We start from the raw sequence: 101,159 nt of genomic DNA on the forward strand, positions 1-101,159 counted from the left end.
ACGCTTGACACACATTAATATGAACTATGTGGTGGACTCCATCAAGAAAGACGCAGTTCGTGGAATTGACCTGGAGGCCGTGTCACATAAAATTATGTGTGAAGACTGTGAGATTGGGAAGCAATCTCGAAAGCCATTTCCAGCCGCAACAAGAAATGCAACGATAAAACCAGGAGAAATGGTCCATATGGACTTAGCCGGAAAAATGCCTGTTGCATCCCTGGGAGGAGCTCAATATTTCTTACTCTTGAAAGACGATGCTACTGGCTTCCGCACTGTATATTTTCTCAAGAGCAAAGACGAAGCCAAGGATCGTATCAAATGCTACATTGAATTTATGGAAAATCAAACAGGAAGAAAGGTCAAGATATGCCGTTGAGACAATGGTGGAGAATTCTGTAATTCTACTTTGGCATCATACTTCAGAGACCGGGGAATAATTCATGAAACAACCGTCAGCTACAATCCAGAAATGAATGGGAGGTCCGAACGTGAAATAAGAACTTTAAAAGACTGTGCTCGAACTATTCTGCTGGCAGCTAAATTACCCGAATCTTTATGGGCTGAAGCCGTTGCCACCACCGTCTACGTCCACAACCGAATACTGGACAAGCAAAGTCCAAATATAACCGCATTTGAAGCAATATTTGGCAAGAAACCTTCACTCCGTCATTTGAGAGTCTTTGGTAGCGTAGCATTTGCACATATACCAGCCCAGAAAAGGACGGTCTGGGGAGCAAAGGGAGAGCGACTTATCCTGTGTGGGTACGCATCAGAGAGCAAGAAATATCGTCTTTACGACCCTGAGACCGGACAAGTGGTTGAGGCAAGAAATGTATCTTTCCACGAAGAAGCTTTTGAACCGACAGTAATGATACATGGCGAAGAAGAAAGAAATGAACCTGATGAATCCAAATCTGAAAAGATGATGCAAAAGATGATGCACAAGATGATGCACAAGATGATGCAGAATGGACGGACGAGGAGAAATACGATCCCGAGGACCCACAGCCTGATCAAGTTGACCCACAGCCAGTACAACCTGACAACGAGAAAATGGGTGACGAATTAGAAGTCCAAGTTAAAACTGAAAAAGGAGACTACACGGCTCGCATTCCATCGCAAGGGACGACACGTGTTGTCTTGCCTGAAACAAGTAAAAAATCAGGAACCACTCGCAATTTAAGAGACAGAGCTAAAATTAAGAAACCAGATAGATATCAAGCTCATGCCATTTATGCAGACAAAGAACCTTCAACTTATAAAGAAGCCGTTGAGTCTAAAGAGAAGGAAGAATGGATAAAGGCAATGCAAGATGAGATTGAAAGTCATAAGAAAAATGGGACTTGGAAATACGTGAAGAGGCCAGCCAATGCAAGATTGCTTGACAGTAAATGGGTATACAAGCTTAAAAGTAAAATGGATGGAACAATTGATCGATTTAAAGCCCGGCTTGTCATACGAGGGCATAGACAGAAAGAAGGCGTCGACTATTTTGAGACATTCTCCGCCGTATCTCGGTACGAGTCCATAAGACTTCTACTAAGTATAGCTGCAGCAAAGAAAATGCATATCGCACAGCTGGATGTCCAGACAGCCTATCTCTACGGGATTCTAAAGGAGACCATATACATGTCACAACCTGAGGGTTTCCACAATGGAGATGATTCCATCGTGTGCCTCCTGATCAAGGCTTTATATGGATCGAAACAGGCTGGAAGAACCTGGAATGAAACATTCACCGAATTTCTCGAGAAATTCGACTTGCACCCATGTTACTGCGATCCCTGTATATTTGTTGGAGATGTTGATGCAATAATCACTTATCTCAGCTTATGGGTGGATGATTCACTGGTCATTGGAAAAGATAAAAATGCCGTGCAGAAGATCATCAATGCAATCAAACCTACTTTGAAATAACGATAATGGAGCCCACAGCCTATGTTGGGATGCAAATAATCAGAGATGGAAATGATGGTTTACTTTTGTCACAACCTTTTTACATCCGTAACCTGCTTGAAAAGTACAATATGCTGGAGAGCAACCCGACGAATGTGCCGATGCAACCTCATGCAAGAGAACTCGTCCCAGCCGCAACAATAAACGAGACCCTTCCGTATCGACAGCTCGTTGGATCATTAATTTACCTAGCCAAGTGCACACGCCCTGACATCTCATATGCAGTGTCCCGCCTGTCTCAGTTTATGCACGCATACGACGAAACTCACTGGAAAGCTGCAAAGCAAGTCCTCCGCTATTTAAAAGGCACCGAGGAACTCGGAATCAAATACAAACCGTGTGAGGATATGATTCTCAGGGGATATACAGATGCAGATTATGCTTCCGACAAGATGGATAGAAAATCTACAACAGGTTTTGTCTTCATGCTAAATGACAGCGTTATTTCATGGTCAAGCCAAAAGCAACCCATTGTCTCAATGTCATCAATGGAAAGTGAATATATATCTCTCGCTTCTGGAGCGCGTGAAGCCGTTTGGTTACGACGATTTCTAGAAGAATTAGGATTCCCACAAGAGTCCCCAACAATAATTCATGTTGACAACAAGAGTGCAATAAAATTGGTCAAAAATCCAGAGATGCACTCAAGATCCAAGCACATCGATGTCCGGTACCACTACACAAGAGAGCTAGTTAGTACAGGACAGTTGGCAATTGAATATGTACATACCAGTGAACAAATTGCAGATGGATTAACTAAGCCACTACTGAAGACCCAGCATTTCAAGATGAGACACGATCTCAGTATGGAAAGAAATGAGACAAAGGAGAGCAAGGACAACCCAACTAAAGTAAAGAGAGGTCCCCTCCAAGCCAACTTCTCACTGATGAGCCTTCTCACCATCCTTCTTATGTTTATTACGCAAGCTTGTGGGGTGACACATCAGAATGCGATCCCTTTACTATGGAAAAAGAGTCCAATCCCAGTTACAACGGGATATAACCAAGTCCACTTGCTCGTCAAATTCATGAACCCGTGCGAAATTTTAACACAGGATCTACTCCATAAGGATTTAAGTGCCTATGCAACCGAGAAATGTAACAAAATATACGACGAAATGTTCCTGGATGAGCTAGAAAAAATGTGCCCTAAAAGAAAATTCTCCGATCATATTAATTCGCGACATACCAGAGAGATTGGACGAAGAGTGAAGAGAGTCCTCCCATTACTTGCAGTTGGAGTAATAATTGGTGTGACTGTCCTTGTAGCCGGCTTATTAGTTGGTGGAGCAATCAATTCGTTTGTTCAAACTGGAAGAATCTCTGCTTTGCAAGGAACAGTAGCGGAACAAAGAGAGATGCTGGATGAATTGGAACGTCGCGTGGAAATATCGGAAAGAGAGATTGAGAAGCTTAAGGTTAGCCTAAATGCTACACTAGAACAGCTTCAGCTACATCAGCTTGATCACGACGAACTCAAGGGAAAATCCATTGACACCAATTTCGCAATTGCCTACCTTACCAGTCGCCTCATGATAGGTAGAGAAATAATTAGAGAAGCAACAAGACAGTGGCGGCGAGGAAAAGTTTACGCACCACTAATGGATTTCTTTAATTTCACGTTACCCTGTGGTGATGCTTGCCCAGTCAGCTTCGCACAATCTCAAAAGTGCGAAATATCAGATGACAGAAACAAGCTGTATGTGGACTTCACAGCAACTGAAATTAACAAAGATTTGCAACTCATCGAGGCAGACTCCTTCGATCTCAAAGTTGAAAGGAAGAATGAAACCTGCGTTCTAAAGTACAAGGGACCCCATAATGCCATCCTTTCTACGAAAGATGACTGCGTATACCCCATCAATGTTAAGGAGCCTACAACCCCCGACCTAATTGTTTCGCCCACTCGAGGATGCACGCCAACAGCGAAAACAAAGAACTCCAATCACTTTGACATAGACCACTGTTATGACAAGAACCTTGCTGAACCATGGGATTTTGTACAAATCAAACTACACCATGGACAATATCATATCTACTGCCCTGGGTCCAATATTACCATTGAGAGGAAGCTGCAACAATGCCCTGCTAGCGTGTTCATCCTTCCAATGAATGCTAATTTTAAAATAAATGATATTGAATTTTCAGGAACTGAATCCAGCCTTGTTCACCAAGAGGTAGTCGACCCACTATTCACGATGAAAGCCAACTGGCACTTGCAGCCTAGTTTCAACTGGACCAGTCTGATGATCAATGGTTCCACTGACGAAGGAGGGTCAATCCACTACCACACAAGCAATGAACCAGCCTGGTCAACAATGGAATGGATCTTAACCCTTTGCATACTAATAATAGTTGCTCAAGCCACTCTTTGTGTTTTCCTTTTTCTGAAAAGCCGGCCAAATGTAATTTCGGTTAGGGCAAATCCAATGGAAACTGCCGATATTGAACTTTAAAAATTGAGGGAGGATGTTAAAATATGCATGTTAACAAAGTTTTCCATATTTATCAATTTTTAAGTTTGTCGACTTTTATGAGGGCTGAGCATTTTCCAACCTTTTTCCCAGGACAAGGGATTAAAAGGGTCCTTTTGTTTTTATGCCTCATTAGAAGGGACACTTCGTTTGAGCATAACTCTGCGTAGTTTGTATGGTCACTTCTGACCACATATTATTACATATGTATGAATGTCTCCTATGTACTGTCAAAACCTTAAAACCAAGTTGTTTAATAAAAATCACCATCAGTCTAAAAATATCTTCCAGCGAGATCATTTTTACTTTCAAAATGCACGTATGTATATAATATAATTTTACTTAATCTAATTCCAATACGATCGGTTCGTCGTTAAAGTGTTGCATATCAATATCCAAGCTTTTGTATACATCTTCTCGCTCCACCAAGGTTTTGTCCATCACGTTCAATCGATCAACCAAATCACTCGTGCCATGATATTTACCAAGTATTGAAAAGACATGACTTTTAAAATCATTCAGAGCTTCAATGTTCCCTTTGCTTGCATCAACTGTCACCGGTTTAAGCAATGGCGCGATTTTAGAAATTATGAGTCTTTGAGCTCTCTCAAAGTATTGTTTCGAAAACATTGGCCAAACAGGAAGTTATTTGGAGACATTCTTGTACAAGTTTGGAAGCTGTTGAATTTTGTGGAGACAAAAAAGCAATCTCTAAGCCAAACTCGTAAATTTTTAGATATTCTTCTCTTCGTGATAGAGTGTCCAAGATATTGCTCATTAAAATTGGCAGGTTGGGAGAAAATTCATTAAAGTATAATCCTTCGTGAATTAGAAGGAATACGAAAATCAGTTGTAAACCGTGCGGTTTATTGACACACGCATCGCTCAAACGTTTTAACTCTTCCAGGGCTGAACGACGTTTTTCCTCCCCAGAAAGGAATTTTAGCCACAGGTGTAACATGGAAAGTGTGCTTAATACACTCTCACCCTCCTGAGTGAGGGCACTGTAACTCCTGCACAGGGCAGGAATCCCATAATATGTCCTGGTTTTGACGCATATCTCGGCTTTATTTGTTTCATGGGTCATACTTTTTTCAAGAGATGCTGTTATTTCGGCAATTTGTTGTGATAAGAGCACAATATCAGCATATAAACCATAGTTCCAGCTGTCTGAAACGAATTCGTCTACAATTTCGCGGAATGCTCTCTCATTCTTCTCTAGGCTAACAGAAGAGTCGGAGATATCCAGCATTAGACAAAAAAGACTGGCGAGGACGGATGGAATGGCATAAGTTTGACTCGATCCTGTTTTCGCTATAAAAATAGTCAAATCAATAGCAAGGCGAGAAAACCAGTCCTCGCGTGGAACAAGTTCATGTGTGTAGCCAAATACTTGCGAAAATAAATCCAACTCCCCGATTACTTGCGAAGCTATGACAACGCCGTAAATTATGTACCAAAATGAAGCCATTCCAGGGTTATTGCGCTCTTCTCGCTGTGATACGATTTTACTTGCAATTTCTGCAAGTTTTTGGCCAACAGATGGGGAATTCTTGCAAATCGTTTCTATACAAGTGAGCAGGGTTTTCCTTTCTCTTTTTAACTGGGACAGTTCTAGACAATTTTGAAGAACAAATACTACACTCCAAGATAACTGACTCGGCGGCGTGTTCAAATAGTGTGAACCTTGTGCGAAAATAGTACTTGAAATGATATCTGCCAATTTTGATTTTGCATACCATTTGAAGCTTGTGGAATCCAAGGATCTTATCAAGTTCTCGGTTTGGGTTATCAACGAGTTGTAATTGCCGGAGACGCAAAGCTCTTGAATTGTTGAAATCGTGACATTGAGGTTTTCCGTCGTTGCAGGCACCGCCAGTTGCAAAGTGGACCAATTCTCTTTAGACGAAATTTGAGGTCCACCGATCGAAATTTCCGACTGTGTTGATGGCAATTGCAAATTTACTGAATCTTGAATTGAAGCCCAACGCTGAATAAATTCATCAATCCAAATTTGTAGAAGATCCGAGGGGACGAAATCTTTACTAAATTGGCACAACGGGAATACGCTGTCTCTCACTATATAGAAGCATTCCTCAAAATTATTCTCATTCCATAGACGAGATTCAATCTTTCTCGCAACCGTGATAAATTCACGGGCCGCAGAAAACTGCTTCCTGTAGCTTAAGTTCATACAACAGGAGAGGAGACCGGTGCAAATTTTTGGACAGAAAGTGATAGGAAGAAAAGAACAAATTTTATCCAGCGACGCACTCGAAACACTTGTCCACGTTTCCTGGGGAGAATTAATTAATTCGTTACCAATGGTCAGCGCCATATTAGCCGGAGGATCAGAGAATGTGCAATTAATCCCTGCAAGAAACTTGCCATCGACGACTTGGCTGTTTGCAATTTCTACTAGGTTTTTAAACTCGTCTGAATCCTGCCTGTTTTTGATGTGTAACTCGTTTATCAAGAGTTTAAAAAGGTATTGAAATTTGTCCAGGTTGAGGTCCGGTGTAACAGTGAAGTGTAGAATCAGTTCACAACAGAAATCTTTTAACTGCTCGGTATTACTCAGGTAGTCGCACAGTCTCCCCGTCAAGCATAAAAGCGTGTACCATTTTTGACGGTCCAATGTTGGATAATTGAAATGAAAAATGTTAATCACTTGATAAAGAATTTGTTTTAAAACTTGCACAATCTTCTCGTCCTCGCCGGCTGGGAGTTTGTTTTGGAATATAAACTTTAGCAATAAACCAGTCACTTCGTAGTATAGATCGTGATCTTTTACAAAGTCTACCACATTTTGGTAAAAAGTAATAATATTTTCATTGTCGATCGGTTGGTTTGCATCTTCAGAAGGTTGGAAATTTGCCTGATTATCTTTGTAAGTATTTCGTCGTGGCGCAAAAGCCAGCTCTTTAATCCAGGCGTACTTTGTTGTTACGATGAAACCGTGGGTTATACGGCTTGGACTAATCCTACTGCAACTTTTAAGCATTCTCTGCCAATATTGGTACCATAACCCGGCTTGCAGTCCTCCCAAATGTCGTAAATTAGGCCCATGTACTTCTCGACAATTTCTGGATTTTGGTGTAGATATGAAAAAACGGTTCCCAGAACGGCTTCTCGACGCATGAAATTTTCGTATGATTTAAGACTCCAATCTCTTACTGACCCCGAGCTAAATTTGTTAAAAAAGCGTACTAGCCAGGTATATTTCTCTTCATCGGTTCTATTCAACCTGACGATTTCCTGTACTAATCGATGCATAGTTATTAATTCAACGTCCTTCCCGGAAGCATTGCATTGTAGTTTTAATCCGCAAAGTGAAAGGGACATTATCAATTTGATAGCTCGAGCTACAGGTCGATCGTCGTCTTCAAGTTCGATGGGTGGTTCTCGGTCGCAAAAGATAGCTAATGTTGGATTGAGATTTTTCCGTAGACACCACGAATCCCTAGGTTGCCTCTGTGACAACCACTGGAGCTGTGTATTCGTGGCAAGGGGGATTGGCGTTGGTTTATCAGAATTCGCCTCTAGCAAAACCTCCACGAAATTAATAAACAGGGTTGCCTCCTCTCCATCGGGCTTAAAGCAATAACTTCAAAACAAAAACACCTCCTCCGCCAGGGTACCCAGTTCGGGATGACTTTTGATAAACTTGAAATTAATGCTCCATGTGGTAACGGTTGTAAAAGAATAGTTGTGGGATATGACCAATTTATGATTAAGCAGTTGCAATTTTTTTTTCTCTTCAGAAAACAATTTAAGATAATCCCGTAGTTTGAATTTGAATCCTCCTAATTTACCTTTTTGTAAACGTCTGTATTTTATATACCCGACTGCCTGTTGAAGTGCAAGTGGGAAGTTTTGAAGGGATTCACACAATTCTTCAGCACCAGCCAAGTCCTCGTCGGATGCGTCCATGACGGATGAAGATTTAATCAAGGTTAAAGATTCGGAGGGCTGTAGCACGTCGAGTTCTATGATGTCGATAGGCTCAAGAAATTCAAATAAGCTTCTGTTTCTTGTAGTTACGAAAGTTGTGAGAGGCTGATCCATCGTTGATTCTGGTAATTTTGAAAAGCTTTGAAGGAATTCGATAAGCAGTTCGTTGGAAACATCGACATTTTCAAGATGAAGAGCAACTGGTAGAGAAGGCATTTTGTTGACAATTTTAAAAAAATCGATAGCGGAAAATCCTTCATTTGTCAATGAATCACAGTTAAGTCGCTTAGCGAGATTTCCAAAGGATTTTAGGAAACTTTCCGGTGTATCTGCGGTAACCCAGATGCAGTTCGCAGACCGTGAAGTGTAAACTTCTTGAAAGAATTTTTTCAGCAATTCAGACTTGCCAATCCCTCCTAATCCCACGATAAGGACTACTCGTGGAAGACCAGTTTCTATTGATGAGTCATCACAATTAATTGATGCTTTCATGGCATCAAGTTCTCGGCCTCTTCCCGAGAAGTTTTTAGCAGCTTGGGGAACATCGAACCAAAATGGCTCAACTAAATTCCTCCCCTATAAACGATTAAGTTCAAATTTATCAATCATCAATCGCATTTCCATTATAATTAAGTATGCATACATATGTATGTAAATATTACTTTATATTTTCGTCTAATTTCTGGTTCGAATTCAAATAACTTTTGAAACTGGCCTAATGCCTCCTCAGCTGTGGGGCGATTGTCAGCGTTTTTATCGACCATCTTCATTAAAATATCTTGCACAATTGGATCCCTCCTTAGTTGGTAGTCTGGATTTAAGGGTGGATCAAAACCGGAGTCTACTACCTGCAGGAATGTTAGACCCAGTGAATAAACGTCCGATTTATACGACGTGAATCCATCAGGGCTTCGATATTCTCTTTGACCTGCGACAGAAGCTTCTATTCCGTCGCCAAAGTTAACAGCGAGACCAAAATCTGCAATTTTCCAAGTGTTCTGGTCATTTGATACTGTTTGTAAAATATTTGAGGGTTTGATATCCCGGTGGACGATCTTTTTCCTGTGTAAAAATTCCAGACCGGTAGATACTTGAAGTAGAATTTGGGCAACTTGGTCAGCATCGGTATTTTCACTGGAAAATATTAATCAGTCTTATGTACTAATTTTTAAGTTTACCATAAAATCTACTTCATAAAATCTTACCCCTTTCGACAATCTGCTATAAACTTTTTCAATGTAGAATTGCACAATTCTGTCTGAATTGATAAGTAATGTTTCTCCAGATTTGTGGATGACACACTTTCTGTTCCAAAGTCGGTAGGAAGCATCCCATTTATTACTTTCGGACCTGACAGCCAGCACGAATTATAGCGTAAAATATTAGGATGATCCAGCTCTTGTAAAATTTTAACTTCCCTATTTCGTGCCAATAATTATAATAAATGATATAATTGGTGCTTTATAAAATGAAATTTTAGTGCTTTTTTTTAAAAAATACATTCGTACCCGAAAAGTTTGTTGCAATCCCATTGCAAATGGGGAAGTGCTTGCTCGACAGGAATTTGTTTAAGGGCGTATTCCTTTTCGTCAATTGTATGTTTTACATGCCAAACTTTTCCAAAGCCTCCTTCCCCCAATGGAATGGGAGACACAAGGGTGAAAAATGGAATCCCAAAAACCACGTCTATCTTTGAAGCCATTTGACAATTTTTTTTAAAATTTACTTAGATATGTATTAACTTTATCTAACTAAATATACTTATGTATTTCAGTTCAAACGGATTGTGGCTACTTGAACTAAACACATACGTAGGTTTATGTATGTAGAAGCACGAAAGCATATGAACATTGGCATTGAAGTATGTATTGTGTATTATGTATTGTGATTTGTAATAATTCACTTATCAATCACATAGAGATAATCACTAATCACACTATTGAAGCATTATTAAAAAGATATTCGTCATGCATTTATCTATCACGCCTGAACATGACATTAACTATCAGTTTTACATTATGCTCACTCTGCTTGTGAAACCTTTACATTTATGTACATTAAAAATATTCAAATTCTGCTAAAATCCGCATATTATTTCACGTGATTGCTATTTTTGGCTTCGCTTAAAATACGTTTGACAAAATTTAAATTTAAAGGGTTGGACCAAATTGTGCGTGAATACGTTTTAATAATCAGTATGCTAATCAGGATTTGCATAATTTTAATGGTTTTTTATAATTGCCTGAAAGAAAGTAATTTTTATAGATTATTTAGTCATGTACTTATTATAGTGATAGTTTTTAATCACGTATGGTATCTTCATTTCATCCCCTACCTTTCATTCCACATTTCATACCACATGCACACGCATGTGGTATGTACATATGCACATTTATCTGCGTAGTATGTAACTGCATGCAAGTCCTATTAAAAACATCAAAATTAATACCCAATATCTCTCACTTAATTAATACCCTTCCCCTTGAACCAAATCAAGATTCGTCCCGTATACCGAATAATCGCTAGCACCGTGTGCACCGTCGTGATTTTCTGTATCGTCATAAACGACGCTACTTTAACCCCTTCCGATCTCAAGGATCGCAACGCCTTGTTGCAATACGGTGAAGTATTTTGAGTCTTCCACGCCTTGACCACTTTAACATATAGAATTACAACTTTTGAGATTATGTTGCACGAAAATATTAAGAACAAGGTTGCCATTGAGGATATCACTGCGCCGAGAAACTTGCCAACTAGGATTGACAGAAATCTTCCAGGTGCAACGAAAGTTGAAATAACGCCATAATTGCAAAGGACCGATATTCCCATGAGCATTATTAGCGTTGTGGGGACAATTTGGGGGCCAACGATATGGTTGCAACGTTGCCGCAAAAATTGAAGTATGCGCAGTGTCGTCACCACATTTTTGGGGATTCGGGCAGTCCAGGTTGTAACCGGGTAGAAGTGCAAATTCGGTCTGGAAGATATTTATAGTTTTAACTGACTGCTCAAAAAAATATTCCGAAAATTGTTCGTTGAAAAAATAGAGACAAAAAAATCTGAGAGGTTATCTGGCAGAGTTTGTTAAAAAATTAAGTTAAGAAAATTTATGTGTTTTTGTTTATTTTTAACGAACAGTAGACATAAATTTTAATTACAATACTGGCATCACCTTAATTCCCTTAGGATCACTGTTACCGGGTAGACCTGTGGAATTAGGAAGAACGCTATGTTTACCATCATAAGTACTCCGGAAGCGTAGATCCAACAATGAATCCCGGTTAGGAAAATCATTAGTGAAATTGGGCCAAAACCCCTGGTTTTGAAATAGTCGAGGAATATGGAAGTCAAAAAAACGTTTAGCTGTGGCTCCGCCAATGAAAAAATGGGACAACCGAAAGCAAAAATGGTTAGATACAAATATAAAAATATTTTCAGAAAAGTCTCCACTTTTCCGGCGGGAATCCCACTTTTCTTGACGGCAAGGTTGCAATATTCATCTTAAATTATGCAGAAACTATATAAAGTATATAAATTTTATACGATCAAATTGATGTTTTTAAAATTTTACCTCCAAATTTCCTATAGTATAAGTACGTAACGTTGACATGCTCGATAGAATGGTCTCGCGAAACCAAAAATTCCGGCCAACTGACAAGAATGAGAAACAAAGTGCAGATTATGGCGATGACGTGGATAATAGCTCGAATAGATTGTAGTGGATCTTTGTCATTTAAAGTGTTGGGCAGTCGGAAAATTAGAAAGGTTACGTATGCAAGGAAAAGTGTTAAGTTGAGGTAAAATGGGGTCAAGGATTTCTTCCTGATTAAAAATCTCTGGGGCCCACCGTACTCCCAGGGAACGCAAGACATGAATGAAGACATTTTCAAAAGTTGGATTGTCAAGTTTTCATGGGATTTTGAAATCATGGTTGAAAACTAAGGATAAAATGTTCGTTAATTTTGACACACGATAATATCATTTGGAAATGTGTAATTAGGAATTTTGTAACTGTTTTGGGGAGTGGACTCTAAATGTGGATTTAGCTAGGGAAAAATGGGGTTACAGGCTAAAATTTCAATATGCTGATTCCTGTAAAGCTCAAACTGTTATGATTTGCACACAAATCGTAGACTAAATTCGTTCAGTATGCAAATTTGGATTAAAGAGGCTGAAATGGCTTTTGCAGAAAAACAGGATCTTTTGGCGCATCGGTACTATTATTAGCTAGGCTTGAAATAAAAATCGATTCTTCGTTTATACAATAAATATATGAATATTTTAGAGCATTGCTCCGATTAAACGGTGCAAACCTTGGACTTTTTTGCAGTAATTATACAAATTTGGGATAATTTTTAAATCGTATAATTATATATATTTAACTAAATTATGACAGATTTCCAGTCAGTTAAATTACGATAAGAACCTCGTTTGCGCAATTATGAAGCATTTGCAAAAACGAGTATGCTTATGTAAATACAGATGTGCGGAAATATTTATTTTTTTCTCTGTGCAGAATTATTGGTTAGGCAATCACTTGCAATTAGCGAATGTAATTGTGGCCCAGCTTACCAACATTTGTCTGTGAATTGATAATGAGAATCGAATTCCCATTATCAATTCGCAGACAAATTTCCGGAATTGTCTGCAGAACATTGCCTAGAATTTAGATAATGCCGTTGAATTTTTCCCAAAATCCTCGCGCGACAAAAGTAAAGATTTTTTGAATTTTATCTACTAGCTCAAACTCTGTTCCTAAAATGAAATGCAACGGTAACAAAAAATTTATATCATCGTACAAAATTGATTTATGCAAAAATACTAAAATTGATTAAAAATGGACCATTTAAATGGAAAATATACCTCATTGTCTAAAAACGTTAGTGGCAATCAATAAAAAACAAAGGAATTTATAAAATCGATCAAACAATAGAAGTTCGTCAGCTTTGGATAATAATTTATTTAGTGTTTCCTTCAAATCATACAATAATTCCATGATCTCGACACAACTGCGTGGAATTATTAGCCAGCCTAATATTTTTCCTGGCCTCGTCTTCCCCCTCGATAAAAGTGACCACCATCCCGGACAAGTTGTGCCAATCGATGTGACAATGGAACGTCCACACACCTGAATTATCCGCCACGAAACGTAGGACTAGATACGATCTCTCCTTAACCATCGCGGTATCTCGTAAAATTCCATTTAATCTCAAAGGATGTATTTTTGGATCAAAATTCCCATCTCCCTCCTTTCCAGACGCCATAATCCAAAAATGATGACCATGCAAATGCATCGGATGAGGACCATCGATCGGATTATTGATAACCAGCTGAACCACCGACATGTATTCGAGCCTTAACGGAATCGTTTCCAGTGGGAGTGGAATATTTTGCAACATTTTCATAAGTATCGGTTTCCCGCTCGGCAGCTGGAACGGCGTCCCGTTAAAACTAGCTCGCACAATGCCCTCTGAATCGCGGCCGAATTGAATATTTAGTACGAATTGTTGATCCACCGTAGATGGCGCGGTCATTCCGCCTAACGGAGTGATATCACTGTCCGTCAAGAATTTCTGGGGTGTGTTGATCCTTGGCGGGATAGTGTCGGAATAATAGAACGGTTCTTTCGAAACGGGCACGGAATTTGAACCTCCGACAGGAACACTGTTATGATATTGGAGCATTCCCACCCCCTCGGTAATTATTTGGTCGGGAAAGGGATTAATATTCGTTCCTGGAACGACGAATAAGTATTCGGTCCGAAGTACGGCTCTGATCGGGAATCTCCCACAGTTTCCGGGTGCCCCCTCGTTTTTCTTTAGAAGAAAGGCATATCTTTGCCCAGGCGCGATGAACACGGCGTCCACAACCTTGCCCGGTTTAGCCACCTCGATCCCGTCAACTTCGACGACAACGAGGGTATGATGATCCACGGAAACGTTGAACATCGCCCTCCCGCCGACATTGATTAACCGCATTTTGGTAAGTTTTCCCTCTTCGAGGTGAAAAACGGGCATTTGTTGGGCTCGGTAGGAACAGGTACGATTCTTAAGGACGGCATATTTGCAATTGTACCGCCCCATACCGTTGACCAGGACGGAATCGGGGTAGGGCGGGGCTCCCTGAGAACGGGTGGAGAGATGCCACGCCTCATTTTCAGGGCCGGACTGATGATACCATTCGGTCAGTTTTACGGTAAATTCGCCATCGTACGGGTGCACGGTTTCGACCCGTTTTCGGACAATAAAGCCACCCCAGAGGCCCTCCGTGTACTGACTGGCGTGGTGCGAGTGGTACCAAAAGGTGCCGCTTTGGTGGAGGTGGAAACGATAAGTGTAAGATCGATGGGACTTGATGGGGCATTGTGTGACTTGTGAGGGGCCGTCGTCATGGGGGGTGCCGTACTGGTGGATCCCGTGCCAGTGGAGGGTCACGTTTTGCCCGTCTTGGATACTGTTGATGACGTTGACTTCGAGGATGTCGCCTTGATAGGCGAGAATAGTTGGGGCTGGGAATTTACCGTTGATTGTGAGGATGTGGGAGGTTTGAACGCCGTCAGGAGCTCCGTTTATGTAGGAGATGTTAAAGTTGTAGCGGACTATGGTTGGGGGTGGGGGTGATTTGTCTGGAAGATTTATAAAAATTGTAAATTAGTTAAATGAAATTGTTGCGAAATTTTTGTTCGAAAACAGTTTTTGGAAATTTTTAGTTTTATTACGAAATAAGCAGGCTTATTTTCTGAGTAAATTGGTGAACAAAAATTCAATAGTTCTCACGTCAAATAATTTTTGAGAAAATCTAGTAAATTGATATTATCAACTTAAGTTCTCAAGTTCTATGAAATTTTCAAGATTTGCGAACTTTGGTATAACTTTTTTTGCTTTAAAATCATGAAAATTTTGTTCGAAAATTTATCAAATCAATGAATACGTATTTATTTCTTAAGCTTATTTCGAAAACTTTTGCTGAATGAGGTCAGACATGAAATAAGACGTTGAATCATTGATTCCTTACTTACCAATTAACCTGAATGCGGATTGTTCACAAAGTGGTGAAATTGTCATTGAACATTTCGTGCTCAGCCAGTTACCTCGGCCCCAAACGGAAGTAAACATACAATTTTCTTGTGTATTACTCAAACTTGGTGCAGAATTCCAGCGATTGAAATATTTTATCCTGGTTCCGTCCGGCCATACCCAACGCCCTTCTTGCTCCAAATCAGACCCACCCAACCAAAAATTGGATCCGGCTGGAAATATTTACCAATTTAATTCTCGTTTGTCTGGTAAAAATTCTATTGAAATTTTACAATTTACCGGAATTATTAGCCCCTTTCGTAATCCTATTAATGATCTTTTGGTCGGCGGAATCCATTATGGACACCAAGCTCATCGACTTGGTGTTCTTGCATAAATTGGAGTTTTCTTCTTGATTCATCTGCAAATATAAAAATTTACACTTTTGCAAGTCTGATATACATAGGTATTAATTTCTCGGTATTAAACTTGCTACCGCTTGATATTAAAATTATACCGGTCCAAAAAAAATAGCTACCGATACGGTAAAACTTTAATACTGAGCTATTACTAGATGGAATCACTTATCAATACCACTTTGGTAGAGTCATACCATGAATACCGCTCGGAATTAATTTAATACTGGATTTCTAAGAGTGTGCTTAGAATCCATGTATAAATTTGTTAACTTGTTCTGAATACATACATACCATTGCGGGTTTGGCGTCACCTAAATTCCAGTAGATTTCCTTGACCAGTTCGGCCGCCGGTTCGAGGAGCTGCCCATTGCACACGGTCAAGATAGTTGAGACAAGAAGAATGGAGTATAACGTGATATGCATTATGATGCCTGTGGTTATGCAAGATAATGCAATTCCTGTCACCCAACTTAGCTTGTAGTCAACTGATCACGGTGGGTTGGCGAAGGTCAGTCAATATAAAATATATGTAGATACTTGCACAGATGTTACGTCGTTTGAATCATAATTTTTGCCAGAGTCACGAGGTGTGCAACTCTATTGAAGTCATTTTTCCAATGAAAAAATGTGGATTAATTTAAATTCGTAATATTAAGTATTATTGAGAAATGATGTATGGAAACGTCATTTCATTCTTAAGCTTGCATGATTCATTTAGCATGCACCTGTCTGGAATATTACTGCGGATCGTACATAAATATGTAAATAGGTAGCAGACGTGCAATATTGCACGTAATTCGATTGCATGTAATAATTTCAAATCAACATAAAGTTCATTATGTCTGCTCGTCTAATTAATTCTTGACTCGGAGGAAAAGCAGGGATTAAATTTATATTTACGTAATTATTTGTCCCATGATTTCGTAAATGTGCATTCATTTAACAATTTTTGATTCCAAAATTTTTTCAATTGTATTTTCCCCAAATTGTTTAGGAACAGCGAAATCATTAATTCATGGAATATAAGAACCCTGTTAAAGACGAATAGATGTAACTCATCTAATCCAATAACGCGTAAATATTTTTTTCACGAATTGTTTTTTTATTGTATCGTATTCATAAAGATTTTTATTATGTTTAACAAATTATTTACGACTGTAGAAAATTCAGCATAAAATTTTAGGTTATTCATTCAGACGAAATATTCGACTTCTTCTCGTTTACATAAATGCAGCACAATTCCATTAACCCTTTCACCACCGGCAGGTGACGATTTAATTCTATGCATTAGCTCCGCGTCATTTCCGGATGTTTTCGGATTAACGAGGGACATCCCATTTGTGGTACAAAGAGTAGCAGCAGCTTGGGCGTTTAATGGCTGAAATTTCATAATAATGTAGACCACGCATTTTTTAAATAAATGAACTTGCACTACAAATTTCACTCACCTGATTTTCAATTCCAGATTTAGCCCAGTAGTAAGAAATCATTGTCCGCCCGACGAGTTGGAGACAGACGGAATTATAAATTAGAAATAAATTTGCGCAAAAAACTAATGCCGTAATTTGCATTAATTTCATTTTGCCAAAAAAGATTACCAAATTACGAAATTTATCAAACGAGTATGACTCCAACCTCAAATTAATGTGAATTGAGATAGAATCATTTTGATGAGAACGTTGAGATTTTGAGGAATTGTGATGCAAATTTTGCTAGAAATGTGGGCATGGTGCATTATTGATTTGCTAAGCGAATAATTATGTATGACGTTAACTTTTACATTATCGATGCATTTTAAATAAATACATGTGACTCTGTTAAATTTATTTACTGATGCAATAAATTTCTCAGAATTTAATTATATGTGTATGCTGTAATTTTAATAACCCATAAAAATTAGAATTGAATATACAGATATATGCATCTGTATATGCATTTTAAGTCAATAATTACACACAAAATAATTTTGAAACGGTTTTTGGCACATCTCACTTGAAATGTTTTTTCATTCCGTTTTTTTCTAATTGGTAATGACCAGTGTCCAAGTCCACTTTGAAGTTGTGAGGTCAGGTCGTGGAAACAAGATCCGAATTCCAGGCGAGGCTGCGTCAAACGGTAAGTTTCCTTCGTGACCTAACATACTAATCGTTATGGTCGGATTATACGTTACGGCGCCGAGTTGGACAGACTCCCCAGGCCAGGAAGTCACAAAAGCGTAGATCTTGCTCCCATCCGAACTGGCAGTATACCTGCATACATATGTACATAAATATTGAAATTTAAACCAGTCATGTGCAAACCACACATACATACATTTTCTGTGCAAATATTGAAACTCTGGCAAATTTTACAAATTAAACGCGTTTATGTTGAACATTTCTTGCAACGTTTTACGAAATTGGGGAGATCTGTCAAAATTCATTGCTCCCAAGCGATAGGATCTTCATTAGAAAATTTACAACACATGGGCATTTCTTAAGATTGCATTACAAACAATTTTTTAAATGACTTGCAATGGGGGTACTCATTATGCGATCGCATATTCGAACCGCAACATAATTTCTAATAAATTTCTAACTAAATACTAGACTTGGAGATTGTCAAGTTCGCGAAAGAATTTTCTGGCCAATTCTTTTGCGAACTTGTCAACTTAAGTTTTTTTGCTAACGTTGCGAACTCATACATATATGAATACCCTGAATGTGAAATATGATGAAATTGTGCGTATGTCAAATTACCAGACTCCTTGTGTCACTGTGTCATTTTGACTCGTCCAGGGAACCGAACCGTACACAGCGACTCCATTAACGCCCAACCAATCGCCCATCTGGAGGAGGCGTTCTTGTTGGATTGGAGCGATCATTCCTTCCCGTGTGGGCCCCACGTTGACTAAAAGGTTCCCCCCACAGGACACGGTTTCCACCAAAGTTCTCATAAGCTCTTCTGGTGTTAAGTAATCTTCGATCTTAGCATTTTTTCTGTACCCCCAAGACTGCTTGTCCAGGGTCATACAGTTTTCCCACTTATGAGGGAGAAGATATCCTGGAAGGAAATGGGAACACAAATATTAATTAATGTGCAGAAATATCCTGGTTTAAAGATGTGAGGTATTAGGTTAATGCATTTGCGTAGAAAATCAACTCGTATCAATTTCAAGTGTGAGATAACGGAACATGATATTGTATACTCTTAACAAAATCAGGTCCAGTATGTGGTCAAAAATAACACTAAGCTAAAGAACTAGATAAATATATCACTATTTATCAAACACAACCAGAATGATAGCAAATATTACTATGTATATAGTAGTATGGTACGTATGAACGTATATACATACATATGTATGTATGTATGTAAGCATCATGCGATGATATACATATGTGTATGCATTATCGTCAAATTGTATATTGTCTATTGTCTATTGTAATTGTCACCAAACTTGGTGACAATTAATTGTCAAATAGTGGCAAATTTAACACCAAACATATCTACAGATATTCTGTAAGTCAGAATTTAACCGAATATTTTAGAGTTTACAGTTTTATGCAAATACGTGCACATCAAATTTACGTAATATCGCAACCAACTACGACAGATTAAAATTCTCCCACCACTTTTTAAAAACAACGTAAATAAATAAACATTTAGAAATTTTTACCAGGATTAAGACGATCGCCACCAGTCCAAAAACCACCATGCTCTCCTCTCGTCTCACTCCCCCATCGGTCATTGATGGCAACGGTATCCTTGACAGGAGATTCGTTGTACAGCCAAGCTAGAAATTCGGTGGATTTCCAATATGTCGAAAGTGCTTCCCACTCTCCGTCAGGCCACACGATTTCTGGGACGTACCGTTCCACCTTTGCAATAACAGGGAGGTACATAAATTTGTAATTTAGAGTAAAATTAGTCGAATTTTAAGTACAGCTCACATACAACTTCCTTAAAAGCAGGGATCACTTTTGTCGTGACAAATTCATCCGTCGTGAAGCCATTCGCCTTATCTTGCATCCATAATGGATTGTACCACTCATACATCGAGTAGTAAAGGCCAAAGCGGAGCGATGTCCTGTTCCTGATAGCCGCAGCGAATTCCCCTGAGATAAGATAAGAATACTTATCGACAAATAAAAATTATTTATGTACCTAAGTACAGAATTCTTTAAGAAGTCATATATATCATGATATCATGAATAAGTGATCAAGATCTTCCTACAGTTCTCGGTCACACTAAAAAATCCGTAAAATCAGTACACTTGCAAACTTTCACAAAATTTTAGAAAAATTTGTAAGGAAAATTAGCTTACAATTTTTTTTAATTTTGCTCAGATCAAGGGCGTTCTTCGTTTTGTAAAAGCTTGTAAAATTATTTAACGAAATTTGCGTACATATTTCACAAGTTACCAAGGACTGCGTGAATTGCCTCAATATTTTCGCCACGAATGAGCAAAGCTGTGAATTTTTGTTAGAATCGACTAATTAGTCGCGATAATTGATGTCACTTACCAACGAGATCTCTGTGGGGCCCGACATCCATAGAGTTCCAGCTGAATGAATATTTCGACGGCCACAGGGTGTAACCTTCATGATGCTTAGAGGTCAGGACTACGTAACTGAAAATATTGTAAAAATTTTGGAAAATTTTGCAACGTAAATTAATTACATATGTACATATGTACATACTTTGCACCCGCTCGCTGGAAAAGATCCGCCCAGTCGGACGCGTTAAAAAATTCGGCTGTAAAATCGGGACCAAATTCCTGATAAGTAAAACCAGGCTTGTAATGTGCAGTCATGAACTCCTCGCAGGCTGGACATCCGCCTATTCATAAATACAAAATTTGTATAAATTTCATTGATGGTATTCACGACTAGTTCGAATCCATTGCAACGTGAACAAACCAAACATTTCGTACGTTTCAATTGGCTTGAAAATTCATTTACGAACTTGAAGTAGTATCTGTTTGCCAATTTATTTTCAAAATTATGTTGCAATGCGAACTCATAGTGAATTATTATGTTTTGATTTTATGCCAAAATTTTGAAAGTTGTCCACCCACCAGATTTCCATTCCGTCCAGAACCATTCGTTTTTAAAGGCAGGCACGCTGTAGACCCCCCAATGGATAAAAATGCCAATTTTCGCCTCATCATACCAGGCCGGGATTGGGCGAGAATCTATGCTGGGCCAGTCGGGGGTGTAATTCTGGGTGTGGCAGTGGCTCAAAAATAGAGCACTTGTGACAATGAATAGGAATAACTTTGCCATTATGATGGCTCTTTTGCACAGCAAACAGCAACTATTGAGTTGAAGTGGACAATATTTAGTGAACTGGACTCAAGTTTACTTATATTTATGCACGTAATCGATTGATTGATATAATTTTTGTGTATTTATTTGGGAAAAACAACAAGATATCAGAGATTATTTTTGTGTAGTGAACAGTGGCCTGGATTATTGTGGATATTGTAGCAATTGGTATTCGCTATTATAATTGAGGTGTGTTTGTTAAGTTGTCAACTGGATATTTACCATTGATTAAATTAGCTTGTATAAATGTGTGTATTAATCTTTTTCCAGGTTAGTTGTGTTTTTCGACTACGTTGCAATTCACTTTTGCATAATTTACGGCGCTTGCATCTCAGAACGAGTTTGAGATTAAGTATGGAAAAATGCAATATCGGTGCACTTCTACTATGCAAATATGTAATAGAAATGTTCAAGGTTATGAGTTTGCACGTGTATGTATTTAATATTCAAATGTCAGTTTGTTACGACTTATTTATAAATCACGGGCTTGGTTGTGGGAAGATGCAATGCACAAAAGACCCTGCACTGGGTAAGAAAATACCAATGTAAAACATATTCATAAATACAAATATCATATTAGAAAACAACAGCGAGGAACCAAAATACTGGTAAATATGTACATATTCCTGAAAAATGACGACTTACAAAAATATGAAGTTATGAGCATATATTGATACATACGTACATACATGCACACCTACTTACCTAATGCGGTAGCAAACGATTTGCAGTGTGGCATCATTCTGTGAGTTATTTACTGTCCTTATGGTGCATACATACATATGTACATATGTATGTGCTGTACATATTTATAATTTCAGATAGGGACAATTTTGTATGGCGCTGGTCGTTTAGCCTTTTTCTAAATATAATAATGTACACATGCATCTCTGCGAATACAATTTATACAACAATGAATAAAGTAATACATGCTGTGCATATATGTAGGTCAGAATGTCACAAAACATACATTGGTATTTATGTAATTATGCAAATATTTGCAAGTTTATCGTAAATACTTTACTTTACACATACTTTATACATACTTTTGTCATATTGAACTTTTTAATTAAAATCATGTATGATGAGATGAATGCACGTAAATACATATGTACTTCTAATGCCTAAACAACTAGCCACACATATGGACAATGTACTTGTATGCATACCATAAATATGCATTCATATAAGACGGTGTCCATACCAAACCTTGAAGCCTTGGCAGCTGGATTTTTTATTTTTGAATTTCCATCAAAAATAAGTTACAGACCATGAAATTAGTGTAACAGGAGAAAAATTTTTACAAAAAGTTGCTACAACCCTCTGTAATGACCATACCCCGGACAAATATTTTTTTATCCTACCCTACTCATGTTGAGCTCAACACGAGTAGGGTAGGATAAAAAAATATTTGTCCGGGGTATGGTAATGACCGTTTTTGTGATTTAGAGTAGGGTTCGTAGTACGGCGATTTTATCGCCATTGTTTGACGTAGAAAGCTGAAATTTCGTATTCTACACCGTCTTGAATGTCCCCAGGCGGGACTTTTTCGTTTTAAGGTCTAATGTCGAAAATGACCTCAAAACCGGTCACTTTTCGACATGCACATTTTCCCATGGTTTTATACATATGGTGTCAAGTCTCACATAACCCCATAAATGGGGTATCGTGAGAAAGGTCTTGGCAAGTGGACTCAGAATATACTCTATATAGTTTGTGGGGTCTGCGACCACAATCTGATTTTCTAAAAATCAAAGAATGTTACGAGTTTTGGCATACAACATTTAACACAGCAGTAGATTGAGAGCCAACATAGCAAAAGACCGACGAAAACTCAACATTACTCATTGGCCTTTAACTAATCAGGGGGTGGTCCCAGACCCCACAAAGTATAATATTCTGAATCCACTTGCCGAGACCTTAATCACGATACCCCATTTATGGGGTTATGTGAGACTTGACACCATATGTATAAAACCATGGGAAAATGTGCATGTCGAAAAGTGACCGGTTTTGAGGTCATTTTCGACATTAGACCTTAAAACGAAAAAGTCCCGCCTGGGGACACTCAAGATGGTGTACAGTCTGAAGTTTCAACTTCCTAGCTCAAAAACTGTCGAAAAAATCGCCGTACTACGAACCCTACCCAACCTCACAATAATGGCCATAGCGGATGGTTGGGGGCAACTTTTTTTCAAAAATTGTCTTTTGTTACACTAATTTCATGGTCTGTGACCTATTTTTGATGGAAATTCAAAAATAAAAAATCCAGCTGCCAAGGCTTCAAGGTCTGGTATGGACACCGTCATAAATATTATGTATAATATACCATGCAGCACCACCTACATACAACATATATATGTATTCTTTGTATATGTGTGCAAATACATAAATTTATTTATGTAAATATGTACATAAATGACTTTGGTTGGTGATAGCATAGTAACTAACTGTTTAATAAGATATTTACCAAGATGGAAATACCCTGTTCGTGCACTTTCTCCACATCGATGCTGTCAACCTTGCCAAGTGCACATAAAATATGCATTACATATTTACTTACACGTCTACTTGCAGTCTGGCAGACTAATGCGTTCGTGATTTTTAGCCAATTCATTACACAAACAACATGCCACATTGGACAAGAACTTTCTTCAAGCACAGGTCAGTGTCACTTTGAGAGAAATACGTTTGTATGCGCAGAGAAAGTGGAGAAAGTGGATAATGGACAGTCTGTCCCGCACACTGGGATCCCTGCTCCATTTGCCAAATAAAGAAGAGTGAAAGTGGAGAAAGTGTCTCCAAACTGTTTTTCATCCGCTTCAAATATTTATTTACATAAACTGCTCCACTCACACTTTCTTTCCCAGGGCTGAGACATGGCTACTCTGGAATCATAAGCTTTACAAGATGGTCACAAACTATACGACTCAAGGGCAAGAAGAGACTGACCTGAATTTCTTTAAAATAATCGGTACAGTGATATACGTAACTTGTATTGCAATCAATGTCGTAATTCTGATTGTGATTTGTGGTGCGTGCAACAAGCGGAAAATCAGGTAAGTAGATAATTGGAATATTTTTGCACTGTTAAAAATCTGGACAAATATATACTCCGTACTGGTTTTGATCTGGTAATAACTTCCGACCGGATTGGTAGTATTTGTTTCTGAGTGGTAAAGTTTTAATTATCATAACATTACTACATAGATATACGGTATTGCGCATTATTACCAGTGCGGGTAGAGTAAAGTTATACATGCACTCCGGTCAGTAATGATTTGATATCAGTTTTCGAAGAGGGTAGGAAATCTGTAAAATTTAAGTATTAACGATTTTTCTTGGTTTACAGGGACATGACAATTTTGATTGGAAATTTATGCAGTGTCGTCACATACAGTGCGGTACTCTCTATTTTGTCAATTTTCGAATTCGATAAGAGATTGACCGTGGAATATCTCTGTAACGCAATATACATCCAGAGAGGTACATGGAGAAAGTCTCTGTTTACGCAAAAAATTAGTAAATAAGTTATTGTGGCAATTCATCGCATCTCATTTAGCAAATTTGCGAATCTCAAAAAATTTATGTCGTTAGGGGACTCGCAAAATATGACTTCGTAAATCTGACACATCTACGTATATACCTCAAAAACGCCTATTTCGTTGCAATTTGTTTGCGAAATAGTCTTGCGAAATAAAAATATGCCCAATTTTTTGATAAATTTACAAAAACAAGTCCCATAGTTTTCCAGCAAAAGTTTTGCGGAATCTGGCAAACTTCACAAAACGTGGCAAGTTTTGTTGCTGTACTCACTTTTCGAGATATGTGAAGGTTGATGTGAATATGCTCATTGTAAAATCCGTAAATTCTGTAAACTACAAACTCAAACATTCGTTCGTACAAACTTTTGCAAAATTTTACAAATATTTCTTAGGAAAATTAGCTTCCAAATTTTTGTAAACTTGCTCAAATTAAGGGTTTCTGTTTGCTTTGTAAAAGTTTGTAAAATAATTTTACAGAACTTTCAGATTTTACAAGCTACCAAGTACTACATATGTGAATTACCTTATTGATTTACTTGTTCAAACCTTAAATTGTAGCGATGGCCTTGAACCTGCTCCCCTTAACGATTCTCTCCATAAGTTACGAACGGATGAGAAAATTGAAGCCAAGCTTTCCCAAAATAAAGATCGCAAAGATGCTGCTCGCAATATGGAGTGTGGCCGTGCTTGCAGCCCTGCCTGCACTTTGGACCATGGAGTACGACTCGGAGAAAGCTCAGTGCGTCAAAGTTGGTGAAAGTTTCTTAATTCTTTTGAAGATTGGAAATTTAACGACTTTCTCCACTTTTTTTGCATATTTATGTAGGTGTCTTCTTTACATAGAGTGGTTTACCAAGTATTGAGATGTGTCGTGTTCCATTTCGTGGTGGCAAGTCTACTCGTGCTTGGTATGATTGATAAATAAATCATTAATCATTAATATTCTACACTGATGTCAGGAATTATCCATCATTGGACAAGCTTATCGTTCAAATGTATATTTCTTAAAAAGTACAGTAGATATTCAAATACTTTTTTTTGTCACTAGTAGACCAACCAATTGGTAGTACAATGTCACGTAATCAGGTCTCAAAAAAATTTCAATATGGGGTAAAAATAAATTATCTCGCGGGCATTCAAAATCAACGTGTCATAAAATATCCATCTTTTTTGCTCCTCAGCTGAAAAAAAGAATAATTTGTTTTGGTAAGTTCTTTCTTTAATTTATTTTTGTTCTTAGATCATTTTCTTACGATTAACGAAGAAAACTTGTACAAAATAGGCTATGGGGAAGAAGGTCAAGGAGACGCCATTTGCAATTCGCGAACTGGTAATCAAGCACCATCAGGGCGATGCCAATGGGAAGAAAACCCAACAAGAAATTGCAAATTTGCTTAAAATACCTCGTTCAACAGTTCAGTATATAATTCGGAAGCACAAATTATGTGGACTAATTGTAAACAAGCAAGGAAGAGGTCGAAAGCCAATATTCTCTAAGAGAGAAAAAAGTGCCATTATCAAGAAAGTGAAGGTCAACCCAAAATTGACAATTTCTAAGATCAGAGATCAAGTTGCAAATGAAACTGGAAAACTAACCTGTCGTAACACAATCATTAAAGTAATCAAGTCTGAAGGATTTAAGAGTTGCAGAGCCAGGAAGAAGCCACTCATTTCAAAGGTCAACCAGAAGAAACGGATTGCGTTTGCAAAGGAGCATGTGAATAAGCCCCAAAGTTTTTGGAATTCGATCTTGTGGTCTGATGAAAGCAAATACAACTTATTTGGGTCGGATGGACGTGCCAGAGTTTGGAGAAAATCAGACGAGGCTCTAAAATTGAAGAACCTCAACCCCACCGTAAAACACGGCGGTGGAAGCGTTATGGTTTGGGGCTGCTTTAGCTACGCAGGGACTGGAGGTCACGAATTCTTAAACGGGACTATGGACCAACACGTGTACCAGGGTATATTGTCCCGTAATATAAAGCAATCTGTAGCAAGACTTGGTCTTGGGCGCCGCTACACGTTCCAACAAGATCGTGATCCCAAACACACTGCGAAGACTACATGGGAATTCTTCAAGAAAAACAAGATAAAAGTGTTGGAATGGCCCCCCAAAGTCCGGATCTGAATCCAATTGAGCATTTGTGGGACCATATCGAAAGACGGATCAGAAACTATTATATTTCAAACAAACAGGACCTAAAAAATGCAATTTCGGATGCATTCGAAACTGTGACCCCGGAAGTGACAAAGACTCTCGTCGAATCGATGGGTCGCCGCTGTCAAGCAGTAATATCTGCTCAGGGTGGGCCAACACGTTACTAAAAATTACTTTTACCGATCATTTATTACAAGATTGTTAAAAATACGAAGTTAAATAAAAATGATGGATAATTTCTGACATCCGAATTTTGAAAGCTCGCGGTAGAAGACATTATTTCCCCATATTGAAATTTTTTTGAGACCTGATTACGTGACATTGTACTACCAATTGGTTGGTCTACTAGTGACAAAAAAAAGTATTTGAATATCTACTGTACTTTTTAAGAAATATACATTTGAACGATAAGCTTGTCCAATGATGGATAATTCCTGACATCAGTGTATGTCATTAATAAATAAATAGATAGACACACTGTCAACTGTTAGAAATCTGGTATTGATTTTTTGGTGTTAAATTTGCTAATGCACATGCCATCGTTTCTTAAGAATCTTCTTGAATCCTGCACTAAAAAATCAAGTAAATAATTAAACAGAAACAACATTTAGTGTGACACTTGAGTACATACTGCTGCAGAATTCGCGGATTTAGGGAGGTTTTAAGTTGGCAAAACACGAATTTTCACCGTGCAACTATGTAAACGTAGATATATAAAAATTTTCATGCCGACCTATTGTTTATCATACCGCATTACTTATCTATACCACTTTGACAGAATGTGCATCATGCATTTTTTACATGATAAAACAATTTTTTCTTCTTTCAGAGCTATACAAAGTGCGATCAAAATTTAAATACTTTTATAGCGTTAGGGTAAGTATAACAAATTATAATCACAAAAATTTAAATTACAAACCTAAAAAAAGAAATAAATTTTATATTTTTTTGTTTAAACCAGACCATCCACTCAGACAAAATCCGAAGGAAAGTACAACGTGTCCGATTTCTCTACTGCAACTCGATCATGTTCATCTGTTACTGGGTTCCGTTAGGAATCTGCACCATTTTTTATGAAGTGACCCGAAAACCGAGCACTCGACTACATGCTGAATATCCAAACGCGGTGTATGTTGTGTCCATCCTGTTTTTCATGTACGTCATGTGCCTTCCGCTCATATTACTGTGGACGAGTGATTTGTTAACGAGACGGGAAAAATCAGTCAACACCATGAGGACGAAAATGGCTGTGATAAATTCGGATTTTAGCCGGTGTAGTACGCAAGGATTGGCATGTGCTATTCCGAGCATTATTGTAACCACGGAGGGTGAATTGATGCAAGGTGACACTCAACAAGTGGAGGTTGAGGTTTACGTATAAATTATACTGTTAGTGACTGCATAGTGTTAAACTGGGGATATTTTTAGTAATTTTAATTTTGGAATCGATAGAATATTTGCAGTTTGTGTAAAACTTGACAATCTAAGAGAACATGCGTACATAAAATTTTACTATTCTAAGTTGTGTTTTATGCGGAGAAAGTTTTTAAAATTTAAGCATAATGCATTTTGTAGAAATTTTAGAAATTTTGTTAGAATTTATAAATTTTGCAAATTTTACATGATGGTGCATTATGTACTTAATTGTGTATTCATACATTTGCAGTGCAAATTTTTCACTACATGTATCACCGCACAGTTTTTAATGGGATTGAATTTTCATGAAATGCACTTTACGTAAAATTAGTATTCGAAGTTCATTCATGATATTCTGGGTGCTATATAAGTTTCATATTGTAAGAGGGCTTACTGTACAAACATAAGGCGAGACATAGTTACCTATATGTAAATATGATGGAAGAGTAAGACCATATTAAAAGTGACACTTTCACCCATCTGGAAAAGACAACTGCTCAAGTACTTGATCAAATTATGTATGCATGAAATCACTTTCTTAGATTAGAAACAAACCTTCATATTTACATAGATATTGTATCTGTAGAAGTACAAAAGAAGAAATTGAAATGTGTGGTAAAATTTACTCATTGAATCACTCTTACTTTCTTAATAATTAAGAAAAGAAACATTTATATTTTTATAATTAATTATAGTTAGGCTTAGGTAAATACCTTTAGTGAATAACTTTTGATATTTTGCATTTTTGATGTACTTACATACATTGATAAGTTGTGCCGGTCGAATGTGAAGCGTAATATTTGGGCAAGTTTCTCTACTATGATTTGGATGTATGTAAGTGTCATTATAAGTATTATAAGATTTATGCTCGTACGCTGCGTTAAATGAGAAGGCTATTCAATGGTCTTTGTCTGGATTGTGGTACATAATGATGCTATTAAATACGATGCTTTCATGCAAATCAGATTTTTCATGCAATTTATTACATACCTAAACTCATGTTTTGCGTGTTTCCTACATAAATACAATTTTGGTAAATGCAGATGTTTGTTTCGCCTATTTAAAAAATATAATCATTAGTCCAATTTATGCCTCTACCATATAACTGACATTCATCTTGAGCATTGGAGCTACCCGTGCAATTAGGGGTTACTACTCGAGCACAATTGCATTGTGCTCCAGTACCGGAGAAACATTGCATACAGGATCAGAAAAATTATCAAAATAAGAGGAAGTTTTTTAGAGATTTTTAATACGACACTTTTCGTGGTTTAATACCCGTAAGAGGTATGTACAAATAGGTACAAAAGGGGGTCACTTTTCATGCACTCATGTAAATACGTAATACTAGAACATATCCGAGGGTATCAAAATCTCTTACTGTAGACGACACAACCTCTCCTAACTACTGCATATATTTAATTCGTACATATAAATATCCAAATGTACTTTTGCATGTATCTGCATATTTCACTTCGCTCAAGGTAACTAACTGGTCACATGCATTTGTATCGGCATTACATTTTCCAGTCAATTCCGTACATGTCAACTGCAGATACGCTCATAGTTTCATTTTTCTGTCCCTGATTCCAAGGCAATTAATGTTGACGAGAGGTTAAATGTTACACGTGTCGTACGATAAGAACTAAATTGTTGTGTACTGTACATGGGGCTATGTACATACGTACATACATACGTACATATTTTTCACATGCTCAGAATCCACCTTAATATGTTGAGTCGTTAATAATATCTGTTTTAATAACATACTAAAAATATGAATAAATGAACTCTGTAAAGTTTGTTCCATCATGCAATCAAAACTGCGCAGACCAAGTTACATACATGCATACATAAACGATATTCATAAAAAAATTACATCTTCATGTAATTACTCGACGCTTTAGCCTTCCTGCAGTTGAAGCTATGAATGTACGGAGTAAGTAACAGCAAAAATTATTTTAACTCCAACCAGCTAAATTTACCATACGAAACTAGATAACTTAAACAATTATAAATAATTATCGCTATATATTTACTGGTTTGCGATATAATAGATTTGTACTAGCAAACATATTTTGATTCAAATACCTACATACATAATCTGTAAGTGTATATATAATAAAAGTATCATGGATGACGTGTCTGATTTAGTAATGCAACAAATTTCAGAGGTAAGGCACGCTTTATGTGTATAAATCTTGTAGCAATTAAGACGACGGTCATCAATTTAGTACGCTTAGTAAAGTGCAAATTTTTATTTACTCATTTTCAGTTGAGGACCCGGTTGGGTGATAAAATTCAAGATCTCGATGACAAATACATCTTACGATTTCTTATAGGTAATTTAGAGCACATTTCACACTTGCAAGTTGTATGAAAATGAAACATCTCCTGAAATTACTGATAAATAATTCATGACAAACAAATATTTATGAGATACATATTTGTGGTTGTTGTTGCTTATTAATAAGAAAAATATTTCTTGCCAGCTAGAGACCATGACATTGCAAAAGCAGAAGAAATGCTTAGAAATGTGAGATTTTGAAATATTATATTTGCATTTGCATACATATATATGTATGTAAATAATGTGTTGTTCCGTACGTATGTTTTTATTTTTATGTTATTCACAGCATGTCGAATGGAAGGAGAGGATTGAATATGACCAGGCACACACTTGGATAATTGATGACGTTGTACAAGATTCGTTTCAATTCTGCGTTGACGGAAAAGATAAGGAAGGACGCCTTGGTAATTAAACATACATACACATGAATAAATCCCACCAACAGATATAATAAAATCGTCGCGTGATATGCATAATTTGCTACAAAACGCGAAAATTTTACCTAAGACGTCATTGCTACGGTCGCCAGGTCCACGTTTATAGAAATAAAGCGAAAGTCTAAATTCCCTTTTCTATTTGCAAAACCGTCAACTAAAACTTCGACGTTTCTGATCCGTTGATCCCATCACATGTCGGTGATTTTTAGACCAAATTCAGTTCACGAAATACCTATTACGTTTAAAACTAAATGTCGATATTTGAAAATAGAACTAAAAAAACAATGATTCTTTAGGGATTTATCATGCTGACAGACAAGTTGATTCGCAATAACTGCATACGCTTCACTTCGTCCCCTCACCGGAAGGAAGTGAAGCGTAGTGCTGGTAGATTCGATTTGATCCGATCCGGGTGGGATCCATGTCAGCGGACGTATAATCCTTTAGGATCGGATCATACCAGATTATCAACAAGTTCACAATCACATGTATCAAAAAGGTATAGGTAAAGGTCAACAGGTGAAATAAATTATATAAATTTATTTCAGTCGTATATTGCCCAGTTGGAGCTTGGCATGGGAGACGAATGCTTGAAGCAGGTCTGGGAAAAGAACTGGACCGTCATTTGTACCACATGGCCGCGTGCATGGCCTCTGCTCTCGCAAAATCCAATGGCGATAAATTAGTCGGAATTTTGGACCTGGCGGAATTGTCCTATTATAAGATTGCCCACTACGACAGTAAGTTTAACAGTATTTATGTATATGAATATAAAAACTGCTTAATGACATTAATTATTATGGAAAAGCTGTGCAGCTAACTCTTCGCATGTTAAGAGAACGTGAACAAAACTTTCCGGAAACGTTGGAGGCTGTAATCATAATTAATTGTATGTAAATCCACTATTTAAAGGGTGGCCCAAATGTATCTCCCGACCTTTTCTTTCAAAAGAATAAGACCCTATTTTTCAAAACCATGTAACTTGGCGAACCCAATTATATTTCCTCACATACCTTAGTATTTGGCCTTTCAACAATTCACCCTAACAATTTCCTCATCGCTTTTGTTGAAACTCTATGATGATCTTTCCAAAGTCATTTTTTGTCTGAAATTACGTTTTTCTTGAACTTTCGTTGTTATCTCTGCTGTCGAGCATGGTTCTGGATCCATGTACATATCCTAGTTATGTATTACCCATTGGTTATCCAAAACACCCATATCAGGATTTTTAGTAGACCACACCCCCTTGCCCCAAACCGTTTTACCCTGCCCTTCATTTAGCTCCATGGTCATTTTTGAAGCGTGACTTGCAGCACCATCCTGCAGGAAAAGTACTGACAAACATTTGGAAAAAATTCCTTGTTTCTCATGCTATCAAAGTATTTAGGTTGCATTTTCGCTATAAAATTCTTTACCTTGATATGTGCCATACTTGTATACTATGAAAGGTTTTTACGCCACGCACAAAAAAACACCCATAACCATAACTTTCGATACCAATTGTAACACAAGTATGGGCGGTACATCCGATCTTTTTGCGGTTTTGTATCTCATATTTTGTAGGTTGAATTTTACATACAGCGTTATTCGGGATTCAATGATCCAGGAGAAATGACGCCATGGTTCTTGACCTTGTATTTTTTAACCAAAATCGCCACTTTTTTGAAGTATTTCTCCAAATTTAAGACTGTAATTAATGTTCTATGGAGATAGTAAAGGTTTCCTGATTAGTTTATAAGTTGTCTGACTAGAATTCGTTGATTTTGCAACCTTCTACATTGTAGTATCGTAAATTTACTTGTTAATAATTTTCAAGCAATTTGAGTCACTTCGTTCTTTTGAATAAGTAAGTACCGAACTTCGGTTTTTGGGTAAATCTTGAGCTTAATTGTTGTTTTTCGGGTAGGTGACATCTTTCCACATTGGTCAGGCCGCTTTTTGTATTTCACAAAATTTTGGCTGCTGCGTAGCCTTACCATTTTCCCGCCATATAACAATTTCTCCCAATTTTGGTTTATTTTATATTGCTGCGTAACCGAAATTTTTGTCTGAATTCTATGAGAGTCACGATCGACCTTCCATCTTGGACTACTTATGGTGAAATTTTCAAAATAAAACATTCACTGGTTCAGGAATTACAGCCGATTTTATCTTAAACTTTTGCGAAAAAATGGCTCGGGAGATACATTTGGGCCACCCTTTAGTTTTAAAGGTGACCTTTGTTTCTTCGTGATTTATAATTTTTAATATTTTTGCAGCCCCGTGGGTTTTGGATGTCATATTCCCTCTTATAAAACCAATTTTGGGTCGAAGTACACTCCAAAAATTGGAAATATATAACAGCTCACCGCATAAGTGGATGCCCGTGTTGCTAGATCGGATTCAAGGAGGAAAATTTCCATCCATGTTCCTTAAGAAGTATGGAGATGAAGTGAAAAAATATCGCTGATGTTGTAATTTTGCATGCATGTATGAATAAATGCACACACAATATTTGCACATGCAATTTTTTTTACGGTACAGTAACGATAATTACACAATTATCTATTAGGGGATGAAAAGTCGAATTAAATGCTTCGATTTAATTAATTATTTATTCTAACTGGTGAATTTAGCCGTAAATAATTAATCTATTTGATGAAGTAGCTCTCTGAGAATTCATGTCAATATAATTTAAGCCATCGTTCCGAAAATTTACAAGCCACCAGTACATGTATTTATGTACATGGGTATTGTTGATTCTGTAGGCTTCTTGATGAAAATACAAGTGCATGAATAGACCGTGGCAAGCTTTTGTTCGAAACGAAACATGGACCGAATCAGCAGTAGATATTTTACGAGGCCTTTTAAGCATGCATGCATGTACATCATAAGCAGACGTCGGATATTTATTTATTTATGACTTTTTCAATTAGCGCCCGATGTTTTTCAAACTTGGCAGGGACCTTAATGGTCATGAGTAGGTCACGCTGTCGAAGAAATTTTTTCAATACTTTTCAATATTTCGTGGTTTTAGAAAATATAAATATTTACCTAAATTTTTCGACCTTTTTTTAAAAAAATATTTTTTTTATCGGAAAATCATGGTTATTTTAAACTTTTGGGAAATTTTACATAAAAAATTTCATTTTTGGAGTTTATAAATTTTTTAGTAACTTTTAATTCAGACTTCAAGACTTCAAGACAGGGTATTCCGACCCAGGGTTTTATTGGGTTGGGGTTTTTGGGTTTTAATGGGTTTTAATGGGTTGTTAATGAATAAAACCCATTGAGTTTTACCATGTTAAATGGGTTTTATTTGGGTTTTAATGGGTTTTATTCGGGTTTTAATGGGTTTTAACTGTGTTTCAGCTTAAAACTATATTCTAAAAGCTGAAAACAGCTGTCATACGTTAGACGAAGTTGATGGTAGCTGAGCAGTTTATTTGATTAATACTGTAAGTTTTGAAAACCAGGAATAAATCAGCGAGTGCCATTACAGGTTTCAAGTGACAAAAAATATAAAAATAATAATTTCGGAACGAGGTATGTTTAACTGAGCATACATAATTTAATTACATTTAATTTACATTTTGCTGTCATAATTAATACTTTTTCCCGAATACTTCCTCTCATCTCAGCGAATAAATTAAACAAAATACTATATTATTTTTTTAATTTATAAAGTTTTTTAAAATGTTTCAAGGCGATCTTAATTATCACCTCTGGAAAAATCGAGTACTTATGGACAGCGAAGTACTTTATTATGAGCAAAAGAAGTGTGTCTGTAAAAAGCACTTATTATATTCTCGATCATAATACATACGTACTTTCATTGTTCATACTCGATTAGTACTCGATTTTTTCCAGAATTGATAATACACGTTAAGATCGCATTGAAATATTAAAGTTTAAAAACTTTTAAACAACTTGGATTTCATTATGATGAGAGGAAGTATTCGAGATATATTCTCATAAAGTATTAAACTATGATCAGTTAAACAGGACTATTTCGAAACGGATACAAATTCTAACATGGACAAGTAGGATTTGCATATTAATTGAAATTGGATTGCAATAGTAGTGAAAATTGTTGTTCAATGTGTTACTTATGTAAAACCTAATAAAACCCAATAAAACCCATAAAACCCATTAAAACCCAAAAAACCCATTAAAACCCATTAAAACCCCTGGGTCGTTACTTTTTGATTAAAACCCTGGGTTTTTCCGAACCCTGCTTCAAGACTTCCGACTTTTAATTCATGCTCGTCGAAAACTACTTGGAAGAAAAGCTTCACTACTTGTCAAGAACAAAATTCGATGCCCTTTGGAGTTTTCGTACACTCGTAGTCGTAGAATACTGCAACATTCCAAAGGGTATTAAAATCGGTTGTTGCCAAGAAGTGAACCTTCCTCCTGATAACCAGAGGGTTACCTACAACGATTTTTAAATTGGTTAGAAAAAGCTGAAATTTGGTATCAATGTCCAAGGTGTGTCAAATTTTCAAGACGCTAAACAAAAATTTGATGCAAATACATACACATGTACATACATCTGTATGGGTACATATACCATTCCATAATGGAATTTCCATTGACTATTTCGCAGATTTAGCGTGTTAAAGCTTTAATATCACCCATTTATAATGCAAAAATGTTTGAAATGCAATTTGAGCTATAAAAATTTGGATATTGAGCCCAAAATCTGAATTTATAAAAAAATATAAGAAAATATTTTCGGGTTTTGAATGAAAATATAAAATAAATTTTTTAGAGGTTGATAGTAAATAAATAACCGACGTCTGATCATAAGTAGCGCATAATATTTACTCCCAAAGTTCGGTCTGCATCATGCTTTGAATTTTGTATTTGTATTATGATTTTCAGACACAAATATAATATGTGCCATGGGTCGAAAAACAGTCCTCTCAAATTTTCGCTGCAAAACATTTATTTTGCAACTATTTAGGAATTGAAACAAGACAATATTCAGCCAGAAAATACTGAGGGTGCATCATATTATTTCATAACAAAAGTAGCATTCGACGAATTTGTATAATTACCTTGTTTAAAATGTTCCATGGCGTTTTCCTGCATTTGTGTAAATAAATGCAAATGTTTTAGGAGACCTCATAGATGTACTTATAGTAAATAAAAACTTATATCAAATTTCGAAAGATTCGTTGCTCAATTTGCGAGATAAGCAAAGTTCACGTGAGAATTTTCATATGCTCTCTGAAAATGTTGTTCGCATGTCATCATCGAAAGAGTATTTATTAGTCCTGGACATACATACCTGAATAGCGCAGAATTTTCATTCCAAAACTATATAATACCTCAGTCCATGAAGAGTTGTATGAAACACCCTCTGCATATTATACCAATCAATTACAAACAATATTTACTTATCCAAACTAACTCTACACAAAACAATTTCAAATCATTATATGTAACTATCCAGACAGTAAACTAACTCTACTTGACAACAACCCGTCATTCTCCACGCTCTCTAAATTAAATATGTATGTATCACACGAACTTGAAGAATCAATTTATATGGCAAATACCTACATAAACTCGTGGAATTCAAACTTGAATAAAGTCATATTTACACCAGTCTTGTATCCCCACTTGGCGAAATGGTATCCGAAATTATACTCCCCCATTTAACGCGTCACTTTTCCATCGCCCACGTAAACCACTGTCTATTCTATGAGTGGAATCCCAAAAAGAATCGCGTCACCAAATCTGGCCAGTTTGACAGGAAATGGTCTCGGATAATGCTTCTCATAAGCTGGGGATACGTCCTCCTGCAAATTATAGGCTTATCCATCTCTTCAACGACCCCAGCAGAAAAAATATTCCCGGCAACCTTAACCTATTTGTATATCGCATGCAGTGTTACGGGTCTTGTGTGGAGTGCGGATCCTGCCAATGTTCAATTGATGAATATCATTTATGCGTCAAGGGAGGGGTCACCAGAAGGTGAGAAAAAATGAAGCTAAGTATGCACGCAGTCGTTTGTAACTTGTAAAATCCGTCAAATTTCTAAAATAAGTTTACAAGCTTTTATAAACATTAAATATGCAAACCAATTCTCATTAGAAATATAAGTTTACAGATTTTACGGATTTTACAACGTTGCGTATATTGCACTAATGTAATACTTTTTTACGAACTAATTGGCAAGAAGTTCTTTAACTTTGTGTATTGTTAGACTGTTGCGGGAATGGTAAAATTGTGGCTACAATTATCAACCTGACTTACGCACTAGTAAATTTCACCGCTTATGTGGCATTTCCACCGGCCATAGTGGTCATGTTGGTCATCCTCCCATGTCAAGCACCACTATTGGGATCCCTCCTCCTTTCCGGGGACGAATGTTCAAGACCTTTATTCCAATCCGAGTTCGGAGTAATGTGCATCTTCCGAATTGTACTAATTCTAGTGGAATTTATTCAAATATGCCGCCACATGGTGATCGTTGCACACTACCCTATCTATGTGCTGATCGCGGGAATTCTCTATTTTTGGGAGGAAACTACATAAATTGTCTGTACATAAATATGTACATAAGCATCTACATATTTACGAAGTTTGCTTTTTCATGCGTAATGCGCAATTGTAATCAAATTATTTGCAATGTAAGCTTAAATATTCATAATCCCCGTAATAAACAAAGTGTATAATAGGTTGTGTTTACATGGGAATTTCTTTTAACAAACCATTTGATGTGCTTAACGCATACTTAAAATTTTAATATATATGCACATATAACCCTAAAAAATTCAGACTTCTTGTTCTTTGACAAAAGGAAGTTAAAGATTCTTTTATCACTGATAATTTCATTAATACGCAGAAAACCTAAACTTCAGAGATGTCCTTTAATGTTAGTCTTAAGCAATAAATATCACAAACAATTTAGCCATCCGGATTCGGAAATTTATGCTCTGCATATAAACTTTCTATGTATGCATACATTCCAGCGAATCTACCGAGGTGAAGACTTGTGGTTTTCCATATTTTTCAAGATTTTGAGAATGGACATCGCGTCGATTGGTTGCCACTCCAACTTCGCTTTTGAGGTCATCAGGTTTGATTTTGTTTGTGCTACAGCACGTGCAGGCCATAAATATGCAATAAATCAATTACATGCAATTCTCACTTTGGTAATTTTACAAACATAACAGCAAGTTACATGCTGAATGTAATGCGTCATTCAACTTATGCAACATGATTCATCAATTGTATTTCAATTGTTTCATTGTTTTAAAAATTTCTCCCAAAACGATTTAAGAAATTTACAAAAAATTGAGAAGGTCACCTTGTAGAGTTAATGCAATGGACCTCACAACCTCATCAGTCGTCACTTAAGCCAAGGAGTAAACATGTCTCATCTCGCGTGTCTTCTTACCATCGTAATAAATACAAACTTTCTATTTTGTTTTCATAATTATGACATAAGTATTTATTTACAAATTTCTATAAAATTCTTTCATAATGTCAACTTGTAGTTTGTTGCCCTCTCAATCGTCGCCATCCAGGCCGACCACGAAGCCCAGTTGAGAGCAGGCTATGACAAAATGAAGTGCCATAAAGGATTCGTAGGCAAATTCAGCCCCTTGATGGAAACGACGGTCAAAAATTGCAATGCGAAGTCCATTTCGAGCTATTTCGTAAATAAAATTGATAATTAAATTACCTAGTTTTAATGCAAAAGTTTAACGAGGAAATTCATGTTACAGTCCTTCGTAACTTTGTAAATCCCGTAAACTTGCAAACTTTTACAAAATTTTATAAATATTTCTGAAGAAAATTAACTTTTGTAAACTTACTCAGGGTCAAAGGCGTCTTTTTGTTTTGTAAAAATTTGTAAAATTATTTTTGCAAAACTTGCGGATTTTACAAATTACCAATGATCTAAATATATGTATTGCAAATTGTACAAAATTATAAACTAGGAATAAGAGTCAGGTTACAGACAGTACCCAAATCTTATTTAGAAAATTACGAATTTGCAGTGATAAAAGGTCTCTCTATATATTTCGTACAAGTTGGCAAAGCAATTCATTTTGCAGGAAATTTGCACAGTTTACTCGGTTACAAAAGTTCGCGTGAATTTCTGAAAGCCATGTTTTACTACCAATTTTTTTTCATCTAGTGTTACGCCGCATGCTGGGAGACAGGAATTCTCTGCTACACAAACGGGGCCTTCAATGATACTGCGCGTCATATCGATTTAATGGATTTGTTCGACCCCAAGGAGCCCGAGTCAAAGAAAACCGTCGATGGCTGGGTGAAGGAAGCCACAATTTGCGAAAATGCTGGTAAAATGGGACATATTTTTTTTAACTATATGCTAATTTTCCTAAAATTTTAATATTTTTTTCTTCAGCAATTAAAAGCGGGCTAAAAGTTACAGACGATTACTCCGGTGAATGTAAGGATTACGAAGAACTGGGGAAATGCGTGTGGAAACCAAGGGTAAGATTTGAATTGTTATTATTTACTTCATTGTGGACACTTTAATTATGAATTTATCTTAATGACAGAAATGCCCTTGAGTAATCAAAACAGCTTCTAAAATATTTTGACCTTCTAACCACGGAAATCTATTAACTTGAGGATAAATACAAGCATATTTTGTGGATTTACTTAATACTGACAAATATTAATATTAAGACAAAAATTTGAACTTCATAATAGAAAATCCATAACAATTAATTTCATGTTTGTATTACTATTAGCCAATTTGTTGTAATTTGAGTTTATGAAATTAGTAGATTAAATAAAGCAAATTTATTGGATATGATTATCCTAGCGTCGAGGTTCCTTTGAAAAATAAGAGGGAACACTTCATTAAAACAAGTTGATATCAATTTAGTTAAGGGACAACAAGTTTAATTTTAATTTATTTTACTTTAAAGATTACCAATTCACCATTTGTATTATTTCATTACCACAACATTATTAAATAAATGGTAATGCCCGTTATTACCGTGCCGGTAGAGTCATATATATAAATAAATATGTAGGTACAGATATCTGTATGTACTCTGGTCAGTAATTATCGAATATCATTTTTCTAAGAGTGTATTACTTAATTAATTTCCATGCATTTTTTAAGATTGTGTTATCTTTGAGTATAAAGCACAAAAACTTACAAATTAAATATCAGTAAGAAAAAAATGAATTAATTAGTGCATTTTTAGTCCCATAATTTAGTAAAGAATACAAAAGTTGAAAATTCTCGAGTAGTTTATCACATTACTTATAAATCCGGGGAAAGAATTTCGACACATTTGGAAAAAAATTCAAAATTTCTTCCCTCATATCATCTTGCAGCTTCTCCTCCATTTCATCGTAGCAAATGTGCGTCAGTGAGGGAAATCTGCCCTTGTGTTGGTTGGGGTCACTTAAAAGTATTTCCTTTATCAAAGCAACGCTTATCTCGAGGCGCCACAACTTCTTGAAAACTCCTGCAGAAGGTTTGATAACCACGTCAACATCATCTATCTCCATGTTTTTCCATACATCTAAAAATTAAATTAACAAGTAAATTTACGATCCAACCATTAATACATAAATGCAGATACAATTGTTTATTAATCGAAAAATAAAAGTACCAAACTTCTCCAAGTTTTCCATTACGGGGATCTTCAGCTTGCCTTCCTCGTCGTCGTCGTTGTCATCCCAATAGTCGTTTCCCAAAAATAACTGAAGCTTGGTCAAGGCCGAGGATTTCTTAAAATTCTCCAAGATTTCTTCCACTTCTTCTACATTCACCCTGGTTACGCTCAATGAGATTATGTGTAATCCCACAAAATTCCGGTGCAAACGATTAAAAACTTGGGTGCCATACTCAAAAGAGGACGAAGGTCTGAAGGACAGCTCGTTCATCTTTTCCATCCGTCCGGGAATCTTTGCTAACTCCTCCAAAAATAATTTGGCGGTTAAGGACTGTACCCCTTGGGTTACCCCATTTCCGTCGAATGTTTCCAAATTCTGAGAAGCGGAAATAAGCCGGTTTAAAAATATCCTGATTCTTTCTTGTCCATCATTGTCCATCTCATCCATAGAGAACGAAAGCTTCAAGTTTGGCAGCTGGAATGTGTCGTCGAACGGCAGGGCCGCGACAAAATTTGTGTCGCAATGGTAAACGTTTTTAAAGTAGATTTCCAATTCGTCCAAATTCACGGCCAGCGATAAAAGTTTCCTCATTTTTGCGAAGAAAGGCCTGTAATATTTTAAATCAATTTATGAGTACTTTAATTTATAACTTCGGGTTTAAATATTTAAATATTTTACTTTGTAGTTTCCACGTGAATATCTAGAAATCGAACTTTGTCCCCACCAATTCTCCTAATTATTTCGAAGCCAATGTTGGGACAGCGTTTTGGGGTTGAAGGAATTGATGAAAGATAATCTTTGGGAGTGCCGATCGACATTCCGACGATGGACCTATTCGGGATTCTTCCTCCCTTCTTGAATGATTCAAAGTACGATTGGTAATTCTCGCTCCACAAATCGATTTTTGACTTCTTGTCGAGCAGTTTAACCGCTTCCGAGTAAAATGTAAAGCTTGTGCTGGCAACCCGCTTCAAATCCTTGACCGTCAGATTATCCAGAATTAGTTTGACAAGCTTGAAAAAAAACATACAAAATTTAATAGTTTAAGGTTTTTTTATTTCGTGCAAATTGAATTAATAGTTTTACCAAAGAGTTGGATACAACGATTTGTTCCGCGGTGGCATTAACGATTTGGACCTCGTCGCTAACTTCCTCGGTCACACCCTCTCCTCTTTCTGTCGTCATATTTCGAGTTCAAATTTATTTGGTTAAGGAAATGAGAATGAGTTGTTGAAAATTTTAATGTTTGACTTGAATGTTGTTTACTTTGGATTTTAAATTTCCCGCAAAGGAAGTCTCAAATTATGCAAAACAATTTTTTTTAAACGACACGGATGATTTTTCTTTTAATTTTAAAACTTTTAAAGTTTTAAAGTAAAACGGAAAATACAAACGTTAAAAAAACTATGTTTTTAAAATGAAATTAGTAAAAAATTACCATTTATTTGCACTTATATCCTACGCTGCCCCTTCAACAGAGGCGGATTTCTGCACCACGCAGTTCGTCATTCTCTTCATCAGCATACCCCGGCCAAATATTTTTTTATCCTACCCTACTCGTGTTGAGCTCAACATGAGTAGGGTAGGATAAAAAAATATTTGTCCGGGGTATGTTCATCAGCCGCTTTGCACTTCTCTGTCCATTCTCGGAAATTAATTTTTGAAAAGTGTCACCTGTGTAGAAATTTAAAAATAGGTAAGGAATTTCACTTTTTCATGTATTCTTGACCTTAAAGTTTACCTTGCTTCGAAAAAATCTCTCCTTCCATGAATATTTCACATTTTGTATTACTTGAATTATTCAAGTAATTAATTTAGTTGTGTGAATTTTCACCGTAAAATACTGCGCCACCACAATTTAACTACTTTACATGATGTATATTCAATTGAAGTTACATTCCCGGTAATAATTTGTGGATTGTTTTGTTTTGTATTTTTCCAGGTTGACTAGAAAACCTTTAATTCAAGTTTATAAAACTACCATGCTGAGCTTTATGAGTGGACGAACCGCTGTTATTGGAGCCGCTATCGGTGGACTCATTGCTGTGGGATGCTTATACTTTGACCACCGTCGACGGTCGGACCCCAACTTCAAAAACAAACTTCGAGAGCGTGAGTCCATAAAAATTTATTTATTTATGATTCTACTATTAAGTAAATGTGTCGTCATTATATTAATAATTTGTTAAAAAATGTTCATAATCAGGAAGGAGGAAACTTCGATTGGCGATGGTGCCGTTGGATGAAATCCCCGAGTTTCATAGTCAGGACGAAGTGCGAACGTATTTCTCCCAGGAGGTTCAAATGGGGCACGCTTTTCTTGATGGGGGGCAGATTCAGGAAGCCATCCTACATTTTGGACGAGCACTCTCCGTCTATCACGAGCCTCAACAACTCCTCTCAATTTGGAACCAAACTTTACCACCCGGAATTGCTCAGCTAATCCTGGCAAGTCGTCCGACGCTTGGACAGGTAATTTTTCAACAACGATTTATTTGACAATACTTAATTTCAAGTTGAGTAATTATAATGATGCTTCTTCTTTTTAATGGGTGTTTTCATCGTCCGAGGTGATGAACTCGAATAAAACAAGACGACACAGCCATAAAAACGGATGCAGTCGAAAAAAACTCTTCTTTTTCTAATAATTTATGGTTTCATTTTCAAGTAAAAACTGTTTTCTGAAGTTCGCCATTCATGTGACGTCCAACTTTTTGCCTTTATGTAGATAATATTTAATTTCCTTAGGCAGTGTTAATTCTTCCTGTTTATTCATTTTTTTGGAAAGAAGGAAAAAGTTGTTAAATGTAGTTCCATTTTTTAAATAAAGTACTGATTGGCTTTTTGATCAAAGATTACGGTGTTTGTTTAATCTAGGGATTAGATCGGGAAAAGATTGTTAATCGATTCATCATTTAGTTATTTTTTAGACATACATATTTAACTAATTGAAATTAATACGATTTACGTTTTGAATATTGCTAGAGTTAAATAGACTGCATACTGGCCTTGACCATAGTTTAATAGTTTGCTATAAATTGGTCTAATCGTAAGGTCCATCGTGGATCAATGTTTTTGTATACCAATTTTACAGTATATACATATACTTTGTATGTAAATACAGTGGAATTTTTCGTGCTATTAAAAACAGCATTCTGAAAAATCCTGAAACACGTGTTTAATTGTTTGTCTAAGGCTGCATAATTATCGTTGTTTCATTAAAATCGGAGCGAGACCGCTGGCGTCATCGCATTGTTAGTATGAAATTATTTTTCCAGTGATTTTTTTATATCACCTCTGCGGCCCGTTATTAACGGGTTTCATCCTTTTGGGAGCTTCATAAAGGGTTTTCGTTGTGTCCTGCAGACGGGGACTTTTCACTAAGGGTTCATTGGCATTCGTATTTCATTTCTTTTCATGTATGTATTAGTAGAAGTTCCATGCGTGTTTTGCAAGAAGGTTCAGTCATTCTCATCAACAGGTCATTGTTCTGAAAGTTATCAATTCTAGGAATCCCGTCTTGGAACGACCTTGTGTATTAAGGGGCCCTGTATGGAAATGTCTTGTCTGTCCGTCTGTCTGTAACTCTAGAACGAATTCGAATTTCGACATGCTGTTTTCGCCAACGTGTTTCAAATTTTTGAGGGTACGGATGATTTCGAAGATGAGAGTTGTAGGTCGTAAGGTCATGGCGACACGGTGATGACGCCAACGGTCAAACGTGTCGAATTTTTTGTTTCCACCGTTTTAGACGTAGTTTTGGGCGGAGATTTCAGAAATTGCCATCATTTCGACGTGCATTGACCCCATGACCGTGTGGGCGTTGTCGAATATCGAAAAAATCACGTGCCCGTCATGGGGGGGTGTCAATTGAAAGGTTTGGTCGTCCACGTTCGAGGGACGCGAGTGGGGTGTCAAAACGGGACAAAATGTGAGGCATGTGGTGATGCGAGACAATGACGGGAAAGTGCTGATAGACAGTTCCGTGTGTTTTCACCCCTTTGCGCTTTGCTACATTTTGTTTGTATTGTAACGGTTTCTTTATAGGCATTAAATATATGTAAAGTCAGAAGAACAGCAAGGCGTATGCTATGTATGTATGTAGATTATTGGAACCTTTTTCTCGTCAGGATTAGGATCACAGCCAACAGCCCTGCAGCTTAGTTAACACGAAGGCTTTGATATTCTAAGGGGTCCATTGCGTCCTGGGAAAAAGTACCGCAATGCGGCTATTATTAACTTGATGGAATGCAAAGAAAGGTTGTTCAGTGCATGCTCAGTTCAGTCAAGACAGTAGAACACGACGCATTTTCATTAGTAAGGGTAGCTTTTTTTTGCATGTCAATTTTTTGCATTTCAATTCTTTAAAAATATTATACCTTAGAAAGGACAAAACTTAATTAAAATTTCGCACACGAAATATGGCAGGGAAAAACAAGACATCAATTGTAATGGTGAGTTCGTAAGAACTAATAAAACTTTCGTGTAATATGAAATATTTACATAATTATGTCTAAAATTTTTAGACCCCTAACTTGAGAATCGAGAACTATGAACTATACTTTGACATGAACGCCCTTATCGAAGCCAGCGACGCGGGCTGGCTTACCGTGCTGCCATGCACTTTTGGAAATGATGGATATGGAAATGACAAAACCAATATGTAAATAAGATACATTTTGACCTTTCCCTTAGGATTAGTGTCCCATAGCAAAGGGTGTTTTTTCTGATAAATTATGAGGTTCTACTGGAAAATGATTCCAATATCTAAATTATTGTAAAGGGTGGCCACTGCCCCGAAGAATTAGGTTACTTAAATTAATACGTGTGGTCGTACTTATTTAAATTAAGCTTAATTTTCTAGCTAAATATGTTCCTATGTGAGTATATACATAATTGGGGTCCTACGTCACCTTCCTAACTGTGGTAAACATTGTAAATTTTTCACGTGTATTTAACCCCAAGATTACAAGGCTCCGTAAATATATCTGACTAGGTAAGGTTGGTGTGTATGTTTATACCGTAAAAATATGTCATAGGAATTAACAGTCAGAATATTTCAAGAACCACAGTCACCGATCATATTGGGTAAAAATGAATGAAGAATTTTTTTAAACCTTTACGGAAGCATGATTTGCGAAAATCATTCAAGTAAACCCTTGGTAAATTGAGAAATATTTTTTTTACGAATCCATAATTAATCAGGAAATTCGTGTTTCGTAAAATTTCTCAGAATTAAAAGAAGTATTTTTCGTAGTTTGTGGAAATTTATTTTTGTAGATATTTTAGAAAAATTTGATATTTTTCTTGGCAAATTTTGGAATTTTCCTGATACAAACCGAATAATGTTAAAAAGTGGATTTTTGGTAAAAACAAAGTGGTTAATATCTATTTTTCAAAGGTTAAGGAAAATGCACCCTCAGTAATGGGAGCTAAGCCATCAAATGGCTTACACAAGTCCTGACTTACATACCCACTAAAATATCCTTGTTCAGGTCTGTGCGCGTGGTCATGATGTCACAACGCCTCTTTATGAACTTCACCCTCCCCGTCAAATCAGCCAGTGGGAAAGCGCTTTTCATGAAGTCGTACCACTGCAATCTTCTATCGCCTAAGGGTGATCGCGTATATGCCGATATGGAAAATTTTGAAACGCTTCAGCCTATTGCCTTTGAGGGCAAATTAATGTACCGGGCCACAAAAGTGATGTACCTACCGGTTCAGTGGAATGATGGCGTAGACGTAGCCGCGGTCAAAATAATTTGGAGCATTCTTGTCGACTCGACAAGAATCGACAATGTCGATACGGGTTCGTACTTACATAAACATGTAAATATGTAGCTACAAAAAACATGGCCTTTCCTGGAATTCAATCCAGATATAAAACCGTTTAAAGTTTGTTGTGCTGCAGTGATAAATACAAACGGGATCAAAAGGGGACAATCTATACTCAACGGTATCACCGGATTCCACGGGTCAAGTTCTTTATCTGATGTGACTATTTCGTGTCAGAATCATGAAATTAAGTCACACAGGTTAATCCTATCATGTAAAATTTATTTATTATTTAATTACAAACATTTTTAAGTTTGTAAATATTTATAATGCACGATATTTGCTTTGTTCTTTTTTTGCTAAAATAGTATTGAGTCCCGTTTTCAAGAAAATGTTTGAAACCGTCTGCAAAGAAAAGAATGATGGGCGCGTTGTCATTAAGGACATGGATTTTCCAATTTTAGAAATTTTGCTAAAATGGATCTACACGGGAGAATTTGACACGTCTGGTGACAATTTGACACGTCTGGTGACAATTTGATACAAGTCTTCAAATCGGCGCATCTCTACTGCATCACATCGCTGAAAGATTTGTGTATTTCTCTTCTTTTTGAAAATGTTGGGTGTGACAATGCCCTGGAAATGTATGCTTTGGGAGATACTTATGACGAAGAGGAGTTACGGGAGAAAGCTTATAAAATTATAAAGGCGTGAGTCACGAAATAAGCATAAACTATTTTAGAAATGAGGATTTTATAGGTATGATTGTTTATGTGCAGAAATCGGGCTAAAGTATTCAAGGAGAAAGAAGTATTTATGGAATTTGTGGGGCGATATTCGGATATTGTGCATAGATTATTTTTGGAGTAAATATAAATATGTATGTAGTACCATTTTTTGGAAATTGCTAATCCATAAGTTATGTCAAATAAGTATTAATTCAAGAATGCTTAAGTTTTTCTTTAGTGAAACAAATACGAAGAATTGAAAAGTTTTCCATTTCCCTAAGCCTAATCAAATCATTTTCAAATGGAAGGATATATGCGCTAAAGCGTTTAAACACGTACATACCTATATATATTTCGTATTTTTATAATTTCTATCATAGAGTCTTATGACAAAACTGTCATTTATCAAAAACGAGTCAATTTAAAAAGGGGGAGATATATTTATGTTCATAAATAAATTAAAATTGTTGTTTACAAAAAATGTAACAGGTATAATTATTTAGGAGACCAATTCAATAGATAATTCAATAATAACTGCGATAAATATAAGCACAAGAGAAAACAGAAAGCTTTTACACAATCGTCGTCAGATTTCAAAAATATAAATGTACATATGTATTTATGAAAATTTTGCACAGTGTATGTATAAATGGGCTTGATTTCAGAAACGAAAAAATTTATATGGTAATGCTGGTGAATAATAACTTGACGAACGTTGTTTCCAAAATCTCATTGTAGCGAAAGGATTAGTCTTATTTTTAAAATATGTACGCAATGTTGCAATAAGTCGAACTATTGTGTACATATGGGAGGCCTCGAGCCTCATTACTGATGTGATCTTATTGTAGACAATTTCAACTCTGTCTCTTGAAATTTTTCTACAAGACAAAATAAATGAAAGCGTGCAACGAAGAGATGTCATGTCACCTAAATACCTATTTATGCAGTTAATCGCTTTCCTGAATATCTTCCACGAGACCGAGTTCTGGATAATTATAATACCCGGATTTTTACATCCCTCTCTCACTGCATTCTTCCCTCAATGGGAACAATGACAGCTTTGTTCAGGTTCCAAGTTCAGATTTAATTTTACGGTGTCAGGAATAGTGTTCCATTGAGAGATTTATGTTATAAGGTTGTACTAAATATTCACGCAGCTCACCACGTGTCATATTTATTTTCTACTTCAATGTAGTAAAAGAATCCTTACGCGAACGGTTCGTATTCTTATTTGTATAAATAGGGTTACCACAATTTGTTGATTTTCGAGCAAAATTAAATATGTAGATTTTCTTCCGGAAACGATCTCCAAAACTTTTGAGGATGGAAAGTGCGTATTTTCGGAACGAAATGGTAATTTGATTGGTTATTTTTGTCGACAAATTTAAGGCGTATATTTTCGAAATTTATGAAACATGTGCAAACGATTATGTGCTAGATATGCCTATATATGGAGCGTAGTCACCAGAGCGTCTTATTTATCATCACAACCATTTCTTAGGAAACTTGCGAAACTCTAAAAAAAACATTGTGTCGTGAGGATATTTGCAAAATAAATATGATCTTACAATTTCAAAAACATACACAAACAATCTGGTATCCTATTTTAATTTGGTTTTGCACGGATTTTTTTACAATTTCTAAAGCTTTTATCTACATAATAGACAGATGAGTTTGCGAATTAATTTTCTGAAATAAAAACATGCCCAGTTTTCGGGTAAGCTTGCGAAAAAAAATCCTGGGGCCACTCCCAGAGCCCCCGCTTAAATATCAGCTTAAGCTAATCTTTTTTTGAACGAGGTTTAAGCTCGTTTTTTGGAGCCTCCCAGAGCCCTGATCAGATTATTTTCGGATCGGCTCATCTCCGGTTTAGGTTTAAACCAGTCTCAATTTTTCGTGAGACTAAATCCTGCCCGACTGCAGCTCCAAAATCATTTTCACCTCGATAAATACGATCATTGCACAGTAAAAATTCATTTACCGTTAAAAATATACTGTTAAAATTCTACTTCATCCACCGTAAGTAATTGTAATTTCGTTTTCTTTGTTTTGTTGATAATAATAACCGTTTCTTTTTCGAACAGACTCCAAGCTGGATTGTGACTTTGGCATTACTAAAATGAGTCCTTCTTTCATTGCTGAATAAGTTAGTCAGTTAAATTAATTGTTTTAAATGGTCTTGACTCATAATTAATGGTCGCGACTCATTTCTTTAGGATGTGCTCAATCTGACTTCTCGTGTTTGGGAATAGGACGCGACGACATTGCGAACAATAGGAAAACGATATTCTATGCCAAACAATAAGTTTACTATCGGCTTCCAGTGTCAATAATAATAAATTGTAAATTTATTGAATATATTAAACGGTAGATAAAGTGTTACAACCATGCATATGTGAGTTAGAGCCTTTCCTTATTTATATTCGAAACAACATGAACTGAAACATGGCATTGACTTAAATAAATCTAGTCGTTACTCATCAAGATAGTTAAATTATCGGCTACTTTTCGTTTTTTAAGGTCCAACTCTTGTTCAACTTGATTACGTTCCGCCATTAATTCCTTGCATAACATCAACTTGCTTTGTCATTAAATCAATCTGCGATCGTGATAGCTGCTGTGATTTCGTCCGTGTGATTTCGGGGCACTCATGTAGATTAAGAATTATAGCAAGTCTCGATAGTACTCGTGCCTCTTAAGACTTGGGATTTGATGAGTGACGCAAATAATGTGCAAACAAGGCTGCTTCTTATTAATTTGCGCTTTTGAGGGACGATAGCTGCAGCCGCAAATTCTAGTAAACAAATCACAATATTGAAACTTAAAAATTGAAATTGGTTGTAACTCAACAATAGTTGGTTGTCACTCAACTTACCTGTTTTTGCAAAATTATTTAATGTGAAATTAGCGCATTCCTCGATAATCCGATTCACAGTTGATCGCGACACACCACAAACCCCCCTCCCCCTACCACATTTCTCTGAAACCACCCTGACCTTAATTGGCAAAGAAATACACTTTTGTATCGACTGGGACGGTGGTACTTATTTGTCCTTCAAGCTTATCATGAAGTTCGATAAGCTCTCTTGCACCCCAAGCTGATATACCATAATGTTACCTTATTTCACTGTCACTTAGTTTATCAAATCTTTGTTTACTTTTCTTCTAATTGCACCCGGTATAAATAAGGGCACCGCCATATAAAGGAGTCACGACTGCAATAATTTGCAAGTCAAGGCCCGGTGGAGATTCAGGGATGAACTACTTGTTCGTCACTCGGAGACAATTAACTAGCAATTTGGACATACGCATCCAACATTAGAAAAAATTAATTCTTAGTAAAACTAAAAGAAATTATTTACTTGCGAGCTAACAGGTGAGAGAAGGCGAAGATTTGGACTTACGACTACTAATAGCAGTCGCAGCAATTTTGGCTTAGTTTTAGTCCTAAGTTTTTCTCTGGACACCATTTCAATCCGTGTCCAGAGCCCCGGCTCAATTTCGGATTAGCTTAGATTTTAAGCGGATTTTTACAATGGAAAAAGTTTAAACTTTTGTCTGGGACGGAAAAAAATCAGATTATGTTTAAGTCTCTTTTTTTTGGCTTAAGCGGGGCTCTGAGAGTGGCCCCTGAGGTTTTCCAGCAAAAGTGTTGCGAAATCTCGCAAATTTCACAAACTTCGCAGGTTGTGGTGCTACGCTCAATTTGCGAACTAAGTATGTAAAGGTTGACGTGAGTGAGAACGCGCATGGTAAAAGTATTTATTACTTTGTACCAAGTGAGTAATCTCGGTTTGGCTGGTAGGATTAGGATTACGTGGAGGGGGAGTGAGAGTGACATGCAAATTAACCATAATCCTTCTTCCAGTCAGATTTCCAACTGTTTCTTAATTACGAGATTGTTCTCGACTTGTCTTGATTGGAAAAGAGGGGAGAGTGAAAGCTAGGAAGGGGAATTTACTGCACAAGTTTGTAAAATAATTCCCCTCGGGATGACGGAACGGTGGCGAGGTGTTGATTAATACTTGAGACGAAAGTAACAAATAACTTTCACAAACTAATTACTAGTCATGCAAGCATATTAAATTTCGGTTGCAATAAAAATAAGCGAGAAATTTTGGTTTAAAACCGTATAATGGTAGGAAATTCGATATACAAAAATTAAGAGGTAAAGATTTAAGTAGTTATGCTAAGAAAAAGTATGATTTTTATGCATTTAATAATCTCGGATGGTTATATGTCCAGAATTTGTGCTTTGATCAACTAAATAAGTCCAACTTTCTTGGGATTTTAAACTCTTGCGAATGTTCTCAAGATCAGCGTTAAACAAGCGAGTGGGAAGAAGTATTTAATGATGAGGTTATCGGGAACGGGGAGAAAGTTGGTTTTCGGAATAATTGCATCATTTGTAAACTGTCCGGGAAGCAGAGTACACTTAAGGTGATGAAATTCTTGGAGGGATGATATTACACGAAAATTATACCCCATGGGAAACCTTTGAGTTGTTATTTATTTTAAATACGGAACAACTTTTACAAAAATATTCGAATTGTTAATTCAGGAATTTTACCGAAACAAAATTTGAGCGAATCTTCCACGGTTTGACCAAATGGGCGTACTCACGTCAACGACTTATTTATCTTGCAGAGTCATTTTGCGAATTGTTTCTGAATTGTCATTAGTTCGCCAATTTGTGGAAAATTATTTCTCCAGGCTTATTGATTTCATAGATAAGCGGTTTACCGCACTTGCTTCTATTACATGTCACCTTGACGGTCTTGTCTTCCATAAAAATATGAGAGACACGTGTAGTCTACCAACCTAATGTGCGGGAGAAAGAGTGACATTTCCTCAGAATTTTTTGGATCGATCTTCAATATTTTCAGTTTCCAAGATCCACCGACAAACAAAGTATGTTGGAAAAATGTCGTGTCACATTCTTATCCTTTCCGTAAAGAGAGACCATACTCCCATTTTTGTGCGGTTTTATACATACATGCCACTAATCCGAAGAAATGTCACAAGTTTTTGATGGGTAACAGGAAATGGATCATCAATCATTTTTCGAGTTTAGGGCTAGCTGTGACATACCGACAGGGTTCGGAAAAACCCAGGGTTTTAATCAAGAATTATAAAACCCATGGGTTTTAATGGGTTTTACCATGTTAATTGGGTTTTATTTGGGTTTTAATGGGTTTTATTGGGTTTTATTGGGTTTAAATGGGTTTTATTGGGTTTTATTAGTTTTAAGTAATAACTTAACAAAAATAATTCGGAATTTGTATCTATTCTCAAATTATTTTTGTTTTATAACACTTGAATTCTGTGATGCTAAAGGATGGAGTCAATTGTTGATTTGTTCCGAATTATAATATACTAGAATAGTAATGAAATAAACTGCTTTAGAATGAATTGAGATAACGTCTTCTAACGTATAGGAGATGTATTTAACTTTTAGAATTTAGTTTTAAGGTAAAACTCAATTAAAACCCAATAAAACCCATTAAAACCCAAATAAAACCCACTTAACATGGTAAAACCCAGTGGGTTTTATTCATTTACAACCCATTAAAACCCATTAAAACCCAATAAAACCAAACCCATTAAAACCCAGGTCGGAATACCCTGCATACCGAAAATATCGATATTGCAAGGAAGCCTGCATATATTTAGATGTATGTATGTATATAAATCAAGCTATACGAGGTGCCTTGCTAACAATTACCAAGTTCTTGTTTATGAAACCACGTTGCATGCAAAAGTGCAGGTTAATAAGTTTTGCTGGTAATAATTCGCTTGGTTGCACTCATCATTAGATGAGAAGGGTGTACGATTAACGTATCGCTCAAAGTTCATAATGATGGGATATGAAGTTTATCCTGCTGATGCTTGGAGGAACCTAATCAGAGAGAAGGAGAGACAATTGTAACATGTACATATACATGCATGTAATATGCAAATGCACATTTTAGTGTATATTTATCTGCATATTTTTATTTAGCACATGTCTTAACAGGTACATGTCGACTACTTACATAATACCACGTGAAAGTATGTACCATGGTTGGAAGTAATGCAGTATTATTTTTAATTTTGACTTTTGTATACAAAAATATTTTACGCAGTTTTCTGGTTTTCAACTTTTCCAGTTTTTTTAATGCACATGTACTCCATTGCTCGGCCTCCAGGGAAAATGAATTTTTGGAGGAAGACAAAGAGATGAATTGTTATTTAGCGGTATTGTGTGTCTGTGTCACTAAATTGATGACTGCAAAAACTTTGACAAGAATATGGTGGAAAACTGAGCAGGTGATTATGAATGAAACGTCTGAAAAGATTTGATGCAAAGGAAACGATGCACTAATTGGATCCAGCTGAAAACTCGACAACTTTCCTTTGTACCTCACCAAATATATATTTTGATGAGAAAGCAAATCTTTCCATCTCACAGCTTTCTCCGACACAACGAAGTAAATAATGATGGCAATTTGCTCACCCACCCGTTCATTGACGGGGACAAGTTGCAGGCTAATTTCTGGTAAATGTACTGCACTGGGAAATTTCTGTAGAGTCCATTATGTACGAAATCTAATGACGCTAATTGTTTTTTCAAGGTAAAGATGCATATCTGCAAGACACAATCTGACGATGTTGTTTTATGAGTTGTGACTTCAACGTATGTTGATCGTAATTGCGTATGTATTTGTTATTGATTTTACAAGGCTAGTAAGCATGTCATAATTTATGTAATAAGCTAATCGATAAACGGAGAAGTATTGAATTATCAAAATATTTACAAATTGAGGCAGTGTGAGACTTCTAAACTATAAAAAATAATGCACATGTTTGTAACACATATCAGAAATTCTAGAAAGTAAATGAATTTCTGTGGTGCCTATGCATTTGAAATTACCCAATTTCATCTTAACAGGAATAATTCTATTCACTATTTCATAATTATTACTCAATTTTGAAAAAGAATAGTAAAATTAAAACTTTCAAAAAACTAAATGTGAAAATGAATCCCTGTGAAAATATTATTTTTGAATTGGCTCGCTAGGATCGAGTATAAAGAAGGTCATAAATTTGAACACTACCTAAATATCTCCCGAACGGTGTAATTGTCATGGGAAGGACACAATGCTCTGATCACCACGTCCCCTTAAATGGCTGACATCCTGTATACATGGCCCCTACCATATCCCTCTTTCACATCCCCATCAACCATTCCAATTACCAAATTAAACCTCAATATCAAGTTAGTATGCAGTCTGCTCATCAACCAGGAAACACTGCGGCAGTCAGAGGTCTTCATTATTAGGGTGATGATCTTACAAATGAGATTCTCCTTTATACATTTTCCAATACATGCTTTGTCCGTATTTGGATTTGAATGTTAAGTAAATTGTTAGAAATTTGGCATAGTCAGGCAGGTATTGATTTCTCTATATTAAAGTTGCTACCACTTGATAATAAAATTATACCGGTCAATAAATATGTGCTACCGATTTGATAACTTTTTAATAATGTGCTACATATTTATATATTACTTACTACACGGTATATGTAAGTATTCTTTATCAAGACCGCTTTGGTATAGAGTCAAATATAAGTACCGCTTTGTATTATTTTAATACTGAATTTCTAAGAGTGTACAAAATTACGAATTTTACTCCAAAAATTTCCCTCGATAGAGCTCATTCACGTTTAAAATTCGGCACTACGTGACTCGTCCTATGCTTGTGCACTAACTAAATTAATACGACACATTCTGCAGTCGTCTTATTTCTATTTATCAAGCATCAAATTTACAGCTAAGCAAACTCACGGATGATTACATAATAAAAATAGTGAGCATGACAAAGTGTGTAATAGTAAAGAAAAAAAGTTTGTAACGAGCAATAATGCATCCATATCATCATCACCTTCGTAATGAAGAGAATTCGACCAAGCACGCACATAATTTAGGTTGAGGAAAATGTATGCATACTAATTTGACGTTGAGGCTTAAATTGGTAATTAGGATGGTTGATGAGGGTTCGAAAGAGTGGATTCAGACTCATTCTCAGCTCGGATGAGTGACAGAGTGAAAGTGAAAATACGTTTGTATGTATTGTAGGGGTGGCTTCGTTCGTTAGCAAGTTTTGAAGTTTTATTATTCACATACCAACTTTTTTATAGGATAAAAAATCCGGATGGTAACGGGATAGATTTTTTCCACTTCGAAGAGATGCAATGATGTTCCGTTGATTTCTTAATATTAGTGGAAATAAGACTTTTGCCGTTCACAAAGAAATTTACAAACTCGACTAATTTATAATTATTATTTTACGAGGCATGCAATATACATAGATGCATAAAATACAATGATTTCGGATTTATTGCTCATAATTAATTAGTACACATTCTCCTAACTTAATTAAGGAAAATTCCTGACTAATTTTCCATCGTTCCTCTCATCCTCTCATCCTCGATAAGAGACAAATCCCGATTTTAATGCTTGATGGAAAATAAGCTTCATGAGTTTTTTTCTGTTAACCTTAACTTGCTCGGTTGAATTAAAAAAGCTCAAATTTGTTAATTGTCAAATGTGACCTTTTAATTGTTAAACGACATTTTTTATAAAGAGTGTCATTTAAGATGCCCGATGTAAACTTTGTTGGGAAATTTACCCGAAATTCCGATATGGACTAATTAATTATATATAAATATTCTCCCATTTAAATATGCAGAACTAGCCCAGGTGTTCCCAGTCAACTATTTATATATTCTGTTTTCTTACTAATTAATAAGCAGTTTGTAATTAATTTCCAGAGTTGAAGAATCAACTTAATTTTGAGCAAAGTTTATAACAATTTTACTACAAGAATAAGTTTTCTCCAGAAACTTTTGCTGATCTTACTTTGAAATGTTTCCCTGTTTTGTGGCAGATGCATACATATCAATCAGATGAAATTGACTTCGTGGAGTTTATTCTCAAGTAGAATTTTCCCCTTCTCCTTATTTATGTATCTCAAGAAGAAGCCAAACATGGTTGACTTGGCAAGAAAATAACAAACTTCTCAGCATTTCGGTTGAACCTCAATTTTCTGCTGGGTTGCGCGTATTATGCAGTTTAACCAGTTCGTGACATAAATTAAGTTATTTGACCAAATATTTATTTAGCAAAGGCAGGCAGGCTGTGACGAATCCCACAGATACGATGGAACACATGCATCTGAATAAACGACAACCTGAAGCCTTGTTTATCTTGGGGTATAGGATAGTCTCATTTTGCCTCAATTTGTATTCTGGTACGGGTTTGGTCATGTTTTGACAATTCCATGCTGTTTAGTTCACATGTACAAGCGAAACATCTGAATGCATGGTTCTGGCAAGAAAAAAACCAGAAAATTGGCATCATTATTTCCGGTGAAAGTGGGGGAGACAGACTTTCTGCAATTGGATCCAATTATGCAAGTACCTGCATTTCTAGAATCGTTTCGTTGGTCGAATTTGTATGCCTTGCTTGCTCTTGTACAGTCATTGTGTTGACTTTGTATTTCTATTATAATATGTTTCGCTTTTGTGAGCCTCACACCTGTGTCGGAAATGTATAAAATGATTCACTGGTTGCATTTGTTAGGCTGAATTTTTCACTATAAGCTTGGCAATTCTGAAGTAAATATCAGAATTTTTGGCAAACACTCACTTTTCTGAGTTTTAGAAAGCTTCCCGGGCGATAGTAGATACATAAAGCGAACATGCTTACAAAGCCAAAGAATAAAGACGACGACAAACGGAAATTCCTTGCTACGTAGTTTGCTGGAAACAATGCTGAGAATTCTGCAAAAAAAAATCACGACTGAAAGATACAACCATGCAGAGAATTTGCGATATCAAATATCCGAATTGTCCGAATCCTACCCACTATTTTTAAACCAGAAAACAAAGTCAAACTACGCATAGTTCACTCGTTCGTTATAGGTTCGTTATATTTGCTTTAAAAAATATATCCTGCTAAAAATATTAAAATACTGACAAAACTATCAACTTTTTTCAGAGATGCTTAATACACCCCCAACTTTTCGAACTTCAACTCAACTTTCTCTTCTCACTTTTACCCACCTTTTTTATTCCTGTATTACGGTGTCTCACGATTACGGTGATAAATTGATTCTCGTTACGTACAGAATTATATACGATCAGCCGAATTTTTCCATAAAATATGTTTTCACTTTAATTTTCTTGAAGAAAGCTGGTGCAAGTGCAGCAAAGCACACGAGGTTCATTTCCGCTAAGCGTGATGCTTGATTGACACTCCGTTCTTCGGGCAGGTGGGCACGCTGCAGACGGAATTATCATCACGTCACATCGCTGGAGAAATGATTGATGATACTTGCATTCCCCCTTAAAGAATTATTTTGGGACATTTATTCCTCCGTATAAAAAGACGGGGAGAAATTACTGTGATGAAGTTGAAGTCTGTGGGGGAGAAGAAGGGTATTTGTCTTGCATCCGTGGGTGCATGCCTGTTTTTGAAGTAGGATATCATGTGATGCGTATGTAAGAGACAAATGTCAGTTTCAGCTTCCTGTCGTATTCTTCTTGGGTGAGTGTGGGCTGTCCAAGAAAACAGACCAAGAATGGCGAGTATTTGTGGTAAGAAATCTAACATAATATGGACAAAGATGGACCGCCAGACAGAACTTTTACATAAGCCTTTATTCGTTCTCCGGCTAAAAATGATTGTGCTTTAGATAAATATTTATGTACAAATATAAGTATAGAAATACTTCAGAAAATTTTACATTTGAAAATGAAAATTAATTAGACTAAAATGTTTGTTCTGAGTAAGTTGGTTAGTTATTTTTAGCAAACAGAAATTTTATATTTTGGATTTCATTAACTTGTAAGACACTGATCTTTACAATATTGATCCGACGAAGTAAGTATTTATATGGATGCATAACGGTTTCCATTCTAATTTTTCAGAGAAGTATTGGCAAAATTTTTTATTAGCTAATTATAATTGTAAATTGTGATTAATTGAAAGTAACCGAACAAGTTTACTAATCCAAGTCAGAAGTGTGCTAAATTGTATTTCGTTTTCATTTCCCAAGGGGATTTCTCCATTTCTCATTTATCACTCAACTTTCTCTCCTTGTATCTAATTACATACATATTCTTATGTATGTATTCACCTTCTACGCATCTAGTTACATGGTGACCATCTCCTAATTAAGAAACTCTTGAAATCAGAGTAGAAAATGGATCACGGTGTAATTTGTATGTCATCCTAGCCGTTCTCATTTCACAAAACAATCCTGACCAGTACAGCAGTAAGTAGCAAAAATCACATAAGAAAAATCCCTTAAAACTCGTACCAAAATATGTAGTTACATCTGTAGATAAATACATGCGTAATGAAGAAATGTAAGACATATGCATATATTACACTTCAAAAGGCATGCACAGGTATAAATTGTCGTCAAAAACAACATTTTTTCAAGCTAAATTGTTTAAGCTGCATGTAATCAGGGTCAGCGATATTGTGTTGTCAAATAGGTATATACTCTTTTTTTTTTTGCTGTAAAATCTCGCGGTAAAAAGGTTTCCACCTGCCCCATACAGTTCGCACCCAATTCCATTCAAAGCTTATGGCAACTTAAAACTTTAGACATAGGGTTTTGAATGGAATTGGGTGCAAACTGTGTGGGCCAGGTGGAAACCTTTTTACCGCGAGATTTTATAGCCAAAAAATCAGGAGTACAATCTTCAGTTGGCTTGATTAACCGTAAACTAACCAAAAATTCTTTAAAAATCACAAAGATGCGCACCTCTATACACACATTTATTTCGCACAATGACATTTTTTAGTAGTCAGCTCCTGCTCGAATAATACATAAAATCCGAAGAATGTTTTTTAACCTGAAACAAAACACGAACGATTTTCTCGCTGAGAAACGGAAAGCTAATTTTGTCCAAAAATAAACAAATTGTGTGGAATACTTCCATATAAACTTGAAGCCCTCAGAATTCCTTCTTCACAATGAAGAAATGTGACATGTGGTGAGCTGCGAGTACGCATAATGCGAGCTCATAACATAAATCTCTCACTCGTTCCGAGGAGAACATTATTCCCGAAAGGAGGATGGAATTTGAACTTGAAACCGGAACACAAAGCTTTGCCATTGTTCTACATAAAGATGGGGGGAGATCAGAGAAGAGTGTAAAAATTTGGATATTTCGTGCCTAATCCTACACCCCGAAAAAATAAGGAGTTAAAATACCCGAGTTGGCGATTAACTCTTAAGCCTTTCGTGCTCGCATAGGTACATAAATCCAGAGAATTTTAAGACCGAGGGGGGAAACTGGTTGCATTTTATTAGACAGAAAGTGCATTATGGTGAAAATTGAACTAAATATTTAACTGATGACTGTTTTATCACGTATTTTTCTTGTGGGAGAGTCGTTAAGTAAATGAACATCTTTATTTATTTAGGTAGCCTTAGCTATTGTAAGTATGTAAGTGCATGCATGTAAAGTCTCAATTTCCCCATTAAAGCATTAATAGTTAAGCTATTATTTATGAAATGCCCTTCATTGTTTCCTGACAAACTATTTAATCTTCCATAAATACATAGTTTCTTGAGTTAAGTATTAAATTAATTAACTCCTGATATTTAAGGAAGTCAGTTATGTATGTAACTATTTGTCGAAATTTAAAAATATGTGAAACTAGATCAATTTGTAAAATAATTTATGCAATTTTAAACCTCGAATCCTGCCCAACCAGCTTTCCATGCACCGGATACTTTTATCTATTTGACTTATTTCGTAGCCAGTCTGCCTGACAAGTGTTTACTTTGCAGATAAGTGAATATTTGTATGCTCAATTATCTCAGATATGACGATGATGATGATCTGCACTTGTAGGCTACTCCATTTAAAATCTCTATGGTAACGATTTACTGCATGTACATAGACTTACTGAGACTGAAGATGCGATAATAATTACTACATATGATTGGGGTTTCGTCCCTACATACATACTTTTCCAAAGAGGGTGAGAGGAAAGGGTGACCTGACATTCTTACCAATAAACCCAGTCATCTTGTGCAGCTGCTTTCCCAGGGGAAGCCCAGCAAATTCCTAAAGTGTCTAAAACCGGAAACTAAATAGGTTCACATGATCTCGAAATTAAGTGAATTTTAACCTAGTCAAGCATTATCCTTCCGGTTGAGAAAACTGGTCGTCGGAAGGAATGATGACCTGCATCATCTGTGTCTCTAGTACAGATAATGAGGATCAAGCCAAAAGTTGTGGTGGGCTGACACATAAAACCACTCTATGTATACATGCACTTTTCTCTCATACATGCATACACAATTATGCATGTTGATATACATATGGAGCAAAAATATGGGTTCGACAAGGTCATGGCAGGTCGTACATATGTATTTATATTTTTATTTGACCGCTGTGGGGGTGAGAAAATGAGTGACACCAAGTTTCTACCTGGATCTCGTTGTGTGAAAAATATTGGGGCCACGTTATTAAGCATGCCATAAATTCTGCCTCATTATAGAAATGTATGTACCACCTAAGATTTGGATACTCACGTATGACCCCTAAATGCTTAAATTGGTGGTTGAACTCTTATCAAACAAAGCTCGGCAAAATAATGGACAATAACGCCACGACAGTAATGTTCATAAATGTAGCTCGTCAATCTATAAAATTTCACATACATATCAAGACAACTTGCCAATTTTTGCGAAATTTGGAACATTTTGCAAAAATAAGTGCTGATTTTTTCCCCCAAATTTACCCCGCAAACTGACAAGTATTTATTTCGTAAGATTATTTCGCAAACTATTTATTTTCTACATGCTTTATGATGCGAAATAATATGCTGACGTGAGTACGCCCAATTTATATACATACATACATTACTTAATACCAGAACTTTGTACCCACATAAATACATCGTGTTGCATGACACACTGCTAAATTTGTCCGCAATATAAATATTCACCACCAACGATAATTTTATTAGGGATTTAGCACAGTTTAATTCAATTACATCCAATTTGCGTGAAAGTTATAATCTTACAATGTGATCTTTGACCTGTCCTCTCGGTGACGGCATGTCTATTCATCTCGTTCCTCCACTTCTTTTTATGACACGAGTTGGTGTGACCAAACATAAATTCCGGCAGACTCGTCAGTCTCTCTTGATTCTTGTCTATCAGTTCACGTCCACTCCAGTAATCTCAACGATACGAGTTGAGCGAATTAATGGATTCTGATCATAAATTTGTCAAGTGTATCACAAGTTATGACCAAACTTGGAGAATGAGTCCAGTTTAAGTGAGCAAGTAAACAAATGGTGTGACACTTACAGATTTATTCAATAATGTTTATGTGTTTAGTGCACATGCATCTGAATCTGAAGTGGGTGTGCCGACAACAAGTGGTAAGTATCGAATTTATTTAAGATTGATTTGCAAACTGGGGAATCCTTCATTGTATTCACATCGTCACAACGAGACATTTGTAATAATGGGCATAAGAAATATTAGACAAACATGGACTATGAAAATTTTATACATTGTGTTTTATTAAAATTTCTCGCATTTTCATGGCTGTAAAAATTTTCACCAATTTTAGAAGTTATTTTTCATGAAAAATATGTGGGGCTGTTCATTACGAATTCGCATCGCAGGATAATTATGAGAAAAAAATTGTGATCTAAATACTATACCCTTGGAGATGCAGAAATTCTCAAATAAATATGCAGGCCAAATTTTTTTTTGCGAGATTGACAGAAGTCAGATAGGTTTTATTTCCGCGGGTTAATGTCAAGGTGTAAAATAAAGAAATCGTGGTGGGTGGTATCGCTTGAAAATCATTTGCGCCAGGTAAGATAGACGAATCTAAGAATATTCTGCCGCTAGGATTAGTTTGCCTTCTTGGAACATAAATCATAAGTCCGACTGAATTCAATTTGTCATTATATATCCAAAATATATCCAATAATATTCAATAATATATCCAAAAAAACTTGCTTACGCTTCTAAACGTTGAAAATTAAAGAAATTTAACCCCGTTTATTTAGCCCGTTCTAAAAATAATGTGAAAATTATATAAACCGAATTTTCATACATTTAAACATGCTGGTGCACAAAAATATTGTAATTCTGCTACGCTAAAAGTGCTGTTATCGTATAATCAGATATACTCTCAATTATCGCAAGTTTAGTACATCTCTGTAATTTGTGGAATCTGTAATCGAATAAACCCGCATAAAATGTGAAAGGCCGCATAGTCTTGATTTTCCTTCTCACTAACTTCCTTAGATTGAAGCGCTTGGCAACCATTAACTGCGGAACTTTCGCTGGCACCATCCTTAAGTTTATGTTGATCGCGGACGACTCCTCGTGCATGTAGATTAAGGGGAAAACGAGGATTTGAAGGCAACAGACACAGCTGGTTACAATACAAGGATACATCCAATAGATTGTAATTGGTATTAAGGTGTACGCAGAAATACATAGGTACAAAGCCATAATACATGCGCCCATTAACGTTGCTACTAATGAAGTAGTGGCAAAATCAAGAGGTCCCTGAGCAGATTGAAGAATAAGATGGACCATGCCATATACGCGTAAGGTCAACCCCAAAGAGATTTGTCCCCGCGACAGTTGCCCCGTGAGTGTGAGGATGTAGTCGACAACGGCGATCACCACAACGGTCAAGAAGGTTGAAATCCAGAAGAATTCAAAAATTCCGGTTATGGACAAAATAAGCCTAACAGCGGAAATTATGAATGAATTATTTCGAAGTATTTGACTAGGTAAGTACGCCTCAAACACAAAGAAGAAAGGATCTAGTTCGAAGTAAATTGAGAAAGAACCAACTCCGTTAGAGAAGCATTTGTACCACAATTCCAACAAGGAATGCCCTTGAGCTTTTGACTATCCATTTTAGGAACCAAAGCTACGAATTATTCACAGAGCATACCTACGAAAATTAAAAGTTCTACGAAAATTAAAAGCCTTCGTACAAGTCACATTTGATAAATAGGAGAACAGGCGACCTTCCCAATGGCAGATTTTAATGCCTTGCTGATAGGTTGTATGAGGCTAGTGTATCCGAAACTAATGAGTGTTAAAGTGTTGGCTATGGTAGAGTGTCATCTAACGTCAACTCCAAGGGATGAAGAATACTCTAGTTTTTAAAATTATTCCCTCAGCCGTACTTTGAAAGTTTTCTGGCTTGGGACGATAATGTCTAAAGTTCATAATATTTAGGTATGACATCGGATATAATAAAACGACTATCTAGGAACACCAAAATGTTGATCGTATTTCAATAAGAAGTCCGATCAAAATTGAGTTTTTGGTCAGGAGTTTTACATAAACCAGCAAAAGCAAGAAGCCTTTCGTTTATTTCGCCACTTTGAGTGGATCCATGGAGCTCCTTCACTTACGCTCACTTACATACAGGGTTTGGCACTTTGGTGGATACGAATTTGACCTTGAATAACCCCGGAACGGTTTGTCGTAACGGTTCAAAATTTTGAACAGACGAGCACGTTATCCTCAAATAGTTGTGTGCAAAAATTCAACTCTCTACTTTCAAAAATGCCTCCCCCACAGCCCCCAGAAGCTGAGACAGTCATTTCAACTTGTTCCAGAAAAAATCTCGCCCGTGTTTGCAAAAAATGTTATTTAAATTTTCGTTCAGGAATAAGAGTGAGTTATTGGTGAAAATTGACGAAGCACTATTTTCCCTATAAAATCCTAATTGGGTCCGAAGAGCTTACTACACGACAAATGCCGAAAAAAATGCAAGAAATTTGGTGCTTTTCAGGGAGGAGAACTTTTGTAAACAGTTTATGGTCGTGGGTGCAATGTCCGATCGCGGTGTCCATCCACTTATCAAAGTTCCCCAAAAAATGAGCGTATCTGCAAAGCACTATGTGGACCGTGTATTAAAACCACTTTTAGAATAATATTTTCCTAAATAGCACGGTAAAAAAATAAAGGATGTGATTTTTCATGATGACGCAGCATCTTCATAAACGGCAAAGTTGACCTAAGATTATGTAAATGACCTTGAACCTAGATTCGGGATAAAAATCACATCGAATAGTGAAATGCCTGTAAAATGCCCTGACATAGTCGAATAGACCTTTTTGGATTCAAAGACTTGAAAATAATTTTTTTTCTATGGAGACCAAATTTTTGAGACGGAGTTTGGAAAAAGTTAAAATGACTGTCTCAGCTTCTGGGGGCTGTGGGGGAGGCATTTTTGAAAGTAGAGAGTTGAATTTTTGCACACAACTATTTGAGGATAACGTGCTCGTCTGTTCAAAATTTTGAACCGTTACGACAAACCGTTCCGGGGTTATTCAAGGTCAAATTCGTATCCACCAAAGTGCAAAACCCTTCTGTATTACTACATAAATATCTATGTAGGTATCTATGTACTTACAAGATGTTAAACTCGGCGTCGAAATCTGGCGTTGAAAACGTCGTAAATTCTCCTCCTAAGCCCACGTATGTATCCATGAATATATGTCAGATATTCTTCATTTATTTCGCAATATGTAAATATTTTATTTTCAAAAACGACACGATGGGTTTTGTGAAACTTATTAAATTTTCCGTTTAAACAGGATGTGACTATTGTTCGATATGAAATATAATTATTTTTTCTGATTAAAACTAATGAAAGTTTACCATACGCAAATATGCTTACCTTTTTCTGAAAAATAATTATATTAAATATTGGTTGTTCTGGACTTGAAGATTTTTACTAATAAAAGCATAATAAATATGCCAACATCCTGTACATACAGGTTTGTTCAAATAGCATGTTTAATCCAAAAACTGAAATTAAATTATAAATAAATAGATAAACATTTTTCTGATGAGAAAACTGTTTAAATTATTTTTTCTACTAAATAACAACAACAACCACGGTTTATACATTGAAATATTTTTGTAAAATAGAGGCAGTGGAAAAAATTCTTAACAATTACAGCTTCCAATTATGGATGTATTAACATGGTAGACCCATTATTAAATAGTATGCCCACTTATATTTTATAGTGATCTAAAATTGTATATATGTATGCATAATCAAGTGTAAATGTTACGCCTTTTATTTTTTTAAATTTATGACAGCAAAGATATTTTTTATATTTACAAACCTCGTAAAAAAATTAAGTTAAATTAAGTTTACAATTTTACATTTATTTCTGTGTATTTACTAAATACTATTTAGGTAGATAGTTGTCTATGGTCATATTTCTATCAAGTTCTAAAATTCACATGACAATCCGACACCCTCGCCCAATACAACAAGCAGGAAGTAAAACTAGATATTTCTCAATGCAACGTGAAATTTTTCAAAGGGAAAAATTTGTAAATTTCTTTTAATTGCTGAAGTTTTTGTCTGGGATAGTCGCCATTTTATTATGTTCCAGTAATTTCGATGTGTTAGAGTTGAATAGTGAATAAAAATCTCAATTTGAAATCCTCGTAAGTAATGGAGACAAATATTGTCACCCGATTTACACCACGCGTTGTTCATATCTGACTATATGTATCTACCAGTTTGACGTATTTAAAATCAATACTATTAGTGTAAATAAAGTTTTATTGCCAAAACGGTGACAATTCAGCAGTACTCGGAAACCGTATTAGCACTGATTTTGCTAACGATGCGTACTCGCAATGAATACCCCCATTGCATACATTTGTGTATATGGAGACCGCACATGACGCTGGATAACTAACCTTGTCGGGGAGTTTGTCCGTGAATAATTGTGAGTTATTGGTTCCACTTGAAATGTGTCGCCAAAGACTATATTTTCGCGAAAATAAAATTATGTCGTGAAATTTTCAGGCTGGGAGTTTTCTTTGGAATGCATTAGTTCTGGTTTCGTCTCGTCTGGAATATGGATGCAGTAATTGAAATCATAACAACAACGTACGGATTAGTATACATATTCATGACAAAAAAAATACATTTTGTAACACCGAGACGTGTCACATTTTGTTTAGTAAAACACGTAGGATTAGAAGAATTGGAATCTTGTTGCAATGTTTCAGTTTATATACAGATATGCACATAGGCAGATCTCCTCGTTCAAAATTTTTGGGGACGACTGGTTCGATTGGAATATTACACACATTGTAAAATTATGACCGGACGGGAATGTACACATATTTATTTATGTTCGTACATAAATAAATAAGTATATGAATACATAAGTACGTTGTCGGATGAAATATGAGGAGTCGCGAGTTGTAATCAAGAGGGCTAAATGAGCTGTTAGGATAATTTAATAAGATACAAACTATTTATTGAGAGCCGTGAAATTGAAATCCGTTCAGCCAAATCGACAAAAATTGAGTGGCATTAAACGAACAGAATTATGCTGGAGCAGGAACATTATATTTTTTCCTTCGGGGCTGAGATAATTGATTTTAATTTAATACAAAAAAACTAAGTGATGCATCTGGGATCTTAAATATTTTGTAATCATCATTTTGCTAAGTTTGATAACATGACTTGGTCGTGATTTGCACGACTTTTGCCTGATCCGATGTCCCAGCCGCTTGTGTCGATTTAATGTTTTACTTACATGAGTACGTATTCCTTACGAAAAACATTTAAGCAATTCACGCTGGCCATTGGTAACATTGTGAAACAAGTAAATTCTATAAACTTGTACGAAATTTTAGAAATATTGCCAAGGAAAATTAGCTTACAGATGTTTGTAAACTTACACAGATCAAGGGGGCCTTTGAGGGTATTCACGCACCCTTGGTAACTACGTAAACAGCGTAAAATTCGTAAAGTTACAAACGTTTACAAACAGCTTCCCGTGAATTCACTTTTGTAATTATTTTCGTAAAAATTTATCTGATGATTGAAACAAAATGTCGATCATTTCCAGAAAACCGAAATTAATGGAAGACATTTGTAGAGCTGCATTTATTGATATAATAAATTCCACGAACAGTGGAGGCTGTTCCTATAAAAATTTCGAAATTCAACCCTCCTAAATTCTAATAATAAATTATTTTTCGACTCCACACTAAATCTTAGCTGAATATATAAATTCTTAGAAATCGGATGGGTACCCCTTCCATATTACCCATCTGGTTATTTTTTGTTCATCTTTGACTTCATATTCTTTCATGAGAAGCTATGAAGTATCACCGTTCCGAATTTCAGCTTTTTGAGACAAGTTATGAAAATCGGTATGGGTCACCCCAACGGGTCCCGGATGTGAAAATTTCACTTCATATTCTTCCATTAGGGGCCATTAGCAGCCTCTATACGAAATTTCAGCTCGATTGGATGATTTTGAAAAATCGGTATGGGTCACCCCCTCGGGTACCTCCGGTTGACAAATTTTCCTATTTCACGTCATATTCTTTCATTAGGAGTCACTAGCAACCTCTATGCCAAATTTCTGTATCGAACAATTTTTTTTCTTCCCCAAATTGAGTTTACAAAATACTTTACAAAATTAAAAGACGCCTGTGAGCTGCGTAAGTTTACAAAAGTTTGTAAACTGATTTTCCTTGGCAATTTTTGTAAAAGTTTGTAAACGTTTGTAAGTTTACGGGTTTTACGCTGTTTACGTGGTTACGAAGGAGGGCGTGAATTGCCTCTTTTATTTTGTAAAAGTTAGTAAAATTATTTTACAAAACTTACAGTTTGCAAGTTACCAAGGACTGCGAGTTGTCTCAATATTTATGCATTTTTATACGTCTAGGCATAAACTGGTAATGAAATTTGAAATACATATTCTTAATTTTGCCAAGTTTCATAAAGCACGATATTTTTGCTATTATTATTCTATTATTCTATTATTATTCTATTATTATTCTATTCTGTGCTATTATTCTATTTTTGCATAGTATTTATTCGATGTCAATGTTATTTAGTAAGATTTTTCTATTTTACGAAATATTTTTAAGAATAAAAATTTATTTCCGTGTGTACGTATCCTTCGGATTAAATTGGTGACGAGATTTTAAATTAAATCCGATGTTAAGCCGAAATCGAAATACCCGACCGTCCTGAACTTTACCAAACCAAATTCTGTATGCGGCTCAAGCACAGCGGCACATTCATGGTCTGATCTGACATTGAACTCCGCGTCTGGCTGATTTTAAATCCATATTTCGGTCTTTTGTGCAGTGATGTGAGTTTGATGATGGTTTCCGTTTCAGCCTCTGAAAGTGAGTGAGTGAGACTCTGACTTTGACGATGCCGTGCGTGGAGTTGCATTCGAAATTCTACTAACCGCCTGCATTTTCATTTTCCTTGTCAAAGTCAAAAGACGAGAAGTTCAAGAGCTGGTTTGGTAATAAATATAGAAACGGAAAGTGCACGGTTCAAATTGTGCGTATCCAAAGAACCACAAGAAGTGGAACCATTTTTCATGCAAAATTCGTCTCCTACATTTTTTGAGAGGTGAAGATAACCTCGAGACACCAAGTGTGACGAATGATCCGCTTCATGTCAAGTTTGTGGAGTGGAATGGTTATATATTACGGGGAGAAATAATGCTGGAGTATTTTTTCGTGTAAGACAAGGGTTTGGGAACGTTTTACTAATTTTCAAAAATTTGTATTTTCAATTTTTTATGCTAATATGCTAAACATTATTCATCTTAAAAACAATTACTAAGAATTAATGGCCAATATTATAAATAACGATAAGAGAAACCTGTTGTTAACTAAATAAAATCGAGTTGGTATTTTGTACATACAAAATGCAATAAATTGTTCAAATCACTTGCAACTGGACAAGATTGCGTGTGTTTTAATGGCGAGAAAGTGACAAATGGCTCGACATTATGCAGAAAATTATAGGATGTACAGGAACAATAAATAAATACGGCGTGATAAGCATGAAAGCTGAAATAAGCAGGTACAATAAGTACATACATAGTCTGTACATATGCACATTGTTACCTCCAATTAGCCCAACATTGACCATAACTCTTGTTAATCAGCTTCACTGCGCCGTTTTGGTTCAGTTATTGCCAAAATTCGCAATTGTTTCTTACAATTTAAAATGTACACAAGCATTTCAATTTAAATTAGGGAATTATCAACACATTTTATAGCTTGAAGGCTACAATAATATTTGCGTTTCTCGTCATATTCTTATTTTTTTTGCTGGCGTCGTCTCCACGATTCAAGATCGAGCCTCAAGTGCTTGTGTAGGTGTTGAACATGACTTATGGCTTTTGCTATCAATTCATCTTTTTTCCTCCTGGGGGATAGATCCACTATGTACTCATGTACATCACGTCGGTACGGGCCAGACCACACGAAATGAAAACACACTGCTTGATATTTTACGAACTCATATTTTCATCCTTGTTGGTCTCCTCTATCTCGAAAAGCGATCTAAAATTTATGAAATATGGGGAAAAATTCACTTGACTTTGGATTTCAGAAACCGTGCGTAAAGAATGTGATAGATTTGGGGAGAAATTTGACCTCTGACCTTGGCTATAGAATAACTAGTGTGGCAAAGAGAGCACGATCCGACATATTAATCGCATTATGATTGCACGGCCCCTTATTGAATCTGTTGTTGTCTCATTGTTATGAAATCTCTGCGGATTAAGTGATGCCTGGGGAGAGATGGAGTTTTATTTGGTTTGATTCGTCCATTTCGAGCATTTCTGAGTCAGCAGAACAATGCAAGTCTTTACCTAGGTTGAGACGATAATCAACGCTATTGTGTATTTTCTTTTATCGTTATTCTGTCTTTGTTTGAAATATATGTGGAAGTTTGAATGATACTGACTTCTTGGTTGGTAAATATGTATGATTGCAGATTAATCAAGGCAGCATTTAGTTCAAAACTTGATAAACACCTGAGCTTGATGTTTAATAATGTGCAAATTTTACATACATTTTGAGCGTACAGTCAATATGTAAGTATGTATTTGTACCTCTCATATCTGGCAAATTGAACATGCCAAAATAACTTGAGAAGTTTTAGAAATTTGTGAGATTTCCTAATACTTTTAATGGAAAATCAGTATTTCATAAATTTGTCCAGGAACTGGGCTCAAAATCATCCTCTCAATTAAATGCTTCTGAAATTTCAAATAATTTGCTAAAATTTCGATGTTTAAATCAAGCAATTCTCACTTTGCCACAAAGTTCTTTTCCTAAGGTAGAATTTATTTAGTGCATTCCTAAAGTCAATTAATGCAGTTTTAAGTCCTGCATAGCATTTTAGTGTAGTTGTGGCTGGAGAGATTACTGCGAATTACATCACATTACGTGCTCACAATCCAACCAGGAAAGAAATCAGGCTTAATCTTGTGGTTGACATTTTGATTGAAAGTTTGCATTTGGCGTGAAAACGTAATCTAATTTCGTATTGTACCCATTTTATGCATAAATTAAACTGGAAACGAAACCGGAGTCACACAATTTTACTTGCAGTGCAAAAATCAACAAACTGCAGATTAGTGCTGTCAACGAATCGGGATTTTTAGGATTTTAATCTTTCGTCAAGAGTCTCAGTTTTATTTCCTCCGTCATGTCCGAATTTTGCATTTTCGAGCCCTGGTCGAATTTGGATACTCCAGATTTAACCCTATTTTTAACAAATTTGACTTTTTGTTAAAAGTTGAATACTAACTTTTTTGGAGTAATGTACTTCAGCCAAAACAAAAATGTTTGAAGAGAGCCGACACTTTTATTTGTAAGTTAAACATTGAATCCACTTATGTAAGACTTTGTTGTTTTACGAAATGTTCAATCTTTAGATAATACAGTTCAAACTTTCAAGTTTTGATGTCAACTTATCTTTTAAAGCTTTTATGTAACTAAATCCTCCTGAGTACATCTCAACTTTGTAGGTGTGTAAAGGTTGGTGATGTCGGAATATGAGATTTTCTATGTGAAGTTGACAAGTGTGCGATTCTGCTTTCGTTTAGTCGGTGTCAGATTTCGTGATTTTTGTCCCATTTTTTCCTCCACGTGGCTTATCTTTATTGCTCGAGATAAAGATAAATAAGCTAACACAACTTGAGAATGTTTTCCATTCCTCGAAGCTTTTCCTTGTTTTCGTGTCCTTTGTGTAATTCGATGACAAAGAAAACATGCGACAATTGAATGTTTTCAGTGTGATCAGGTTTCTTGTGCTGAGACAGTGAGAAAACAGGAAATTTTTCTCTTACCAGTTTACACAATTTAAACAGAAGGATTACATTGGCTATAAGGCGAGTGAAAACAAAATTTAAATTTAGCTTTAAATGGAGCAAAAAGTCCAGAGGGAATGAAGCTCGCAAAAAATCTTAACTAGATAATTTGCTTAATTTTTCTAATGTGTAAGTTCAGATTTGGAGGCCTATGTAGGTAGTCTGTGCCTATGGTAGATGCCTATGTAGGAAGGAATGAACGCTTGTCAATAACTTATGTATTCAAATTTACAATATATGTCGATAAGTATATTTCTAAACACACATGATGGGAAGAAATTAGGACGTTTCTTATCTTGCTAATATTTATAAATGAAAATGCTTTCATGGATTTTTACTCTCACAAAATCGATAGTTTCCAATATTTATACTTAAATGATCATGAGCGAGCAAAAAAATGACAGAACCTAAATCAAATGAACCCTATTAAAACCATTAAATTTCACGATCAAAACATTTTAAATTGAAAATTCTTCTAGGCTAGATCTTAGAGATTTTGAAAATGCTCACAAATTTAGGAAATATGGGAATGCTGGTAAATTGGGCGTCAGTTGTGTGTTGCTGGAGTGGTCTAAAGGGTCATTCACTGTGACTTATTATGTAAGGGGCTCGAGATTTCTGGATAAAATATATCTTTATCTCTTATTCATAAAAATAGTATTTGCTCCACGGGGGATTTTTCCTGTATAACAAATCAAGGAAATATGTATGTGTTAAATGCAAACGAAACGACCCGATAAGAAAGTAAAACTTGCATTAAAAAGTATTGCCTCATTTATTTCTGTCCATGAAAGTTTCTCGTTTGAGACCGTGCATTAAGCATGTGCCTGATTTTGGAGGTATAGCGTTTTACTAATACATACGTTACTTTAAGATGGGGGACAAAGTTTAGCGAAAAAGTGTCTCATTCTTTATGCGTGAGCTCCTCGAGAGTATGTAGAAGAACTGAATTTAAACTAGTCCCTTGTGACCATTTAAAGTTATTTGGACCTCGTTTTGGTCGAATAAATGTAGATCAACGTTACCTATTTACGGTTACATTGATGAATGTGTTTTCAATTTATTTAATTTTATAAATCGTCACATTAACGAAATTAAATTACTCGTTTACTGATAGTTTGCATAGGTTAATTTCTCTAAAACGAGTCCGTATTACGTAACCAATTTCACCGTAAAAGTGTATAAAATAATGATTTCATTTCTGAAGTAAAATTCTGAACCGTGTCCTTCTTCAATTTCTGAGAATAGCTTGGTTCGTGTTAAAAGTTTGAGTCTTTCCTCGCCTTAGGTGAAACTGGATCCATTCACATTTTCTCCAGTTAGAAAAAATTGACATGGAAAAACAACTGGAGATCTAAACTCGGTCACTCGATCTCACATTTTCTCCAATTTTTAAATAAAATCGACCCTAACACAAGTCCAAAAATATTGTAGGAGAGATGTGAATGTGAACAACGTCAAGTTTCAGCCTGAGGATTGCGAGATGAAGGCAGCACTTCCATATTTACACAAGAAATATAAGAACCTGGTTGAGGCAGGACTCCGGGAGGTCTCCAAAATATTTTGGTCCTGACAATGACGAAGCAAGCTATGAAATGTGTGCTTTTGAATACTTACTCCAAGCGATATGAAGCATGTCAAAGTCAACAAGGGAAAAAAATCATGCCCAAAACACATACACTGTTAAAAGTTTTGTATAGTCAGGCAGGTATTGGTTTCTCGGCATTAAAGTTGCTACCACTTGGTACTAAAATTATACCGGCCCGTAAACATTTGCTACCAACCAAGCTATTACTACACCGTATTACTTATCAATCTCACTTTGGTAGAGTCATACATGAATTCCAATTGGTATTATTTTAATACCGAATTTCTAAGAGTGCACACATACACCTTTTCTCCAGGCGTCATTTAGTTCTCCACAAACCTCAACATTTATGTATGGACGACTCCTGGAATTTTAGGGTAATAACGGGCAAACCAACATTTCATAAATGACATTTCCCTTTTAAAAAAGGGCACTTTTAGATACTAATGACAATTTGAAAGAGTTTGTTGCGCAAGTTTGTATTCAATCATTTATGTAATTGTGTTTTTCTGGTCAAAGGTGAAAGGCCATTAAATTATTACAATTATTAGACGCTCACGACAAAAAAACAGGGTGTCATCCCGACTTTGTCTGCTCTATTCTTACTCGAATTATCCACCCCTCGTTATCCTGGAGAGTGATGAATTGTATTTTCTTCATTTTGTTGGTACAGATTTTGTATGGTGGAACATCATGGAGTGAGGCGATCCCTGTGTTTATGTACATTTTGGTTTGGTTGACTCTCAACTGTGGTTCACTTTTCCAACTCTTTTTGGTCGTGTCCTCCTGGTGCGATATTCTTCTCCTGCTCCATTGTTATGTTGCGTAAGATGTGTGTGGATGGAGTGGATTGGATTTTCTCGCCTGGGATGGAGCGAGGCTGGATAGAGACCACTTTTCGAAACCAACTTCTCCCCAGTTCAACGCCAGACGCGGATGGAACAAGAGCTCACATGAGTTGTGGTGTACATGGAAAATTGTGACGGACTTTTTTGGGAAAGTTGAGAGTTGAAGGAGAATGTAGTCTTGTGAAAACTTATACGGAGAATATTTTGTGATTACGGTTTTAAACATTTGTGCAGTAGATATTTAAAATTGTATGAGTTTGTACGTCTCTAGTTATGCAAAAATCTCTGCCACTCGTTGGAACGAGAGACTGAAAACAAATGGAAATTTCAGACAATGTTAAGTGTAGCTTATCAGGAATCATGATAAAGTTGATTTATTTAAGAACATTTTAACAATATAAATTTCGAAGTTGTCCGAAGTTTTGAAGTTGTAATTTCGAAGTAAATTTCCAACCGGCAAAAATAACGTATTAATTCTGTTTTAAGTAAAGAAAGAAATATTGCTTGTAGAAATATTATTTAACGAAATTTTGTACAGTGCTATATACATAAGCATTTATTACGGGTTTATGTATGTACTTAACCTTTGGAAAGTTTGAAAAAGTGTTTCTATGATCTTACAAACAGTGATTGCTTAGTTCCAGCAAAGTGTGCAGATTATTGCAAACGTATACATACGCATAAATAAGTATTTACATAAAAACTAATCAGGTTTCACTCAAATAAATTATTATAATAAGTTAATTAATCCCGAGACTGATGGAAGTCATTTAGGTTTATTATGTATGTATGCATTACACTGACTCCATAATTGGCCAGGTGCAAGGATAAATAGGGACAACTGTTCAAGCAGGATGACTTACTTTTGTGTCAGGTAAACAAATGAAATCATTGACCATGTATAAAATTATGACTTCCTATGCACCGTTAACTACATACTTCCTGTTCGACATTTGGGCATTTTATGGCTTAAATAGCTATCACTCTGGTTGATCGCTATGTGCATTTGTTACGTATGCATGAATTTGTCCAGTAAGCACAAAAATTAAGGGAAAAATTACGGGTAATTTAGTCCTTGAGATTTTTCTCACTAAAATATATAACAATTGCAATTTATAAACTAGATATACAAAATTTACGATGAAATGCTATGCGAGTGAATTTCAGTTAAAAATATAAACTGTATAACTTGAGATTTGTATCTATCATTCTGTCCGATTCCCATATGAATCACGTCGGATTGTAAACTGGCATTTGCAAGTTAACTGATTTCCTTTTACGCACTTCCACTCGCCCTGACCAAAATTAGGTAAAATTGGCCTTCTAACCAGAACCAATTTTATAATAGGAGAAATCAAATTATTTCATTTACCCAAAAATTGATTGAGTAGAAAGCTTTTAGTCGCAGGAGAATGGAAATTTCATGTTATTGTGTATGTATGACCGCTAGTAGTGAAAGTAAAGTATGTATATGGAGGTACAAATGGAGCGATTTTCCGCTGACTTAATAAAAAATATCAAATTTGTTGAGAGTTGAGACTTCAAAGCACTAAATGTAATTATATTTAATTCCGTAAATTATAGTGGAACTAAATACAATCAATTTAGTTGAGATTTTTTACATGATTCGAATCAGAGTGTCAGGCTGAATGTCATTTTTCTTACATTTTACGTACTCGTAAAATTTCTTCATATATGTATTTATTAGCAAATTTTTGTTAGGCTGCATCGTGTCGCTTTGAGTGTGACATAATGAATCGGAATCAAATACCAGGCATAAATGTTTATATTTAGCAGGGCTATATCAGTACCCAAAACATGCAACCTTTTTTGTAATAGTATTTATTATATGAACCATGCAGTATCATTCCAAATTTCATGTTCTGTATTTTGTACCGTATTAAATTTCATTACCACCCTTACTGTGACAAACATGGAAATTGGGCAAGGGACACGTACCGCTTTAAACAAAGAAATGCCATCGGAACCGCTTTTATATCGTTTTAAAAAAAAACTAGGAAGCGAATTATACTAATCTCACGAGAGAGTTGTATTCTAGAGTGTGTGAAAAAACAAAAATTTATTTTACATATGAATATGCATACACTGATTCCACAGAAGCCGAATTAATCTGGGGCTGTGTATATTTACAATTGTGTAAAAAAAGTATTTGAGTTTGTATAATTTTCTAAAATTTGAAATTCCTGAAAATTTGATTTTAAGGGTAGGAAAGTAAAAACGGGTTATTTAATTATTCCCACACTTTCCAAGAAGTTTTGAATTTCCGGGCTATATTTCTTTAAATTAAAACAACGTATTGTTCAGAATACGAAGCGTAAAGGTATACGCATTTCAACTCCATGATTTATGCCTAAATCTGCGATGAGACCACACACCTGCAGATTATTCATCTTAAGATAACTCGGGTCTCGTTATTAAAAAGATATTGGAACTTACATAGAAAGCAGAGAAAAAGTATCTGGACACTTGAAACTTGGTCCTGTAAACTGTCAAAAAAATGATTTTGAAGAACTCAAATTTTTGGTGAACATTCTAAATATATGTAACCACGCACCTCTAAAATTTCATAAGTTTTCAATCAAAGACAAATTTCCTACACCATTTGAAAGCCATGAACTCGCGAATCGAGTTTTACGGAAGTACTAAAATTTGAGTGACAACGACTCGAAGAAGACTTGGCTATATTTCAACAGGGAGGGGTGTGGATGTGCAAAAATTAAGACATACATAAAAAAGTATGGAGAATTCAAAAATATCAACTTCAAATAAGCATCATAAGAAAAAACCATCATATCGACCCCGCGAAAGTTAAAAACGATTCAATTTATTTTTGGAAAATGTCGCTCCACGTCCGGGCCTGATGCGGCCATGAAGTCAAAGATTAATACAAACTATTTGTATCATATTAAGGCCCATAAGTTGTGGGTCAAAGCACATGCAAAGGGAACTCCAGCAAACCATACGGGATGTCAAGAAAAAATGGCGAACACAAGACCTAAGCTTTACAACAAAATTTCACCAAAACAGTTGGTCATTGTCGATGAGTCCTACGTCTTCAAAAACGTGACAGAAACTATGGGAAGGATTTTTTAATGGGAAATATGTCTCAACTGAAAACCGAAGAGAAATTAAAGTTTTTTTTCGAAATTTCTCAAAAAACCTGAGGTTTGGCTGGCGTTGGGTAAATTTGGGCATATTTTGGACCCTAAGTTCAAAAGGGCTCTGTGGGCGCCCAGGTTTGTTTCCGGAAATGTGACATAGTCCGTCAGATTCCTTTCAGCAAGGAGTATCAGAAAATATAAAATGTAATTTTCTGGCCCGACCTTAGACCAATCCATAGTGTAAAAACCGTCAATGAGGAAATTGACAAAAATGCCAGATTTCGGTTGAAAGATGGAAACCCTCCAAACGTCCATAATCTTACCCTCAAAAAAAGATATTGGGCTCTATGTAAGAAGACATACTCCCAGCTTCGTGAAACAGTCGATAGTTTAAGGAAATTTCGGTTCTGCTGGCAGAAAATGAGCAATGAAGTTGCAAGGTCTTCCGAAAAAACATTAACTGCGGATGTGAAGAAACAAGTTAAATACGAAATGGATAATTGATTGAAGTCTTCTTTCTTCGTGGATACGGGACATTAGATATATTTAGCATATTATACCAAAATTTGAGATTTTTAGAGCTATTTTTTGACCTTTTACAGGACTAAGTTCTTAGTGTCCAGATACTTTTTCTCTGCTCTCTATCTACTTATAACGATTATTTATGTTTGTGCGTGTTTTGGCTTTAAATCGGACCCGGTGGTCATTTCTGGCCTGTGCTTGAGGTGAGAAATTGAATTATGGAACAACAACAAGTAATAAAACATCGAGGCCACACATTTCATCGTCACGTTGGTTACCCAATTAGAGCAAGGAGGGCTTTTCTACAGGGTACTAAATCAGGATTTATAAGGGATGAATTACAATCACAGCAGTTAAAGGATGTCACATCCAGCCATATAAAATTCATCGTTAAGCTGCATTTTTATTTATTTACGAGTCAAGGGTCACGGCACAATTGTGTACCTCGGAGTTATGCAAATCGTATCATGTACACACACTCGTGTCTTGATGCAAATCAACTCCAGATTTGTTCCGGTTAACGAGCTGGCCATGCGAATGTCACGCTCTGGAGTTTAAATGTCTAGAATTATGGATGCGATGTGCTTAACTCTGATTGCGTGACATGGCCAAGTGCGGTTTGATAGTTCATAAATATATGCAAATCAAGACACCGAACTAGTCTTGAGTCGGGTACTGCACGCAAAAATGTGTGCACTATTAGAGAGATTCTATACATACTTTGTAATTTTTGGTCCTTGTAATGTGTGTGTACACATGCATATTTACACAATGTGTAATGTACAATGGACATGATATCTCAAATTCGGCACTGCATACAATTCAAAAATTTTGCAGAAACTATTTTACTAATTTTTTTAAATGAGTTACCATGCTACGTTAGACATTGCCTTGAGTACGCCCATTGTAAATACTTGAAGCCGACAGACTTTCACTTTTTTCTTAATTTGCTCATGGTTACTTACTTACGCTAAGCCTAAAAATTGTAGCAGAATTTGAACTTATCATTTACGCATGTTTCTGCTCTTTAACTAAACCAGCAAAGTTATATACATACAGACAGTTAATGTCTTTGTTTACGTTGAAACTTGTAAATATTCCTACAAACTTTCACTTTCGAGTTGTTGTTCACCCCGACTTCCTTTAAGAAGTGACACATGCTACAGTTCCATCAGCTAAAATGGAAGGAAACTAAATTATATTTACCATTTGCCAACTCAGAAACTATGTAGTTAATAAGTGTCATGTTTGTGTTTTTGTAATTAAATTGTCGCTAAAATTATTGATTAGTGCTGAAACATCTTACTGAATACTAGTCCAATATCTGACAATAAAATTGAATGAAACTTGTAAATAATTTCCTTTGGCGATAAACTTTTATATGTCGTTAATTTATATGTAAAATATGTTGAATACTTTCTGGAATTAAATATATGTACATAGATATTTAGACAGAAAATATGTGTACCTAAAAAATAATCTCGTAAGATAGATTGGTCCACTCTTGGTGTCCATGTGAAAGTTTACACAAATCTATATACAAATCTACTGCTCTGTAGTAATTTTGTAGACTGGACAGATACGTATTTTGCCACAACACCGAATATGTACGAGAAGCCTCCGATTTATACAAGCTTAAAGAGCGATGGGATTTTTTCGCATTGCAAATTGGCTAAATTCGGCTCGGTCTTCATTATCAAGTCGGACACGTAGTTGCCCTTACCAGCTCGTTAGTGGTTTTCGTTCTGGTAACAAATTCTCTGCTGCCACTAAGGGGAAGGCGACAATGACTAAATATCTATGTAACTGATTAATGGATAGGTTGCAAATTGGACGGTCCTTCCTTTGTCGCCACGAGGTTGGAGCGTGACTAGTTTTTGTCTGAGAAAGCGCCTTTGGGGTCGAAGGACGAAGAAGCTCAGCTTTCAGACGGAATTTAGTTTGCATATGGTTGTCACACCAAATAAGAAATGCACAATTTTGAAATGTAGCGCCAGAAATTATTTGCATGCTTTAGTAAATAATTTCTAGCAATGTTAAATACCTGATTATGTACTGTGTGGTGAAAACTATTACCAATCCGACACTTTTTGTGACCGGACACGGATAATATTTTTGTGTGTATATTTTCCTGCAATGCTAGGTCCTCCCTTTGAAAATGACACCAATTTCTCTCTGAAAGTTTGTGGGAAGTCCGTCACACGACCGGAATTTAATTTTCCAGCTCAATTTCGCGTGTCGTCCTAGACGAACTTGGGTAAAGAAATAGAATAGCCTTTCATTTTACAGCCAGAGCTGACTTGCACACAATTTCGTTTCCCGAGGACATGGGAACTCTCAACTTGAATAAACCGGAATAGGACAAGTTGTATAATTTGACATTGTAAAATAGCTCAACTGACCAAAGGGAACATGCATAAAGCATGTAATCAATTCAGGGGCTAGGGAACATATTACGTTCAACATTCAGTGAAAATCATTGGTTGTGCAGGTCCGATGCAATATATTCTGTACTATTTACATATATCGTACATATTTAAATCTGGTTTGATTCCACTGAAAATTGTGTACTCGTACATATGCACGAAACCTGCCAAATTTCATTATAAATCCGGCTCAGAATTTAAATTTGCCATGACTTGAATTTGGTGAGAGTGGAACAAATCCAAATCTCTCACACTTGCGGAGAGATTCAATTCAAGTGCAATTTATTTGTACAACTGGCTTCTTCTTGACACTAGCTGTCAGTCAGTCAATTCAATCACGACCAATTCTGTGTCTGGCACAGACATCATTCAATCATAGTCCGGCTTCTATTATTGTAAAGAAAGGGAAAAAAGTTGAGTCTAAATTGAAAACTTTCCCATTTGGTCAACATTCAGGTCTTAGAAATCCGGTATTAAAATAATACCAAGCGGTATTCGTGTATGACTCAGATACCATAAAGTGGTATTGATACAGTGTATTTAGTGATGGCTCGGTATTAAAGTTTTACCATATCCGGTGGAAATTTCAACGAACCGGTATTATTTTATTACTAACAATGCGATGGTGTGAAGTGTAACCCTCCGAATTGGCTGAAATTTTGAAATTACGTGGTCCAAGTCACTACAACAAACGTTTCTTGAGGCAGTTTGTGCAATGGTCAGAATTTGGCAAAATATTTGAGGTCAAAGTTGAAAAATAGGCAATTTTTCCCTTTGAAAGGAATGGGAGTCGGGTTTGCTCCCTGCGCTTGGTAAAAATCGCCCATTTTTTCAACTTTGACCTCAAATAGCTTGGCAAATTCCAACCATCGCACAAACTGCCTCAAGAAACGTTTGTTGTAGTAACTTGGACCACGTAATTTCAAGATTTCAGCCAATTCGGAGGGTTACACTTCACACCATCGCATTGTAAGTGGTAGCAACTTTAATACTTAAAAATTAATGCCTGTGTAACTGTGCCAGATTTCTAACAGTTTATGTAATACAAATGTGTAAAAACTGCAAACATAATATTTTTGCACAGATTTTGATTAATCCAAGAAATTCAAATACTAAGAATTAACCAGTACATGAAAAAGAGCCTCATTGAAACGTAAAATTTTAAATAGAGTCCTCCCCCCTACTTGTCATTTTTTTGACGATCTAAATAACATTTCCATTTTCCGACGAGCAGATCGGAAATGAAATTCCGTTCAAAAACTTGAAGTAGCTGAAGATCACTTCATCTTCATTACTGTACTCATTCAATTTCAGTCTCGTTTGAACCTCACTCACTGACACCCTTTTCATGCAAAACTGCATTTAATTTAAAGTCTGACTCATCCTCAGAACCCTTTATTTATCAGCGAAGGAGTTTTTTGATGCGCCCTGATATTGAGGGTGACGTCGGATGAATGATAAATACGGGAGAGGAAGACAACAAATGACAAGTCAACCGTCACTCAAAACCTGGTGCATTTATGCACTAATTCATTTTCATTCTTTCCATTCATTCTTCATACTTATCAAATTATTAAGCAATTTTGACTGTAAAGATGGTTCGGAGTGAAAGCAGAAGTTTAATGGTTTTCAATTTAGGTAAGAAGAGAGAGAAAGGTCTTTGCGATGTCGATATTATTTAATAAGTAAGAGGTTTAATTAGGAATGACAAAGGGAAGAATTTAATAGGACGGTAGACAGACAGCCGATAGCAAATATGATAAGCAAGGAGGTTTGAGAAATGAAATGCATTGGAAGCTAGTACATAATGGAAGGGGAAAGTACATAGAGATGTACATAAATAACATGCACATCTCGCCTAGATTTTATTAAACAAAGCCTCTAAAATGGATACTGAACTTTAGTCGAAAATCTATCCACTAATTTAGAGTTGCATTTCATTTAACGAGTTTTACGTGGAAAGTCGTAGATAACATTGTGCTCACTTTCACTGCACAAATAAACTTTCACTGGACCACATCGTCTTTTTTCTCACATGGCCCTTGTTCTTCTGGCTTTTGGTAGGATTTAGTTAAGCTCTCTTTTGCTCTGCCAGAAATTTGTGGCCAATTTCGTTATTGCCACCATTTCCTAAAAAACTATGTTTATTTGTCCAGTTTACAGCTTTGTTGAACGAATTGATTGCTCCGTGTTCCATTTGACTGGGTTTATTATGGTCGTTTAACTCCTTTAATGGCAAACTTATCTCACCTCCGCAGACAAACAATTTCCTCAGCCAGCCCACATACATACATTCGTACAATTGTTGGCAATGACAATGCTAAGCAAATAAATTATGTCGTTTTGGGTGGCCAAGTAGAGAAACACGGCACAATAAAATCCACCCAACCCATAATTTAAGGATGGTAAAAGCAATTATCTAGAGTTAAACAATTTGTTTGATTACAAGTAATAAACCAATTCGTGATTTTAAACTTACGCAAAAAACATGTAAAGATTTAAATCTTACGCAATTTACAGGACAAAAATTTGTAACAATGAAAGGCAAAACGAAAATTTATAACCCTGATTACATAGATATTGGCTATTGCCATAAGGACTATGTCCATAACGAAATTTGATTACCAGTTCAAATTAATGAAAGCCAAAATGAAGCCAATCCCTACAGAAATTTAAAGAAATTCACAAAGATATGTACAGGGTGTTAATAAAGTCCGATCCCATTTTTCCTGTAAAAAAGTGAAGGCTAGTATAAAAAAAACTACCCGTGATACTTACAAAAAATGTTCGACATATTTACCTTAGTATTTGGTCTTGTTACCATTTACTTTAACCATGCCCTCAACTCTTTGTTTAAGGCTCTGTGCTAATTTTTCCAATGTGCCTCTGGAAATCGAATTCCATACATCTTGAACTTTTTTTTACTAGCTCTTCCCTCGTCCGGGGTTGTGGCTCTTTGTATACATTTTCCTTAAGTATGGACCACTGGTTCTTCAGGGGATTCAAATCTGGGCCGTTAGCGGCCCACACCCCCTTGCTCCAGACCGTTGAAACTTGCGTCTTGATGAGACTCAAACTCGCTTTTGCTGTATGGGCTATAGCACCATCCTGCATGAAAACTATTTTTCTTTCATTCGGAAATATTTCCTTGTTCCCCATGCTATCGAAATAGATAGGTAATATTTTTTCCATATAATGCTTTGCATTGACTGATTTGCCTTTTGGTATGATATGTAGAGGGGTCACGCAACGTGCACAAAATCCACCCGCTACCATAACTTTAAGCCCGAATTTTGGGATCGCTCTTGATGGTACATCCGATTTGTTTTCTGTCCTGTAACGAACATTTTGTTGGTTCAATTTTGGATATAGTTCAATAATAGATTCGTCAGTCCAAAGGATGTGACTGCGCAATTCTTCACCAAGTCTTTTTTCACTCAAATGGGCACTTTTCTGAAGGAGTTCTTCAAATTTCAGACGGTCATCGATATATTTTTGTGACATGAGAGGTTTTTTTAGTTAGTTTGTAAGCTGTGTGACCCCACTTCGTAGTTTTCACAAATTTTTGCACGGTCACACAGTTAATTTGCTTCTTCTTCTCTTTATAGCGTTTTGAGTCATTTAACTCCCTTGCTCAATTACGTAATGAACTACCGGTTTTCTTGCAAAGTCTGTTTTTAATCATTCTTTTTGTGGTAGGTGACACCTTTCTGGGTCGCCCTGGTCGCTTTTTGTCGTGGACAAAATTTTTATTCTTCCATTTCCAAACAGTTCTGCGGCTGCAGCCCAATTTTTGCACAATTTCTGTAGGTTTAAGCCCCTGCTGATGCAATGTTTGTATCTCAACTCTAAGATGCTCATGACTTACACGTTTAGTTGTTCCTCCCATGGTAAAAATTTGAAATAAATAACTTCACTGGTTCAAAAGTTCCAGCTGAATTTGTAACAACCACGCTCCAAAAAATGCATGGGATCGGACTTTATTAACACCCTTTAAAATCAGTTTGCATTTAAGTCTCATTTTCTCCCTCGTCATCAACTAACTTTAAATGAAAACCAAAATCGAAATAATGTTACGTCCTGACAAACTAAAACGCTTCTCTTCTCAATTTCAGAGGTTTCTATCTCGTTTTAACCCCTATGTGCCTCAAGGTGTTTCATCTCTTTCACTATCCTCGCATCCTTCCGCACCATCACGGTATTTAGAAAATATAAAAGTGTATCCGGATTTCATCTCCTTTTCGGTTCTTTTTTTCTAAAGGGGACGTTCATAAATTACGTAATGCAAAATCGCGATTTTCTAGATCCCCCCTTTAACATGTTTCACTTAGGCACAATATCATTGGAGCCATTGTCCCCCCTCTCGCGTTACATAATTTACGAACGGTCCCAAATGCATTTCCATCATCGTTTTTCCACCGACATCATCACAATTTTCTCCTTTGCATGGATGAAAAACTAATGAATTTCCCTCCTGTCACCAAAAATGAGTCGGGCAACACTTTTACTTTTACACATTTTAGTTGTCCCGAAATGTATGCAGTGTTAGTTAACCGTCCTCAAATCATTACAAAAATTTCAACTTGGCATAAATATTCGACTTTTGGATATATTTACACATGTATGGAAAATGAGATGAATGGTGGAAAGGGTTGGTGGGGACGGGTCCATCATTTACGCCGCTTTTAATTTTGAGTTTGCCATGCTACGTTATTTAGAAAGAGGCGACATGAAGGATATTTGCATTTTGCGTTCACTTTCATCCAACAGTTCGTTTGGTGCTGGGAAGCGGAGGAAATGCAAATAGAGGAAAAGTTAACAAATAGTGATGCACTTTAATGGAAATGAAACTTGAGAGATCGACATGCAGGACGGGAGATGGATATCCGATTTCAAATCGTGTAATGATGCACATTTGACTTCAATGTCCTCGTGAAAAACAAGTAAAGTTTAGGCATAGGAAATGCATGTATGTATGTACCAGTATGCCAAATGTACATATGAAAATATGACAATTTTAGAAATTTTGAAAAATGCTAAGCTTAGAAGTTCAAGTTTTTCCACCCATTTTTATAGCTTTTGAAAAAAGTTTATAGTTTTCATTTGTAAACGTGGTAAACATTTCATCATTTCAAATTTGTCCTCTGCTGGATTGGATAGCTGCCAATGTGCAATTTCGGCGAGTAACAACAACATCGAAATGTGTTTTGATCTCAACAGGATCTTTTTACAGCACTATGTTGAACAACGCTGCGAACCCACTGCATTTTTTGTAAATATGTAACATTCTAAAAACACAAAAACAAAAGTGCGTGCGTGTGCTGCTGAAAATTCAGGTTCACTTTAGCTCAACATTCTCTTTTAGATTTTATGACGTTATTGGTTGTCACTTTTTCGACAAAAAGAACAATATGGTTGCACTTTTTTTATTAAGTTTTGAGAAACAATATCGAGCTTTCAATTCTTTCTTTGTAAAACTGATTCAAAAAGTGACGGAAGTGAAGTTGGCGTACTATTTTTACTATTTTTCTAAATTCCTTTACTCTTAAAATTTCAGATCCCTCTCTGGACCCTGAAGTACTTACTTGTCCAGCGTGTCCATAATTATATAGTTAAAGTGAAATTGTGTCAGTGAAGTGAAAATTTATTCGACTTTGTCCTTACTAAACTGTGGAGTGAAAGTTATTATCATTTCTGCATAACTTTTCCCAACGAATGTGTCCCCGTGGGGAAGAAAAGCAGGTGGACGGGCATCGATGATCTCGGTGTCAGTAAGAGGAGACAAGATCGTGGATCACCACGCGCTCATCAGCATCTCAGACCTCAACCACAAAGGTTAAGAATATTATATGTCGTTTTTTCATTGAGCTTTTTCGTGATTGTTAGAAATATGTACATCATTTGGTGATAAGCAAACGTCATAAGTATTGTAGTAAAGGCTGAAATAGTATGCGATACTTTGAACAGATTGATTATTGAGGCAATTCACGCAGTCCTTGCTAACTTTGTAAAATCAGTAAATTTTGTACGATAATTTTGCAAACTATAACAACATATAAGTAAGGACGCCCTTGATCTGAGTAAGCTTGCACAAATTTGTAAGTACATTTCTTTAGAAATATTTATAAAAGTTTTTAAGTTTATGGATTTTACGAATTTTACAAAGGAATTTTACAATGGACTGCGTGAGAGTGAGTTGTACCATTTAAAAGGAAAATTTTCAGGTATTTCACTACAGCAGGAAGCAAATCTATGAGGTGAGTTACTGGACTGTACATAAGTTTGTTGTATTGATTTCATACATACATAGTTTTCATTCGGAGTGAGTCATTTCCACGTCCTTCAGCTTCCCCATGGTCTCAAAGTTTTGTCCCCCCGAACTCATCTGTCATCATTCATTATCAACACTACTGATATTCATTCGCATACATGTGTACCAAAAATACAAATATATCACAGTGCTTGACCATAGATTCGTCCGGAGTTTGTTTTCTACATACGTAGCTCTTTATTATACTCGTGAGAATAAATAGGGATTGTATTTGAGGAAATGCAGCTTATTTGTGTACTTTTTTTCGTCCAAATGAGTGGATTCTCGAGAAGAGATGTTAGCTGTCACTTTATTTCTACTTTCATTGCGCTCCAGTGAAATGCGTGATATCGACGCAATTAAAGTTCTGTGGGGCTGAAGACATATGTAATTATGTCTCAGATTTCCTAACTCTGTAGGATCTCAAATGTACAAATGTATATATGTTGGTTCCACACATCTAAATTTTATACTTATATTTCCTAAATACATGCATATGTACATACATCGATATGGTTTAAAATATAGTTCATCACGGTGAGACAGATATTAAATTCAACTTGCTGAATTTCTAAGCGATTACATGAAAATAATAGATTGCTTGTGTGAATCAGTAAAATATGAATCAGTCACTCTTGACTGAATGAACGCTTCCGAATCGAAAATGGCTAAAAGGAAACAGGAAAAGTGTTCAATATTCAGTAAGCAATCAATCCTGTAGTTTTGTTTTTGCTTGATTTGCCATCAGTCCATTCTGCCGAAGGGAATTTGGTGGGTGGATTGAGATTGAGCAAACAGACAGATGCGAATGACATGAAAAGAAAAGGGTGTGAAGCAAGCACTTGTGGATGAGATTTGATCCTTGTTAAAGAGAAAAAGAGGAGAAAGTTTGGAATAGGGGAGAGATTTGTGTAACTTTATGATGATTTTTCTGCATAAAGACGGATCAAATAGAGACGCTTAATCACCCGTTTAATAAAAATAGTGGATTATTTAACTTAATCTTTCAATGTGAAAAAATCGACAAATTGTATAGATATTATACAACTTAATTTGAAGTTTGTTCATGTTTTCGTATATAAATCTGTTAACTTTGAATGATGTTATTTATTCGCGATATACATATAAGTTAGATATTGAAATATTGATATCGCTTAATTAGATTAACGCTTTCCGTCATCAAAATTATTCCTCTCTCAGAATTTTATTGTTGGAAACATAAAATGTTATTACTGTTTTCTGACCTGTATAAATATATGTTTAGCATGCCAACGTTTATCCAACAACATGCCTCGAACAAGAACAAATAACATAAAACTTTGATGAATTTCCTTCCAAATAAGTAAATATATGCTTATTTTCCTTAGTTTGGATGAGGGAACGTTTTACCATATCACTCACAGTTTTAGCGTGCGTTTGTATGATTTTATGTCGTTGCGCTGAACAAAATTTCTGTGGCATTTCATCTAGTTTTCCTAAACAGTAAAACTACCCATGTGTCGAGTTGAATAACACTTTCTCCCCACACAAGTCGTAATGTCGCCCTTTGGAAATCTACCAAACCCAAAATTTTCTCCATTCCACTTGCCAAGTTGCTCTTTGTCGTCTTATGTTACAAAGTTGACAAGCGAATGTTGAAAGTTAGACCAAAATCTGGATGAGAATTCCAATTTCTTGCAGTTTTCGTGCCATGATAGCTTCAAAGAGAAGCAAAAGTCTTGGCTGGATGTCTGACGGTGGGGAATGGACCACTTTAGCTGTCCGTCGTCCAGCTAAGTACGATGTGGCGTATTTTGGCGTGAACATTAGACTATTATTTAAGCAGGAAATGCATTTCTTGTGGCAAAGGGTAAGATGTGAATTGTGTAGGAATTTCACCAACCATACCAGATTTTCTCCCCTCTAAATACGTATAAAAATTTGGAAGGGGTAAGAAATCCAAAACCCGTGGGGAGCAGATTGCCCTGCCTTAAATGAGGTTATGCTGTCAATCAAAATCCAAGTGGAGTGAACCCTACTGGGAAAGAGGGATTGAATATTGGGGGATTAGGGGGATTTATGCATTAATTATAGTGTAGCACTTTTTAAGATTATCTATTTACATGCAAATGAATAACCTTTAGAAATGACATCTCAATTTATCCGAAAACCAGAATTTAAACTGGTGTGGAATCTAAATTCAAATTGTTGATGAGTTTATGATTTATGAACATGTAAATTATATAAGATTTGCGAATACAGCAGAATTTTCGCAATTTTTAATTTTTAATCAGAACAGAAAACAGTTCAACACAATATTTGTCTTTTTCTATGCACATTGCAGTGTGGGGTAGCCCAACCTCTCCTAACATGGGATCGTCATCAGGGAACAACTTGAGGCACAGCTCTGAAATGGACATGGGGCCGTTTCACGACCCCAACCACTCCTCCACCATCGATGAGTACGACCCCGACGAAGAAGACTATGACGATTACGATGAAGGCGACGATGTCGAATTGGAATCTCATGGGAAAGGAAGCAACCGAAATTCAGAGTGAGTTCCTATTTATTTCAAGTCATCCCAAAGTATATGTCGACCCCCTTAAGCGGATAAAATAAATATATTTATAAACTCAAAATTGGAAAGCATGTATAGTTTGCATATAATGACACTAGGGAGAAAGTTGCAAAAAATAGTAAATAGAATGGTTTATTCTTTATTTATCGTGACCGGACTCATTTTCAGTTGCAGCAATTGATTTAAAAATGACGATTGGCATTGAATATGATTTGGAGATTTGTCCGCCAACAACCTCAACAACATGAATCAAAATGTCTCTCTATTATAGCAATGCATATTTTTGCGACAAATTCGGCTTTTATTGTTCATGTATGCATTTCGTGGAATTTCATAAATAAATGACAGAAGTATTGTTCTAATTATTCCGTTTCTGAAAGTGTGAAATGGATGCGATATAGGGTAATCGGGTAGAACTTTTTTTCCTTGAAAGTACGAACACATTAATGTGTGCGTATTATTGGGAATTGCCAATCGTAGATGCAAGTTGACAGCGACAAGATTTTACAAAATCATCAAAAAAAATGTTCTTTTCTGAATGACAACTATTTTCACTTACATTTGAACTGTGTCAATACATATAAATAAATATACAAAACTCTGAAGTTTAATATGTATGTAAGATTTTGAGATCTCTTCTTTCCCGACAAAATTGTAGCTGCTCAAAATGTCTGTCTTCCATGGTTTCATAAGAGGATACCCATTTTTGTTCAGAAACCATTCTTTTCTGTACACGCACGCATTTTGTTGGATATTGTGATGCGTTCATGTGGCTTCGAGAGGAAATGTGTGCAAATACACAGACAGAGGAATGTGGTAGCCATCTTAAATCTAAATAAAATTTTATTCCTAACAGTTATACTAAATATTTATGGCAAGAAATGAAACATGGTTCTTTTAGCTGTCCGGCACTTGACAGTTAGGACTTTGTTCATTCAGGGACAGGATTGTGTTGGGTGATCGGTCGGTGGTGAAACTGAATTCATTTTATGAGGTCCTCGTGTGAGTGAAAGTGGTGAAAGGTTGGACACACAATTTTCTCCACTTTCACTTTCACTGCTACACGTTTTATATATCTCGCACTCTGTCACTTTCTTGTGTGGATTTAAGTAACGGAATTCCTTCCCTCGTCTTTTCCACCAAATTTTTGTTGGACATGTGAAAGTGCGGAGTGCATTATTTCCTGATTTTTCTTACAACTGTCCTCCAATAAATCATTTCCCTGGTGGTGGAAGTGGTTTTTTTTATTTTGTGAGTACCAGCGCTATTTTAAGTGGTCTTTTTCCGTGGATTTGTCATTACCATGATCATCTTAATCAGCGTGGAATTTGAATTCTTTTAAAGGATGGAATCCGGGAGGAAATTGGAGTTTGAGAAGAGAAAGTTTTGGTTTTTGAGCCCGACTGTTCATAGATCAGACCAGATACATGTTAATAAGTAAATATTTAGTAGTTCTAAATAGTACTGCAAAGCGATATCTAAATATTTAAATGTGCATTTTCAGAAAATTTTCTAAAATAATTTTTACAAAATTTGGAATATTATATTTAAATCTAGAACAAATTTTATCCATGCGCCGGCAGTACAAAAAGAATGACAACACTTTCGACAAGAATTAAGAACTACATAGACACTAAATGTGAAATTTGTTGATTAGGACTTCAGTGAAAAAATTATAGTATGCATCAAGTTGACAAGGAACAATTGTATTTGTACTCAAATATTCCCGATTCGGACGTCCCGAAATGTAAATAGTTATACTTTCACTTTCCCTTGCTTTTATCGGAATTGCATTATTTCCTGATGGTGGGAGTGAAGCACATGTCATTTCTCTCCTTGACTGCATTTCCTGTCTGACAAATTTGGCCAGACTGCATTTCCACCTAGAAACTTAGACAATATCCACTCAAACATCCGCCCACCCATCAAGCCACGAGTTTCTCATCTCTCTCTAGAACCACAATCGTATATGGCGAGAAACCAAAAAGAAAATCTTTTTATTCCACAAAAAGCCAACCTAACGAGGATGGAAAGAATAACAAAACTTTACAGTTTTCCATCCCTGTTGATCTTTCAAACCAGTTATTTCACTTTTATTGCAAAGCAAGAGACAACATAATCTTCGTCTGAAGGAAAATATCTTTTAGAGAAAATTGAGATTTTGACTCCAGAAATTCCGATACTTGTTTTCTAAAAAAATTAAAATTTAATCACATTTCCGTTTTTCTAAGGAACTACATATATACATCCTCTTTTATCCCCCTATAAAATAAGTTTAGTGTTTATTCGATTGTAATTTGTTTTCCGGAATTTTGCAAAACGGAAGCAGATGAAAAATACGCAATGTTACTTTAGCATTTAATCTTCATGTTTATTATTATGCAATTTTTATTTTGTGAAAGTCCTGTCGCGCACAAGGGTATATGTATAATTTCTGCGGCATGTTTACCTTGGCTATGGGGAAGGTAATAATACTAAAATAATCGTAAACTACGACTGGGGTGCGAGCAGCCTTAAATTATCATTTATTAGCAGGAAATGAAGTTGCAAAAATAAATTACGAGTATGTGTGCATATGTATGTATGTACTTATATATGTATTTATTTGCCCGAAGGAATTTTGGTGGCGTGTTAAGAGGGTTTCTCTATTCGGGAAATGAGTCCATGAAAAAGTGTTCATCCTACCAATTTACTTATAGCTTCCGTCAGAATCACAAAATGTGAAGAAATATGTATCTGTATTAGAATTTGGTTGCTGATTTCTTGCGTAAAAGAATTTACAGTTATTTGTTCAGACGAATTTTTACCTCAATGTCATACCCCTTGCGCCTGAAAACGATACGATGTCTTGACCCATACTTAAATAAAAATACAATTCACGCAGTCCTTGGTAACTCTGTAAAATCCATAAAATCCGTTAACTTACATAATTTTACAAATATTTCTAAGGAAGTTAGCTTGCAATTTTTTTCAAAGTTATTTTAGATCAAGGGCGTCTTTTTACATATGTTGTAAAACTTTGTAAAATTATTACAAACTGCTTGAAGTTTTCACTATTAGTGGAAACTGCCTTAATATTTGTTTAAATTGACGAGCAAATATCGAATTAAGAATTTCTAATTTTCTCCATTTAGTAAATATTTACCTACATATACATACCATTTAAATTAAATATGCTTTTTTTCAGTAACCACTCCCACCAAGTCACTCCTTCGTCTCCGGCCCCCACCACAACGACAACAATGTCAACTGCCACCACCACCACCATCCAGCCAAACCTCCCTCCATCCTCCTTCGATTATGAAGAAAATACAAATTCTCCCAAGAACTTTCTCCGCTTTCTCCGCAAGTTGTCCAACATGACGAGAGACGCAGGGATGGACGTCCGCCTGAATTGTGAGGCAGAAGGAGTCCCAGCCCCAAAAACGATAAAATGGTTCAAAAACGGAGTTCTCGAACAACTTCGTGCTGACAGATTTCGAATCAGACACACGCGAAGAAAGTTAGTTGAAATGCATCTTAACTTGGAATTTGAAAGTTGTATGCAAATTATTTAATGTTTTTTTAATTATTTAATATTTCAGAACTTCCCAGGGAAAAAATTCCCCTGTTCGAATTGTGGGGTCGACGCTGAGAATTCGCTCGTTGGAAGTGCTGGATAAAGGATTTTACACGTGCGAAATCCTCGGTGGTGGTTCCTCGAATAATAAAATTTCGTCCACCGCGATCTTGGACGTGATTCATGACCCAGGTAATTTATCATCTGGGCGAATTTATTGAGTCAGAAGTACGTACTTAATAAAAATTCCATCTTTTGTAATCTCGAGCAACGCACAAAAATATGAGACACTTGAATGTCGTATGCATACATGCATTTACATAGTTAGCTGCACATTGTAATCCAAGTTGGATTATGCAACCTTCCCTTGTGGGACCTTGTTTTTCGTTATTTATTAATACATCCGATAAGTTTCAAATAGAGGGAGAGAAATATGTACATATGTACGTTGAAATAATTTCCTTTCCTGAAGCTGCGATAACCAACGACGATAATTACGTATCGTAAATAATTGTCAATTTTGCAACAAACAATTAAACTTTTGTCATCATGAATGACCTGTCACAAGCAGAGGTGTGTCGTATGGTCATTCTCCTCAAGCTCTGTATGAACATTTACATTTATGCTTGTGTTCTTTGTTTTTTGTCGACTCATTCTACTTCGGACTTCAGGTTAAAGAATAAATAATCATATCAAGCAAATCGACACGGCAGTGACCGAAGATAAATGCAAGTTATTCTTCTTATCAAGATACAAATTGGAGACATGTAGGAAATGTGTACATAAATGTTGAAGAGGGTAAAATAATAAAAAATCGACAAATTGAAATGATGAAATTTTGCATTGTTTATCTATCTCAGTTGGTTTGTCACAATGTCCTGGAATGTGGTATAATTTGTATTTGTTCGTGACAAATTAAAGGTGAATTATTGATTAAACATGCTACGAGAAGGAAACCTATGTAAATACTAATGTGTATTTTGAGAGGGAGAATGAGACAGGTGAACCCACGTTGAGGTTTGTCAAATTAATTACTTTTTGTCCTTTCTCCTGTTGGATTGACAGAGAGTAAAAGTGTTCCTGTTTGGCCACATTTCGTAAATAACTTTTTTACGCATGATTTGAATAGCTAGTTCATTATGCATGTATGCGAAGTAAAAATTCACCTACAAATGCAAATTAATCTGCAATGCAATTTTAATACATACAAAATTTTAGTACACGTTATTAACTTTCGCCATCAAATTAATTTTTATAGTTGCTATCTTCCGATTTTCGAAATGAATAAATATCATCAAGTTAAACAGTATTCATGATGACCATCTCTGAAACATGCGTAGTCATCCGATTTCAAGATTTCAATGCGACCACGGAAGTGATTTCAATTGCAAATGAGATTCTCCTCAGTCAGTTCCGGGAAATGATTGCAATTTTATGTATGCCAACCTGTAAAAAATATTAATGTTGCTCATCCTGAACTTGGTAGTTTGCATGGGTCGTAAAGTTCGGTGTGAAGAACTTCTTGTCTGTCCACTCTTACGAACTTAATGGGATGTTAATGTTAATGGTAGTTGGCAAGTTGTCCTACGTCTTCTTGGTGGGCCTCGAGTTAAAAGGAAATGTGGAAATTATAATGATAAAGAAATGGACGAAGACAGTGTTTCTTGCAAAAATTAAATAAGGGAAGGACCTGGGAGTTCCGCTATTTAATACGAACATTATATTTTCACATCCGTTTTATAAGCCATAGAAAAGGCAACAACTTTAAATTTGTAACATAAAATTACTCAGAAGTCATTTTCACCCAATTTTTTGAGAAATTTCAAAAATTTCAAATTTTGTCAACCTCAAACACATATTTATCTTCCAGCTTATACTGTAGAGTTTATCCTGATTAGTATTTAACAGGAACGCTACGGTACATATACATAAATATTTCGGGAATAATTTTCATCGTGCAAATTTGACTGCTGCCATACTATTATTTATGTAAATATGCTGGATTACTCTTCGATACCATTTTACATGCTTCTCAGAATCATGACCAGGAAAGGTCCGGTCGAGCCAAAGCTTCGATGAGGTTCACTCTACTAGGGAATTAAAATATTTATAGGGCTTTTAGCCTTCTGTTGAGGAAGAGGATTTGAAGAGCAATCAATAAAAAATGGAATAGGAACATTAGTATAAAGTTGTCCAATAGATATGTGTTCAGCTCATCTTCATGTAAGTACATATGTACGAGCACAAATATTCGGTCCCCAACTTGTACTTACATGCGTACATACATATGTACATAAGTGAAAATGAAAGCAAAACAAGTGGGAGTTAGATATCTACTGAATGGACACACTTTTTAGCTCATTCCTTCCTTTGACAATACTGACATCGTAAATGTTACATAAACTATGAAAATAAAAGTACATTGGAGAAAGTTCATATCGCATAAGGATCCAAAGTATGTACAATGTACATTGTACATATACATATACATACATGTATTTCATTGGCGTACATATGTACATATGTATGAACATATCTACATTTACATATACATTTACATTTGTATAAATATTGCTTCGCAAAAATTGAGTTGCATTTCATATAATGCGAATGAAGTCGGGTGACGAATCTATAAGTTTGTAAATACTTGGGGTTTCACAAGGGCTACCGGAGAGTAATTTGTAACTGATTTTACCACTTTATTGCTAAAATTGCCTAAACTCCACTAAAATATTACTTTGGGGACGTATGTAACTCCTTGAGTAAGAGATACATACGTAAAAAATCACATCTTGAAAGCTAATAAAATGAAGATGTTACCACGCGTTATTCGTCCATAGACTTGTCCTTGTGTGCACTGATATATTCTGTCTGTTACATATTTTATTTGTATTTATTGCAGGTCTCGACTCTGGAGTCATCCCCGATTTTCGTAGTCCATTCGAGTCATTTCCTGAAATCGGAGAGTCTGGAAAGTAAGTGATTTTACTACATCCAATACAAAAAAAACGTTTCACCACTTTCACCACCAATAATTCGTGCCTACTTATTTTGCAGTGTACACAGAATCGACAGCTTCCATCGAATGTCTGCAGCCAGTAACGGTGCCCCTTCGGGTAGAATGACTGATGAGCATGATTCCCTCGTAATGCAACCACCCAAAAATGGTCATGGATTTTGCCAAGTAACAACAAATTATGATCCGGAATTTCCTGACAAGAAGGATGATATAATATGCTGTTTTTGCCATTTTTTCAGCCATACCGTGGCTCAATATGCCAACAATATTTGGGAAATGGTACAATCTACGTTTCCACTGAAGATTCACAACTCATTTTAGAAAACAAGCTAAAAGAAGCCGTGAATTTAATAAGACTTTCACCGTAAGAAACCATTAATTCTAAATTTGTATGAATATAAATACAAACGATTTTTAAAAAACTTTGCATTTTTTAGTGAAATTTCCGAACAATGTTCCACCTTTGGAATTCCATCCCTTTGCCACTACTCATTCCCCTCGTGCTCTGGTGGTCAACCACGCCGCCTGTGTCGCGAAGAGTGCGAACATCTCTCAGAATCCATATGCAAATCGGAGTACACACTCGCCAAGTACCACCCACACTTACCCCTCCCACAATGCGCCACCCTGCCCCCAGTGGGGTCGCCGGGTTGGTCGACCTGCCTCCGACTAGGCCTCCCCAACGGGCAACCCCTCCTCCAAGAAAGTCAGCCCTGCTATAAAGACCGTGGTGTCGAGTATCGGGGTCCAGTCAGTGAAACCACTTCCGGTCAGCGGTGTCACCCTTGGCACAGTCAGAAAGAAGAGTACAAATCCACCGATTACCCCGAACTACGGGGCGGACATAACTTTTGTCGTAATCCGACCGGTGCGGAACAAGGGCCGTGGTGCTACGTGAATCAAAATGGGTTTGGTGGAGGGCGTGTCGTGAAGGAACTTTGTCTCGTTAAGCAGTGTGGCTTCTTTGGTTATGGTAAGATATTTTTGGCAAATATGTAATTTGCACATGATGCACAGTTTGCGATTTCTTGCACCTTTTCATCATTTCTTGCGCTACATGCTAGACACTGCAAAATGCGAGGTGCAAGAAATCGGCACTATCTAACGGCTAGCCCTTTTGAACTAACTTAATTTTAGAGATTTTCACGAGATGGTACTATTTTCTTGCAATTCTTGTACCCGTGCATAAAATTATGCTTGTAGAAAACAATTACTTGCAGTAGTTTCTTGCAAATTTCATGGTAAACACTGAATTTATTTTTTTCTAAATTTTGCACAGATGACAAATTATGGCTCACCCTGTCTGCCGGGTTATCATCTCTGTTCCTCGTCCTACTTTTGTGTCTGGTGTGTTGCTGCTGCCGGCGATGGAGGGGGAGAAATCATACCCAAAACAAGAAGTCGTCCTCGTCACCCCCATTTCTCACAAGCGTGTCGAATCATCCCCTCTCCGGATCCACGCAACACTTTGAGATGAACAATCTCCTCAAAAATCTGAGCGTGTCGGGCACTCGAAGCAATAACAGTGGCGGCGGCGGTGCGGGAAGTATTTTGAACGGATTTAGCTCCGGAATTTCCTCCTCGTTCGAGAAACATACGTACAGTCATTTAAATTTGCCGGAAGTGGCGGTGGGTAACGTCCACCTTTTCGAAGAACTGGGTTGCGGAGCATTTGGGACAGTTTATTTGGGCGAAGCGGTCCTCCGGAGTGGTGCAGGTGAGTGGGAATTGTGATAATTAACTAAAAATTGAGTTTAATCTCGATGCTACCAGTTAATTTTCGGAAATATTTCGAAAATTTGTAGACAAAGTATTATTTCAAAAAATAATTGGTAGTCAAACGATAAAAAGTCGTTACACAAGTTTATAAGATTTAGCTAAGAGGTTAATTATAATTTAATTCCTTATTGTAGGTGAGTTACCGGTCAAAACAGTGATAAAAACGTTGAAGGCGTCCGCATCTGCCAAAACGAGGCAGGATTTTTACCGGGAGGTTGAGCTAATGGGTGACCTACGCCATCCGAACATTGTCTGTCTTTTGGGCGTCGTGACGCAGGAGGAGCCGCGCTGCCTTCTTTTCGAACATATGAGTCAGGGCGATCTGCACGAGTTTTTGATAAGCCACTCCCCCCGGGCGGACCCTGCTCTAGCCTCGTTTATCCTCCAAGGAAATGAAATGCTCTTCATTGCGACACAAATCGCGGCAGGGATGGAGTACTTGGCGGCGCATCATTACGTCCACAGGTTCAATTTATTATTCATACGTACATATAATTTTTGTGGTAAGATAAACGTTTTAAAGTTTTTGATTATCGCACGTGTAGGGATCTTGCTGCAAGAAATGCTCTCGTGGGAGACGGATTAACCGTGAAAATTTCGGATTTCGGACTTTCAAGAGAGATTTATAATTCAGATTATTACCGCGTACAGTCAAAATCATTGGTTCCTGTCAGGTAAAAGGGAGCAAATATGATTCGGATTTTCACAAAATTGTAAAAAAATGCAGCCTGTAGTAAAGTTATTTATATTTCTCATTTCTATAGATGGATGCCACCTGAAGCCATCATGTACGGAAAGTTTAGCACGGAATCCGACGTTTGGAGCTTTGGCGTTGTATTATGGGAAATTTATTCGTACGGTTTACAGGTAAAAATATCTACAAATTAAACCCACCTAAATCTCATCATTAATTTATTAACCCATCTTTCAGCCCTACGTCGGCTACCAGAATCCAGAAGTGATCGACATCATCCGCTCCCGCCAACTCCTCCCATGTCCCGACCTCTGCCCTCCTCGCATGTACTCTTTAATGGTCGAATCTTGGACCGAGCTGCCCCATCGACGCCCCACCTTTGAAGAAATCCATTCCCGCCTAAAACTCTGGCTCCTCCCACTTCTCGGTCCGACCTCCACCTTCAGCCCGCACATTGTCCACCCGCCCCACAATTCCCGCTACCCCTTCGTCACCCCACCCTCCACGGCGAGCAACAACTCCGTCAGCTCTGCCCAATCGAGCAATGTGACAGGACCGCTGAGCAATAATACGAATTCGACCTCGGTGTCGACCCAGTGGCCGGTGACGACGGGTCAAGGTCAAGGGTCAACTTCCGGACCCCTCCGCACTTTCCAACCATCAAACAATAACAACAATGGGGACTGTGTCGCATACCAAAGTACGCAGATCGTTCATCCGACGAGAAATGGGTATTCGTCACCGTCGCCGCAATATCAAAATTCGACGGTACACTTTCACTCGGGGTCGGGTCGGATAAGTCATAACGTTCAGGGACAACATTCTTCCTCGCCGTATAGGGTTTTAATGGAGTCGAAGTCTACAAATATTTGAAAAATAAAAAGTTTTTTTAGTAATCTTGATTTATTTTGATTTTAAGAAATTTGAAATGCATGATTACAGATATACCCTGCTTATGTATGTATGTACGATTAGATAGCTGGGATTGGTACAAATTAGATGGCTGGATTTGAATAAAATAATTTGATAAAGTTTGCAAAGAACTTTTAAAGTTGTTATTAATTTGAGTTGAAGGTGGTCTAATTTTTCTCAGGTGTGGGTATGGTTACGAATAAATACCGGAGTAAGCATTCTGTCGGGTTCTAAAAGTGACCAAAGTCAAGAATCATCCTTTATAGTATAAATTCTTGTACGTAAATATGAAGCAACTTTATGCTACTTAAATATGCACATTATGTAAAGACACGTAAATTTTCTTATGAATGTCAACTTTATGCCAGGGTTCGCTACCCCGGGTTTTTGTGGGTTGGGGTTTTTGGGGTTTTTGTGGGTTTTTGGGGTATCAAATCTCCGGAAAAACCCTAATGCTTAATGGGGTTTTTGCGGGTTTTTGCGGGTTTTTGTGGGTTTTTGTGGGTTTTTCCGGGGTTTTTGTAGGATTTTGAGGCAGATTGAAACAAAATCCCTTAAACTACAACTTAGATCAATGCTAATTAAATTTTCTCATTCATCATGAAGTTTTGAGAATTTTCTTGTGCGACTTGAATTTCCAAATATTATGACATATTTCCAGGTTTACATGTTAAACATGAATTTTCGATGTAACAGTCCAAGTCAATGATAACGGTTAAAATTGCATGCTGAATTCGTATATTAGATTAGTTTTTCTCTAATATATAATTTTAGGAATTCTGGTTCAACCTACCCCAAAATCTACAAAAACCCACAAAAACCCAAAAACCCACAAAAACCCCCAAAACCCCGGAAAAACCCATGGGGTTGGGTTTTTCTACAAAAACCCCGGGGTTTTCCGAACCCTGCTTTATGCTGATTGAATAGTTTTGGGAACACTTTCCTTTGTACCATCGCATTCTTCGTACACTCTAAATATGTAAGTTTGTGTTAAATTGATTCTCATGGTTGATTAAAGAAGAGGATGACACAACAATTGGGTAAAATTGACACAACGGTTGGATAAATCCACTTTTTTTGCTAAAACCCTGGCTTCCGAAGCTTCTCGAGACAATGCTGCCTAGTCTCGAAAATTTCGGTGATCTCGGGGTCGAGAAGGTACAATTATAGGGACGAGACAAGAAGGTACGATAGGGACGAGACGAGATGGCTTTATTATCACGTCTGGAGTGCGGAGACAACAAAGTGACGAAGAAATTAGAATATTGGAAGGGAGAGAACACCCCTTAGGATTAGGAAGGAACATTATTCTCCAACAGATAGCATACATAGTAGTTACAATCCCGTGCCGGAGTTGCTTTTATTTTCCCTGGGGTACTTGTTGACACGTCGAATAGATACATATGTCCTTAGATACTATGCCTGCACTTTCACTCGATCAAACATGATGATTAACGCATCTGAGTTGGTCCATATGTGCCTATCTTGACCCTATTTAGACAGAGTGAATCAGCATAACACCTAACCCGAACCCAGCTTAACCCGATCCGACCTAGACTGCAAGCCTGCAGTGAACCAGTCACCTTTACGCAGGGATTGAAAATTTATGAAGCGTAAGATTGTTGGGGAAAGTTTGCAATGAAAATACATAAATCTAAATACATATGTAGTTATCACATCAGACTTGTATTACAATTGCCTTATTATCAAATTAAACACTGGTTTCCTAATTTTTCAAGACCATTCTTCTCAAATTAAGCAAACCTGAGTAGTTTATGTATGTATGATTAACAAGACATATGCACCGTTTGCCAAGGCGCTTCGTGAAATTGAAACATCTCCAGTATATGTACACATATGTATGTATTTATTAAGGTAATGAATTGTGCACATAAACAAATCGAATGTTCAATTTACGATTGCAAATTTGCAACACCAAGTCGTTAAGTGAGAGAATGAATAAGCAAAGAGAAGAGATGAGATTCATGTCGTAATCAGATTGCTTTGTTACGACGCAAAGCCATGCACTTTATCCAGGAAGGAATACTCACAAGATCTCTCACCCATGTATGAATTTTAACGCGTCCCCCCGGGATCACAAAAACAGATCAGATTTAGATTCCGTGCAGGTGTTTACTTATTGGTACATACAAAGTGGGGGACAGAATCATGATCGTGGTGGACAATTTATGCCCGACGCAGTGGCCGCGGAAGCCTCGGGAACCATTGGCATTGTAGGACACCTTGCAATCGTAGGGACATTGTCCCACTGTCCCCCCCCACGCTTCCGTGGCCACTGGCCTGGAAAATATACATAAATATGAATAGTTTGGCTCCCTTTGATCAGTGAAAGTTTGCACTTTCTCCGATTCACTTCATTTGATATTTATCATCGGATTTACATAGTCCTGAATTTCTA

General features: G+C 36.4%; 9 protein-coding genes and 1 long non-coding RNA gene across 14 annotated transcripts; 7 read left to right on the forward strand and 3 right to left on the reverse strand.

Moving 5' to 3' along the window:
- Positions 1-13,323: 13,323 nt before the first annotated feature.
- Positions 13,324-16,324, reverse strand: LOC110857168 (iron transport multicopper oxidase fetC). Its single transcript, XM_022105773.2, has 4 exons — positions 16,114-16,324; positions 15,704-15,824; positions 15,406-15,636; positions 13,324-15,012 (listed from the first exon to the last, which is right to left on the reverse strand). Exons 1-4 carry the CDS (start codon positions 16,243-16,245, stop codon positions 13,367-13,369), a joined length of 2,130 nt encoding a protein of 709 aa, XP_021961465.1. The 5' UTR covers positions 16,246-16,324; the 3' UTR covers positions 13,324-13,366.
- Positions 16,325-17,634: 1,310 nt separating this feature from the next.
- Positions 17,635-21,241, reverse strand: LOC110857282 (alpha-L-fucosidase). The gene is made up of 7 exons (XM_022105903.2): positions 20,883-21,241; positions 20,506-20,644; positions 20,329-20,435; positions 19,759-19,919; positions 19,481-19,682; positions 18,561-18,864; positions 17,635-18,071 (listed from the first exon to the last, which is right to left on the reverse strand). The coding sequence occupies exons 1-7, from the start codon at positions 21,088-21,090 to the stop codon at positions 17,843-17,845; spliced, it is 1,350 nt and encodes a 449-aa protein (XP_021961595.1). The 5' UTR covers positions 21,091-21,241; the 3' UTR covers positions 17,635-17,842.
- Positions 21,242-23,419: 2,178 nt separating this feature from the next.
- Positions 23,420-29,188, forward strand: LOC118438140. Its single transcript, XM_035857947.1, has 6 exons — positions 23,420-24,191; positions 24,485-24,618; positions 25,236-25,426; positions 25,504-25,585; positions 27,665-27,711; positions 27,797-29,188. Exons 1-6 carry the CDS (start codon positions 24,043-24,045, stop codon positions 28,214-28,216), a joined length of 1,023 nt encoding a protein of 340 aa, XP_035713840.1. The 5' UTR covers positions 23,420-24,042; the 3' UTR covers positions 28,217-29,188.
- Positions 29,189-30,189: 1,001 nt separating this feature from the next.
- Positions 30,190-36,145, forward strand: LOC110857148 (SEC14-like protein 4). The gene is made up of 8 exons (XM_035857691.1): positions 30,190-30,425; positions 30,527-30,593; positions 30,744-30,787; positions 30,888-31,005; positions 31,587-31,778; positions 31,847-31,927; positions 33,297-33,456; positions 35,905-36,145. Exons 1-8 carry the CDS (start codon positions 30,384-30,386, stop codon positions 35,984-35,986), a joined length of 786 nt encoding a protein of 261 aa, XP_035713584.1. The 5' UTR covers positions 30,190-30,383; the 3' UTR covers positions 35,987-36,145.
- A 2,247-nt stretch (positions 36,146-38,392) lies between these two features.
- Positions 38,393-39,824, forward strand: LOC110857373. Its single transcript, XM_022105968.2, has 5 exons — positions 38,393-38,435; positions 38,532-38,693; positions 39,179-39,344; positions 39,413-39,501; positions 39,570-39,824. Exons 1-5 carry the CDS (start codon positions 38,406-38,408, stop codon positions 39,579-39,581), a joined length of 459 nt encoding a protein of 152 aa, XP_021961660.1. The 5' UTR covers positions 38,393-38,405; the 3' UTR covers positions 39,582-39,824.
- Positions 39,825-39,904: 80 nt separating this feature from the next.
- LOC110857248 lies at positions 39,905-41,972 on the reverse strand. Its single transcript, XM_022105863.2, has 4 exons — positions 41,734-41,972; positions 41,326-41,660; positions 40,644-41,254; positions 39,905-40,553 (listed from the first exon to the last, which is right to left on the reverse strand). Exons 1-4 carry the CDS (start codon positions 41,830-41,832, stop codon positions 40,285-40,287), a joined length of 1,314 nt encoding a protein of 437 aa, XP_021961555.1. The 5' UTR covers positions 41,833-41,972; the 3' UTR covers positions 39,905-40,284.
- A 220-nt stretch (positions 41,973-42,192) lies between these two features.
- On the forward strand, positions 42,193-43,502 carry LOC110857336 (mitochondrial import receptor subunit TOM20 homolog). 2 transcript variants are annotated; one of them, XM_035857719.1, is made up of 4 exons: positions 42,193-42,343; positions 42,590-42,759; positions 42,854-43,119; positions 43,199-43,502. In XM_035857719.1, exons 2-4 carry the CDS (start codon positions 42,630-42,632, stop codon positions 43,232-43,234), a joined length of 432 nt encoding a protein of 143 aa, XP_035713612.1. In that variant the 5' UTR covers positions 42,193-42,343; positions 42,590-42,629; the 3' UTR covers positions 43,235-43,502. The 2 variants fall into 2 exon arrangements, with proteins under 2 accessions (XP_035713612.1, XP_021961636.1); XM_022105944.2 differs by having other exon boundaries at positions 43,218-43,502.
- A 1,439-nt stretch (positions 43,503-44,941) lies between these two features.
- LOC110857149 (TD and POZ domain-containing protein 4) lies at positions 44,942-48,064 on the forward strand. 3 transcript variants are annotated; one of them, XR_004836605.1, is made up of 6 exons: positions 44,942-45,101; positions 45,174-45,310; positions 46,143-46,456; positions 46,559-46,696; positions 46,791-47,132; positions 47,202-48,064. XR_004836605.1 is itself a non-coding variant. In XM_035857953.1 (5 exons), exons 1-5 carry the CDS (start codon positions 45,069-45,071, stop codon positions 46,961-46,963), a joined length of 795 nt encoding a protein of 264 aa, XP_035713846.1. In that variant the 5' UTR covers positions 44,942-45,068; the 3' UTR covers positions 46,964-48,064. The 3 variants fall into 3 exon arrangements, 1 of the variants encoding a protein (XP_035713846.1); XM_035857953.1 differs by having other exon boundaries at positions 46,791-48,064; XR_004836606.1 differs by lacking the exons at positions 44,942-45,101; positions 45,174-45,310 and adding an exon at positions 45,670-45,809.
- A 1,038-nt stretch (positions 48,065-49,102) lies between these two features.
- LOC118438107 lies at positions 49,103-49,923 on the forward strand. The gene is made up of 3 exons (XR_004836599.1): positions 49,103-49,169; positions 49,235-49,296; positions 49,367-49,923. It is a non-coding gene; the product is annotated as an uncharacterized LOC118438107 (long non-coding RNA).
- An 11,476-nt stretch (positions 49,924-61,399) lies between these two features.
- Positions 61,400-98,868, forward strand: LOC110857150 (inactive tyrosine-protein kinase transmembrane receptor ROR1). Of its 2 annotated transcripts, XM_035857663.1 has the most exons (15): positions 61,400-61,505; positions 61,568-61,611; positions 85,467-85,744; positions 88,543-88,753; positions 91,965-92,279; positions 92,362-92,528; positions 95,239-95,311; positions 95,394-95,520; positions 95,595-95,719; positions 95,793-96,328; positions 96,635-97,072; positions 97,269-97,599; positions 97,680-97,808; positions 97,899-98,001; positions 98,066-98,868. In XM_035857663.1, the coding sequence occupies exons 3-15, from the start codon at positions 85,666-85,668 to the stop codon at positions 98,699-98,701; spliced, it is 3,270 nt and encodes a 1,089-aa protein (XP_035713556.1). In that variant the 5' UTR covers positions 61,400-61,505; positions 61,568-61,611; positions 85,467-85,665; the 3' UTR covers positions 98,702-98,868. The 2 variants fall into 2 exon arrangements, with proteins under 2 accessions (XP_035713556.1, XP_021961448.2); XM_022105756.2 differs by lacking the exons at positions 61,400-61,505; positions 61,568-61,611 and adding an exon at positions 73,907-74,713.
- The last annotated feature ends 2,291 nt before the right edge of the window (positions 98,869-101,159 follow it).

This window comes from Folsomia candida, unplaced genomic scaffold (genome assembly GCF_002217175.1).
Source record: "Folsomia candida strain VU population unplaced genomic scaffold, ASM221717v1 Fcan01_Sc018, whole genome shotgun sequence".
Classification (NCBI taxonomy): domain Eukaryota; kingdom Metazoa; phylum Arthropoda; class Collembola; order Entomobryomorpha; family Isotomidae; genus Folsomia; species Folsomia candida.

Coding starts and splice junctions, on each gene's coding strand:
- LOC110857336 (XM_022105944.2), top strand. CDS start 42,630: ATGCTGAGCTTTATGAGTGGACGAACCGCTGTTATTGGAGCCGCTATC. Junction 42,760..42,853: donor CAAAAACAAACTTCGAGAGC/GTGAGTCCATAA, acceptor GTTCATAATCAG/GAAGGAGGAAACTTCGATTG. Junction 43,120..43,217: donor GTCGTCCGACGCTTGGACAG/GTAATTTTTCAA, acceptor TCATCGTCCGAG/GTGATGAACTCGAATAAAAC.
- LOC110857248 (XM_022105863.2), bottom strand. CDS start 41,832: ATGACGACAGAAAGAGGAGAGGGTGTGACCGAGGAAGTTAGCGACGAG. Junction 41,255..41,325: donor ATTCACGTGGAAACTACAAA/GTAAAATATTTA, acceptor AAAATATTACAG/GCCTTTCTTCGCAAAAATGA. Junction 40,554..40,643: donor GGAAAACTTGGAGAAGTTTG/GTACTTTTATTT, acceptor TTTAATTTTTAG/ATGTATGGAAAAACATGGAG.
- LOC110857150 (XM_035857663.1), top strand. CDS start 85,666: ATGATCTCGGTGTCAGTAAGAGGAGACAAGATCGTGGATCACCACGCG. Junction 95,720..95,792: donor AATTTAATAAGACTTTCACC/GTAAGAAACCAT, acceptor TGCATTTTTTAG/TGAAATTTCCGAACAATGTT. Junction 97,600..97,679: donor GCGCATCATTACGTCCACAG/GTTCAATTTATT, acceptor TCGCACGTGTAG/GGATCTTGCTGCAAGAAATG.
- LOC110857373 (XM_022105968.2), top strand. CDS start 38,406: ATGTCTCATCTCGCGTGTCTTCTTACCATC. Junction 38,436..38,531: donor TCGCGTGTCTTCTTACCATC/GTAATAAATACA, acceptor GTCAACTTGTAG/TTTGTTGCCCTCTCAATCGT. Junction 39,345..39,412: donor CACAATTTGCGAAAATGCTG/GTAAAATGGGAC, acceptor TTTTTTCTTCAG/CAATTAAAAGCGGGCTAAAA.
- LOC110857148 (XM_035857691.1), top strand. CDS start 30,384: ATGGATGACGTGTCTGATTTAGTAATGCAACAAATTTCAGAG. Junction 30,788..30,887: donor CAGAAGAAATGCTTAGAAAT/GTGAGATTTTGA, acceptor TGTTATTCACAG/CATGTCGAATGGAAGGAGAG. Junction 31,006..31,586: donor AGATAAGGAAGGACGCCTTG/GTAATTAAACAT, acceptor AATTTATTTCAG/TCGTATATTGCCCAGTTGGA.
- LOC110857282 (XM_022105903.2), bottom strand. CDS start 21,090: ATGGCAAAGTTATTCCTATTCATTGTCACAAGTGCTCTATTTTTGAGC. Junction 20,645..20,882: donor CTGGACGGAATGGAAATCTG/GTGGGTGGACAA, acceptor ATTTATGAATAG/GCGGATGTCCAGCCTGCGAG. Junction 18,865..19,480: donor TGGCGATCGTCTTAATCCTG/GTAAAAATTTCT, acceptor ATTTCCTTCCAG/GATATCTTCTCCCTCATAAG.
- LOC110857149 (XM_035857953.1), top strand. CDS start 45,069: ATGGCAGGGAAAAACAAGACATCAATTGTAATG. Junction 45,102..45,173: donor ACAAGACATCAATTGTAATG/GTGAGTTCGTAA, acceptor TAAAATTTTTAG/ACCCCTAACTTGAGAATCGA. Junction 45,311..46,142: donor GGAAATGACAAAACCAATAT/GTAAATAAGATA, acceptor ATCCTTGTTCAG/GTCTGTGCGCGTGGTCATGA.
- LOC118438140 (XM_035857947.1), top strand. CDS start 24,043: ATGGTCACAAACTATACGACTCAAGGGCAAGAAGAGACTGACCTGAAT. Junction 25,427..25,503: donor AGAAAGCTCAGTGCGTCAAA/GTTGGTGAAAGT, acceptor ATATTTATGTAG/GTGTCTTCTTTACATAGAGT. Junction 27,712..27,796: donor AATACTTTTATAGCGTTAGG/GTAAGTATAACA, acceptor TGTTTAAACCAG/ACCATCCACTCAGACAAAAT.
- LOC110857168 (XM_022105773.2), bottom strand. CDS start 16,245: ATGCATATCACGTTATACTCCATTCTTCTTGTCTCAACTATCTTGACC. Junction 15,637..15,703: donor GAAAGGGGCTAATAATTCCG/GTAAATTGTAAA, acceptor AAATATTTCCAG/CCGGATCCAATTTTTGGTTG. Junction 15,013..15,405: donor ATCCGCATTCAGGTTAATTG/GTAAGTAAGGAA, acceptor TAAATCTTCCAG/ACAAATCACCCCCACCCCCA.